The sequence below is a fragment of the Hyla sarda genome, chromosome 10 (assembly GCF_029499605.1).
Source record: "Hyla sarda isolate aHylSar1 chromosome 10, aHylSar1.hap1, whole genome shotgun sequence".
NCBI lineage: Eukaryota > Metazoa > Chordata > Amphibia > Anura > Hylidae > Hyla > Hyla sarda.
The window spans coordinates 42,229,360-42,368,011 of NC_079198.1; the positions used below are offsets into that span (position 1 = coordinate 42,229,360).

General features: G+C 43.1%; 2 protein-coding genes across 2 annotated transcripts; one reads left to right on the forward strand and one right to left on the reverse strand.

The window, feature by feature from the left end:
* Positions 1-12,023: 12,023 nt before the first annotated feature.
* On the reverse strand, positions 12,024-97,582 carry FOXR1 (forkhead box R1). The gene is made up of 7 exons (XM_056541702.1): positions 97,529-97,582; positions 95,934-96,018; positions 89,566-89,655; positions 23,365-23,591; positions 21,554-21,774; positions 14,360-14,592; positions 12,024-12,251 (listed from the first exon to the last, which is right to left on the reverse strand). The coding sequence occupies exons 1-7, from the start codon at positions 97,580-97,582 to the stop codon at positions 12,223-12,225; spliced, it is 939 nt and encodes a 312-aa protein (XP_056397677.1). The 3' UTR covers positions 12,024-12,222.
* LOC130294571 (uncharacterized) lies at positions 62,122-67,069 on the forward strand. Its single transcript, XM_056544594.1, has 2 exons — positions 62,122-63,705; positions 66,746-67,069. The coding sequence occupies exons 1-2, from the start codon at positions 62,274-62,276 to the stop codon at positions 66,754-66,756; spliced, it is 1,443 nt and encodes a 480-aa protein (XP_056400569.1). The 5' UTR covers positions 62,122-62,273; the 3' UTR covers positions 66,757-67,069.
* Positions 97,583-138,652: the final 41,070 nt, after the last annotated feature.

The window sequence follows — 138,652 nt, forward strand, 5'->3', positions numbered from 1 at the left end:
AATAAATGCTGAGAAGGTAAATCCTTCTTTTAATCCAGATGGACTCAAAGTTTTCAACCTCTGAATCCACTTGGCCTCCTCTCTGAGTAATTTCTTGTCCAGGTTCCCCTGTCTGGGGCCCAATTTCATCTTAGTTAATCCCCCAAATTTAAGGGTCATGTGGTCCCCTCCATGTACCTCACGGATATGTCTGGCCAACGGTGTATCTGCTCAAGTGCGGATAGTACTCAAATGTTGGGATATCCTCCTCCTCAGTGGTTGTGTGGTTTTACCCACATAAAACTTGGTACATTCGGACTGGGCAATATACACCACACCTGAATTCTGGCAATTGATAAATTCTCTAATTGCATATTTACGATTATCAACCGGATTGGTAAACTCCTTTACATTTGGAATGAAAACACAAAAAGGTACAATTGCCGCATGGATGAGATCCTTTCGCCATGGACTGTAACCATGTGCCTTCCTGTTTATCATGGAAGAGACTGTGAACCAGGTGTTCCCCTATATTCTTCCCTCTTCTGTTTGTGATTGAGGGAAAGGGCGGAATCACCTCTCTTAGGTCCACATCTGCTTGTAAAATGGGCCAATATTGGTGCAAGATGTCCATTATCTGTCTATTATTACCATCAAATGTTCCGATACATCGTACTACCTTTGCTTGTTCAGCAGACGGAGATGTGTTTCTTAATAACTCTTGTCTCGGAGTATCTCTTGCCCTTGCAAAGGCCCTATGAAGGACCCTTTTCGGATATCCTCTTGATAAATCGTTTGTATAATAATTGACTTTCTTGCAGGAATCCTTCATAGCTTGAGCAATTCCGTCTCACCCTTAGGTATTGGCTGACCGGAATCCCTCTCTTGATGGGGCAGGAGTGGTAACTGCCCCACTCAAGGAAACTGTTGGTAGATGTAGGTTTCCTATAAATTCAAGTATTGACGCTGCCCCCAGGTTGCAATGAGATCTCTAAATCCAAAAAGTTGATTGTGTTCTCGTGTATCTTAGAAGTAAAAAATATACCAATAGTGTTGGTGTTAAGTGCCCAAATGAATTGATTGAAAAGTGTAACTGTGCCATCCCAAAACAACATCGATAAACCGACCCCAAAATAAAATGTGCTGAGTGTATTGATTAAAAGTGTCAGTGAAAACTATAGTGTCCTCCCACCACCCAAGAAATAAGATAATTATGCGCGAGAAGAAACTGGAGAAGTGTCAATACAAAATGATTGTGCTCTGAACTGTGTTCCTCTAGTGCACAAAAAGTGTTCTACTGCCCAAGTCATGTGCAATGTTGGTATATAACGCCTCAACATCAAGGCTAGCAATATATGTGGAGGGCGGGAAGGAGATCTCTTGCAATCTAGAGACAGCGTCACCCTTGTCTCTGATATACGAGGGCAAGGTACATACAAACGGGGCTAACATCTGGTTTACATAAAGACTAATTCCCTTCGTAAAATTTTCATTCCCAGAGATTATGGGGTGCCCAGGAATAGGGGTCTTCCTTTTGTGGATCTTGGGTTGCGCGTACATTGTTGCCAATGTGGGTTTGGACTTAAACATAACCCTATATTCATCCTCCGTGATTATGTCCTTTGCTTTTGCATCTGTGAGTATTGTTCTCAATTCTGTTAGATACTGCTCTATTGGATTTGAATCAAGATGTCGATACGTGGTGGTGTCTTGCAGTAATCTTTATACCATGTCAACATAATAATTTTTATTCAAAATTACAATATTGCCCACCTTATCGGAGGGCTTGATTATGATTTGTTTATTTTTCTGTAGCTCCATTAGGGCACGGTTTTCCTCTGAGGTTAGATTACTCTTCTCGGCTTCAATTTCTCCAATTGTGTACTCACCGTCTGTACAAAGATGTTGATATTGTCCAACTGGAAGTTATTCGAGATTTTGGTTTCAGATTGGAAAATAGTGGGGTAGGTGTACTAATTCCACTCTTATTTTCCTCCAAAAGATTGTGCCAATCAGACACCACCTGCATATTGTGCCTTGAAGTCTGATTTAGGTCAGAATCTCTATGTTTATGGACTTTGTGTAGGGCCAGTTTCCTAGTGAATAGGTTAATATCGTTAACCCATTCGAAAGAGTCATATATTGGTGTAGGAAAAGGAAGGAAGGCACCTCATGTGCGGGATCAGTAGATCTTGCAGGTGGGGGTAGGGGAAGGTGATTCCCAAGCCGCTTACCGAAGTTGGTTGTGCGCCCACACACAACAAGGTTAGGAGCAGAAGAGATATGAAAGCAGGTCCACTGCAGCCCTCCTGGGTAAGTGTAGAATCAAAGGCGAATGACCAGGGAGTCAGGAGTTTGTCTGGCGCAGAGAGGAACCATCAGACAGCCAAGTAAAATCAATGGATTTATTAGATGCAACGCGTTTCGCTGCGCATGTGCAGCTTCATCAGGCATGACAAGGGGAGGCTGGTGACAGGTATATATACCTCCAGGAATTAACCATTAGAGTGCTTTTTGAAAAGAGTTGTTACATAGAATTACATATCCATATGACAATGTATGAAAAAAATATATAAATAAATATAAACAGAAATCACAAAAATAGTAATAAGACAACAATATGAAAGCACAATGCAATCCTATAAATATATGTATATAAATATATATATAATATAATTATAATTATCGCATGTGATGTGAATGTAACACCACAAGCGACTCAAGAAGTCGCACCGCTAAATCGCCGGTGCGGCATTCAACAACACAAGTTGGATATTATTTCAAAAAATATATATATGATATAAAGAGTTATGTCAATTGATTCAAGAGATAGAAAAATTATTATTTAATTGTATATCGCTACCTTATTAAAAAATAAAAAATAAATGACAGTGCGATAAATCAAATCGCAACTGATCAAAAAGGAAATGTATGAACACTACTTAGAAAATGAGATGAACTCAATTAACTAGTGCGGTATTGAATACAGCAACCGGCGAAAACGCAGGGTGTGAATATTCGTACAAGAATCCAAATTAACAAACAATAAATAAATTAAAAATACAAAAATGTTTATATGTAGAAAAGAAAGGAAAATAAACAAAACTTAAATAATAAAACATAAGGAATAAATAAATACACAGTGGGGCGCTCCAGGGTGAACAGTACAGAAGGAACGAAGAAAAAATCAAGGTATAATATTTTCGAAATTAATCCATATGAAAAGATGGGAAATTTTTAAATCCCAAAATTATCAAATTATTTAACTGTATCGATACATTCATTAAAACCTTGAGGGTGCAAAGTATGTAGTTTGTGAATCCAAAAGGATTCGCGATTGTTCAGTCTTTGTATTCTATTGGGTGAATGAATGGGGATAGTTTCTAAAATAATTAATTTTAAAGTTTCAGTGTTTTTTTGATGATAAAGAGTGAAGTGACGGGAAAAACTATGCAACAAAAAACCATGTTTTATGTTCCATCTGTGTTTGTTCATCCTGGAGCGCACCGTTTGTGTAGTACGGCCAACGTATTGGCGGTCGCAACCACAGGTTAATAGATAGATAGCAAAAGTGGTGTCGCAATTTAGTGAATCCTTAATTTTAAATGTTTGTTGTGTAAAAAAGGAAGAAAAGGTATCAGTTTGGATAATCCATTCACAACAGAGGCAGCGACTTTTTTTGCAAGGAAAACAATATAGTTTAATAGAACAGGAATTCTGTGGTGTACGATATTCGGAAAATCTGCTGGGGGCGAATAAATTGCTGAGATTTTTGGAACGTCTGTAGGTGACATTAGGGACTGGGGGAATTAATTGGTTTAGAATTTTATCATTTTGAATAATGGGCCAATTTTTAGTTAATATTTTTCTAATATTAGATGCCTCAATATTGAAATTCGTAACAAAATTGTATCTAAAGGGGTTATGAAGCTGATTAGAACTGGATTTTTTAGAAATAGATGTAACCAAATCAGATTGTTTTTTATCTTTCACCTTCATATATGCCTTAGTAAGAAGCGATTTAGGATAGCCCTTTTGTATAAAGCGTTGTTTTAAAACCTCAGCTTGAGAGATAAAATCTGAATCAGAGGTGCAATTTCTACGAATTCGTAAATATTGGCCGAATGGCACCCCTCTTAGCCAGCTTGGATAATGTGCACTATCGAACTGTAAAAAACTGTTAATATCGACAGATTTGAAAAAAAGTCTTCGTGGAGATAGTGCCATCGACTGTTTTATGGATATCAAGGTCTAAAAATTGGATGGAATTTTCTGCATAATGCATGGTAAATTTTATACCCCATGTATTAGGGTTCAACTCATGTACAAAGAGGTCAGCTTCATTTTTGGTACCTACCCAGATCAAAAAAAGGTCGTCTATATAACGACGAAAGAAAAAGATGGACTTAAAATACAGGGACTGTGCCATGACAAGGGACTCGAATCGCCCCATGAACAAATTAGCGTAACTAGGGGCGAATCGAGTCCCCATGGCACAGCCCCTATTCTGCCGATAGATAGTATGATTGAATTCAAAAACATTATTAAGAAGAATAAATCTAATAGACTCCAGTAAAAATTCTGACTGACTGGGGTTAAGTGAGGGGTCCTCTTGTAAAAAATGTTTAATTGCAGGAACACCTAAATCAGTGGAGATGTTAGAATAAAGGGAGCACACATCCAGGGTAAGAAAACTATAATGAGGGGGTAGGGATAGAGCATGTAATTCAGAAATAAGTTGGGCTGAATCTCTCAAATAAGATGGTAATTGTAAAACAAAGGGTTGAAGAAATAAATCTATAAAGTGGGAAAGGTTTGCAGTAATCGAACCAATACCTGAAATAATAGGTCTACCAGGGGGATTGGTTAAACATTTATGTAATTTGGGTAGATAATAAAAAATAGGTAAATTATAATTTTTAATATTGAGAAATGTGTGCTCCCTTTTATCCAACAATTGTTTTTCTGTAGCTCCACCTATAAGCAAACAATACTGTGAAAAAATATGAGGGGAAGGGTCATAAGAAAGCGGAGTATAGTATTCAAGGTCTGATAAAATTCTAAGGGCTTCATTTTTATAATCAGCCCTATTCAAAACAGCAACCCCCCCACCTTTATCTGCAGGGCGAACAATAATAGATTTGTTGTTCTGTATGGATTTAATTGCAATTCTCTCAGCAGAAGTTAGATTATCATTTTCCTTAAAAATAACAGATTTATCACATAAATTTGAAAAATCCTGCATGACCATAAGGTAAAAAGTCTCAAGATGGCTGCCACGATTGTGTAGAGGGTAAAACGAAGATTTGGGTTTTACAGGTACATGACGAGCTGGGGTCATGTCAACTAGTGTGGTAACAGGAGTTGAAGTGTTATCAATATTAGAATTACAAACTCCCAAATTCGAAATTTGGGGGGTATTAGTAGTTTGATGGTCCGATCTGTTCTGGATAAAAAAGTGACGGCTCAATGTTAATCTACGAATAAAATCGTTTAGATCTAAAAATAACTGAGAATCGTTCGGACGTGCAGCAGGACAAAAAGACAGCCCTTTCGCAAGTAAATTAGTTTCATTTTCGGAAAGTATATAGCTAGATAAATTGAAAATTTTTATAATTTCTTTTTTTGTTATAAATTTTTCTGTCTTTGGGATAATTGTAGAGGTGGGTTGGCGTTTTCTCTGACCTCCTCTGCAACCTCTGGGTTTTCCTTTCTTTTTATGGATTGTGTTCGATTTGATGTCTTTATGAGGGGGTAATACTGAGTGATCGTGCGTAAGCGTACATCCAAATTGGCATTGCACGCTAGAGTGGCATCTGTAGTGGGAGGGCAATTGTAAAAAGAAGATGAGGAGGTGGAAGCAGGAGTAGAACTCCCTGGGGTGTCAAGCGTGTCATATTGTGAGCTATCAATAAGTGTGGAACTCATGTCAGACATGGAAACCTCGTGCACCGTGAGAAGGGAGGGATCAATGGAGCAGTCGAGAGAATTACAAGGCTGCCCAACATAGAGACCCCCCACTGCCCCGGAACCCGGGTCCAACCCATGACAAGGATCCAAAAAAGTGAGAGGAGGAAGCAAAGGACAGACCATGTTAGGTGCTGGTCTGTCTAATGATAAGAGAGTATTAGTGGTAGTGTTGTTAAGCACATTAGTGTTAGAATTAGCAGGGGTAATACGTGTACTGGTAATGATTTTTTGGTTACAACTTGCATTGGTATTAGCAGTAGGTATAAAAGATTTATTCGCTGATGATTTGGTTTCAGAAGTAATATGATTTTTCTTGTTATTAGAATTTTTTGGATTAGAGTGTTGGGAATTATTACGAGCTGAATTTACTATAGTTCTACTGTGTTCAAATTTTCTGTCAGTCCCCAAGGGAGTGACAGACGATGTTTTAAGAATGGAATTAATTGGGTTTTCCTGTTTTTTAGAGGATAAAGTGTTATTAGACATTTGTTTCTGAGGATTATATCTTGGCCATTTATGTATTTGGCCACACATGTAATCCTGTTTGTCACGATTAAACTTATGTACTTTTTTATTTATGGTTTCTATCTCCAATTTTTGTAATCTATTAGATAGAAGTCCTTCAAGTTTATGATATTCAGAATAACCCAAAAAGGTTGCCAGAGCATTTTTAATGGACCTAGCTTTGTCCCGATAATAGAGGACTAATGTATTTCTTTTGTCCAGGAGACGAGTGACAAGTCCCCTTGAACAATTTTCCGTAAATTCATCCCACTCTTTAGTAAAAAGAGGATCCTCAGGAAAGGAGGATTCAAAGGGTAATCTCAGACCCCTCGGGGTGAAACTATCATTAAGATATCTTTGTAAAAATAAAACATCTAAATTGTGCTGCAATTCAGACTTACAACAACTTTCATAGTCATTAAAGAGAGCCGTCAATTTACTAAGATCGTCCTTTGTGAGGGCTTCCGGAACAAAGCCACCAGGTGGTGCAGGGTTAATTTTTACCGCACCTAAGAGTTGGCTGATCAGGGAGTTCCTGGAGCGCAAGGAGCGCAATAGAAAAAAAATATAAAGAATAAATAATAAATAAAAAATAAAAATATACTGGTTATAGACAATGAATGATAAATAAAAGGTGAATAAAATAAAATAACAAAGAAAAATATTAAATAGATAAAATAAAATAAGAAGAAATAAAATAGAAGGAATCGGTTACGAGTCTATAAAGGAGAAGAAAAAATGGGATAACATAATAAATTGAATTAAATTAAATAACAAAGTAAAAATAATAATAATAAAATGAAATAAAGTGAAATAAAACAAGACAAAAACAAAACAACTAAATAATACAATGGGAAAACACAAATCGTAAAATAATAAGTCCTACTAATCGAAGAGTCCAGAGCGATAGGTGATCCCAGCAAGGGGTCAGTAACCACAATGGTGTGAGGAGGATCCCGTGAGAGCAGCACTTCTAGGAATGATTCTTGTGGAATCCACACCGCGGTCAGCCGATGTGAGTGAAATCTAGAGAAAGGAAGGAAGGCGCCTCATGTGCGGGATCAGTAGATCTTGCAGGTGGGGGTAGGGGAAGGTGATTCCCAAGCCGCTTACCGAAGTTGGTTGTGCGCCCACACACAACAAGGTTAGGAGCAGAAGAGATATGAAAGCAGGTCCACTGCAGCCCTCCTGGGTAAGTGTAGAATCAAAGGCGAATGACCAGGGAGTCAGGAGTTTGTCTGGCGCAGAGAGGAACCATCAGACAGCCAAGTAAAATCAATGGATTTATTAGATGCAATGCGTTTCGCTGCGCATGCGCAGCTTCATCAGGCATGACAAGGGGAGGCTGGTGACAGGTATATATACCTCCAGGAATTAACCATTAGAGTGCTTTTTGAAAAGAGTTGTTACATAGAATTACATATCATATGACAATGTATGAAAAAAATATATAAATATAAACAGAAATCACAAAAATAGTAATAAGACAACAATATGAAAGCACAATGCAATCCTATAAATATATGTATATAAATATATATAATATAATATAATTATAATTATCGCATGTGTTTCTTCTTAATAATGTTTTTGAATTCAATCATACTATCTATCGGCAGAATAGGGGCTGTGCCATGGGGACTCGATTCGCCCCTAGTTACGCTAATTTGTTCATGGGGCGATTCGAGTCCCTTGTTATGGCACAGTCCCTGTATTTTAAGTCAGTTTTTTTCTTTCGTCGTTATATAGACGACCTTTTTTTGATCTGGGTAGGTACCAAAAATGAAGCTGACCTCTTTGTACATGAGTTGAACCCTAATACATGGGGTATAAAATTTACCATGCATTATGCAGAAAATTCCATCCAATTTTTAGACCTTGATATCCATAAAACAGTCGATGGCACTATCTCCACGAAGACTTTTTTCAAATCTGTCGATATTAACAGTTTTTTACAGTTCGATAGTGCACATTATCCAAGCTGGCTAAGAGGGGTGCCATTCGGCCAATATTTACGAATTCGTAGAAATTGCACCTCTGATTCAGATTTTATCTCTCAAGCTGAGGTTTTAAAACAACGCTTTATACAAAAGGGCTATCCTAAATTGCTTCTTACTAAGGCATATATGAAGGTGAAAGATAAAAAACAATCTGATTTGGTTACATCTATTTCTAAAAAATCCAGTTCTAATCAGCTTCATAACCCCTTTAGATACAATTTTGTTACGAATTTCAATATTGAGGCATCTAATATTAGAAAAATATTAACTAAAAATTGGCCCATTATTCAAAATGATAAAATTCTAAACCAATTAATTCCCCCAGTCCCTAATGTCACCTACAGACGTTCCAAAAATCTCAGCAATTTATTAGCCCCCAGCAGATTTTCCGAATATCGTACACCACAGAATTCCTGTTCTATTAAACCATATTGTTTTCCTTGCAAAAAAAGTCGCTGCCTCTGTTGTGAATGGATTATCCAAACTGATACTTTTTCTTCCTTTTTTACACAACAAACATTTAAAATTAAGGATTCACTAAATTGCGACACCACTTTTGCTATCTATCTATTAACCTGTGGTTGCGACCGCCAATACGTTGGCCGTACTACACAAACTGTGCGCTCCAGGATGAACAAACACAGATGGAACATAAAACATGGTTTTTTGTTGCATAGTTTTTCCCGTCACTTCACTCTTTATCATCAAAAAAACACTGAAACTTTCAAATTAATTATTTTAGAAACTATCCCCTTTCATTCACCCAATAGAATACAAAGACTGAACAATCGCGAATCCTTTTGGATTCACAAACTACATACTTTGCACCCTCAAGGTTTTAATGAATGTATCGATACAGTTAAATAATTTGATAATTTTGGGATTTAAAAATTTCCCATCTTTTCATATGGATTAATTTCGAAAATATTATACCTTGATTTTTTCTTCGTTCCTTCTGTACTGTTCACCCTGGAGCGCCCCACTGTGTATTTATTTATTCCTTATGTTTTATTATTTAAGTTTTGTTTATTTTCCTTTCTTTTCTACATATAAACATTTTTGTATTTTTAATTTATTTATTGTTTGTTAATTTGGATTCTTGTACGAATATTCACACCCTGCGTTTTCGCCGGTTGCTGTATTCAATACCGCACTAGTTAATTGAGTTCATCTCATTTTCTAAGTAGTGTTCATACATTTCCTTTTTGATCAGTTGCGATTTGATTTATCGCACTGTCATTTATTTTTTAATAAGGTAGCGATATACAATTAAATAATAATTTTTCTATCTCTTGAATCAATTGACATAACTCTTTATATCATATATATATTTTTTGAAATAATATCCAACTTGTGTTGTTGAATGCCGCACTGGCGATTTAGCGGTGCGACTTCTTGAGTCGCTTGTGGTGTTACATTCACATCACATGCGATAATTATAATTATATATATTTATATACATATATTTATAGGATTGCATTGTGCTTTCATATTGTTGTCTTATTACTATTTTTGTGATTTCTGTTTATATTTATTTATATATTTTTTTCATACATTGTCATATGGATATGTAATTCTATGTAACAACTCTTTTCAAAAAGCACTCTAATGGTTAATTCCTGGAGGTATATATACCTGTCACCAGCCTCCCCTTGTCATGCCTGATGAAGCTGCGCATGCGCAGCGAAACGCGTTGCATCTAATAAATCCATTGATTTTACTTGGCTGTCTGATGGTTCCTCTCTGCGCCAGACAAACTCCTGACTCCCTGGTCATTCGCCTTTGATTCTATATTGGTGTAGGAGTATAGGATAGACCTTTCTTAAGTAACGCCTCTTCTTCTTTTGTCAATATGTATGATGATAAATTACAGATTTGCATCTCCCCCCTCATCATTATCATTCATTTGGTTTTCGATGGATAAGCCAATTTCTCTGTCACGTAACTGTACGCCTTCCCCTAAAAAAGTTTGATTCATGTTCTGTATTTGTCCTGTTGTCATCTGTGCCGCTGTAGTGGCTATTGGTGGTTCTACCATGGGGGTAATTTGTAATGCAGAGGTATAGGACGTAATAGAAGATGACATATCTGCATTTCTGTTTCCCACCATTGTGGGAAGATTCGGAGGAGGTAGGTACTGAGGCTGAGATTGGGGTGTATGCAGGTTCCCTGCCTATTGTTGCTGTGGTGCTAGGGAGTCTCTGTAATTATGGATCAGATTGGATCTCTGAGGCTGAACTGATGTATAGACCTGATTCGTCTGGTTAGAATTAGGGTTAACAGGACCTCTTTGGTTGGATGGCTTATATTGAGGTCTCCTCCTACTCCTATTTCTAGGCTGTCTATTGAACTGGTTTCTCAAGGTATTTTGACCACTTATTTGATCGTCCGATTCAGAGTACTCTGACTCAGAAATATCAGTATACTTGTTGTATGAATTGTCAACAGGTTTTTTTAGCATAAATTTGACCTAAGTCAAAATCGCATTTGTCACGGATGTACTTTTTATGCTTTTGTTTCTTGATTTCTTACTGAAAGCTCTATATGGTTTTTTGTAGGCGCTGCTCAAGATTCACAAACTCTTGATTATCTTGAAAAATCTTAATTTACTCCAATTTACTTTCCAACGGGGTACTCCCTGAGCTAAATGCTTTTTTCTCGTATGTGAGGGAGTATTCAATCATCCGTAAGGAATGCCCTACACCACGGGCGTCTGTCACGCCAAGTAGGGAACCTGTTAAAAATGTGAACCTCCTGCTGCTGCTGTCACCTGAGCCCACCTCAGCTTAGAACATAGAGTGGCCCCACCTAATACATCCATGCTACAGCCATAATGCTCCTCATTGGCGGTTGTGTTCCCTGGCTTGAAGTAGCATCAGCAAAATTGGCCCCCATCGGCCCCTCCTTTTTTGTTGCTCTGCCTTAAGCCATGCCCATGGCCCATGCCCCAGATCTTTTGGAGACCAAGCAATGCCCCTGCTGGTGCTAGGACCGCTCGGAAGCGAGTCATCTCATTAAAAACATTTAAAATAGAATGTAGACTCAGCTCACACATTTCTAGCCTGCAAGGCTAGAGGACAATTGAGGGTGCCTAATGAGTGTAGCAGACTAGAGATGTCTGATCCTCCACTCCGTACACTTCTTAACGTTTTTAAATGTCTGTGTTTTTCCTGTGTAAAATAAAGATTTTCATCCTAACCTAGTTGGTGTACGTTATTCCATGACTGCTTGCCTTTTCTTCTTTTAATACATACACACATCTATCATACATACTGTACATCTATCATACATACACACACATCCATCCATCATACACATATTCTTCTCTACATTGCTGGAGCTGTAGCAGGGTTGGAGGCAGGGAATCAGGACATGTTAACAGGGGCTTGAAGCAGACATGTGTGCCTGTGCCTGGCCTCTTCAGCTCTGCCCTGTACTAATTTTTTTCCACGGTGGCATAAAAAAAAAAAAAAAAAAAAAGTTGTTTGGGGGAGGGGTTTAGGGAACTATTTCAATTACCCCATTGCCTCCCTCCTGGATCTGCCACTGTATCATTACAGATTATCAGACCATAATATTTTATACAAAATACCAAAAAGGAAATAAATTGTAGATTAAATATTATTTTAACGTGAAGAACATCTGATAAACAAAGTGCAATACAAGTGAGAGAACACATAAAAGAAAAAAGTCCTTGAATTCAGGAAGACTTTAAATTAATTCTTTAAATTATTTAGGGTCTGCTAAAAATGCAGCCAAGACAGGAGCTTTACATCCCAAACATCAATTCCATCAGTGCTGAAAAATGAAAGAAAGCTTAATTAATAGTCCTTATTCATCTGTTAGATTCCATACATAAACAAACACAACAAAGATGATTTTTATGCTGTCTGTAAAAAAAATAAAAATGATTTTAAGATTTTTGCGTCCATATAGGAAGCCTTGCCAAAGCTTAGTATACAATAAGGTGCAATATATATTTTAGCCACATATACAGGGAGATTTATCGAAATTTATGCAGAGGAACAGTAGAACAGCTACCCATAACAACAAATTTAATTCCAGCTTTTATTTTTAGGGGCAATTTAAAAACTAAAGAAGCAATCTGATTGGTTGATGGGCAGTTCCCCTGTTCCACTGCAAAGATTTTGATCAATCTACCCCACAGTGTTTAGAAACTTTTTTAATTTTTAAGACTTACATATTCTACACCTTTTAACCACTAAACGACATAGAACGTAAATGTACATCTTGGCGCTGATGTCTGCCATTAACCTCTCAGATACTGTAATCAATGCTAATTATCTGCAGCAATGCGGCACATCTACTTTCTCTGTAGCATACAGCAGCTGAGAAGTACTGGAAGGTTTAAGAGTCTATTCACACAGCAGAATCTCTGAAATGAAAGCCCAATACACTATTTAATTTCTGGCAGAATTTCGCCATGTGAATAGGCCCTTAAGCCTTCCAGTACATATCAGCTGCTGTATGCTACAGAGAAAGTTAAAATAACTATTCAAGTCTGATCATAGTGCTCTCTGCTGATACCTCTGTCAGTGTCAGGAACTGTCCAGATTAGGAGCAAATCCCCATTGCAAACCTCTCCTGCTCCAGACAATTCCTGACATGGACAGAGGTGTCAGCAGAGAGCACTGTGGTCAGACTGAAAAGAACTACTCAACTTCCTCTGGAGCATACAGCAGCTAATAAGTACTGGAAGGCTTAACAGAAGTAAGTTACATATCTTTTTAACTTTCTGGAACCAGTTGATTTGAAAAGAGAGAAAAAGTTTTCCCCCAGAGTACCCCTTTAAAAGGGTTAAAAACTAATAAAAATAAGAAAAATACCATGAATAGTTTCTCTGTAGAAAAATATATGCAGTATAACTTGTAGAAACATTTTTATATTTGTTTATTATATATTAAATTGCATTTTACCATTATAAGGCTGTGGTCACACACAGCTGTTTTTTTTTTCTTAAACTGTCACTGTAGGAATTGGAAATATAAGGCTATGTTCACACAATGGAACGTCCACACGGAAAATCTCTGAGTGGACATTCTGGAGACTGCAGGACTGCACAGGAATGCGCAGTCTCTTAGGTGGCCATGCATTTCGTGCGGAGTCTGCAAAAAGCATAAACAGGCTCATTCTGATATTCCGTCGTGTGCGCAGCACAGCAGAATCCTGTTAAATTCAATGTGATTGCTGAATTCCAATGCAGAATTCCGCACAAAAATTCCAAGGTGTGAACATAGCCGAAAAGCAAGCACTTCTAGTTCTGCATTCTATGGGATCTTCTTTTTCTGGCTTTAGTTAAAAAACTGTTGCGTTAACAGAAACCTTAGGGTATGTTCACACAATGAAAATTGGAGATTTAGCAGCAGCAGCAGAGTCCCAGCAATATCAATGGGATTCTGCTGCATTGTGCACATGGCGGAATTCCCACAGCAGATATTACTGCTGTGAAAATCCTGATTCCCGAGTCTGCAAAAAGAATAAACAAGTCTATTCTTTCTGTGGAGTCCTCATGGAAATGCACCGCCATCTATGAGATGGCGCATTCCTGAGTGGTTCTAGCCCTGGAATGCTCTGCCGGTGCTCCGCTGTCAGGGGAAAGTCTGCGCAGAAATTTTCTGTGCAGACACTGCCTTGTGAACATAGCCTTAGAGGTATACTCAAACATGGCATATTTGTGGCAGAAATTTTATCTACCATCTAAAGAATTTTTCAGTTGCAGGATTTTCAACAATCTCCCAAATGTGAACATTTGCACAAGTCTGATCTTCTTTAAGTGTGAAAATGCTTTTACAGGAGTCATTATTGCCTGTAGAAATGACCTCTGATGTAGTATATTACTGTGAACAGTTACTAAAATATCAGTGGTGTCAAATCTTTAGCATCACCTGGTTTATTCATGCTTCTGCGCAATACGTGCAATAGCTCATCAGATAAAGCATGCATTTCTGTTCTGAACTTTCTTCTCCCTTGCCGTGTTAGTTTCCACAAACAAGAACGTCGTGGGCCTTCAGGACAGACCCAACCAGCACTTTTCTCAAAACTGCTGCTGAAGCAGAGGTTGTGTCGTACAGTGTTTTTCCAGCCATCTGGAGCAACCCGAAAGAATGGGAAATGCTCTCTAAGAAGAGAAGAACAAGGAAAATTACTGACAGATGTACTTAAAGGGGTACTCCACTTTAGCTAAACTTCATCCATATCCCTTTTGCAGTCTTGGAATATACCTGATAGGAACTGCAACATAACTACAGCAGACAGGATTTTTTTTTTTTTTTTTTTTTTTTAAACTGAATCTGGGAAGTTATGTTCTAGCCTAAGGTAGGAAAAAATCCAGAAAATCACCCACAGAAAACAATGTCCCAGATTTACTAAACTGACTGTTTAGTTCTTAGAGGGATATTCCAGCATCAGAAAATTGTATATAAGTACATCTAGGCTGTGTTTAGAAGTTGCAGTTATTTCTACATATTTGCCAAAATTATGCATTGTTTGGTGCAATTTCAGAAGAAAAACATGGCAAAACCCTGTAAACCACAATGTATGAACATAGCCTTGGAGAGAGTGAGATGTGTTTATAGCAGGCTACCTTGTAATGAATAATTACAGGCTATGAGTTCAGCAGGTGCTGCAACATCAATGACAGATATTCTGCTGTGAAATTGTATGTTCTGCCAACAGCAATGGGCAAGAGTGCTGTAGGAGTGGGAGTAGGAGGACCATTCTGAAGAGCTTAGGGAAAGCAAAGGATTCTGAGAAGGATAGTTCTGAGCAACTGCTCAACTAGGAAGTACTGGACTAAGATCTCCCCAAAAATGGATTTTTGATTGTTTCAGAACAGGGGCAGACCGTTATGGAATGCTATATGCTTCTGCAGTATTTTTGTTTTTTAACCTGGCATCTGAGTTCCCCTTAAAGGGGTACTCCGGTGGAAAACTATTTTCTGTTGCTGTTGCTGTTTTCTGTCTGACCACAGTGCTCACGCTAACACATCTGTCCATGTGAGGAACTGTCCAGAGTAGGAGAGGTTTGCTATGGTGATTTGCTCCTACTCTGGACAGTTCCTGACACAGACAGAGGTGTCAGCAGAGAGCACTTTGGTCAGACAGAAAAGAGTAACTCAACTTCCTCTGTAGTATAGAGCAGCTGTTATGTACTGGAAGGATTAGGATTTTTTAATAGAAGTAATTTACAAATCTATGAAGAAAGCAGGTAGATGCCAGCGATTAAGAAACTTCACCTTTATTGGAACCACGTAAAATCATCGACATGGAGAGACCTCAATAAGACAAACATTTAAAATTCCAGGAATCAGCGCCAAGCATGACGCATTTCAGGTCATGTGACCTTTTATCAGATGCATGGTGGGAAGCAGAAGTGTGGGGGAAAAATCCCAGAGTCCTAATGGAACAGGTGGGTAAGACTTCTATCCTATGAACCAGGGATTAACCCTGTCCGTTCCAAAAATAGAGACACCCTTCTGCTATACATAACAGGTATAAAATCATAAATCATTAAACACCTATAACTATAGTTATAAAATGAGTGTAAACAATATATATGAAACCTGTATATTTTTTAAGGAGACACAAAGTATATATTTGGAGGAAGAAGGTTGCAAGAACACTAATAATTATAAATAGTGATACAATAATTAATAATATATATAAAGGCATCAATGGCAACCTAAAACTATTTAGTAATGAAGGATGACGTCCGATTTTAAATTTAACCCATGTGGTTGAAATGTGCGCAAAGAGTAAATCCAAAAGATTTCTCTATTGCGTAATGATTTGATGCGGTTTCTGGTATATTTTCTGACATCAACCCCTTCTTTTCCAACATTGTTTGGTACGGAAGATACGTTGACGATGTCATCATAATTTGGTCGTCCTCAGAACACAGTGCTTCCTGTTTTGTTGATTACGTTAACAATAATCCTCATAATTAGTTTTTTACTTCAACCTGGCACAGATCCGTCACTCCAATTCTGGACATTTTACTTGATAGCAGACAGGGACGTGTTCACACTTCCACATACAGAAAATTGACTGCAGGTAACACCATCCTGCGCGTAGAGTCATGCCATCCAAAACATACGGTTTTAGCCGTTCCGGTGGGTGAACTGACTCGGGCTCGCAGAAATTGTTCCACAGATGAATCTTTTCAAATCGAATCGGATAATATTTTCCACCGTTTGGGTCAGAGAGGTTACCAGCCCTGGTGTCTGAACAGAGCCAAACGGAAAGTTTTACAAAAATCTAGAGATAGTCTCCTTACACCAAAACCTAATCAAACATTTTCGAATATGGTATCGAAGCCTACCTTTAACTCCACTTATAGTCTAGAATTCAATAGTATTAAATCTATTATTAACAAATTTCTACCTATCTTATGTCAGGATACCATCCTTGAAAAATTTATGCCATTTTTTAAATATTTATTGAGTAGACGAGCTCCTAATCTAGGTAATCTTTTATCTCCGAGTGCTTTGCCACTTGCTTCCGCTGCTGGTTCTCATTCATGGATTAAACTAAATGGTTTTTTTAAAGGAGTAGTCCAGTGGTGATTCAGTGGTGAGCAACTTATCCCCTATCCTAAGGATAGGGGATAAGTTGCAGATCGCGGGGGGTCCGACCGCTGGGGCCCCCTGCGATCTCCTGTACAGAGCCCCGACAGCCCGCGGGAAGGGGGCGTGTCGACCTCCGCACGAGGCGGCGGCCGACACGCCCCCTCAATACAACTCTATGGCAGAGCCGAAGCGCTGCCTTCGGCAATCTCCGGCTCTGCCATAGAGATGTATTGAGGGGGCGTGTCGGCCGTCGCCTCGTGCGGGGGTCGACACCCGCTATCTCGGCGGAGAGCCGGGGCCCCGTACAGAGAGATCGCAGGGGGCCCCAGCGGTCGGACCCCCCGCGATCTCAAACTTATCCCCTATCCTTAGGATAGGGGACAGGTTTTTCACCACTGGACTACCCCTTTAAATGCGGTTTACCTAGATGCGTTGTGTGTGTACATGCTGCCAAGACTTCTACGATTTCAATTCCTGATTCGAATTCTGTGCTGATTAAACAATTTATTAACTGCGAATCCACTCACGTAATATACAAAATAGATTGTAATAGCTGCAATGTATCTTATATCGGCAGCACTAAAAGAACCTTGAAAAAACGCATCCAAGAACATCTTAGAGCTATTGGCAGCAGTTCTTACACTAACGCATCAAATGTCTCTAAACACTTTAAAAATGTTCATGATGGCAATGTATCTCACTTTTCTTTCTCGGGTATTGAAATAGTTTGCTCACATGACAGAGGTGGAAACCGCATCAAATCATTACGCAATAGAGAAATCTTTAGGATTTACTCTTTGCGCACATTTCAACCACGTGGGTTAAATTTAAAATCGGACGTCATCCTTCATTACTAAATAGTTTTAGGTTGCCATTGATGCCTTATAAATGATTTTGAGGAGCTCAAGCATATAATGGCCTATAACCAAACCAGTTTTTCCCAACCAGGGTGTCTCCAGCTGTTGCAAATCTACAACTCCCAGCATGCCCAGACGAGTTTTGCAACAGCTGAAGACACCCTGGTTGGGAAACTCTGAATCAAACATTCCCAGAACAAAATAAAAGAAGAATAGAACTACAAAAGAAATTTTTTCACGTTCGTGTTTTCCTCCTCACATTCTAAAAATCATAACGTTTTCCATTTTCCACCTATATACCCATATAAGGGCTTGTTTTTTGCATCAGAAATCGTACTTTGTAATGACTGCAATCATTTCACCACAAACTCTATGGCAAAACCAGAAAAATTCTGATTCTACGCAGTGCACTTTTTGGTAAAAAGGACACTTTATTTTTATTCTGTAGGTCCATAGGGTAACAAGGATACCCAATTTATATAGGTTTTATTAAATTTTTCTACTTTAAAAAAATGATATCTACATGCACCAAAATTTGTGTGTAATCCCTTAACGACACAGGACGTATATTTACATCCTGCGCCGGCTCCCACGATATGAAGCATCACATCGGTCCCGGCGCTCATCAACGGCCGGGACCCGCGGCTAATACCACACATCGCCGATCGCAGCAATGTGCGGTATTAACCCTTTAGAAGCGGTGGTCAAAGCTGACCGCCGCTTCTAAAGCGAAAGTATCCCGGCTAGTCAGTCGGGCTGTTCGGGACTGCCGCGGTGAAATCGCGGTGTCCCGAACAGCTTACAGGACACCGGGAGGGCCCTCACCTGCCTCCTCGGTGTCCGATCCAGGCAGGAGCAGTCAAGCGCCGATAACACTGATCACTGGCGTGTTAATACACGCCAGTGATCAACATAGGAGATCAGTGTGTGCAGTGTTATAGGTCCCTATGGGACCTATGGGAAAAAAGTGTTAATAAAGGTAATTTAACCCCTTCCCTAATAAAAGTTTGAATCACCCCCCTTTTCCCATAAAAAAAAAATAACACAGTGTAAATAAAATTAAAAAAAACATGTGGTATCACCGCGCGCGTAAATGTCCGAACTATAAAAATATATCATTAATTAAACCGCACGGTCAATGGCGTACGCACAAAAAAAAATCCAAAGTCCAAAAAAGCGTATTTTGGTCACTTTTTATACCATTAAAAAATTAATAAAAAGTGATCAAAAAGTCCGATCATAACAAAAATCATACCATTAAAAACTTCAGATCACGGCGCAAAAAATTAGCCCTCATACCGCCCTGTACGTGGAAAAATAAAAAAAAGTTATAGGGGTCAGAAGATGACAATTTTAAACGTATAAATTTTCCTGCATGTAGTTATGATTTTTTCCAGAAGTACTACAAAATGAAACCTATATAAGTAGGGTATAATTTTAACCGTATGGACCTACAGAATAATGCTAAGGTGTCTTTTTTACCAAAATATTCACTACGTAGAAACAGAAGCCCCCAAAAGTTACAAAATGGCATTTTTTCTTCGATTTTGTCGCACAATGATTTTTTTTTCCGTTTCGCCGTGAATTTTTGGGTAAAATGACTAATGTCACTGGAAAGTAAAATTGGTGATGCAAAAAATAAGCCATAATATGGATTTTTAGGTGGAAAATTGAGAAGGTTATGATTTTTAAAAGGTAAGGAGGAAAAAAACGAAAGTGCAAAAACGGAAAAATCCTGAGTCCTTAAGGGGTTAAAATTGTCATCTTCTGACCCCTAAAAGTTTTTTGCGCCGTGATCTGAAGTTTTTATCGGTATCATTTTTCTTTTGACCGCTATTTACAAAAAAAATGTATATTATAAAAAATATGCTATTTTTTATAGTGCTTTTTTTTATTTGAGCCCCTGCCCTCCAAAATGTCTGTGCACGTCCCTGCCTATCACAATAGGCCCATTAAAATGAGTTACAAACACCCCAAAACCAGTCTACACGACCACACACAAATACGCTGCCACCATCTATCAGTAGGCCGATAGAACGCCTCCAATCATGCACAGATTCTCACACTATGCACTCTATGACACCAAAACTATGGTAACGGCACAAGCCACACATACACTTATACATCTATATAAGGCTATAGGGCTATAGCTTTGTTAGAGCATACAAGGCTACGCATTAAAGTTATGGCTTTAATGTACACAAAAGGTACAGTACTTAGTTACAAAAATGGTTAAAGAAATAGACATACAAACTGTGCAAAACAGTTAAATAAAATAAAGGGGGATAAAAATCAGAAAAGTACTCCACGACGTTAAGTATGGAAAAGTCCTAATCTGTCCTGGGGGCCAAGGAAGAAAATAAAGGCACAAGTCCATTCAGAATGGGCCCCAAACTTGTAACAATGAGCTGGGGTTGGAGCACCACTTTTATGGGGGCCGCAGAGGGTTGGGTTAAAAGGGAGGTCTCCAGTTTCTTCCTAGATCAGCCCACATCATCCTGCCTCCCAAATGTCCCAACCTCCTCTCAAACATTGATTGACAGTCCATAATTCCTAACTCCTCTCCTACCCAAAAGATGTGACATAGATAGCGGTACACTTATTGATACAGTGACATTATAACGCACATTTTGATAGGAGACATAATAGGGTACACACAGCTTAGGGATACATACAGATTAATCTATGGGTACAAGGGGGTCATGTTTGGGTTCTACATACAGCCTATTATTCGGGGATCATGATTCTGGGGGATATACAACTATGGCTACTAAGGGGAGCCCTGAAAACATATTTCTAAAACTGGGACATATTTCACTATAGGTAAGATGTAAACCGTTTGTTCACGTTGGCACCAACTGGCAGGATATGCGCGATTAACCCAATCAGCAAACAAGAGGAATTACTCAAGTTGAGACTCCTCACAGACTCCTCACAGCTAGGTGTCAAGGGATATGTAAAGTAACCACCAACAGAATACAAAACAGTACAGGGGGTATACAGACAATTTTTTTGCAAACAGTGCTCCATCATAAAGAGTTACTGTCAATTGAAAAAAACCTTTTGACATGTCGGGACATGTCAAAAGTTCAGAAAAGTTGAGAACCTCTGCCATCATGAGTTAAAAGCCAGTGAAATGCACAGCAGCGCTCTGCACTCCTCAGCTGACTGCTCCATCTGACTCATTTACTGCATAGACTAAAACAATGAATAAGTTGGATTTGATTGACAGCCAGAAAGTGACGTGTGCACTGTCGTGCACTTTAGATGTGGTCACACATGGTGTTACATATGTTGACAAATAACGTTACATATGTTGACAAATAATAAATGATAGTTATAAATTTTTGTCTTATGCCAACAACATACAGCATTGGATCGCTAGTTACAGTCATTCTAACACAACCTATCTGGTCTGTCTGGCAGCTTGTGAAACAAGTTGCAATATATGGTTCGCTTGACCAGGCCATTGTAAGCCCATATCAAATGAGATTTGTCTGATACCGAAAATGGCATAGCATTTTAGAGAAGTTCATAGTACAAATAGACAGTTCCACATTTCGGATAAATAGATTAGTATGATTTTATGTAAAGTACATGCTCTGGCTCCTATGAATTTTAACATGCACATAGGTTTCAGAATTTCACAATTCTACCTGACAAAGCTGTAAATTTGTTGTACGTTCAGACTGCCATCCACACTGTTCCGTAGAGCCAGTGATATCAAGTTGCAGTAATTTAAGGGAGGACGGGGCCAAGCTGCATATGGAGTTAGACTTTTTTGTACTTGACCCTTCTTGTACTCAACTTGACCATATGCTCTTTGCATGCGAGTGGATGGTGGGCTGGAGACAAAGCAGTGGTCATCTTCTGTTAACTGGTAAGAGTAAAAAAAGATGTTAAAACTACAGTAAAAATACAAAATATTGCATTACAAAACTAAAATTAATGTCCAGAAAAAAAAAAAATACTTTGCTTGACTTAGGGTGGGTTCACACTACGTTTTCTCCCATACAGGAGCGCATACGGCAGGGGGGGGGGAGCTAAAACCTCGCGCTCCCGTATGCCTTCGTATGCGCTCCCGTATGTTATTCATTTCAATGAGCTGGCCGGAGTGAAACGTTCGGTCCGGTTGGCTCATTTTTGCGCCGTATGCGCTTTTACAACCGGACCTAAAACTGTGGTCAACCACGGTTTGAGGTCCGGTCATAAAAGCGCATACGGCGCAAAAATGAGCCGACCGGACCGAACGTTTCACTCCGGCCGGCTCATTGAAATGAATGACATACGGGAGCGCATACGAAGGCATACGGGAGCGCGAGGTTTTAGCTCCCCCTGCCGTATGCGCTCCCGTATGGGAGAAAACGTAGTGTGAACCCAGCCTTAAAGGGATACTCCAGTTTATGAAAATGTACTATCCAAAGAATATGGGGGAAAAAAAAGTGTCTGACCACGGGGATTCCAACTGCGGGGACTCCCCACGATCTTCTGCGCGGGCTCCAGCACTCCTCATTTGGAGGATGGCAGGTACATGCCATTTACTATTATAAGGACATGGGTTTAACTTTTGAAAAAGGGTTGTGGCTAGAGAGATGTATATCCTCCCAATGAGTTTACTAATGAAAAAAAGCTAATTTCTGTTGCGTTTTCTGGAGCAAGCTACAAAAAAATGAAAGCCTACGCATAAATTATAGTGGAGAGGAATTTACTAACCAAAACACACCAAAATAGTAAGGGTGTGTTCACACTGAGGAATTCACGAGGAATAATTTCGATCAGGAAATTGTTGCTTTCTCCATCAAGCAGAATTCAAGTGGAATTTGAGCAGAATTCAAGTGGAATTTCCATGCGGAAATGAAGAGGAATGAAGGAGGAGGCTATTTAAACTACTTTTCTGAATTACGCTTGAATTCCGCTCGAAAACTATGTCGAGCAGAATTTTTTTTTACCATTGACTTCTATTGGATTCTGCTTGCGGATTCCACTTGAAGAATGAACATGTTCTTTTTTCAAGCGGAAAGAAATTCAGCGTCGGAATTCTGCTAGCAGAATTTCTGCAGTGTGAACAGGACAGCAGAAAAAACATTAAAGTCAATGGGCACAGAAGATGTGCATTAATTTGGAGCGGAGAATTCAAGAGGAATTACTCAAGTAAATTCCTCTTGAATTACTCAGTGTGAACGCACCCTAAAGATCAAACACAATAAACCTCGCACAGTGCAGTTCAAGAGGTCAGATGCTCAGCAAACTAATAAATTCTTGCCACTATATGTAATTGCAGCTGACATTTTGCACAGATCATTATTTTTTTAGAATATGAAGAACGATCTTACCATAATAATTTATGGAACTCATACATTCAAATTGGCAGTTAAATGTTTCACTTTTTTTTTTGTGTGGGGGGGGGGGGGGGGGGGAGTTATGACCAGAACACTGTACATATAAAAAAAGCAGCAAGTTAGTTTACCAGCTCACTGCTGGATGTTAAGGCGTCATCATCAGAATCTTCAATGGTTGAACAATCAACACTAGATCTTGTCTTGTTGTCTCGATTGATGGATTTGTAGGAAGGAATCATATGAGGCTTTGAAGGAATCATATGAGGCTTTGGAGGAAGAGGTGTAGATGCCTCTGGGCATTGCATTACAACATTAGGGTCTACAATGAGCCACAGGGTGGGATGGAAAGTGCTTTCTAGAAAAAAAAAAAACCAAAAGCACATATTTACACAATGTACTTTATTACACTAAAATAATAATACAGAGGCAGTCTGTGATGTAACTTTTTTGCAGATGGCGCTTTCCAAGCTCTGTAGTACTGGCAGTAAATGGAACACATGGTAAGTCATTGAAGCTGCCGCCGAAGCTGGCAAGCTCACCATAGGTGCGCTGCAATTCATATTCATGTACAGGATTTCATCAGGACTCGAATAAACAGTCAATTAAAGAGGGATAAGATGGAGAAGGCAGTCATTGGTACAGTATAGAATGTAAATATCCATGCCTCAATTCCAAACACACACACACCACATATGCAAACACTTTTGTACACTGGGGTAGTGTGGCTACAGTTCACACACACTCACTCTCTCTGTCAGCAGAATAGGACCAGGAGAGTGATTATTTAAAACTTGAATTCATAAACCTCTTAAATTTTTCACCACTAATGTGGCCTTGTTAAAGGGGTTATCCATCATAAGGTGATTTTAGTACGTACCTGCCAGACAGTAATCGACATGCTTAGGAAGCATCTGTGCTTGTCTTGGGGCTAAAATGGCTATGTTGTGAGATTACCATAACACTGTAGCTAGCTTTTTGTGAACTGGTATTTCCTGTTTGACTTTTTTTTTTTTTTTTTTTTTTTACTACAGATCCCAGAATTCGTTTTTCCTCCCTCCCACATATCAGCCACCCCACCCATTGAAACATAAATGAGCTGCATCCATTCAAAAGACCTGTGGTTTTCAATCAGGGTGCCTACAGCTGTTGCATTAGTTGCAGATTGATCTCTCTTCCACCAAGCGATTCCTCCACCCATTGAAGCAGACTAGTGAGTCAGGTCTAGTCTCAGATTTTTCCCAGGTTGCAACGCGGCCAACAGTCATTTTGTATGCTGATAAAATAAATATTGGGGTGAAAATCACAGAAGAATTGTGAGAAAACCATCACACACACAGGTACAGACACTATATTATGAACTATCTCGTTCTTTGAGCCATACATATGCTCCTATAATTCTCCACAAACCCACACACCAGAATAGACAAAAGGTACATCCAATAGACCTGTCTGTTTACTTTTTTGGGTGCAGTCATTGGTTCGCTGTCCACTGACCCGTATGAGCGTCGGAAGCTGTGTGATCAGTTAGGCTGTTTTTTGACACTTTTCTGTGGGTATCAGCTTTTTAAACAGGTCAGTTTATTGCCAACTATGCCATCATTGAACTAGACTTTGAGATACCATCATGGTCTCTTTTAATAATATTGGCTACCATATTACATATTCTCCTACTTCTATACCTCCATAACCTAGATGTAAAAGGTACTTAATATAACCAACTATTCATTACTGCAAAAAATTTGCACATTAAGACAAAAGGTAGATCGTAAATTAATTATACACAATACTGAATATCATTACTAAGTGTGTCCTTACTGAGTGTCATTAATCATCTAAGATTCACTTTGGTCATATAACGTGACTAATCCTATATCTAATTACTTTATATTAAAGATGATTTAATCATATAAAAGATAGAGTACATTAATCATGCTGTGCATCCACATCTATATTGAGTAATAGGGTCTAATAATAGTAACAGTAGAGTGCAATACTCCTACAAAGCCTTGTTAACCTAACTAGATAAGATACAAATATCATAAAACTGTTATATCAGAACCTACACCATGTAATCAGTTGTCACAAATATACCACTAACTCTATATTTAGTCAATTTCCAGATTCCATCTTCATCCTTTTGGTTTTTATAAAAGCCAATTCATGAATACGAAAACGTTTTAGGGTACATTCACACTACAGAATTTCTGTACACAGAACTGCACTCAGGAATTCTGTTGCATGAACCTAAACATTCACAATGCAGAATTTCAGCAGCAGAGGCGCCAAAAGAATGACCATGTTCATTCTCTTGACAGAATTACACGTGAATTGCATTGCAGTCAATGGTGACAGTGCAGGTCTTCGTGCAGAGATTCCCTAGTGTGAAAATACCACACGGTTTACAATGGAGCTTGGTAATAAACCCCTTAACAACTGATTTTATTTAATTTTTGCACTTCGGATTTTAGAAGGGGAGGAGGAAATGAGGGCTTGTTGTTTGCGCCACCAATTTTTCTTTGTAACAACATCACTCATTTTACCACAAAATCTACGGTAATACTAAAGAAAAAAAAATTATTTGTGGGGGGAAAAAATTAAAAGATTTCGCAACTTTTTGAGGTGTCTTTTTTCGGCAAAAAAAAAAAAAAAAAAAAAAAAAAAAAAAAAAAGGCTTCATCTCACCCATATAAAAAAAAAAAAACATTTTTCCATACATGAGGGCAAATTTTTTGCGCTGTGATCTGTAGAGATTATCTGTACCTTATCTGTTGTGTGTACGCCATTGACCAGAAGGTATAATTAATATTACATTTTAATAGTTCGGACAGTTACGCATGCAGTGACACCACATATGTTTATGTTCCTTTTTGTTTAACCTCTTAAGGACGCAGGGCGTACCTGTACGCCCTGCGCCTGGTCCCGGTGTTTAAAACGGGGTCACGCCGTGACCCCGCATCACACTGGGTCGGTCCCGGCTGCTATTCATAGCCGGGACCCTGGGCTAATAGCGCGTGGCACCTATCGTTGTGCCGCGCGTTATTAACCCTTCAGACACGGCGATCAAAGTTGATCGCCACGTCAAAAATGAAATTAAACGCTTCCTGGCAGCTCAGTCGGGCTGATCGGGACTATCACGATAAAATCGCGATGTCCCCATCAGCTAGGACGCGAGTGGAAGCCCCCTTACCTTGCACCGTCGCGTCCGATTGGCATTTGATTGCTCCAAGCCTGAGCTACAGGCTTGAGAAATGAAGCCCCTATTACGCTGATCCATGCAAAGCTATGGCTTTGCAGGGATCAGGGTAAAAGATCAGTTTGTGCAGTGTTATAGCCCCTATGGGAGCTATAACACCGCAAAAAAAAAAGTGGAAAAAAAAAAAAATAGAGTTAATAAAAGTAATTTAACCCCTTCCCTAATAAAAGTTTGAATCACCCCCCTTTTCCCATAAAAAATAAACATATGTGGTATTGCCATGTGCGTAAATGTCAGAACTATAAAAATATATCGTTAATTAAACCGCGTGGTCAATGGCATACATGCAAAAAAAGTCCAAAATAGCGTATTTTTGGTCACTTTTTAGATCATAAAAAAAATGAATAAAAAGCCATCAAAAAGTCTGATCAATGCAAAAATGGTACAGATAAAAACTTCAGAACACGGTGCAAAAAATGAGCCCTCATATCACCCCGTAAGTGGAAAAATTAAAAAAAGTCATAGGGGTCAGAAGATGACAATTTGAAACGTATACATTTTCCTGCATGTAGTTGTGATTTTTTTCAGAAGTACAACAAAATCAAACCTATATATGGACCTACAGAATAAAGATAAGGTGTCATTTTTACCAAAAAATGCACTGCATAGACAAATACTGTTTTAAGAGTAGTGTAGCGTAGTGTACTACACTCATTTACGCACTAAGTATGTCAGGCAGAGAAGTGCCAGGACGTGCACAGAGGAGTGGCAGAGGCCTAAAAACTTCAGGCAGAGGTCACAGCAGACTAGGGGCAAGGGGCAGCAGGAGTCACAACGAGAGGCCTGAGCTCCCATTATCAGCTAGCGGTCGTGTCTCGACCAGCAACCCATCTGCCGTCGTCGATTGGTTAACACTGTCATCCACTTCATCACAAGTGACATCTGACACCCCCAGTCAACAGTCGTTGGGTTCCTCAGACACAACCCTCAGTTGGCATGGCCCGGGAGCAGTCCCTGTTCTCCCATTGCCTCTGTTCTATGCTGTTCCCTCTCCTACAAAAGTATCTTATGCTGTGGGTTCAGCTCCACTATTCACTGAGGACGATCTAATAGAGGACAGTCAGCAGCTACTGCCCAGCCAAGAAGGGGAGGAGACATGCGACGCTTCTTCCACTAGTCGGGCAAGTAGTGATGAGGAGGGTGACGTGGGAGGCGGTGTTGCCAGGGTTCAGGGTCCTTAAGCAGACACTGTTCAGGAACCTGAGGAGGACATCAGTGACATCTGCACAACTCGATGATGATGAAACCGATCGCAATTGGGAGCCGGGTGCAGAAGGGGCTTCATCATCATGAGAAGAGAGTTGCAGGTTGCCTGTGAGGCAGCAGCTGAGTCAGCAAGGTGGTAGCATGGTTGGCAGTCAGCGTGGTGGCAGAAGTGGAAAGTCTGGAGCCAAACGTGCAAGGGGGAGACCACCTACTTCGCGGCAGCCTACCTTTCCGGGAGGTAGTGGAACAGGGGTTCCTGGAGATGGCTGCAGTAGCAGTCAATTAGTGTGGACTGTTGGTGGGAAAATCAGCTACTCTGCGGTGTGGCAGTTTTTCATCAAGCATCCGGAGGAGGTTCACATAGCCAAATGCAAGATATGTCGGCAGAAGGTGAAGCATGGCCAGGGTCACAATGTTGGCACCACGGCCCTGCATCAACACATGCTTAGTCACCATAAAGCGGCCTGGAAGAACCGTGGCTCCGATGTAGTGGTCCAGCCTGCTGCATCACAGAGTGGCCAGCCGCTCCCTCCTTAAGCCAGCCAAGGCTCCACCACCTCAGCAAAAGGGAGCTGTGTTTCCTACCCTCCTTCTGTCACTCCAGATGCTCCTGCTTCTACCACTTTTAGTCAGCCATTCTGCCAACAATCCATCTGCGAAGCCATGTCCAAGAGACAACAACATGCGTCCACTCATCCAACGGCAGAGAAGCTGAATGTGTTCCTGTGTAAGCTGCTGGTGGACTCTGCACCTTTCAGAGAACTGATGGCTTGTGCCGAGCTGAGGTGGAGAGTACCAAGCCATCATTTCTTTGCCAAGAAGGCAGTACCAGCCCTGTACAATTTTGTGGAAGAGAAGGTGGGCAAGTCCTTGAGCCTGTCGGTGTGTACCAAAGTGCACGGCAGTGCCGACCTCTGGAGCTGTGACTACGGTCAGGGACAATACATGTCCTTTACAGCTCACTGGGTGAATGTAGTTCCTGCACAGCCACAACCCCAACTTGGACAGGTCATGCCGCTTCCTCCTCCATGCTGTCAGCCCGTTGATCCTGTGACAGTGTAACATAGTTCATGAGGTTGAGAAAAGACCAGAGTCCATCAAGTTCAACCTATATCCCTAATGAGTCCCTAATGAGTTGATCCAGAGGAAGGCAAAAAACCCTCATACTAGAGGTAAAAATTCCTTCCCGACTCCAAATATGGCAGTCAATAAATCCCTGGATCAACGTTCTGTCCCTATAAATCTAATATACATAACCAGCAATGTTATTACTCTCCAAAAATGCATCCAGCCCCTTTTTGAACTCTATTACAGAGTTCACCATGACCTCCTCCTCCGGGAGAGTATTCCACAGTCTCACTGCTCTTACAGTAAAGAACCCCCGTCTGTGCTGGTGTAGAAACCTTCTTTCCTCTAGACGTAGAGGATGCCCCCTTGTTATTGATACAGTCCTGGGTATAAATAGATCATGGGAGAGATCTCTGTACGGTCCCCTGATATATCTATACATAGTTATTAGGTCTCCCCTAAGCCTTCTTTTTTCTAAACTAAATAACCCTAATTCTGATAATCTTTCTGGGTACTGTAGTCCTTCCATTCCCCGTATTACTCTGGTTGCCCGTCTTTGAACCCTCTCCAGCTCCATTATATCTTTCTTGTAAACTGGTGCCCAGTACTGTACAAAGTATTCTGTGTGGTCTGACTAGTGATTTGTACAGTGGTAGAATTATTTCCTTGTCGTGGGCATCTATGCCCCTATTGATGCACCCCATGATTTTATTAGCCTTGATGCAGCAGCTGCCCGATACTGGTCACTACAGCTAAATTTACTGTTAACTAAGACTCCTAAGTCCTTTTCCATGTCAGTCGTTCCAAGTGTTCTCCCATTTAATACATAATCCCAGCCCGGATTTTTCATCCCCATGTGCATTGCCTTACATTTATCAGTGTTGAACCTCATCTGCTACTTCCCAGCCCAAACCTCCAACCTATCCAGATCCATTTGTAACAGTTCACTGTTCTCTAATGTGTTTAGCGCTTTACAGAGTTTAGTGTCATCTGCAAAGATTGCTACTTTACTATTCAACCCCTCTGCACGGTCATTAATGAATATATTAAATAGGACAGGACCCAAGACAGACCCCTGTGATACCCCACTAGTAATAGTCACCCACTCAGAAGAAGTACCAGTAATAACCACCCTCTATTTCCCATCATTGAGACAGTTACTTACCCACTTGCACACATTCTCCCCCAGCCCAAACCTTCTCATTTTATGCACCAACCTTTTATGTGGAACCGTATCAAATGCTTTGGAAAAATCCAGATATAAGACATCCAGCGATTGCCCCTGGTCCAGTCTGGAGCTCACCTCCTCCTAAAAGCTGATCAGGTTAGTTTGACAGGACCGATCCCTCATAAATCCATGCTGATAGGGGTCATACATTTATTTTTATTTTAAGATATTCCAAAATAGCATCTCTTAGGAAACCCTCAAACAATTTACATACAACCGAGGTTAAACTTTCAGGTCTATAATTCCCGGGGTCACCTTTTGACCCCTTCTTAAATATTGGCACCACATTTGCCATGCGTCAGTCCTGGGGAACAGTCCCTGTCACTATAGAGTCCCTGATTATTAAAAATAGGGGTCTGTCTATTACATTACTTAATTCCTTTAGAACGAGGGGGTGAATGCCATCTGGACCTGGTGATTTGTCTATTTAGATTTTTTGTAGGCGGCACTGTACTTCTTCCTGGGTTTGGCAATGAGTCTGTCTCTATTTTTTGAGGCTTACCTGTTTTTTACATATTTTAAATTTTTCTCTATAGCTTTTTAATGCTTCTTCACTGCTGTCCTCTTTTAGTAATGTAAATTCTTTATTTTTGTCATTTATTGCCCCCTTAACATTTTTATTCATCCATATTGGTTTTCTTTTATTTCTGACCCTTTTATTCCCATGAGGTAAATACATCTTACAGTGAAAATTTAAGATATTTTTAAAAGTCTCCCATTTAGTGTCAGTATTGTTCTTTTTGAGGCCATTATCCCATTTTATATTGTTAAGGGCTTCTCTGAGTTGATCGAACTTTGCCTTCCTAAAGTTCATTGTTTTTGTGGCCCCTCGAGAGATTCCCTTATTGAAGAAGAAGTTATAATGTATTATATTATGATCACTATTTCCTAGGTGTCCTTCTACTTGCACATTAATTACTCTGTCAGGTACGTTGGTTAATATTAAGACTAGTAGGGCACCCCCTCTGGTAGGGCCCTGCACCATTTGGGACATATAATTGTCTTTAGCTATAGTCTGAGACCTGTGAATCTCATAAAGGAAACAGGTTTCTGTCTCCCAGTTTATATCAGGATAGTTAAAGTCCCCTATTATTATCACATCATTTTGATTTGCTGCCTTGTTTATTTGCTTCAGTAATTGATCTTCTGCCTCTTCCATTATGTTTGGTGGCTTATAGCAAACCACTATCAGAATTTTTTTTATTTTTATCTCCATATATTTCTACCCATAATGACTCCACATCATCATTTCCCTCCCAAATATCCTCCAGCAGTGCGGCCTTCAAATTGGACTTTACATAAAGACAGACTCCTCCCCCTTTCAGTTTTGTCCGATCCTTCCTGAATAGACTATAACCCTGTATGTTGACCACCCGGTCCCCCCCTCTATCTACACTATCTTCCTCCTCTATGTTGTAGGTTCCCTCCCCCCCCCAGTCCATAGTTTAAACACTCCTCCACCCAGGGGCATAGCTAGAAACCACAGGGCCCCGATGCTAAAAATTGTCCTGAGCCCGCTACCCATACCCCCCCCCACAGCCCCCCCCCCCTCCGACGACCTGCTTTCCCAATCCCCGACGACCCCCTTACTCGGCCTAAGCCGCACAAAGATACCAATTAATATGAAGAAAAAAAAAACAGGAGGTGCGCCCCTAGTGAAGACCGTTTACCAGTTGTGACAAAGTGAAATCAAAGATGGGTTCTTACCCCTAGGTGTTGCGCTCAGGGCACAACACCCTACAGTAGCATCTGGAGAGAAACAGGCGGACCGCTGCCACGAGGAACTTCCCAGTGTGACGTCAGTCGAACCGGTGGAAGGTAAGTTGCATGATATTGGGAAATGGATTCCTCTCCAAGAAGTTTCTGGTCCCCATATATTGTAACAGATGTTTGCAACGAGTTTGGATCCCGGACAGGGATCTTAGTCATCTCTGCCTGACGAAGATCCCTGTCCATGATCAAAACGTGTTGCAAACAAACAAACATCTGTTACAATATTTGGGGACCAGTAAGGAGAAAACACAGATATGAGTGACCTGAGTAACGTCTTCTCTGCTGTCTTTCCTTTTCTTCCTCATCTGGTCCAGACCCCAGGACTTCTTCCAGCTCAATCTTCTTTGCAGAGTCTGGTTCCTTAATTTGTCAGCAGATCCTTATCCTCTGTATAAAGACAATAATCATTAGATTTCTGCCAAATACTGTACCGCCTGAATATAATACTGCCAAATACTGTACCCTCTGAATATAATACTGCACCCCCTGAATATAATACTACAAACCACTACCTCCTGAATATAACCCTGCCACGCACTGCACCCTCTAAATATATTCTTGTCACACACCGTACCCCCTGAATATAATACTGCCACACACTGTACCCCCTTAATATAACCCTGCCACGCACTGCACCCTCTAAATATATTATTGTCACACACCGTACCCCCTGAATACAATACTACCACACACTGTACCCCCTGAATATAATACTGCCAAACACTGTACCCCCTGAATATAATACTGACAGCCACTGTACCCCCTAAATATAACCCTGCCACACGTTGTACTCTCTAAATATATTATTGCCACACACCATACCTCCTGAATATAATACTACCACCCACTGTACCCCCTGAATATAATACTGTCATATACTGTATCCCTGAATACTGCCACACACTGTACCCCTGAATATAATACTGCCACACACTGTACTCCCTGAATATAGTCCTGCCAACCACTGTACCTCTAAATATAATACTGCCATATCCTGTATCCCTGAATATAGTACCGCCACACACTGTACCCTCTAAATATATTATTGCCACACACTGTTCCCCCCTGAATTTAATACAGGCATCACCTGAGTAAAATACTGCCACACACTGTAGCCTCTAAATATAACCCTGCTATATACTGTACATTGAAATATAAATCTTCCTCCCGATTCCTTTGTTTCCCCCTCTTTCCCCCTAGACTTGTAAGTCCTCTTCATGCTCCCCTGAACTCCCCCTACATTTCTAAGTCCTTTCCCATGTAAATAACATCCCTACCCTATCACCACCATACAGTCCCATGTAAATAACATCCCTCCCCTACCACCACCATACAGTCCGATGTAAACAACATCACTATTATACCCCCAACATACAGTCCCATGTAAATAACATCACTATTATGCCCCCAACATACAGTTCCATGTTAATAACATCACTCCCCTACCACCAATACAGTCCCATGCAAATAACATCACTCCCCTACACCAATATACAGTCCCATGTAAATAACATCACACCAATGCTTGTCTCCATTCCTGTTGCTTTTTCATGGCAAGAATAATGGGGGAGATTTATCCAACCTTGTGCAGAGGAACAATAGAGCAGTCGCCCATAGCAACCAATCACATTTCAGCTTTCATTTTTCAGAGGCCTTTTTTTTATCTTTTTTTTTTTTATGAAAGCTGGAATCTGATTAGTTGCTATGGGTGACTGCTCCAGTGTTCCTCCAGCATGCCCGGACAGCCCTTCAGCTGTTACAAAACTACAACTCTCAGCATGCCCAAGCAGCCATTGGCTGTCTGGGCTTGCTGAGAGTTGTAGTTTTGCAACATCTGGATATCTGGTGTACTAGTTTGCCTCAGTATTAGAGGAAGGCATTTTGTATAGTAAAAGCCCCCCACACACTCCATCCTCAGTCTCCTCATTATCACCGATCCCCCCCCCTCATCATTACACACACACCCCTGCCCTCGGTCTCCTACTCAACATTACACCACATCCCAACCCCCACCCAGTCCTTCTCATCAACATTACACCCCCCACCAATCCCGGCTCGGCTCTACTCACCTTCCTGAAGCTGAGCGGTGCGAGGCTGGAGAGTCTGCTTCTCCTGTCACTGCCCGCTGTCTGGGATAGATCTCGCGGGGTCAGAGGCTGTGACAGGTCACGTGCATGCCTGCGCTGCTCTCACACCAGCCCTCTGCCTGTCTGTTGACCCTGCTGCAGCAACAGGGCCCGGGCAGTTTAAAAAAAATAGCCAATAGACTCTGCCCATGACGGGAGTTTTAGTCCATGGGCTGATGTGCAGATCGCACCAGGTCATTCTCCAGAGACCCGCTGAGATCCGCATTTATTAACTGTAAAAGTCGGCGGTACATGCAGCTACACTGCGCAGCTACCGGCTTCTATATACACTGACATAATTCATAATCCCCGCCGCCGGGAGAGGAGAGCTCTGATTGGTCAATAGCTATCCACCAGTCAGAGCGCCCCTCTCCCAGCGGGGATTATGAATTCTGACAGTGTATATAGGAGCTGGTGGCAGCGGGATGTAGACACATGTACCACCGGCTTTTTAATTTAAATGCGGATCGCAGCAGATCATTCTGGAGATCTGCTGCGATCCGCGTTTATAAACGGCATTCAGTTAACCCGGCGATGCGCAGCATCGCACGGGTTAACTGGCAGAAGTCCCGCTGTTTCCAGCAGGGGACATCTTCTGCAACACCCCCCAGGACCATCTGTCGATGGTCCTGGTCAGCGATCACTGTGATTGGTCCCTGTGGACCAATCACAGTGAATGAGCGGACTGTGGGGGGGGGGGGGGGGGTCACCCCGCCGCTGGAAGTCCGGGCACAGCAGGGGAAGATGATGCCGAGAACTGCAGCAGGGAACCGTGGCACTTGCCAAACAGCTGGAGGCACACTGGTTGGCGGCTGCGGCGGCATCTACATCAGAGGCAGCAGTGAAGCTCTTCACTGCTGCTTCTGGTAGTTTAAAAACTACAATTCCCAGCATGCCCAGACAGCCTTTTGCTGTCTGGGCATGCTGGGAGTTTTAGTTTTGCAACATCTGGAGGGCTGTGGGGGAGTGTTTTTTTTAAATAAATGTTTTTTTCAATGTGTCTGTGTTTTTTATAATTGAATTTTCTGGCTTAGTAGTGGAAGCCTTCTTATAGACTGAATCCATTACTATGCCAGGGCTTAGCATTAGCCCCAAAAACAGCTAGCGCTAACCCCCAATTATTACCCCGGTACCCACCGCCACAGGGGTTCCATGAAGAGCCGGTACCAACAGGCCCGGTGCGTCAAAATGGTGCTCCTGGGCCTAGGCGGTAACAGGCTGGTGTTATTTAGGCTGGGGAGGGCCAGTAACAATGGTCCTCGCCCACCCTGGTAACGTCAGGCTGTTGCTGCTTGGTTGGTATCTGGCTGAGAATGAAAATAGGGGGAATCCTATGCTTTTTTTTTAATAAATAAATAAATTTAAAAAAAGTGTGTGGTTCCCTCATTTTTTCAGTATCAGCCAGATATCAACCAAGCAGCAACAGCCTGACATTACCAGGGTGGGCGAGGACCATTGTTACCGGCCCTCCCCAGCCTAAATAACGCTAGCCTGTTACCGCCTAGGCCCAGGAGCACCATTTTTGATGCTCCGGGCCTGCTGGTACCGGCTCTTCCCGGAACCCCTGTGGCAGTGGGTACCAGGGTAAGCCCAGGCTTAGTAATGGATTCTGTCTACAGGACGCCTTCCACTACTAAGCCTGAAAATTAAATTATAAAAAACAACACATTGGAAAAATTTTTATTTTTTAAAAACATTCCCCCACAGCCCTCATCAACCCTGTGTCTTTTTTTTTTTTTTTTTAAACGCTGTTCATCGTCGCAATCCACCAAATCTGACATAGTGATCTGCATTCACGTATCTAAATTTCAAAGAAAAAACAAAACAAAAAGTTTAGTAAATTTTTTTGTTTCCACACACCAGCAAAAATGCTAGTAAAAAAAAACAAAAAAAAAAAAACCTGACAAAACACAGGAAAAAGCCGGGACAATTTTTCTGGTGTTTTTGCTGATGGACAAAAAACATCAATGGAATCCGACCTGAAAGCAATAGAACAAAATCCCTACGTCCACTTTTCCTGTGAGGTAGAGAAGGAGTGTACGGTAGAGCGAGGGGGGGGCGTTTCTATATTTGCACAAGATTTATCAAAGGAGTGTACAGCCTTAGTAAATTCTGAGCAAGAGTGTACAATAGACAAGAAGTGTAAAGGGGTAGAACTGTGTCTACAATAGACGCAATGATAAATTCCCCCCAATGTGTGTATGTATGATAGATTTCTGTATTGGTGAACCTAAAAAGGCGTTTCTGCTACTACTACCTACAAGGGAGCTGCTACTACTACCACCTAAAGGGGGCTTCTACTACAACTACCTAAAAAGGGGGCTTCTACTACTACCACCACCACCACCACGGGGGCTGCTGCTACTACATATAGGGGGGCTTTAGCTATATACTGGGGACTGGAACATTATAAAAGGGGGGCTACCATCTACAATGGGACCTACCTACAGGGAGTAACTCCTACTGCCTACAGGGAGTTAAAGGGGTACTCTGCCCCTAGACATCTCATCCCCTATCGAAGGATAGGGGATGAGATGTCTGATTGCGGGGATCCCGCTGCTGGGGACCCCTGCAATCTCTCCTGCAGCCCCCTGAGTCATCAGCTGTACAGAGCTAAGTTTGCTCCATGGCTGATGACTCACGATGCAGGGGCCGGCGGTTTGTGACCTCATGGTCCTGCCCACTTGTGACATCACACCCTGCTCCTTAATGCAAGTCTATAAGTTGTCTAGGGGCAGAGTACCCCTTAAATACCTACAGGTGGCACTTTCCTACTTAGGACACCTTTGTAATGGGGGAAATCATTTGAAGGGATTTACTTAATAGGGGGACCTACCTACTTTTTCCCCAATCTGCCTATCTACCCACTCTACTGTGTGAGACACAAAGGGCTTATTATTACTGTATAGAGTGCTACAGGTGCTTAAAAAGTGTGGATTCTAAAATATTTATCTTGCAGGTTCTGTGGAGACAAGTATGATAATATTGTCCAGTCATTATATGGTGGCAATGGTAGTGGTCATGATGTGGCGGTATTTTTTGTCCCTTGTAGAGTGGTATTAGTGGTGATACTGGTCTGTATATAGTGGTTTTATTCAGTATCAGTATGGCAGTATTATCCCGTTACTCACTATATGGTGGTATTGGTAGTGGTTATGGTGTGGTGCAATTATTTGTCCTTTGTATAGTGTTTTTTATTTAAAAACAGTATGGTGGTATTAGTCACTGCAATTAGTCACTGGAATTATTTTAATGTGAAAATCCTTGTTCAACCCTGCTGAGCGGCGATGCATACACTATGTGCATCACCATTCTCTTACATTTACAGGCGAGCAGAGGGGGGGGTGCACAATAATCTGCATTGCCACGATACGTCAGTGATTGGGGGGGGGGGGGGCACCAAAATGCACCTTCGCTTCTGTAGACAAAAATTCTTGCACCAGCCAAGCCTCTAACATACTGCAGAAATGCAGTATGAATGGGGATCACCCCACCACCACCAAAATAAATAAAATTTCATGATTTTTAAACGACCAGTGATTGATATATTAGTCATGAGCAGGTGCTTATTCCCACAACATGATTGATATATCCATCAGAAACTTTAACTGTCACAGATAGCTGTGCGTCACTGCTAGCCGAACAAGGACCAATCAGAGCGATCCCTGGTCCAGCTAATACTAATTCTTTCTGAGGCAAAAATCTTGCGGTCCACATGGGGGTCACTTGTGGGGATGTGGTATCATTCTGCCAGCTCTGATCCTTTGCAGGCATGGAGTGGGGTCTATAATTCATATAAAGTATGTCCTGGAAGCCAAAGAGGGCTCCTCTCCTTCTTGGTCCTACCAGGCGGTCAGGCAACCAAATATGGCCTTAGTGGGGGTACTGCCCAGCCCGGGACGAACAAAGTGATAAAATATGGGGTGCATTTCCTCATTTTCAGACACAATGTACAAAAAAAAAAAAAAAAGCAAATGCATAATTTTTCCATTTCAGCCACACCAAAAGGACAAAAGTACTCACTTTTGTTTTAGATGAATACTTTAGGGGTGTAGTTTCCAAAATGGGGTCACTTGTGGGGGTTCTGTATGGTTCTGGCAGGTAAAACCCTTTTCAAGCATGGAGTGTGGGCTATAAATTCATGCAGCTTAAAGGGGTACTCCGGTTCTTAGACATCTTATCCCCTATTCAAAGGATAGGGGATAAGATGCCTGATCGCGGGAGTCACGCCACTGGGGACCCCCGTGATCTTGCACGCGGCACCCCGTTTGTAATCAGTGCCCGAAGCGTGTTCGCTCCGGGTCTGATTACCGGCGACCACAGGGCCGGTGGCGTGTGACGTCACGCTCTGCCCCTCAATGCAAGCCTACGGGAGGGGGTGCGACAGTTATCACACCCCCTCCCGTAGGCTTGCATTAAGGGGCGGAGCGTGACGTCACACGGGGGCGGAGGCGTGACGTCACATGCCGCCGGCCCTGGGGTCGCCGGTAATCAGACCCGGAGCGAACACGCTCCGGGCACTGATTACAAACTGGGTGCCGTGTACAAGATTATGGGGGTCCCCAGCGGCAGGACCCCCACGATCAGGCATCTTATCCCCTATCCTTTGGATAGGGGATAAGATGTCTAAGCACCGGAATACCCCTTTAAAGGATATGTCCGTTGCAGACTTTTTCTATTCCATCCTGCCTGGGCTGCAAAAAAATACAACAAAATTTTCACTTACCTTTCTACGTTCCCCCGGAGCTCTGCAACAGCTGATCGTTCGGCCAGGCTGTCCACTTACTACTTCCCTTAGCTCGGTACGTCACACAGCGCTTCAGCCTATCACCGGCCGAGGTGAGACATCGCTGCGGATGGTGATTGGATGAAGCGCCATGTGACGTACTGGGCTAAAGGAAGTAGGAAGTAAACAGCCCGGCCGACTGATCAGCTGTTGTGGAGCTCCAGGGGAACGTACGTAGGTAAGTGAAAGTTTGTTTTGTCTTTTTTTTTGCAGCCCGGGCAGGATGGAATAGAAAAAGTCTGCCCCAGACAACTCCTTTAAAATGATGCCCTGAAAGCCAAATGGCGCCGCTCTCCTTCTGGGTCCTGCACGCAGCCAAATACCCAAATATGGATTAAGCAGGGGACGAGTAGCTCGATAAAATATAGGGTGCATTTCTTTCAATATGAGAAGCGATGTACCAGAAATATGTTCCACAAAATGATGCATTTGTGAAAAGAAGCAAATTTTGTATTTTTAACACTGACTTTGTAATAATTCCTGTCAAAAAACGATGGTGTTAAAATACCCTTAGTGAATAACTTTAGAGGTCTAGTTTTTAAAATGGGGTCATTGGAGGGTAGGGAGTTCCCATGTTCTACCACCTAAATTTCTACAAACCTGCACATAAGATTTTCAAGTAAAATTATTAGGCTTCTAATTAATTTAACCCCTTAAGGACCAAGTGTTTGTTTTTTGCCCTTTCGTTTTTTCCTCCTTACATTTAAAAATCCTAACCCTTTCAATTTTGCACCTAAAAATCCATATGAGGGCTTATTTTTTGCGCCACCAATTCTACTTTGTAATGCCATCAGTCATTTTACCCAATAATCTACGGCAAAACAAAAAAAAATAAATCAATGTGCCACAAAATTGAAGAAAAAACACAATTTTGTAAATTTTTTGGGGCTTCTGTTTCTACGCCGAACATTCTTCGGTAAAAATGACACTATCTTTATTCTGTAGGTCCATATGATTAAAAGGATACCCTACTTATATAGGTTTGATTTTGTCGTACTTCTGGAAAAAATCTTAACTGCGTGCACGAAAATTAATACATTTAACATTGTCCGCTTCTGACCCCTATAAAACTTTTTTATTTTTCCGCGTACAGGGAGGTATGAGGGCTATTTTTTTGCGCCGTGATCTGAAGATTTAATCTGTACCATTTTTGTTTTGATCGGACTTTTTAATCGCTTTTTATTCCTTTTTTTATGGTATGAAAAGAGACCAAAAATATGCCATTTTGGAGTTTGGAATTTTTTGGCGCTTATGCCATTGACCATGCAGTTTAATTTAAGATATTTATTTATAGTTCGGACATTTACACACGCGGCGATACCATATATGTTTATTTTTATTATATATTTTTTATATGGAATTTGAGAAAAGGGGGGTGATTTTAACTTAAGGAAGGGGTTAAGGTGTGTGTTTTCAAATTTTTTTTTTTTTTTTTTTTTTTTTTTTTTTTTTTTTTTTTACACTTTTAGTCCCCTTAAGGGACTTTTAGGAGGAATCATTTGATTCCTCATAAAGATCAATGGGATTACATACAATCCCATTGATCTGTGTGCTCTGCGCTTGATTGATAGAGCCTCGCCCTGCCAGGCTCTATCATTCTGAGCACTGGAGCCGCCACAGCAGGAGAGGTAAGCACTCAGGCTACCTCAGCATTGGATCGCAATCGCGGGGAGGGGGGGAAGGCGATCCACCCCACTGGACCACCAGGAACTGGATACAGGCACCTTTAGATGCCGCTGTCAACTTTGACAGCAGTGATCTAAAGGGTTAATAGCCACCGGCGGCTGGGGGCTGGCAGGTATGATGCGGGCTTGAGTCGGGAGCCCGCGTCATCCCCCATTAACGGCTATTGGACGAGCATAGACATCCATGGTCATCTACCGAGAGCTCCCTGAGCAGTACGTAGGCCTCCAAAAATTTGGCCCCAAAGTGATCGATGATCGGCCTCACTTTGTAAAGCCGGTCATAGGCGGGATCACCTCGGGGTGGACATGCCTCATTATTTGCATAATGGAGGCATTTCCGAATGGCCTCGAACCGCTTCCGTGTCATGACCATACTGTAAAGCGGGGTCTGGTATAGGATGTCCCTGCTCCAGTACTGCCTGACACTTGGCTTTTTGACCAGGCCCATATGCAGCAAGAGGCCCCAAAATGTCCTAATTTCTGCTGGGCCCCAAAAAAATGGGGGGCCAAATGCAGCTCCCTGAACCCCTAATAGGGCCTGGATCATGCTGAAAAATTGCGGCGGACCCTTGGGGACCTATGGGGGGGGGGGGTCATAGGGGTCCCTGGGTTTTATTCCGTCCCTGCTCTATGGGGGCTTCTTCTCTTTTGAGGGGATTCTGATCTCGGCAGAGGGGGGAGGTCCACAGCTCCTTCTCACAGCTCTGACTGAACTCAGTCAGCCGGCAGAGCTACGAGAAGATGCTGTTAACCCCTCCGCTGCTGGCTGTTATTGGCTGGACGATACAGCCAATAGCAGCGCTCCTGGGGGGGGGGGGGGTGATGAAATCACCACCTCCCCATAGATAAAGTGGGTGATTGGGGGTGTATCCTACACCCCCGATCACCATGTATCTCCGGGTCAGCGGGTCACGTGACCGGAATCGCAGGTGTGAATTCTGATGACGACCCCCCCCCCTGGGCATTTGCACGGGACGCCTGCTGAATGATTTCAGCAGGCATCCTGGTCCGATCCCTGCCTGGCACGTGGCGGGGAACGGAATTCCCAAGAACGTCATGGGTCCTTAACTACCAGGGTCCCATGACGTAGGCGTACGTCAAGGGTCCTTAAGGGGTTAACGTAGACTATGCCACTAGAAAACAAAAAACAACAAAAACAAAAAACAAACAAACAATCTCGGAATCAGAATGATAAGTTAAAGTTTCCCAGAGTTATTAATGCATAAAGTGACACAGGCCAGATTTGCAAAAAATGGCTGTGTCCTTAACCCGTTCAGGACCCATGACGTAACGTTACGTCCTGACACCCTGGGTCTTAAGGACCCATGACGTACAGTTACGTCATGGGCAGTTCCGGTCCCCGCTGGGCGGAGATCGGACCGGGATGCCTGCTGAAATCATTCAGCAGGCATCCCGTGCAAATGCCCCCCATGTCGGCGATCGTGGCAAATCGCAAGTGAATTCACACTTGCGATTTGCGCAATTCCGGGTCATTACGGGTCTATAGTGACCCGGAATGTAAGGGGGATCGCGGGTGTCTAAGACACCCAGGATCCCCCTGAAGCGATAGGAGTGAGGTGGCACGGGTGCCACCCCTCCTATCCCTGCTATTGGTGGTCTAGACACGACCAACAATAGCAGATCGGGGGCGGGGGGTGGTGGGGGGGGGGGGGTTACTTTTGTTTTCCCCATCCTGCCCTCCCACAATAGGCGGGGCAGGACGGGGAAACGACGGGGACCAGCGCCGAAGATCCACTTACCGATCTGGGCGGGCGACGGAGGATTCGGGCGAAGGAGATCGGTGGGCGGCGATGACGTGCGGCTAGATCCGACGGAAGCCGGTGAGTTGCCTAGCAACATCTGGAGGGTACAGTTTGAGACCATTATACAGTGGTCTCTAACTGTAGCCCTCCAGATGTTGCAAAACTACAACTCCCAGCATGCCCAGACAGCTGTTTGGGCATGCTGGAATATATAGTTTTGCAACAGCTGGAGGGCTACAGTTTGAGACCACTATATAGTTGTCCCTAAACTGTAGCCCTCCAGATCTTGCAAAACTACAACTCCTAGCATGCCCAACAACTGTTTGCTGTCAGGGCATGCTGGGAATTGTAGTTTTGCAACAGCTGGAGGACCACAGTTTGGAGATCACTTTGCAGTGTTCTCTAAAACTGTAGCCCTCCAGATGTTGCAAAACTGCAAGTCCCAGCATGTCCAAACAGCAATCAGCTGTCTCGGCATGCTGGGAGTTGTAGTTGCGTACCTCCAGCTATTGCATAACTACATCTCATTTTGCAACAGTTGGAGGCAGACTGGTTGGAAAATACTGAGTTAGGTAACAGAACCTAACTGAAGGTTTTCCAACCAGTGTGTCTCCAGCTGTTGCAAAAGTACAACTCCCAGCATGCACGGTCTGTCAGTACATGCTGGGAGTTGTAGTTTTGAAACAGCTGGAGGTTTTCCCCCCCCATGTGAACGTACAGGGTACATTCACACGGGCAGGCTTACAGTAAGTTTCCTGCTTCAAGTTTGGGCTGCGGCAAATTTTTCGCCGCAGCTCAGACTCCTAGCGGGAAACTCACCGTAACACGCCAGTGCGAATGTACCCTAAAAACACTACACTACACTACCACCTAATAAAAAGAGTAAAACACAACATATATACACACACACACACACCACTTACACTGTTCGCCCGCCCCCCCCCCCCCCCCCCCAATAAAAATTAAAACCATATTGTATGGCTGCGTTTCCAAAACAGAGCCTCCAGCTGTTGCAAAACAGCAACTCCCAGCATTTCTGGACAGTCACTGACTGTCCAGGCATGCTGGGAGTTTAGCAACAGCTGGAGGCACCCTGTTTGGGAATCACTGGCGTAGAATACCTCTATGTCCACCCCTATGCAATCCCTAATTTAGTCCTCAAATGCGCATGGAGCTCTCTCACTTTGGAGCCCTGTCGTATTTCAAGGAAACAGTTTAGGGCCACATATCTCCGTACTCGGGAGAAATTGCACTACAAATTTTGGGGGGGATTTTTCTCCTTTTACCCCTGGGGCTACACCAGCTTGTTAGCGTAAAAAAATAAAAAAAATTACACTAACATGCTGGTGTTGCCCTATGCATTTTATTTTCACAAGCATTAAAAGGAAAAAAAGACCCCCAAAATTTGTTATGCAATTTCTCCTGAGTACAGAAATACCCCATATCTAGGCATTAAATGCTCTGCGGGCGCACAACAAGGCTCAGGAGTGAGAGTGCACTATGTACATTTGAGGCCTAAATTGGTGATTTGCACAGGGGTGGCTGATTTTACAGCGGTTCTGACATTAACACAAAAAAATAAATAGCCACATGTGATCCCATTTTGGAAACTACACCCCTCACGTAATGTAATAAGGGGTACAGTGAGCATTTACGCCCCACAGGTGTCTGACAGATTTTTGGAACAGTGGTCCGTGAAAATGAAAAATTTAATTTTTCATTTGCACAGCCCACTGTTCCAAAGATCTGTCAAACGCCAGTGGGGTGTAAATACTCACTGCACCCCTTATTAAATTCTGTGAGGGGTGTAGTTTCCAAAATAGGGTCACATGTGGGGGGGGGGGTCCACTGTTCTGGCACCACGGGGGGCTTTGTAAACGCACATGGCCCCTGACTTCCATTCCAGAAATTTTTTTCCCTAAAGCTCAATGGCGCTCCTCCTCTTCTGAGCATTGTAGTGCGCCAGCAGAGCACATGACGTCCACACATGGGGTATTTCCATACTCAGAAGAGATGGGGTTACAAATTTTGGGGGGTCTTTTCTGCTATTAACCCTTGCAAAAATGTGAAATTTGGGGGGGAAGCACACATTTTAGTGAAATTTTTTTTTTTTTTACATATGCAAAAGTCGTGAAACCCCTGTGGGGTATTAAGGCTCACTTTATTCCTTGTTACATTCCTCAAGGGGTCTAGTTTCCAAAATGGTATGCCATGTGTTTTTTTTGCTGTTCTGGCACCATAGGGGCTTCCTAAATGCGACATGCCCCCCAAGCAAAATTTGCTCTCAAAAAGCCAAATATGACTCCTACTCTTCTGAGCATTGTAGTTCGCCCGTAGTGCACTTCAGGTCAACATATGGGGTACCTCCATACTCAGAGATGGGGTTACAAATTTTGGGGGGTATTTTCTGCTATTAACCCTTACAAAAATGTGAAATTTGGGGGGGGGATTTTTTTTTTTTTTTTTTTTACATATGCAGAAGTCGTGAAACAGCTATGGGGTATTAAGGCTCACTTAATTCCTTGTTACGTTCCTCAAGGGGTCTAGTTTCCAAAATGGCATGGCATGTGTTTTTTTTTTTTTTTTTTGCTGTTCTGGCACCATAGGGGCTTCCTAAAGGCAACATGCCCCCCAAAAACCATTTCAGAAAAACGTACTCTCCAAAATCCCCTTGTCGCTCCTTTGCTTCTGAGCCCTCTACTGCGCCCGCCTAACAATTTACATAGACATATGAGGTATGTGCTCGAGAGAAATTGGTCTACAAACATAAGTATACATTTTCTCCTTTTACCCCTTGTAAAAATTCAAAAATTGGGGCTACAAGAACATGCGAGTGTAAAAAATGAAGATTGTGAATTTTCTCCTTCACTTTGCTGCTATTCCTGTGAAATACCTAAAGGGTTAAAATGCTGACTGAATGTCATTATGAATACTTTAGGGGGTGCAGTTTTTATAATGGGGTCATTTATGGGGTATTTCTAATATGAAGACCTTTCAAATCCACTTCAAACCTGAACTGGTCCCTGAAAAATAGTGAGTTTGAAAATTTTGTGAAAAATTGGAAAATTGCTGCTGAACTTTGAAGCCCTCTGGTGTCTTCCAAAAGTAAAAACTTGTCAATTTTATGATGCAAATAAAGTAGACATATTGTATATGTGATCCAATAAAAACATTTGGAATATGCATTTTCCTTACAAGCAGAGAGCTTCAAAGTTAGAAAAATGCTAAATTTACAAATTTTTCATCAAATTTTAGGATTTTTCACCAAGAAAGGATGCAAGTTATCACAAAATTTTACCACTATGTTTTTTCGTGACATATTCTACTTTAACAATCTCGGAATCAGAATGAAAGGTAAAAGCATTCCAGAGTTATTAATGCTTAAAGTGACAGTGGTCAGATGTGCAAAAAATGGCCGGGTCCTACAGTGAAAATTGGCTGGGTCCTTAAAGGGTTAAAGGGGTACTCCACCCCTAGCCATTTTATTCCCTATGCCAGCCACAGGACCCCCGCGATCTCGGATGCGGCACCCCAGACATCCTGTGCACAGAGCAAACTTCGCTCCATGCCGGAGTACTGGCGATGCGGAGGCTCGTGACGTCACAGCCACGCCATGCTCGTGACATCATGGCTACGCCCCTCAAGGCAAGTCTATGGGAGGGGGAGAGATGGACGTCATGCCCCCTCCCATTGACTTGCATTGAAGGGGCGTGGCCCTAACGTCACGAACCTCCGGCGCTGCACCCAACACTATAAACGAACGCTGGGTGCAGCAGGGAGATCGCGGGGGTCCCCAGTGGCAGGACTCCCGCAATCCGATGGGGATAAGATGTCTAGGGCAGGAGTGCCCCTTTAAGGTCAAAATAGACTGCGTCCTTTAGAGGTTAATTGCAATGGTCCTTAAGTGGTTAGCAAACAGACAAATACAAAAAAAAACTAACACAGGAATTCAGTAAGGTCAGTAGAGAACATTTTAGTAGTTGTTAATATCTGCAGCCAAAATGGATTAAGATGCCAAAAAGGCCTTGGTGCCTTTACATCCTCCCCCAATCAAAAGGTAAACCAGAAGAGAGAGTGATCCGAGATGCTCCTTGCCAGATAATCAACCTTTGTCACACACCCCAACATGACAGCATTACCGACAGCCAAGTCAATATGGGAAAGGGACCCATGGGAGCTGGATTGCCATGTCGCCACAGATCAGCATACCCCATCTCACTTAGAAATTTAGTAAGCCCAGTAGGCCGTTAATCAAGCGGAACGTGTATGAAAATAAAATAAAGCAGACATGGCGCTTTATAGTGCCATTAGCCTTAAAAATAAATAAAATAATTTTAGAGGGTAAAGGGACCTTTACATGTTGTGCTGGCATGCAGCATATTGTAAAAGCACTTTTGAGACCGGTAATATAAAATGCGGGAACAGCTAGCCGACAGGACCAGTTATGTGTAAGAACAGTTTGGAAACTTTGAAACTTGCAGAGATAATCCTGCCAGAAAATATCACTGTATCAGAGTTAGGGCTAATTGCACTTCCCCAAATTAAGGTATTCCAATGCATATATTATTGCAAATAAAGTGATATTTATTGGAGTTAAAGAGTTTACAAGACAACAGGTTTCAAAAGGTATACTCCTTTCTTCATCAGGTCCACTAATTGAGTTGATGAAGAAAGGAGTATACCTTTTGAAACATGTTGTATCAAAACTCTTGAACTCCAATAAACATCACTTTATATGCAGGAATATACTCATTGGAAAAAGTAATTTCGGGGAAGAGATGTTAGCCATAAATCTGATACAGTGGGATTACCTGCCAGGCTTATCCCCACATCTCTACATTATCCAAGAAAATCAAGCAGAGTCCTAGTATCCCAGAATTTGTCTGACGAGGGGTTATAAAAATGAAAATGTCCCCACAACAAAAAAATTGCCTTAAAAAAAAAATACAAATCTGATGGGTCAGCTATAACATTTAAACAGTACAAGGAGCTTAATAAAATCTGTAAAAATGTAATACAAACAGCAAAAAATAAAAAATGAGACACAGGTGGCCAAAGAAAGCAAAGCTAATCCTAAATATTTTTTTAGATATATAAATACAAAAAAAAACAAGGACTGAGCATGTAGGACCCCTTAATAATGATAATGGGGAGGTTGTCACAGGCGATCAAGAGAAGGCGGAGCTACTGAATGGGTTCTTTAGTTCTGTTTATACTATGGAAGAAGGAGGAGCTGACATTGGACAGGTCAGTGCTGGTAACACATCATGTAATGTACTGAACTGGCTTAAATGTAGAAATGGTACAAGGTAAGCTAAGTAAAGTAAATGTAAGCAAATCTCCAGGACCGGATGGACTACACCCAAGAGTTCTTAGAGAGATAAGTTCAGTAATATCTGTACCCTTGTTCATGATATTTAAAGATTCTCTGGTGTCTGGTATTGTGCCAAGGGACTGGCGCAAGGCGAATGTGGTATCAATCTTCAAGAAGGGCTCTAGGTCTTCGCCAGGCAATTATAGACCGGTAAGTTTAACGTGCATTGTGGGTAAATTGTTTGAAGGACTTATACGGGATTACATACAGAAATACATAGGGGATAATTGTATTATAAGTGATAGCCAGCATGGGTTTACTAAGGATAGAAGTTGTCAAACCAATCTAATTTGCTTTTATGAAGAAGTGAGTAGAAGCCTTGACAGAGGAATGGCTGTGGATATAGTGTTTCTGATACTGTCCCTCATAGTCGTCTGACAGGTAAGTTAAGGTCTTTGGGCTTGGAAACTTTAGTTTGTAACTGGATTGAACACTGGCTCATGGATCGTACACTGAATGGTGGTCAATAATTCGTACTCTGATTGGTCCACGGTTATTAGTGGTGTACCCCATTGTTCTGTACTGGGCCCGCTGTTGTTTAATTTATTTATCAATGATATAGAGGATGGTATTATCAGCTCCGTTTCTATCTTTGCAGATGACACCAAGCTTTGTAGCACAGTACAGTCTATAGAGGATGTGCATAAGTTACAAGACGACTTGGATAGACTAAGTGTCTTGGCATCCACTTGGCAAATGAGGTTTAATGTGGATAAATGTAAAGTTATGCATCTGGGTACTAATAACATGCATGCGTCGTATGTCTTAGGAGGGATTAAACCGGCAGAGTCACTGGTAGAGAAGGATCTGGGTGTACTTGTAGATCACATACTTCAGAATAGCATCCAATGTCAGGCTGCTGCTTCCAAAGCCGGCAGGATATTGTCATGTATAAAAAGAGGTATGGACTCAAGGGACAGGGACATAATACTCCCCCTTTATAAAGCATTGGTACGGCCTCACCTGGAATATGCTGTTCAGTTTTGGTCGGCTGTCCATAAAAGGGACACTGCGAAGCTGGAAAGGTTGCAGAGACGCGCGACTAAACTAATATGGGGCATGGAACATCTTAGTTACGAGAAGTTACAATTGTTTAGTCTTGAGAAGAGACATTTAAGGGGGGATATGATAAACGTATATAAGTATATAAATGGCCCATACAAAAAACATGGAGAAAAACTGTTCCAGGTTAAACCCCCCCAAAAAATTTTACATTTTTTCATCAAATTTGGGGATTGTCCCCAAGAAAGGATGCAAGTTACCACAAAAATTTACCACTATGTTAAAGTAGATTATGTCACAAAAAAACAATCTCAGAATCAGAAGGATAAGTAAAAGCATTCCAGAGTTATTAATGTTTAAAGTGACAGTGGTCAGATTTGCAAAAAAGGGCTTCGTCCTAGAGGTGAAAATGGGCTCCATCCGTAAGGGGTTAAACCCCCCAAAGGACAAGGGGCACTCCCTCCATCTGGAGAAGAAAAGGTTTAGTCTAAAGGGGCAACACGCCTTCTTTACCATAAGTACTGTGAATTTATGGAACAGTCTACCTCAGGAACAATTAATAGCTTTAAAACAGGGTTAGATACATTCCTGGAACAAAACAACATTAATGCTTATGTAGAATTATAAAACTACATCCCTTCCCCTTATCCCCTTATACCCTTCCCTTCAATTCCCTGGTTGAACTTGATGGACGTATGTCTTTTTTCAACCATACTAACTATGTAACTATGTAACATCAGTACTGGGGCAGTAGAAAAAGCAGATATAGCCATAAAAGCATGCTGCAGGACTGCACCAAAATAAGAGGTTGGTGAGACACTTGACAATATACAAATGCAAAGCGACCAATAGAGTAGCGATGGAGTTTAAAAGATATACATTTATGAACTTAAAGGCTAACTGGAGAATGTGGAGTTGAAGGAGTTACTAGGTGTTGTCAGTGAGAAGGTGGGTTTCCCTAAGGCACAGAACAGCAGATTGGACCTCTTACCAAGTCAAATACAGCATATTGCTTAAATGGGCACTGTCATAAAAATTATAAATTTTTTTGCATAGGATACAACAGGTAAAATAAATAAGATTTGTAATTTGCTCCCTGTGCGGTCTGGCCATAGGCAGTGAATAGCACTCGCTCTCCCTGTTTCATATACATGCAGAGAGTGAGTGCTAGTCACTACCTATGGCCAGACTCATTTCCGGAGTTTGGTCTCCTGCCAGTCCAGCAGGAGACCACACTCTGTGCTTTTGAGCAGACGGAATGCAGTCTGGACCAGAAGGGAGACCCTTAGGGACCAGATTTTTAAGGCCATGAAAGTAACAAAAGACTTTATTACCTGCTGTATCATATGCCCAAAAAATTATTTTAATGACAGTGCCAATGCAGGACTGAGGATACATATTACCCATCAGGAAAGAGATGGAGGAGGACTGGGCAGTATACACTGAAACCACAAAAAGATGTTCCATAGTTCAATAGAGCAAGGGCCTTAAAAAAAAAAAAAAAATTATGACATTTAACTCATACAAAACAGTCTGTCATCTCAGCGAACAAATGGAAAACTACCCCCTAGCATTAGGATGGGTTAACGGCTACCAGTAATCGTAACGCAGGTGTCCTAAGGCAAGCTCAAGGAGGACAGAAACCTCCCGTTGGGCATGAAGTATGGTGTTCCCAGGCCATGAAGCCTCCTTTTGACATCAGCTAATTGCTTCCTCCTCTTTCGGGCCTCAGCTAAATAGTCAGGGAACAGCAAGATTCTTTTCTCCATCAATATCGAGATCCATAACATCCCTGACTTTCCTTAACAGGATCTCTCAGTACCTGTTGTAAAGAATCTTCATAAGGGAGAGAGCCCACTCCACTGCAAAAAACTAGGTAAAGGACCACTTACCTAAGACTTGGAGAATCCAGAATCCAGTTTCTCTGGAACTGCTACCAGGTGTTCTACTAAAGGAGGTTCTCACAATCATCTTATTTCTGCTGAACTTCCTCCACTTTACATTTATGTTGCTGCAACTTCCCCAAATGGGGCATCACAACATCTTTCAAACCCCATACTCTCTCCTTCAGGGCAGTGGTTCGCTCAACTCTAGAGTTCTACTTGGGGTCCTGGCAGGGAATGTTAAAATCTTCTTTGATGCAAGAAGCTGGGTGGAAAGAGATTTGTTGGCCACAGCTCTAAGAACATCACAAAGTTGGTCCCGGAGCTGGTTCTGCATTGGAGGTAGTAGCAAGACGGCCAACCGGGAGAGGGGTAGGGGTATACTCCCGCAGAGGAGGCACACCCATCTCCTCAGATGTGAAGAGTACAGGAAAACAGCATTGCGCACAGACTTCAAACCACTCAGATGAAGGATTCCAATCCTCAGTCCTGGCATATCTGCTCAGTTTAGCTGTAACGTCCCCTTTGTGTACTTTGGATAGTAGACCACAGGCAGGAGTGGCTGGCTGGGTATTCTCACAACTTTCCTTATACAGCCCCTTAGTCCCTCTATTTCTCTCTACCCATAGTGAAGAATAGGAAGACCCGCAACCACACAGGCAAGAAGGAGTATTTGGAGCAAAAGTTCACTGCATGGGGTATGTTTAGAGCAACAGAGACATTTCGAAATACATTATGGGCAGAGTTACACTAAGCAATATGAACGTGCAGCAGCACACTGCAGGAGGAAACAGAACCCCAGTCACTTGTGGTAGCACACTGCAGAAGAAGTATACAGAGCAACTGTATCTGGTAGAGGTACACTGCAGGAAGAATATACAGAGCAGCAGACACTTGTAGGAGCTCACTGCAGGGGTAGTATATAGAGCAACAGTCACTGGAAGGAACTTACTGCAGGAGTATACACTTGCAGTAGTACCCTGCAGGAGTATATTAAAGGAGTACTGCGGTGAAACTTTTTTTTTTTTTTTAAATCAACTAGTGCCAGAAAGTTAAACACATTTGTAAATTACTTCTATGAAAAAATTGTAATCCTTCCTGTACATATTAGCTGCTGAATACTACAGCGGAAAATTCTTTTCTTTTTGAAACACATAGCCGTCTGCTGACATCATGAGCACAGTGCTCTCTGCTGACATCTCTGTCCATTTTAGGAACTGTCCAGAACAGCATATGTTTGCTATGGGGTTTTCCTTTTACACTGCTGAAATCTCTGTCCATTTTAGGAACTTTCCAGAGAGTACTGTGCTCAAGCAGACAGCTCTGTGTTTCCAACGGAAAATAATTTCCACTGTAGTATTCAGCAGCTAATAAGTACAGGAAGAATTAAGATTTTTTTTAATAGAAGTAGTTTACAAATCTATTTAACTTTCTGGCACCAGTTGATTAAAAAAAATAAAAAAAAAATAAAGTTTTTCACCGGACTACCCCTTTAAAATCAACAGACACTGGTGGTAGGACTGCAGGAGGAGTATACAGAACAACAGTCACTTGGATGGGCACACTTCAGAAGGACTATACAGGACAGGATAATTGGTACCAGCGGGGTACTCCACAGCAGGATCACAGAAAGGTTGGCACTGTAGAAGGGTACACAGGTAGCATGTGCACCACAAGTCTCAGCCAGCCCTCCATGGAGGAGCTTCACATTAACCCCTCCTCCGCCGCCCCCAAGTCCAGCAAGCCCATGGTGAAGAATATAGCAAGCAGGATGGCAGAGTTGTGAATAGGATAAAAAGCAGGAGTGCAGGGCCAAGCTTAGGCACGTCCACTCTGGCTGCCATGGTCAGAAGACCCCTCCCCCCCCCCCTTTTTTGTTTTATGTATGACTGATCAGTCTTTTTGCACTTGTCTTGGAGGTTGGGGTGTTTCTGCAGGAGCTTGATAAGCTACTATCCTCCCACCTCCCTTCCCACCGGTCATGAGGTCTACACAAACATTTTTACATTGGCAAAGCTTGGTGCCTAAAGTGCATGCTCAATATAACTAATGCAGCCATGTGGAACCTATATGGTGCAAGAAAGTACACAAGAGATCCTTCCATTTTGTGCCAAAAATGAAAAATGTTTAGATTTTCACAGCTTTGTGCTCAAAGTGCATGCATTTTATAACCTTAAAGCAGCCATGTGGGACCTATATGCTGCGAATAAACAAGAAATAAGTTAATTAAAATGACCAAAGGGAAACCATTTGCATATAATTATTTAGCACCTTGTATTGCTTGTCAGTTTGTGTGGAAAAGCTCCTCTTCTTAACCCCTTAAGGACTCAGGGTTTTTCCACTTTCGTTTTTTCCTCCTTACCTTTTAAAAATCATAACCCTTTCAATTTTCCACCTAAAAATCCATATTATGGCTTATTTTTTGCGTTGCCAATTCTACTTTGCAGTGACATTAGTCATTTTACCCAAAAAATGCACGGCGAAACGGAAAAAAAATCATTGTGCGACAAAATCGAAAAAAAACCGCCATTTTGTAAATTTTGGGAGCTTTTGTTTCTACGCAGTGCATATTTCGGTAAAAATTACACATTATCATTATTCTGTAGGTCCATACGGTTAAAATGATACCCTACTTATATATGTTTGATTTTGTCGCACTTCTGGAAAAAATCATAACTACATGCAGGAAAATTTATATGTTTAAAAATGTCATCTTCTGACCCCTATAACTTTTTTATTTTTCCACGTATGGGGTGGTATGAGGACTCATTTTTTGCGCCGTGATCTGAAGTTTTTATCGGTATGATTTTTGTTTTGATCTGACTTTTTGATCACTTTTTATTCATTTTTTAATGGTATAAAAAGTGACCAAAATAAGCTTTTTTGTACTTTGGAATTCTTTTGCGCGTACGCCATTGACCGTATGGCTTAATTAATGATATATTTTTATAGTTCGGACATTTACGCACGCGGCGATACCACATATGTTTATTTTTTATTTTTTTTACACTGTTTTATTTTTTTTATGGGAAAAGGGGGGTGATTCAAACTTTTATTAGGGAAGGGGTTAAATGACCTTTATTAACACTTTTTTTTTACATTTTTTTTTGCAGTGTTATAGGTCCCATAGGGACCTATAACACTGCACACACTGATCTCCTATGCTGATCACTGGCGTGCATTAACACGCCTGTGATCAGCATTATCGGCGCTTGACTGCTCCTGCCTGGATCTCAGGCACGGAGCAGTCATTCGTCGATCGGACACCGGGGAGGCAGGTAAGAGCCCTCCCGGTGTCCGATCAGCTGTTCAAGACGCCACGATTTCACCGCGGCGGTCCCGAACAGCCCGACTGAGCAGCCGGGTCACTTTCACTTTAGAAGCGGCGGTCAGCTTTGACCGCCGCTTCTAAAGGGTTAATACCGCACATTGCTGCGATCGGCGATGTGTGGTATTAGCCGCGGGTCCCGGCCCTTGATTAGCGCCGGGACCGACGCGATATGATGCGGGATCGCGGCGCGATCCCGCTTCATATCGCGGGAGCCGGCGCAGGACGTAAATATACGTCCTGCGTCGTTAAAGGGGTACTCCCGTGGAAAACTTTTTTTTTTTTTTTTTAATCAACTGGTGCCATAAAGTTAAACAGATTTGTAAATCACTTCTATTAAAAAATCTTAATCCTTCCAATACTTATTAGGGGCTGTATACTAAAGAGAAATCCAAAAAATAAATGCATTTCCTCTGATGTCATGACCACAGTGCTCTCTGCTGACCTCTGCTGTCCATTTAAGGAACTGTCCAGAGCAGCAAATGTTTGCTATGGGGATTTTCTCCTACTCTGGACAGTTCCTAAAATGGACAGCAGAGAGCACTGTGGTCATGACATCAGAGGAAATGCATTTCTTTTTTGGATTTCTCTTTAGTATAAAGCCCCTAAAAAGTACTGGAAGGATTAAGATTTTTTTATAGAAGGGATTTACAAATCTGTTTAACTTTATGGCACCAGTTCATTTAAAAAAAAAAAAAAAAAAAGTTTTCCACGGGAGTACCCCTTTAAAAGACTGCAAGCTGTCTCACATTGGTTAAAGCTGGCTGATACACTGCACTGAGGCACAGAAGGTAAAGAACCACAACCCTCCTCCCCCCTCCCTCCACCTAGTTGCTGGACCAAAAGGACTTTGGGGGAGATTTATCAAAACCTGTGCAAAGGAAAAGTTGCCCAGTTGCCCATAGCAACCAATCAGATCACTTCTTTCCTTTTGCAGAGGCCTTGATAAAAATGAAAGAAGTGAGCTGACTGGTTGCTATGGGCAACTGGGCAATTTTTCCTCTGGACAGGTTTTAATAAATCTCCCCCTTTGTTACCAGGGTTTGTTTGCAAAATTAAAGAGAGACCCCTAGTGATTTTTTTTTTTTTGTGAAACCATTTTTTTCACATCTTGAGCAATCAAATTTTCTATTGAAAGTGCTTAGTTTTTAACTCCTTGGGGACGGAGCCCATTATAACCTTAAGGATGGGAGCATTTTTTGCAATTCTGACCACTGTCACTTTAACCCCTTCCCGACCTATGACATACCTGTACGTCATGGGTGGCAAGGTGTTCCCGACCCATGACATACAGGTACGTCATGAACATTACTGCCGCTACTCGCGGCATCCCGCAGCGCCCGGAAAGATGGTGGCTATCACTGATAGCCAGCCATCTAACCGTGCGACCACGGGGGGTTTCATCCCCCACCCCCCCCAGCGATCGCTGCTATCAGCTGGTCAAATCTGACTAGCTGATAGCAGCGCGGTGTGTGAGTCCCGATCACGGGGATCAGGACACACACCGCTCTGCTAAGTGTCCCTGACCCGTCCCCCGGCGTCACTTACCCGTCCGAGCGGTGTCCCAAGCGGTCCCGGCGTCCTCCATGCGGTCCCGGCTGCGCTGCGTCCCGGAGGCGAGTTTCCGGCAGCAGTGCGATCTCACTGCTGCCTCTGAGAGTTTCAAAACTGCAACTCCCAGCATGCCCAGACAGCCTTTGGCTTTCTGGGCATGCTGGGAGTTGTAGTTTTGCAACATCTGGAGGTCCTCAGTTTGGAGACCACTGTATAATGGTCTCCTATCTGTGCTCTTCCAGATGTTGCAAAACTACAAATCTCAGCATGCTCAGTCTGTCCAGGCATGCTGGGAGTTGTAGTTCTGTAACATCTGGAAGAGCACAGATTGGAGACCATTATACAGTGGTCTCCAAACTGTGGACCTCCAGATGTTGCAAAACTACAACTCCCAGCATGCCCAGACTGCCCAAGCATGCTGGAAGTTTTAGTTCGGCAACATCTGATCCTTCAGATATTGCCGAACTACAACTTCCAGCATGCCTGGGCAGTCTGGGCATGCTGGGAGTTGTAGTTTTGCAACAACTGGAGGCACACTAGTTGGGAAACATTGTCCGTTTCCTACAGTGCCTCCAGCTGTTGCAATTGTTGCAAAACTATAACTCCCAGCATGCACTGACAGACCATGCATGCTGGGAGTTGTAGTTTTGCAACAGCTGGAGGCACACTGGTTTTGAAACACTAAGTTTGGTTGCAAAACACTTCAAAGTTTATTACTTAACTTAGTGTTTCCAAACCAGTCTTCCTCCAGCTGTTGCAAAACTACAACTCCCAGCATGCACGGACAGCCAAAGGGCATCCTCGGAGTTTGCAACAGCTGTATGTTTGCCCCCTCCCCCCAATGTGAATGTACAGGGTACACTCACATGGGCGGAGGTTTACAGTGAGTGCTGCAAGTTTGAGATGGCGCAAATTTTGCGCTGCAGCTCAAACTTCCAGCGGCAAACTTGCTGTGAACCTCTGCCCATGTGACTGAACCCTAAAAACACTACACTACACTAACACTAACCTAAAATAAAAAGTAAAAAACACTACATATACACATACCCCTACACAGCCCCCCTCCCCCCAAAAAAATGAAAAACGTCTGGTACGCTACTGTTTCCAAAACGGAGCCTCCAGCTGTTGCAAAATAATAACTCCCAGTATTGCCGGACAGCCATTGACTGTCCAGGCATGCTGGGAGTTTTGCAACAGCTGGAGGCACCCTGTTTGGGAATCATTGGCATAGAATACCCCTATGTCCACCCCTATTCAAATCCCTAATTCAGGCCTCAAATGCGCATGGCGCTCTCTCACTTTGGAGCCCTGTCGTATTTCAGGGCAACAGTTTTGGGACACATATGGGGTATCGCCGCACTCGGGAGAAATTGCCTTACAAATTTTGGGGGGCTTTTTCTTCTTTAACCCCTTATGAAAAGGTGAAGTTGGGGTCTACACCAGCATGTTAGTGTAAAAAAATACATTTTTTACACTGACATGCTGGTGTTGCCCTATACTTTTCATTTTCACAAGAGGTAAAAGGGAAAAAAGACCCTCTAAATTTGTAATGCAACTTCTCCCGACTACGGAGATACCCCATATGTGTGCGCAAAGTGCTCTGGGGGCGCACAACAAGGCCCAGAAGGGAGAGTGCGCCATGTACATTTGAGGCGATTTGCACAGGGGTGGCTGATTGTTACAGCAGTTCTGTCAAACGCAAAACAATAAATATCCACATGTGACCCCATTTTGGAAACTACACCCCTCACGGAATGTAATAAGGGGTGCAGTGAGCATTTACACCCCACTGGTGTATGACAGATTTTTGGAACAGTGGTCTGTGAAAATGAAAAATAAAATTTTTGATTTGCACAGTCCACTGTTTCAAATATCTGTCAAACGCCAGTGGGGTGTAAATGCTCACTGCACCCCTTATTAAATTCCATGAGGGGTATAGTTTCCAAAATGGGGTCACATGTGGGGGGGGTCCACTGTTCTGGCACCATAGGGGCTTCCTAAATGGGACATGCCCCCAAAAACCCTTTCAGAAAAACTCACTCTCCAAAATCCCATTGTCGCTCCTTCCCTTCTGAGCCCTCTACTGCGCCCGCCGAACACTTTACATACACATATGAGGTATTTCCTTACTCGAGAGAAATTGGGTTACAAATTTTCGGGTGATTTCTCTCCTTTTACCCCTTGTAAAAATTAAAAAATTGGGTCTACAAGAAAATGCGAGTGTAAAAAATGAAGATTTAGAATTTTCTCCTTCACTTTGCTGCTATTCCTGTGAAACACCTAAAGGGTTAAAACACTTACTGAATGTCATTTTGAATACTTTGGGGGGTGCAGTTTTTATAATGGGGTCATTTATGGGGTATTTCTAATATGAAGACCCTTAAAATCCACTTCCAACCTGAACTGGGCCCTGAAAAATTACGATTTTGAAAATCTTGAGAAAAATTGGAAAATTGCTGCAGAACTTTGAAGCTCTCTGATGTCTTCCAAAAGTAAAAACATGTCAATTTTTTAATGCAAACACAAAGTAGACATATTGTATATGTGAATCAATATGTAATTTATTTGGAATATCCATTTTCCTTTCAAGCAGAGACTTTCAAAGTTAGAAAAATGTAAAATTTTCAAAATTTTCATGAAATTTTTAGATTTTTTACCAAGAAAGGATACAAATCTCAGTGAAACTTTACCAATAACATAAAGTAGAATATGTCACGAAAAAACAATCTCGGAATCAGAATGATAAGTAAAAGCATTCCAGAGTTATTAATGTTTAAAGTGACAGTGGTCAGATTTTCAAAAAATGCCCAGGTCATGAAGGTGAAAATGGGCTGGGTCATGAAGGGGTTAAGCATTAACAACTCTGGGATGCTTTTACTTTTCATTCTGATTCAGAGATTGTTTTTTCGTGACATATTCTACTTTATGTTAGTGGTAAATTTTTGTCGATACTTGCATCATTTCTTGGTGAAAAATTCCAAAATTTGATATAAAAATGCAACATTTAAAAAAAAAATTTCAACTTTGAAGCTCTCTGCTTGTAAGGAAAATAAACATTCTAAATAAATAATATTTTGATTCACATATACAATATGTCTACTTTATGTTTGCATCATAAAGTTGAGATGTTTTTACTTTTTGGAAGACATCAGAGGGCTTAAAAGTTCAGAAGCAATTTTCCAATTTTTCACAAAAATTTCAAAATCGGAATTTTTTAGGGGCCAGTTCAGTTTTGAAGTGGATTTGAACGGCCTTCATATTAGAAATACCCCATAAATGACCCCATTATAAAAACTGCACCCCTCAAAGTATTCAAAATGACATTCAGTAAGTTTGTTAACCCTTTAGGTGTTTCACAGGAATAGCAGCAAAGTGAAGGAGAAAATTCAAAATCTTCATTTTTTACACTCGCATGTTCTTGTAGACCCAGTTTTTGAAATTTTACAAGGGGTAAAATGAGAAAAAGCCCCCCAAAATTTGTAACCCAATTTCTCTCGAGTATGGAAATACCTCATATGTGTATGTCAAGTGTTCGGCGGGCGCAGTAGAGGGCTCAGAAGGGAAGGAGCGACAATGGGATTTTGGAGAGTGAGTTTTGCTGAAATGGTTTTTGGGGGCATGTCGCATTTAGGAAGCCTCTATGGTGCCAGAACAGCAAAAAAAAAAAAAAAAAAACACACATGGAATACTATTTTGGAAACTACACCCCTCAAGGCACGTAACAAGGGGTCCGGTGAGCCTTAACACCCCACAGGTGTTTGGCGACTTTTCGTTAAATTCAGATGTGTAAATGAAAAAAAAAAATTTTCACTAAAGTGCAGGTTTTTTCCCCAAATTTACCATTTCTACGAAGGGTAATGGGAGAAAAATCCCCCCCAAATTTGTAATGCAATTTCTCCCGAGTACGGAGATACCCCATATGTGGCCCTAAACTGTTGCCTTGAAATACGACAGGGCTCTGGAGTGAGAGAGCGCCATGCGCATTTGAGGCCTGAATAAGGAATTTGCAGTAGGGGTGGACCCGGTTACAAGAATGGGGCTCGTCTCCACCAAAACCCTACAGCAGTGTCTCCCACAGGGTGCCTCCAGCTGTTGCAAGACTCCCAGCCTGCCAGGACAGTCTATGGCTGTCCGGCAACACTGGGAGTTGTGGTTTTGCCACAGCTGGAGGCGCCGTTTAGGAAAAACATTTTTTCATTTTTATTGGGGGGTGGGTGGGCGACGTGTAAGGGGGTGTATGTGTAGTGTTTTATTTTTTATTATTTGTTAGTGTAGTGTAGTGTTTTTAGGGTATATTCACACAGGCGGGGGTTCACAGTAAGTTTCCTTGAAGGAAACCCACTGTAAACCCGCCCGTGTGACTGTCCCCAGTACATTCAGCTGTGGCAAAATGACAACTCCCGGAATGCACTGACAGACCTGGTGGGGAACCACTGAGTTAGAAGACAGACTCTAGCTCAGTGATTCCAACCCATGTGCCTCCAGCTGTTGCAAGACTACAACTCCCAGCATGTACGGTCTGTCAGTGCACTCTGGGAGTTGTAGTTTTGCAACAGCTGGAGGCACACGGGTTGGAATCACTGAGTTAGGAAACAGACTCTAGCTCAGTGTTTCCCAACCAGTGTGCCTACAGCTGTTGCAAAACTACAATTCCCAGCATGCCCGTACAGTCAGGGATGCTGGGCGTCCCCCCCCCCCCCCCTCGCCGCCCGTGTTCCCCCCCCTTTGTACCGACTTTGATCGGTGCGCAGAGCGGGGGTTAGAAATTAACTGTAACCCCCCGCCCCCCTCCTGCCATTGGTGGTCAGCCTGACCTACCAATGGCAGGGAATAGGAGGGGGTGCCACCTCGCTCCTATGCTTTAGGCTGGTCGGAGCTGTCTCTGACAGTTCCGATCAGTCTTATTTTCCAGGAGATCGGGTCACCAGTGACCCGATTTGCCCGGATCGCGGCAAATCGCAGGTCTGAATTGACCTGCGATTTGCTGCGATCGCCGATATGGGGGGGGGGGGTGTCTCAGGACCCCCCTAGGCATTGCCACGGGATGCCTGCTGATAAATATCAGCAGGCATCCCGGTCGGATCACCGCCCGGCAAGCGGCAGTGATCGGAAATGCCGAGGGCGTATGGATACGCCCTCCGTCCTTAAGGGACGGGACGCGAGGGCGTATGCATACGCCCTTCGTTCCCAAGGAGTTAAGGAAGTGTTTAACGAAAAAAAAAGTTGTTTCTAATGACAGTCAAGCTTTTAATACCTAGCTCAATGGTCAGATACTATCAGGCAAGTTTCCACTTTTTTTTTTTTCTGACAGCTTTTGGAATAATGCCATTGCAGTTTTTGAGCCAAAGTCAGAAGTGGAACCATAAGGGAGGAGAAGTGTAAGTCCTTCCTTTATATGTCCTATTCCTTTTGAATACATTTCTTGCTTTGGCTCGAAAACTGCAGTGGCAGTTTTCCAAAAATTGCCAGAAAAAAAACCAAGTGGAAACTTAGCCTGAGGAATCCAGTTAACTTTGAGTAACATAGATAGATCAAATGTTACGTGGCCAAGGTGACATGCCTACATGCATTAATTTTAGGATAGTTAACTTTATTGTTGGTGGCATTACTATCTATACAAAAAATATAATTTTAAGGCAAAACAAAACGCTTCGTATTATGCTTTTAAACTTCTTTACTAAACTCAGCAGCATATAAGTAATGGAAGTATCATAGAAATTTTTTATATAAATAAAGTGTAAATAAACATCAGGATACTAGGATGCAACCTAGAATGATGATCATGGCCTCGACCAATCAGGCGACAGTACAGCAGATATCAATAACTGTCATATAGATAACTTCCTTCTTCTTTGCTGCTCAGCAAACAGTGAAGTTATGTAATATTTTTTCTCTCTCATATTGTATTACTATATCAATTTATATATATTCATTTAATGATTTCATAATTTTTCATATTTTATTTCATTCATTTATTCAAATTCTCTTAATCTATATATTATCTAGTTTTATTGTATTTCATTGTGAGTATGTGTATATATATATATATGTGTGTATGTATAGATGGATATATATATATCTATATATTTTATCCCTTTTTCTCATCCTTAAATTCCGTTTTCCATAAAAATTGCCTGTATTTTCTGGTTGTTTTTCATTTTTCCTTTTTTCTCCATTATAACTTTTATGCTATTTTCCACTTATCGATATTCCCCTTTTATTACTTTCACTTCCTTATCCTATTCACATAAATTCTTTATTGTTTGTTTTTCCTACCTTCATCTTGCGCATCTTTTCTTATTTAACTGCGTCATCACTGCCATATTCAGCGCGAGCTCCGTCTTCCTCCCCCCCTGCTTCAACTGTTCTTTTGATCTCGTGTCTCGAGCGCTCCGCTCGTTATCGCGAGATCTTCTGACAGCGAGGTCGTCTCCTGTCAAGCGCTCCCGGGCTTTTGACATTCTCCTCACAGCTGTCAAAGCCCGGAGGTCGCGCTCGCCTGTGTTCTGTCATAGCGTATCCTAATTCATTGCTAAAATTTGGCCTCCTGCCAAAAACAGTGTAAATCTGTATTTCTTCTCCTCCACTGCTGCCCGGTCGCTATTTTAGTCTATTTCCCTACATATTTTTTCACTATGTGAATTTCAAGCATTAATATATTGATTTTAATTTATTTCCTATTTATTTATTAACTTATCTATTAATTAATTATTCTAGTTATTTAATTAATTGATTAATTCATGCTTTATTTATTTAATTCCCTTTTCATAGTAGTAGTATTTTAATTTACCTCATATTAAATTCATTATTCATTTATTACACTATTATCCTATATTTTATTTAACAGTATATTTAATTGATTATATATCTAATTATTTTACTTACCTCATAATTAATATTTTATTATTCATATATATATTTTATTACTGATTATCCTTAATTATATCATATACAGTATATATATATCTCTTTTTCTCCCTATTACTGATCTCCATAATTATATTCAGTATGTCTCAGGACAACATCCAAACTACCACAGAAAAAGTCAATCCAGACGCTTTGCAGTCTTTAGTGGACGCTTCAGTGTCCAAATCATTACAAAATGCAGTTTCCACTCTGCAAGAATCTTTTGAAAAATCATTAGCTAATATTATGGCTCGCTCTGGCAATATGACTCCTGGGGTTCTACCTCCTATTACCCCTTCCGACCATTACTGGTCTCCTGCCGAATCGGTATCTCATATGGCAAAAGGTTTTAAAGGTCCTGGCAAAGTTAAATCAAAAAAGCGCCATACCTCAATTGAAGAACCTTATCCCTCTAAAGGTGTACAACACACTTCAGGGACTCGCCATGAGACTAATACCGCTCATGCTCCAGGTTCCAAACCAGAACCATCTAATAGTGGTTCAAAGAAACCACTTTCCTCACCCTCCACCAGAGAGGAAGTCCAGCCTGTCAAGGCTTCTACATTTAGAGCGAAGCCAGACTCCTACCGAATTCAGTCTTCTGAGGAATCGGACGATTCCGACATTCAAGATGTTCAGGAGATTTTATATTGTTCGGAGGACAGTGACTCGGATCACGATGACCCTGCTTTGCAGGAAGACACTACAGTGACACATCCTGGGGATTCATACTTTGATCCCGCTTTAATTTGCCACCCACGCTCAGGCGAATGGCTTCCAAATTCTAGAATTGCCGAATTCTTAGCACTAAGAGCTAATAAACCTTTAGATCGTCCATCTCGTAGCAAATTGAAGGCAGAATGCCCTCGCCCTTCTTTGCCTAATAATTCCTCGGCTACTCCGGAGTTGGACCCACTCCTGGCGAAATTCTTGTTTAAAACAGGAAAAAACCCAAAGAAGGGAGTAGACCGTAGCTTTAAGTCCTGTCAGGACAAATTAATGGACCTTCTGGGTCCACTTTCTAAAATTATGGACATGGCTGATGAGGCATCCGCCTCCAATTCTACTGTTGATACCGAAACCCTTAAAGGGTGGATTCAACGAGCAATATGTCTATTCGGCAACGCTAATGCCGCTCTCTCCACTGAGAGGAAAAGGTCTATTCTCATGAAGATTGACCCACAATTGACCAATCTGGCTACTGCCGAACCGGCCAACCCCACCAATGGCATGCTTTTTGGTGAGGATTTCATCAGAGAACTAAATAAATATGTGGGTCTTTTTTCCTCGCTTAATAAAGCGCAAGTTTCTATGAAGAAAGTGTTCTCAAGCAGAATTTTTGGGAGGGCCGGAAAAGGTCGGGGCCGATTTTCCGGCCGGTCATCCCAGCATAGAGCTTATAGAGGCCCCTATTCCAACCCATCAGTACAATTCGCAGCTCCACCCTCTGCTCCCTCCCCATTTTTCCCTTACAGGTCCAGACCATGGCGCTCCAGAGGCCAAAGAGGTTATCCTCGCTCCAGACCTCCCACAGGTAAGTCCACCCCTGTATTCTTCCCTACATATCCCATTAGGGGGAAGACTCCTTCATTTTTTCCACAATTGGACTATGATTACGTCCGACTCTTGGATACTAAATACAGTCATGGGGTACCAAATAGAATTTGTCATCCCTCCTGTCCAAACCCATTTACCTCATCCAATCCAATTTTCCCTATTGGACAAAAAACTCATAGACCAAGAAGTCCAAGAACTGGCTTCCAAACAAGCAATTATTCCTGTAATCCCACATTCCATGGGTTTCATAAGCAATCTTTTTCTGGTAAAAAAGAAAGACGGAGGTCACAGACCTGTGATCAATTTAAGACTTTTAAACAACCTGGTTGTTTATCGTCACTTCAAGATGGAGGGCATCCATCTTCTAAGAGACATTCTTCTGAAAAACGATTGGTTAGTGAAGATAGATTTGAAGGACGCTTATTTAACAATACCAATCCATCCGTCTTCTCAACATTTTCTTCAATTTCTCTGGAACGATCAGACATGGCAATTTACTTGTCTCCCATTCGGCCTCTCATCGGCTCCGTGGTGCTTCACAAAACTACTCAAACCAGTAGTTGCCTCTCTCAGAAGCCGCGGAGTTCGTCTTATTATCTATCTAGACGACATTCTCCTTATGGCCCAATCAAAAAAGTTACTTTTGCTCCACATGAACTGGACATTACACCTCTTAACTCATCTAGGGTTTCTCATAAATCACAAGAAATCCATCTTAGTTCCAACTCAAAATCTAGAATTTTTGGGTTTCATGATAGACACTCAACTGACCACTTTGAGTCTCCCTTCAAGGAGATTGAAAGTTATTCGGAAAGAAATCCGACAGATTCTTCACAAAGACATTATATCTTTGAGGACAATAGCTCGAATTGTGGGTCTCCTTTCAGCATCCATTCAAGCCATATTTCCTGCTCCTCTTCACTACAGAGCTCTCCAACGCCTGAAAATTCGCCACTTAAGACAAGGCCTTGGTTATTCAGACGAAATTCCTCTCTCCTCAGAAGCCAAAGAGGAACTTCTTTGGTGGCTCACTCACATAGAGTCTTGGAATGGAAAAGCAATTTTCCATCCGAATCCAGACATTGTCATCGAATCGGATGCGAGTCTTTCCGGATGGGGCGCTCGTTGCGGTTCCCTTTCTACAGGAGGCAAATGGTCTCCTTCAGAGTCCCTCCTTCACATCAATTGTCTGGAACTTCTAGCAGGATTCTTTGCCTTAAAAAGTTTTGCAAAGAATTCCTCCCATTGCTGTATTCTTCTACGTATGGACAACATTTCCGCTGTCCAATACATCAATCATTTGGGAGGCACAACTTCAAAAGTTCTTGCAGATTTTGTCAAAGAATTTTGGCATTTTTGTTTAGACAAGAATATTACCTTGAAAGCGGAATACCTTCCCGGAATTTCCAATTCAGTAGCGGATTGGTATTCTCGTTATTTGACCGATTCCAGCGATTGGAAACTTCATCTTCCAATCTTCCAATCGATCAATTCTCTTTGGGGTCCATTACACATAGACCTCTTTGCATCCCGTCTCAACACTCAATTACCTCTATTTTACAGTTGGCGCCCAGACCCAGAAGCTTTGGGTGTGGACGCCTTCCTGCAATTCTGGCCCCAGAAGACTCTTTACGCCTTTCCTCCCTTCAATCTCATTCCTCGGGTTCTATTTCAAACCTCAATACAGAAATCCACTCTGGTTCTCATCACTCCGCTATGGCCAACCCAGTCTTGGTTTCCCCAAATTCTTCATCTTCTGATAGATTTTCCCCATCTTCTACCTTCTTTTCAGAATCTTCTTCTGAATCCTCAAGGGAACTTCCACCCTCTGATTCTGTCGGGACAATTGACTCTAGTCGCTTGGTTGATTTCGGGTCACCAAGTTCTAACCTCCAACTTTCAAAATCGGCTCAGGACATCCTATCTGACGCATGGGCCCCAGGTACCAGATCTGCTTACAGATCAGCCTGGAAACTTTGGTCTGATTGGTGCGATAGAAGACATTTGGATCCCTTACAAGCTTCTATATACCACATCTTAAATTTTTTATCTGCCTCTTTTGATGCTGGTAAAGCATACAGAACCATTAATCTTTATCGCTCTGCCATTTCCTCTAAACACGTACCTATCGATTCCATTCATATTGGTAGACATCCTCTTGTTTGTCAACTACTTAAAGGTATTCGTTTCCGTAGACCACCTTTACCAAAATATACTTCCACATGGGACGTGAATCTAGTTCTCAATATGTTTATATCCTGGGATGATAATGACTCCCTCTCTTTAAAATTTCTTTCCTTCAAACTCACTACCCTTCTATGTCTTATCTCCGTGAAACGGGTCTCTGATGTCAAATCCCTTGATATATCTCATAGACAATTTACTCCTCAAGGTGTTATTTTTTCTATTTATCGTCGTACCAAAACTAATCTTCAATCTGTTTTCTACCCCTCTTTTCCGCATCACGTAAAACTTTGTGTTGTTCGTTGCCTTAGATCTTACGAACAAAAAACTGAATCTCTTAGGAATACTTCCCATTCCCAATTATTAATATCCTTTTGCAAACCTCATGCACCTGTATCCTCTCCTACCCTGGCCAGATGGGTTAAACAAACTTTACACCTTGCTGGTGTCGATACTTCCAAATTTACTGCCCACTCTACTAGAAGTGCTGTTTCCACTAGACTTTTCCAATCTGGTGCTTCTTTATCGGACTTACTGAAAGCTGCCAATTGGTCTTCTGATTCAACCTTTAAAACCTTCTATTTTAGACCTGAATCACATGTTTCCATGTTATTGTTATAATTTATTTTATTTTCTTTCTCTATTGTACTAATTAGAGTTTATAATCTTTATTAATAGCTTTGAACTAGCATAATACGAAGCGTTTTGTTTTGCCTTAAAATTGAGAATTTTCCTATCCTGGGTGACGGAAAATTTGGATTTTAATAAAAACAAAACGCGAGTATTATCCCTCCCAGAACCCATCCCTGTAATTATGTTTTTCTTTCTTTCAGTTCAACAATGATCCCTTCATCTTCTACTGTTATGACGATTTTCATCGATGGAGTTCCTTATTGCATTCCGATTCACATTGGTTTTTTCTTGTTCTACGACTACCTGTTACCAATTGTTCCTGTCTACTTCGCAAAGAAGAAGGAAGTTATCTATATGACAGTTATTGATATCTGCTGTACTGTCGCCTGATTGGTCGAGGCCATGATCATCATTCTAGGTTGCATCCTAGTATCCTGATGTTTATTTACACTTTATTTATATAAAAAATTTCTATGATACTTCCATTACTTATATGCTGCTGAGTTTAGTAAAGAAGTTTAAAAGCATAATACTCGCGTTTTGTTTTTATTAAAATCCAAATTTTCCGTCACCCAGGATAGGAAAATTCTCAATTATATATTTAGATAGATACACATTGATGAAGACTCGTATTGCTTTATCAGTATTATATTTTACCATTTATTATAACTATGATAGACCAATCTCAAGCTCCATGGCAGCGTTAAAAGTACCGTATATACTCGAGTATAAGCCGACCCGAGTATAAGCCGAGACCCCTAATTTCAACCCAAAATCCCAGGAAAAGTTATTGACTCGAGTATAAGCCTAGGGTGGGAAATACCTCATCCCCCCGTCATCATCCAGACCCGTCATTAACATCCTCATCATCCCCTTGTCATCATCCCACACATCCCCCCTTCATCATCCCCTTGTCATCATCCCACACATCCCCTTATCATCCCACACATCCCCCCTTCATCATCCCCTTGTCATCATCCCACACATCCCCTTATCATCCCACACATCCCCCCTTCATCATCCCCTTGTCATCATCCCACACATCCCCCCTTCATCATCCCCTTGTCATCATCCCACACATCCCTTTATCCCACACATCCCCCCTTCATCATCCCCTTGTCATCATCCCACACATCCCCTTATCCCACACATCCCCCCTTCATCATCCCCTTGTCATCATCCCACACATCCCCTTATCATCCCACACATCCCCCCTTCATCATCCCCTTGTAATCATCCCACACCCCCCCCCCTTCATCATCCCCACCCCCCTTCATCATCCCCACACCCCCCCCCTTCATCATCCTCTTCTCATCATTCGCCCTCAGTGGTCTTCAACCTGCGGACCTCCAGAGGTTTCAAAACTACAACTCCCAGCAAGCCCGGGCAGCCATCGGCTGTCCGGGCTTGCTGGGAGTTGTAGTTTTGAAACCTCCGGAGGTCCGCAGGTTGAAGACCACTGCGGCCTTCAACATCATCCAGCCCCCTCTCACCCCCTTTAGTTCTGAGTACTCACCTCCGCTCGGCGCTGGTCCGGTCCTGCAGGGCTGTCCGGTAAGGAGGTGGTCCGGTGACGAGGTGGTCCGGGCTGCTATCTTCACCGGGGGCGCCTCTTCTCCGCGCTTCCGGCCCGGAATAGAGCCGTTGCCTTGACAACGACGTATCTGCGTCGTTGTCAAGGCAACGTGACTATTCTGAGGCCGGGCCCGAAGCGCTTAGAAGAGGCCTCCCCGGTGAAGATAGCAGCCCGGACCACCTCCTCACCGGACCACCTCCTTACCGGACAGCCCTGCAGGACCGGACCAGCGCCGAGCGGAGGTGAGTACTCAGAACTAAAGGGGGTGAGAGGGGGCTGGATGATGTTGAAGGCCGCAGTGGTCTTCAACCTGCGGACCTCCGGAGGTTTCAAAACTACAACTCCCAGCAAGCCTGGACAGCCGATGGCTGCCCTGGCTTGCTGGGAGTTGTAGTTTTGAAACCTCTGGAAGTCCGCAGGTTGAAGACCACTGCGGGTGGGGGAGTTCACTCGAGTATAAGCCGAGGGGGGTGTTTTCAGCACGAAAAATCGTGCTGAAAAACTCGGCTTATACTCGAGTATATACGGTATGTAAATGTTTCTATTCATTCATTGGTTTTAAGGTAAGGCAATAGGATAGAAAGGGAATCTGGAAATCAATAAAAAACACAGTTGGTATATTTGTGATAACTGATTATATGGTGTAGGTTCTGGTATAACCATTTATGACATCTGCATCCTCTCTAGTTTAGTTTAACAAGATTTTGTAGGTGTAATGCACTCTACTGTTACTATATTAAGATATGTAATTATGTTGCTCAATATGTATTTGGATGCACAGCATCAGTTTTTTCTATAAACAATGCATTGTCCAATATGATAAATGGACGCTACTATATAATTTATATGACTAACTAAGATCAAGTTTCAATGTAGCATAATAATATGGTACTAGTTTCATCCTTTTATTATAATCATATTTAATATAAAGTAATTGAATATGGGGTTAGTCAGGTTATATGACCAAAGGGAATCTAAGATGATTAATGATCAATATGCTTATTAATGACCTTGTAAAAGGATTACAAACTAGAATTTAGATATTTGCATATGGCACTAAACTGGGTTAGGTACTCACCAAAGAGGATAATATTACAGAGGGATCTGGGGAAGCTTGAGGTCTAGACACAGACATGGCAATAAAGTTTAAAAAGGGGTACACCAGTGGGGAAAAACCAATTTAAATGGGCAATGTCATGAAAAATAATTTTTGATATGTTGTAGTACTTAAGTACTACAACATATCTCTAATATACTTTTATTTAAAAAAAAAATGCTTTTAAAACATTTTAAAAGCAATTTGAAATTCGGCCACTAGGGGGCGCCCTCCTAGTGGCCGAATGCAGTGCGGAGTGACGTCACTGCAAAATTCGGACTGATTCCGGCAGGGCATCAGTCGAAATTTTGCGCAGGCGCAGTAACAGCCAGGGCTGCGCATCGGCTTCCCGCACTCGCCGACGGCCCTGCAGCAAGGTGCGGGCGGTGCGGGGGGTTGGCTGCTCCAGCAAGGTGCGGGGAGTGCAGCTCCAAGGTACGGGGGGATGGGGGGAGCTGCTCCAAGGTACGGGGGGGATGGGGGGCGCTGCTGCAAGGTACGAGGGGGGGGCAGGGGGGGGGGGGGGTTTGTTTGGGTTTACTTACCGAGTGGCAGGAAGAGTCTCCCCCGCACCCGTTCCTCCCGCATCGGCTCCTGGCTCACTCCTTCCCCCATGAAACTCCTGTCCTGGGTGCCTCCAGTTGTTTTACCACTACAACTCCCAGCATGCCCTGACAGCCAATAGATGTCAGGGCATGCTAGGAGTTGTAGTGGAGAAACAGCTGGAGGCACCCTGTTAGGAGAACTAAGGGCGGAAGTGCCGGCCCCAGCAGGCATCAGTGACGTGGTGCTTGCTGGGGAAGTCTGCTTGGTAGTGAGCACACTACCAGGCAGACTAAATGCCATTTAAAAAATAGTAAAAAGAAAAAATAAAGGCAGGGAGGGTGTTAGGGATAGAAGTGCAATAGGCAGGGACAGCAAAAAAAAAAAATCATGATGGTGGGAGCTACCCTTTAAATGAACTCTTGCCAGAATATCCTACAAATTTGTATGCTGTTGTATGCTCCAGGGCAAGTTGTGTAGTTCTTTCCAGTCTGACCACAGTGCCCTCTGCTGACACCTTTGTCCCTGTCAAGAGCAGGAGAGGTTTGTAATAGGCATTTGCTCCTGCTCTGGACAGTTCCTGACATGGACAGTGGTGGCAGCAGAGAGCACTGTGATCAGACTGGAAAGAACTACACAACTTTCTCTAGAGCATTCAGCAGCTGATAAGCATTGGAAGGCTTAAGATTTTTAGAAGTAATTTACAAATCTGTATAACTTTCTTGCCTCAGTTAATTAAAAACATGTTTTCTTTCCTCCAGAGAACCCCTTTAATGTGAATAAATGTAAGTTTATGCGCTTAGGCCGCAAAAAAAAGCTAAAAACAAAAAGTGATCAGTGCCAGGCAGCTGCTGCCAAGGTTAACAAAGTCAGGGGATGTAATAAGAGAGGCATGTTGGCTTGTGACAGGAACATAGTTTTGCCTTTGTATAAATCATTAGTCAAACCACATATGGAGTATTGTGTCCAATTTTGGGCACCTGTATTATATATAAAGGACATGGTTGAACCTGAGAGGGTGCAGAGGAGCACGGCAAAGAAGTAAAGGAGATATCCAGTGGTTCTGCCATAGCAATGCATTGAGGGGGCGTGTCGGCCGCTGCTTCGTGCGGTGGTCGACACCCGCTATCTGGCCGGAGAGCCTGGCCCCCGTACAGAGAGATCGCAGGGGGCCCCAGTGGTCTCAAACTTATCCCCTATCCTTAGGATAGGGGATACGTTTTTCACCACTGGACTACCCCTTTAATGATATGCATGGATTACAGTACAAACACAGGTTATCAAGCTTGGGGTTATTTAGTTTGGAGAAAAGACGTTTTGGGGCGATCTGATCACAATGTAAAAATATGTGAATGGACACTAGAGATCTTTCTAGTTATTTTTTATATACATAGGCTGGTAACCATGACAAGGGGGCAACCTCTAACAGGAAAGACGTTGTCACCATACTCACAGACAGAGATTCTTTACTTTAAGAGCAGTGGAACTCTCTGCCACATGATTTTGTGATGTCTTACTCAAAACAACTTCGAGGGGAGCCTGGATGTTTTTCTGGAAAAATAGAAGAATATTACATGTTATGGATACTAGATTTATGTGGATACAAGCACTTTACATTAACCCCTTAACGACGAAGGACGTAGATTTACATCCCCGCATCATATCGGGTCGGTCCCGGCGGCTATCAACAGCCGGGACCCGCGGCTAATACAGGACATCACCGATCGCGGTGATGCCCTGCGTTAACCCTTCAGACGCTGGGATCAAAGCTGACCGCCGCATCTGAAGTGAAAGTGAAAGTATCCCGGCTGCTCAGTCTGGCTGTTCGGGACAGCCACGGTGAAATCGCGGCATCCCGAACAGCATACAGGACACCGGGAGGGCCCTTACCTGCCTCCTTGGTGTCGACGAATGACTGCTACGTGCCTTAGATCCAGGCAGGAGCAGTCAAGCGCCGATAACACTGATCACAGGCATGTTAATACACGCCAGTGATCAGCATGAGAGATCAGTGTTATAGGTCCCTATGGGAGCTATAACACTACAAAAAAAAAAAGTGTTAATAAAAGGTCATTTAACACCTTCCCTAATAAAAGTTTTAATTGCCGTTTTCCAATAAAAAAATAAAACATATGTGGTATCGCCGCGTGTGTAAATGTCCGAACTATAAAAATATATCATTAATTAAACCACACGGTCAATGGCATACAAGTAAAAAATTCCAAAGTCCAAAAAAGCATATTTTTGGGTCACTTTTTATACCATTAAATATGAATAAAAAGTGATCAAAAAGTCCCATCAAAACAAATACGGTACTGATAAAAACTTCAGATCACGGCACAAAAAATGAGCCCTCATACCACCCTGTACGTGGAAAAATAAAAAAAGTTATGGGGGTCAGAAGAGGACATTTTTAAACGTATAAATTTTCCTGCATGTAGTTATGATTTTTTCCAGAAGTACGACAAAATCAAACCTATATATGTAGGGTATCATTTTAATCGTATGGACCTACAGAATAATAATGTGTCATTTTTACCGAAATATGCACTGCATAGAAACGGAAGCCCCAAAAATTTTCAAAATGGCGTTTTTTCTTCTATTTTGTTGCACAATTTTTTTTTTCCGTTTCGCTGTGAATTTTTGGGTAAAATGACTAATGTCACACTGATACAGAAGGTAAGTGGGACATCTTTAAATCAACTCTAAATAACTATACAGCTAAATATATACCCCAAAGGGGAACAAATATAAACGATTAAAATTAAATCCTACATGGCTGACAAACTATGTTAAAAGAGCAATAAACAACAAAAAATTGCTTTAAAAAAAATACAAATCTGATGGGTCAGCTATAACATTTAAAACAGTACAAGGAGCTTAATAAAATCTGTAAAAATGTAATAAAAACAGCAAAAATTCTAAATGAGAGACAGGTGACCAAAGAAAGCAAAACTAACCCTAAATATTTTTTTAGATATATGAATGCAAAAAAAAAAAAAAGAGCATGTAGTACCCCTTAATAATGATAATGGGGAGGTTGTCACAGGCGATAAAGAGAAAGCGGAGCTACTGAATGGGTTCTTTAGTTCTGTATATACTAAGGAGCTGACATTGGACAGGTCAATGCTGGTAACATCATGTAATGTCAATTTACAAGTCACAGCGATCGGCACTCAACCTCCATTCACTGACTGAATATATGGATATGAGCCGATCAGCTATCCTAGGCACACGTGGGCAACAGCATAAATGTACCTGTAGGGGTGCGGGAGAAAGCAAAGTTTCCAATAGAATCCAGTACAGTAGAAGAAATGGATCGCACTCACAACTTCAGGTGCAAAAAAGCTTGAACTGTCTTTATTCCAACGGTGCAAATCACATACAAAGTGTTGCAGGACGCTACTGGTGAAACAGCCTCAGGTGACAGCTGTTTGGCGTGCGTCTGCACGCTTCATCAGACCTGCCCTCTCTCAGGTAAGCCAGCCCTTTATACCTCTGACCTGGTGACGTACCTGAGGGAGGGATGATCAGGTTTACAATACAATTATTAAAACCAACACAAATCTACTTGTATCTAAGACAACATAGTAACAACAATTATAGATACAAAAGAGGTTTACAAAATACATATATAAAACCTAAAAAATGCAACACTTACAAGAACACGCTAAAATCGGGTCTCATTTAACCCCAGATTACCCTGTGCTTGCGTTTTTTTAAAATCCATCTGGCTTCTGCTTGAAGGAGTTTTTTCTTTAAATCACATCCTTCTGTTTGTGTTATTTTCTGAACACCCTGAAATGTTAGTTTGCTGCAATCCCCATTGTGCACACTATTCATGTGCTCAATGAAGCGCGGCGAGCCGTTTCTTGAGCGCACTGAATAAACGTGCCCACGGAACCTTGTGTGAACAGGTCTCTTCGTGCTGCCCAAATAAAATCTCCCGCAGCTACATGTGATTACATACACTACTCATTCAGTCAGTGAATGGAGGCTGAGTGCCGATCGCTGTGACTTACATAGTTACATAGTTAGTACGGTCGAAAAAAGACATATGTCCATCAAGTTCAACCAGGGAATTAAGGGGTAGGGGTGTGGCGCGATATTGGGGAAGGGATGAGATTTTATATTTCTTCATAAGCATTAATCTTATTTTGTTCCAGGAATGTATCTAATCCTGTTTTAAAGCTGTTAATTGTTCCTGCTGTGACCAGTTCCTGAGGTAGACCGTTCCATAAATTCAAAGTCCTCACGGTAAAGAAGGCGTGTCGCCCCTTGAGACTAAACTTTTTCTTCTCCAGACGGAGGGAGTGCCCCCTCGTTCTTTGGGGGGGGTTTAACCTGGAACAGTTTTTCTCCATATTTTTTGTATGGGCCATTAATATACTTATATACGTTTATCATATCCCCCCCTTAAACGTCTCTTCTCAAGACTAAACAATTGTAACTCCTTTAATCGCTCCTCATAGCTAAGATGTTCCATGCCCCATTGCGAATTGCTATTTCGAAACCTTTGTGGTATTTGTCAAGAACACACCTCCGACTTGCAATGGACACTGGAGCCGCCAGCATGGAGTCTGAAAACTCCACCGATACGGCATCTACGGGACAGGACGGTGCAATTCGTGCAGGACGCATAGGTGCTAACCGCTTCTTTATGCAATGCAACACTAAAGACACTTTACAAGTTTTAAGTCTAAAAAACTTGGAGTTTAACCCCTTAAGGACCGAGCCCTTTTTCACCTTAAGGACCAGAGCATTTTTTTAACATCTGACCACTGGTCACTTAAAACATTAACTCTGGGATGCTTTTACTTATCGTTCTGATTCCGAGACTGTTTTTTCGTTACATATTCTACTTTAACATAGTGGTAAAATTTTATGGTAACTTGCATCCTTTCTTGGTGAAAAATCCGAAAATTTGATGAAAAAAAATGAAAATTTTGCATTTTTCTAATTTTCAAGCTCTCTGCTTGTAAGGAAAATGGATATTCAAATTAAATTTTTTTTTGGTTCACATATACAATATGTCTACTTTATGTTTGCATCATAAAATTGATGAGTTTTTACTTTTGGAAGACACCAGAGGGCTTCAAAGTTCAGCAGCAATTTTCCAATTTTTCAAATTCGATATTTTTCAGGGACCAGTTCAGTTTTGAAGTGGATTTGAAGGGTCTTCATATTAGAAATACCCCATAAATGACCCCATTATAAAAACTACATCCCCCAAAGTATTCAAAATGACATTCAGTCAGTGTTTTAACCCTTTGTTTCACAGGTGTTTCACAGGAATAGCAGCAAAGTGAAGGAGAAAATTCAAAATCTTAATTTTTTACACTCGCATGTTCAAGTAGACCCGATTTTTTAATTTTTGCAAGGGGTAAAAGGAGAAAATGTTTACTTATATTTGTAACCCAATTTCTCTCGAGTAAGCACATACCTCATATGTCTATGTAAAGTGTTCGGCGGGCACAGTAGAGGGCTCAGAAGGGAAGGAGCGACAAGGGGATTTTGGAGAGAACATTTTTCTGAAATGTTTTTTTTGGGGGGCATGTCACCTTTAGGAAGCCCCTAGGGTGCCAAAACTGCAAAAAAAAAAAAAATTAAATAAAAAACACATGGCATACCATTTTGTAAACTAGACCCCTTGAGGAACGTAACAAAGGAATTAAGTGAGCCTTAATACCCCACAGGTGTTTCATGACTTTTGTAAATGTAAAAAAAATAAAAAAAAAAATTTTTTACCTACAATGCTTGTTTTCCCAAAAAAATTTACATTTTTAAAAAGGGTAATAGTAGAAAATACCACCCCAAAAGTTTTAAGCCCAATTTCTTCCGATTCAGAAAACACCCCATATGGGGGGGAAAAGTGCTCTGCTGGCGCACTACAGGTCTCAAGAGAGAAGGAGTCACATTTGGCTTTTTTGAAGGAAATTTTGCTCTGGGGGCATGCCGCATTTAGGAAGCTCCTATGGTGCCAGGACAGCAAAAAAAAAAAAAAAAAACCCACATGGCATACCATTTTGGAAACTAGACCCCTAGGGGAACATAACAAGGGGTAAAGTGAACCTTAATACCCCACAGGGGTTTCACAACTTTTGCATATGTAAAAAAAAAAAAATAATAATAATAATTTACCTAAAATGCTTGGTTTCCCAAAAAAATTTAAATTTTTACAAAGGGATAAAGCACAAAATACCCCCCAAAATTTGAAGCCCAATTTCTCCCAATTCTGAAAACACCCCATATGGGGGTGAAAAGTGCTCTGCTGGCGTACCACAGGTCTACAGGAGTCACATTTGGCTTTTTTGAAGGAAATTTGGTGCCAGGACAGCAAAAAAAACAAAAAAAAAAAAAACACATGGCATCACATTTTGGAATCTAGACCCCTCCGGGAACGTAACAGTGTTACAGCGAGTACTTACACCCCACAGGTTTTTTGAACAGTGGGCCGTAAAAGTGAAATTTTTTTTTTTTTTGCACTATATTGATAGTGTTACCCCAAATGTTTCATTTTCACATTGGGTAATAGGGCAAAAGGCCCCCAAAATGCTGGGGTTACCCAATTTTTAAAATTTTCACAAGGGGTAATATGAGGAATTGGGTTACAAATTTTGGAGGGCTTTTTCCCCCCCGACTATAAAAATACATCCACATATGCGGTAACGTGCTGGACGGGCGCACAACAAAGCTCAGAAGTCATAGAGGTCAGTTTGTATTTGTGGCCTATGGCATATCAGCAGCTGACCGTTGCATACATTCCGAGGAAAATACAAAAATGTAATATCCACATGTGACACCATTACAGAAAGTACCCACCCTGAGGAATGCGTATAGGGGTAAAGAGGACATTTTGAACGCACAGGTGTTTCCTACATTTATTTTCCAGGAATGAATGAAGGGTAGCTTTTGAAAATTGCAATTTTCAACCTATGCTCTGCTTCATTTTTCTGGGAACAACTAACATGTGACTCCGAATTGTCTCCTGGAAATATGACAGAGCTCAGCGAGAACACTTAGGTCCGTAACAAACATCCGCCTCAAATCCGAACAGTTACATACATTCAGAGGAAAATACAAGAAAGGAACACACATATGTGAGATTATTACAAACAGTACACCCCCTAGGGAAGGTGTATAGGGTGAAGTGGAGATTTGGAACAGACGGGTGTTCCCTTCATTTATTTTCCAGGAATGGATGAAGTGTACTATGGGGGGTGGGGGAAGAAAATTGCAATTTTACTGATATGCCAATTATTTTCCCAGAATGATGACCCAGAGTACAGCCAAAAGTTAAAATGATGCCCGCCCCAAACCCTATACTCTGAATCATCATTCTGGGAAGGGGATGTGTGGGGCCGTCCCTATTCTGTTACCTCAAATAGGCTCAGGTGGGGAGAGAGCGTTGCGCATTTGAGGCAACTGCAAACCTCCAATGCTGTTGACTCTGTGTTCCATGACACATTTTTTGGGGGACAAAGATATTATGAGGGGCATTGGGAAAGAGGTTTTGGGTTAGATTTTTTGGGGGTAGGGTATTTTGGTATAAAATTTGGAAGACAATGTACTCTGGACTGGTACATTGGAGCCAAATTCTGGGGAATTAAAATCAGGGAAAAGGATAAAAAATGTAGTACTCCATGGAAGTGTGATACTCCCTGAAGCAGTTTTTAATGCAGAGGCCCGGATGATCGGGGCAAGTGTCACACTGAGTGGTGGTGTCCTTCCGAATCCCCCTCTTGTGACACACTGTGCACTTTCTGAGATCGTCTCTTCTTTCCAGTGTGGGGGACCTCACCTGGAAAGTGTTGGCCGGGGACGATCCGGGGGCAATGAAGTTCCAGAGGTGCTCTGACCCGCTCTTTGGCGGTCACCAAAGAGGAGGGCCCTTAGAACTACCTCTTGAAACTCCAGGTATGTCCCTGTGTTGCCAGCGTACTTGTACAGTATAAAAGTTGTACATGGCAACCTGTACCATGTAGACCGCAACCTTTTTATACCATACACGTGTTTTCCGCATGGCATTATATGGCTTGAGGACTTGATCAGAAAGATCAACTCCCCCCATATACCGATTGTAGTCCAGAATACAATCGGGCTCGAGGACCGAGGACACAGGGAGAGGGGTGCTGCCATTCCCATGAATTGTGGTGAGCATAAGGACATCCCTCTTGTCCTTATACCGGACCAACAACAGGTTCTCATGGGAAAAGGCACGGGACTCACCCCGGGGGATAGGAGCATGTAGGGGATGGGGCGGAAGGCCTCTTTGATTCTTACGGACTGTCCCACAAGCGACCGTGGATCTGGCAGCGAGGGATGTGAAGAGAGGGATACTAGTATAAAAGTTATCCACGTAAAGGTGGTAACCTTTATCTAGCAATGGGTGCAAAAGGCCTTAAAACGATCTTCTCACTAACACCCAGAGTGGGGGGAAATTCTGGGGGTTCAAAACGGGAATCTCGTCCCTCATACACTATAAACTTGCATGTGTACCCGGAGGTACTCTCGCAAAGTTTATACATCCTCACACCATACCGCGCTCGCTTGGTCGGAATGTATTGCCGGAAGCTGAGTCTCCCCTTGAAGCTGATGAGCGACTCATCAATAGCGACCTCCCGCCCCGGGACATAGGCCTCCCAAAATCTGGCCCCGAAGTGATTGACGACCGGCCTGATTTTATACAGACGGTCATACGCGGGATCAGTTCGGGGGGGGACATGCCGCATTATCAGCATAATGCAAATATCTCCGGATGGCCTCGAACTGGGAGCGTGTCATGGCCATACTGTAGAGGGATGTCTGGTAAAGTACGTCCCCACTCCAATATTGCCTGACACTAGGTTTTTTAACTAGACCCATATGCAACACGAGGCCCCAAAAGGTCCTCATTTCGGCTGCATCGACTGGAGTCCAGCCGCCGGGTGTAGCTAAAAGTGAGCCAGGGTTAGCGGCGATGAACTGTTGGGCGTACAGATTTGTCTGTGTAACCATCAAATTAACAAAGTCGTCACTGAAAAAATTACTGAAAAAGTCCTTTTCAGTGAACCCGGTGATGTTAATTTTTATTGAGTCGCCAACAAACTCAGGAATCACGGGCTCGTGGTCCGCTGGCTAGGTCCAGACAAGTTCTCCGGTACGATGTACCAGTGATCTTGGCTGGAGGGCTTCACTAGTATGAGCGCCAGGGGGACTCATACTAGCATGGGGCACAGGGTCAAGGACAGAGGAGGTTTGCGGCGCCGCACGGCGGCGTCTCCGCCGCCTTGGTGGCTCATCATCAGAACTAGATGATGAGGAGGACAATGAAATAAGGAAGGGGGGGGGGGAGGGGGTCTTCATCGTCCTCTGAGACGCTCTCAGTGTCGGAGGCAATTATGTTATATGCCTCCTTTGCCGAAAACACTCTGCGGGCCATTTCCCTACTCTAATGGGGATACGGGTATGTGTGTGTGTGTGTGTGGGGGGGGGGGAAACTTTATTGGTGTATGTGCTGTGTGTGGTGTGGTGCGAGACTACCTCCCTAACCCGCCCTAACCCTCCCTAACCTAACCTAACTAAACTAACCCGCCCTAACAGAAAAAAAATATATAAAATAAAAAAGACTTTTTTTTTTTAAAAAGGGGACTTCTAGCGCAAAAAAGCCCTGCACCAAAAAAAAGCGTTTATCTAATCAGTGGTGTGCGCACTGATTAGCGCTTGTGGCGGCAGGGGGAGCAGAAGTCAGTAGGGGGTCTGGCCACTCAGCCCAGAACAGTGGCTGGTGGCTTGTTCACAGACCCCCACACAAAAAACCCGAAAAATAAAATAAAAAAACGCTTTACCCCGAAAAAAATGCACCTACCTGAACCCCAAAAAAACGCTGATCAATGATAAATCACTGACAGCGGTGGGACAGGCTGCACACACAGGTACGGTCCGTCCACACAGTACACTGGTGGCACGGACCGCCTATGGGTGCCAAAAAAAATACGCGTTAACCGAAAAAAGTGCCTTTACCACAAAAGAAAACGCTGATCAGTGATAAATCACTGACAGCGGTGAGGCACGCCGCACACACAGGTAAGGTCCGGCCACACAGTACACGCCTGCTACTGGTGGCACGGACCGCCTATGGGTGCAAAAACACGCTAGAATACGCGAAAAAAAGCGCCGGCACCACAAAAAAAAAACGCTGATCAGTACTACGGGACTGATCAGCGGTGGGTGGGCTTTAACAAACGGTGGCGGATCGCTCTTTTATAACTAAGAGGGTCCGCACAAACGCTTAGGGAAAAATAAAAAAATAAAAAGATCTGCGCCAAAAAAAAGGCTGGCGGCAGACCGCAGCGACCCAGCAGGGCCGGGGTCACGCAGCTAAAGGTGCTACGGACCCACAGACACCCACTGAGGTACGCTGAAAAAAAAAACACTTTTTTTTAACCCTAACCCGTCTCTACCTAATCTAAAGCTAACCCTGGGTGATTTCTGTGCCAAGGGGCCACAGAAAGGGGGCAAGGGGCACTTTTTTCAACTGAGGGGATGGTGGGCAGCACGGGGCTCCGTCCTGCACACCAGATCTGAGTGGAATGGCGGGCAGAACAGAGAAACGTGCTCCTAGCCCCCACCATCCCCTCCCATTACATTGTGATTGGTGTGGCCACTTTGGCCACCCAATCACAACTGTACTGAGGGGAGTGGCCACAATGCCAGCCCCCAGTACAGCATGGATGGTGATTGGTGGTGTATACTACACCACCAGTCACCATCTACATCCGGGTCACAGGGTCACACGTGACCCTGATGACCCGGAACCACTGCAGAATGCCGGTAAGTAGTTGCCGGCGTCCTGCAGTGATCGCCGGTATAGGAGGTCCTCCGGACCTCCTCCGGCACACTGCCGGGATGTCTGCTGATTGAAATCAGCAGACATCCGTCTCCGATCCCCGCCCGGCGAGCGGCGGGGAACGGAATCGCAGCACATCGCTCATCTGAATTGACGAGCGATGCGCTGCGATCGCCGACTTGGGGGGGGGGGGGGGGGTCATCATGACCCCCCTGGGCGATATGCCGGGATGCCTGCTGAACGATTTCAGCAGGCATCCGGCCCCGGCTCCCCTCCGGCTAGCGTATCCATACGCCCTGTGTCCTTAACCCCTTCAGGACGGAGCCCATTTTGGCCTTAAGGACCGGAGCGTTTTTTGCACATCTGACCACTGTCACTTTAAACATTAATAACTCTGGGATGCTTTTAGTTATCATTCTGATTCCGAGATTGTTTTTTCGTGACATATTCTACTTTAACATAGTGGTAAATTTTTGTCGATACTTGCATCCTTTCTTGGTGAAAAATCCGTAAATTTGATGAAAAATTTGAAAATTTAGCATTTTTCTAACTTTGAAGCTCTCTGCTTGTAAGGAAAATGGATATTACGAATACATTTTTTTTTGGTTCACATATACAATATGTCTACTTTATGTTTGCATCATAAAATTGACGTGTTTTTACTTTTGGAAGACACCAGAGGGCTTCAACGGTCAGCAGCAATTTTCCGATTTTTCACAAAATTTTCAAACTCAGTATTTTTCAGGGACCAGTTCAGGTTTGAAGTGGATTTGAAGGGTCTTCATATTAGAAATACCCCATAAATGACCCCATTATAAAAACTGCACCCCCCAAAGTATTCAAAATGACATTCAGTCAGCGTTTTAACCCTTTAGGTGTTTCACACGAATAGCAGCAAAGTGAAGGAGAAAATTCACAATCTTCATTTTTTACACTCACATGTTCTTGTAGACCCAATTTTTGAATTTTTACAAGGGGTAAAAGGACAAAATTTTTACTTGTTTTTGTAGCCCAATTTCTCTCGAGTAAGCACATACCTCATATGTCTATGTAAAGTGTTCGGCGGGCGCAGTAGAGGGCTCAGAAGGGAAGGAGCGACAAGGGGATTTTGGAGAGTACGTTTTTCTGAAATGGTTTTTGGGGGGCATGTTACCTTTAGGAAGCCCTTATGGTGCCAGAATAGCAAAAAATACCCACATGGCATACCATTTTGGAAACTAGACCCCTCGGGGAATGTAACATGGGATAAAGTGAACCTTAATACCCCACAGGTGTTTCACGACTTTTGCAAATGTAAAAAAAAAAAATAATAATTTTAACTAAAATGCTTGTTTTCCCAAAAAATTTTTATTTTTAAAAAGGGTAATAGCAGAAAATACCCCTAAAAATTTGAAGCCCAATTTCTCCCGATTCAGAAAACACCCCATATGGGGGTGAAAAGTGCTCTGCTGGCGCACTACAGGTCTCAGAAGAGAAGGAGTCACATTTGGCTTTTTGAACGCTAATTTTTCTCTGGGGGCATGCCGCATTTAGGAAGCCCCTATGGTGCCAGGACAGCAAAAAAAAAACCACATGGCATACCATTTTGGAAACTAGACCCCTCGGGGAACGTAACAAGGGGTTAAGTGAACCTTTATACCCCACAGGTGTTTCACGACTTTTGCATATGTAAAAAAAAAAAATTTTTTTTACCTAAAATGCTTGTTTTCCCAAAAATTTAACATTTTTAAAAAGGGTAAAAGCAGAAAATACCCCCCCAAATTTGTAACACAATTTCTCCCGAGTACGGCGATACCTTATATGTGACCCTAAACTGTTGCCTTGAAATACGACAGGGCTCCAAAGTGAGAGCACCATGCGCATTTGAGGCCTAAATTAGGGATTGCATAGGGGTGGACATAGGGGTATTCTACGCCAGTGATTCCCAAACAGGGTGCCTCCAGCTGTTGCAAAACTCCCAGCATGCCTGGACAGTCAACGGCTGTCCGACAATACTGGGAGTTGTTTTGCAACAGCTGGAGGCTCCGTTCTGGAAACAGTGGCGTACCAGACGTTTTTCATTTTTATTGGAGAGGGGAGGGGGGCTGTGTAGGGGTATGTGTATATGTAGTGTTTTTTACTTTTTATTTTATTTTTTGTGTTAGTGTAGTGTAGTGTTTTTAGGGTACAGTCGCACGGGCGGTGGGTTCACAGTAGTTTGTCGCTGGCAGTTTGAGCTGCAGCAGAAAGTTTGCGGCAGCTCAAATTTGCAGCCAGATACTTACTGTAATCCTCCGCCCATGTGAGTGTACCCTGTACGTTCACATTGGGGGGGGGGGGGGGGGGACATCCAGCTGTTGCATAACTACAACTCCCAGCATGCCCGTTGGCTGTCGGTGACTGCTGAGAGTTGCAGTTTTGCAACAACTGTAGGCACACTGGTTATGTATCACTGAGTTTGTGACCTAACTCAGTGTTTCACAACCAGTGTGCCTCCAGCTGTTGCAAAACTACAACTCCCAGCATGTACGGTGCATGGTGTACGGTGACTGCTGAGAGTTGTAGTTTGCAACAGCTGGAGGCACACCGGTCGTGAAACACTGAGTTAGGTAAAAAAAAACTGAGTTTCACAACCAGTGTGCCTTCAGCTTTTGCAAAACTACAACTCTCAGCAGTCACCGACAGCCAACGGGCATGCTGGGAGTTGTAGTTATGCAACCAGCAGATGCACCACTACAACTCCCAGCATGCACTTTAGCTGTTTGTGCAAGCTGGGAGTTGTAGTTATACAACAGCTGAAGGTACACTTTTCCATAGAAAGAATGTGCCTCCAGCTGTTGCAAAACCATAAGTCCCAGCATGCCCATAAGGGAATGCTGGGAGTTGTGGTGGTCTGCCTCCTGCTGTTGCATAACTACAGCTCCCAGCATGCCCTTTTTGCATGCTGGGAGCTGTTGCTAAGCAACAGCAGGAGGCTGTCACTCACCTCCAACGATCCAGACGCTGCAGGTCAGTCCTGCCGCCGCAGCTGCTCCTGGGGCCCCGATCCCAACAGGGGCGCCGGGGATCGGGGTCCCCAGCACCCGGGGTGCACGTCCCGCACCCGCTCACGTCCTCCAGAAGAGGAGGGGCGGAGCGGGTGCGGGAGTGACACCCGCAGCAGGCGCCCTGATTGGTCGGCCGGTAATCCGGCCGGCGAATCAGGGCGATCGTGAGGTGGCACCAGTGCCACCTCACCCCTGCAGGCTCTGGCTGTTCGGGGCCGTCAGAGACGGACCCGAACAGCCAATAATTCCGGGTCATCGGGTCACTGGAGACCCGATTGACCCGGAATCGCCGCAGATCGCTGGACTGAATTGTCCAGCGATCTGCGGCGATCGCCGACATGGGGGGGCATAATGACCCCCCTGGGCGATATGCCGGGATGCCTGCTGAACGATTTCAGCAGGCATCCGGCTCCGGTCCCCAACCGGCTAGCGGTGGGGGCCGGAATTCCCACGGGCGTATGGATACGCCCTCGGTCCTTAAGGACTCGGGATTCAGGGCGTATCCATACGCCCTATGTCCTGAAGAGGTTAAGGACTTGGAAACAGGGGCGTATGGATACACCCTGTGTCCTTAAGGGGTTAAAGTTTCTTCATTAGCTGAAAAAGACACGCCTCTTTTGGACATTAAAATCCTATCTAGAATGTGAAAGAGTACCACGAGGCTTAAGAAACTTTAAAGAACCATGTCAATTTACCGACGACCCACACTTCTTAAAAACCTGGCAAAATATACATCAGGAATATTCCCTGAATATGCTACGTGCCATCATTGAGTGCAACGAATTGGAATATCACAACATAACTTAAGAACTCTTGCGGACTAAATCCGTGTTTCGGGCGCGTATGTCAGCTAAACAGTTTGAGACCTTTGATTAAAAAAAACTAGAAAAAAAAGATCGGAGCAATTCAGTCCATAATAAAGGATCAAAAAAAGGACAAATTTATACGAGACAAATTGGACTATGATACGGATCGAGTCTTCCTGGTTGGCGGCAACAGGAAACAACAGCACCGCCGACGTTTTAAGGGGAAAAAGAAAAGTTCGGATTATTGGACGTCCGAGTCCGATTCAAGTGGAACAGATGAGACTGCCGTGAATTCTAAAAAGGTGGGTTCGAATAAACCCCAAAAGGTTGGTGACATTACGTCTGAACTTTCTAGTTGCATGAACGGTAATCAAAAAGCTGTCCCTTTAGGAGATGAACACGCAGGGGGGCCAGAAAGAGCAAAAAGAGAGCCTATCAAAAAGGAGCAGCTCAAGAGGAAAAAAGTAACGTGGCAGGATGATATTGCCATTATAAATTTGACAGACATTGTGTTAAATTAAAATATGATTGCTGTTCTGAAAAAAGGACTGAACTACTGCCTGGTTGAGGACTTTGACATGGTGGACTTCGAGGTCGACGTATAAAAATTTAAAAAGTACCTCTAATGCGTTAAAGGAGGGAGATTTTCCAGTGTGTATAGGTCCCTTGGGATTCAGCGTGTTGAATCAGGCCCCTGAAAGATCTCATGCGTCTTGATAACTTGATAGGCTTACTGGACGAGGGGGGAAGAGTGTCTCCCCTTCGTCCAGTGACCCGATCGAGAAGGATACAATAAGGGTCAAGGATTTTTCTGGGGGCATTAAATCTTTTTGTCCACAGGTAACTCCAGGCAGTAATTTAGATATAATTTCAGAACAGAATAGTGGATCAGGCGAGATCTTTGATTTTTCCCACTGCTCCCCGCAATCTCTCAAGGGATGAACAATGCGCCCTAGATGCATTAAAAGATAGAACTGATATAGTCATTAAAAAGTCCGACAAGGGTGGAAATATAGTAATTATGTCTAAAGACTACTATGTAAAAGAGGCACAAAGGCAATTGAGTGATATTAAAATCTATGAGAGATTGCGGGGGAACCCAGTGACAAGGATAAAAACCAACTTACAGACATTATTAAGGAGGGCCGTAGAGAGAGGGATCATTTTAAAAAATAAAGCTGAAAAATGAATCCCCCCCCCCCCCCCCCATTTCCCACCTTTCCACGCTGGTACTTCTTGCCGAAGGTTCATAAGACCTTGACCTCACCCCCTGGCAGGCCTATAGTCTCAGGGGTGGGGTCAGTCACAGAGCCCTTGTCCAAATATTTGGACTGGGTTCTGCGACCCCTTCTGCAAGAAGTGCCAGCGTTAGTAAAGGATGCTAATCAGTTCTTGAATTGTTTGCAAGACTTGTCCCTACCTGAAAATTGCATGCTTGCGTCTATCGACATCGAGTCGTTATACACGAGCATACCACAAGATCTGGGAGTTGAGTGCATCAGGGGGCTTTTTGAACGCACTGATAGACAACCCAACACCATCCAATTCATCTGTGAATCCCTGCAGTTCGTTCTTAATAATTCATTTCAGTTTGATGGGCATTGGTACACGCAGACCGAGGGCGTGGCAATGGGCACCCCGGTCACGTGTACCTTTGACAATCTCTATGTTGCTATTTTTGAGAGCAGATATGTGTTCACCGATACCAACCCTTTTCTCAGGTTTGTGGATGAGGTGTTCATAGCCTGGGATGGCACAGAGGCGGACTTCGGAGAATTTGTTGGCTATCTCAATAGGGTCAACAACATTAATCTGAAATTTACGTTTAAAACTAATAAGGAGCAGCTTGAATTTCTAGATGTACTTGTGCAATTGAAAAATGGAGTTATCGTTACCTCAGGATATAGGAAACCCACAGCATGTAACTCTCTCCTTCACTTCTCCAGTTATCATCCTTCGCATGTAAAAAAAAGCCGTACCCTACGGCCAATTTTTGCGGCTGCGCCGTATTAATAGTTCAGAGGAAAATGTCAACGTACAGGCTGGAGAATTGAGGGAGAGACTACATGCTAGGGGTTATCCTCTTCCAGTCTTACATCAGGCCCTGAATAGGGCTGTGAGACAGGATAGAGATGGCCTCTTGAACAAAAAGAAAAATGCAGTGAAAAATTCCGCAGATCAGTACGAACATTTTTCTCTTTCAAATATAGTTCAATGGCGGATCAAATAAGGAAAGTCATCTTAAATAATTGGTTCTTGATTAAAAATGATACAGAATTAAACTAGTTCCTTGTCGCCCCATGATAACTTTTCGCAGATGTAAAAATTTAAAGGATCAAGTTATGAAAACTTCCTTTACTTCCAATGTAAAACCTCAAGTATTGGAAAATTGGCTTACTAGTTCAGGTCCTAAAGGAAGTCACCGGTGCGGTTCTAGCACCTGGTGCCCTTTCCTTAAGCCAGGAAAATTGGTAAAAGTAGGTGGCACTGAAATATTAGTAAAAAGCCTCATTACTTGTAGAACTACATGGGTAGTGTATGTAATCACATGTAGCTGCGGGAGATTTTATTTGGGCACCACGAAGAGACCTCTTCACACAAGGTTCCGTGGGTACGTTTATTCAGTGCGCTCAAGAAAGGGCTCGCCGCACTTCATTGAGCACATGAATAGTGTGCACAATGGGGATTGCAGCAAACTAACATTTCAGGGTGTTCAGAAAATAACACAAACATAAGGATGTGATTTAAAGAAAAAACTCCTTCAAGCAGAAGCCGGATGGATTTTAAAAACGCAAGCATAGGGTAATCTGGGGTTGAATGAGAGACTCGATTTTAGCGTGTTCTTGTAAGTGTTGCATTTTTTAGGTTTTATATATGTATTTGTAAACCTCTTTTGTATCTATAATTGTTGTTACTATGTTGTCTTAGATACAAGTAGATTTATGTTGGTTTTAATAATTGTATTGTAAACCTGATCAACACTCCCTTAGGTACGTCACCAGGTCAGAGGTATAAAGGGCTGGCTTACCTGTGAGAGGGCAGGTCTGATGAAGCGTGCAGACGCACGCCAAACAGCTGTCACCTGAGGCTGTTTCACCAGTAGCGTCTTGCAACACTTTGTATGTGATTTGCACCATTGGAATAAAGACAATTCAAGCTTTTTTGCACCTGAAGTTGTGAGTGCGATACATTTCTTCTACTGTACTGGACATCATGTAATGTACTGAACTGGCTTAATGTAGAAATGGTACAAGGCAAGTTAAGTAATATAAACGTAAGCAAATCTCCAGGGCCAGATGGATTGCACCCAAGAGTTCTTAGAGAACTAAGTTCAGTAATATCTGTACACCTGTTCATGATATTTAGAGATTCACTGGTATCTGGTATTGTGCCAAGGGACTGGCGCAAGCCGAATGTGGTGCCACTCTTCAAAAAGGGCTCTAGGTCTTCCCCAGGAAACTATAGACCGGTAAGTCTAACGTGCATTGTGGGTAAATAGTTTGAAGGACTTATAAGGGATTACATACAGGAATACATAGGGGATAATTGTATTATAAGTGATAGCCAGCATGGGTTTACTAAGGATAGAAGTTGTCAAACCAATCTAATTTGCTTTTATGAAGAAGTGAGTAGAAGCCTTGACAGAGGAATGGCTGTGGATATAGTGTTTCTGGATTTTGCTAAAGCGTTTGATACTGTCCCTCATAGACATCTGAGAGATAAGTTAAGGTCTTTGGGTTTGGAAACTTTAGTTTGTAACTGGATTGAACACTGATTCATGGATCGTACCCAGAGAGTGGTGGTCAATGATTCGTACTCTGATTGGTCCCCGGTTATTAGTGGTGTACCCCAAGGTTCAGTACTGGGCCCACTGTTTAATTTATTTATCAATGATATAGAGGATGGCATTAACAGCTCTGTTTCTATCTTTGCAGATGACACCAAGCTTTGTAGCACGGTACAGTCTATAGAGGATGTGTATAGATTACAAGATGACTTGGATAGACTAAGTGTCTGGGCATCCACTTGGCAAATGAGGTTCAATGTGGATAAATGTAAAGTTATGCATCTTGGTGCTAATAACCTGCATGCATCGTATGTCTTAGGGGGGATTAAACTGGCAGAGTCACTGGTAGAGAAGGATCTGGGTGTACTTGTAGCTCACAGACTACAGAATAGCATGCAATGTCAGGCTGCTGCTTCCAAGGCCGGCAGGATATGGTCATGTATAAGAAGAGGCATAGACTCGAGGGACAGGGACATAATACTCCCCCTTTATAAAGCATTGGTACGGCCTCACCTGGAATACGCTGTTCAGTTTTGGGCACCAGTCCATAAAAGGGACACTGTGGAGCTGGAAAGGGTGCAGAGACGCGCGACTAAACTAATATGGGGCATGGAACATCTTAGTTATGAGGAGCAATTAAAGGAGTTACAATTGTTTAGTCTTGAGAAGAGACGTTTAAGGGGGGGGATATGATAAATGTATATAAGTATATTAATGGCCCATACAAAAAATATGGAGAAAAACTGTTCCAGGTTAAACCCCCCCAAAGGACAAGGGGGCACTCCCTCCGTCTGGAGAAGAAAAGGTTTAGTCTCAAGGGGCGACACGCCTTCTTTACCATAAGAACTGTGAACTTATGGAACAGTCTACCTCAGGAACTGGTCACAGCAGGAAAATTTAACAGCTTTAAAACAGGGTTAGATACATTCCTGGAACAAAATAACATTAATGCTTATGAAGAAATATAAAATCCCATCCCTTCCCCAATATTGCGCCACCCCCCTACCCTTCAATTCCCTGGTTGAACTTGATGGACATATGTCTTTTTTCAACGGTACTAACTATGTAACTATGCCACTGCAAAGTGGAATTGGTGACACAAAAAATAAGCCATAATATGGATTTTTAGGTGGAAAATTGAAAGGGTTATGATTTTTAAAAGGTAAGGAGGAAAAAACGAAAGTGCAAAAACTGAAAAACCCTGCGTCCTTAAGGGGTTAATGTCTGCATATTGTAACAAGAAAAATAAAGAATTGAACTTCTAGATTTCAAAAGGAGCCATATTTCTATGGTTGTTTTACATAATTTTTCCTTCAAATTAGGAAATCTAAAACTGGATAGCTGACAGTTCTACTTGCCCTGTGGAGATCCTTCCTCAGATGTAGATGGGGATATCTCTTTGCTACGTTGTCTTTTTAAAGAGTAATGATCCTCCTTCTCATCAGCACCTTTCAAAAATATATAGAGAAAATCTAGATTAAAAGCGGCAAAGAAATGGGAAAAAAAAAAAACACAATTTTTTTTTTTTAAAGAGTGCCTATCATATCCCACACAAATAACAAAATAACATAGTTATGTTACTCAGTACCTAATCCTGATCATGCACAACATTTTAAGTGTCCCTATACTTCTCTTGCAAATATCTTTTTAGTGCTCATTTGGTTTTTCATCCTGTGCTTTGGAGGGGTAGTGTCAGCCTTTTGCCCTCACTCTACTCATCTTCCGAGTCTGCTGCGCTGAGCCTCTTCATCACTGCAGGATGCTCTGTAACACTTTTCTCTGTTTTCAGACAGAAGTCTGATAGACACGACAGACAGAATGGAGGAAGGTAGCAGGAGAACAGGACCACAGATCGGCGACAGGTAAATATGATCATCATCAATGTCGCACTCACTACCTGCCTGTGCCAGGTTAGTGCACTGATGACAGTTTTCCTTTGATATTTTGCCAACAAGAAAAACAAACTTTTTTTTTTTTATCTGACAGTGCTCATTTAAAGCATACCTGTCATTTTAGGTGACTTCTGGATAAGCTGCCCTAAATTCATATGAGAAGCTGCACTAGTTCTGGCCATTATATGACTTCTAAATTTTCTAGTAGATTTCTGCTCTGCAGGCTTCATCTATAACATTCCGCTGTTCCCTAGCTGGTAGGCTGAGTCTGGTATCTGCCATGGGGTATGTTCACACTACTGAATCTCTGCACAGGATTTCACTGCACCAATCTAACACTTATGTTAGAAAATTTAATGTGGTGTGAACTTAGCCTGAGGCTACTATGGCCATATACATTTAGGGTTATTTTTGCCTAAAAATAAATAAATAACACATCTTAAAGATTTCCGACTTTTTCTTTTCATAAACCCCCCCCCCCCCCCCCCATTTTACATATATTTTTTAAAAGTTTTTCTAAGCAGGAAATGCACATTATATATCTCCTGCCCAGCAACTATTTACTGCTACGTGCAATCCCAGCAAGGAAATAGTTAACTAGTTTCGCTGAGCAGTGCTATTTAACTCTTTTGGGGGTATACAGTATATATAGATTGCTGTAAATACTGTGTTCAGTAGCCAGACGTCTACTTTCCAGCCTGGTAGAGGTAGAGCTACAGCCTAGAGCCAGGGTGGTGAGTATAGCTCTGTTCTCATTATGAGTTTTGTTCAATTTTGTTAACTACTTTTATAACTTGCCTTTTTTAATTTCAATAAATAAGTTAATGAGGGCTTGGGGGGGGGGGGAGTGTTTTTGTAATATATTTTTTTGAATGTGTCTTTACTTTTTAGGCTTAGTAGTGAAAGCAGTCTCATAAACTAGGCCATTACTAAGCTAGGGATTAGCGTTAGTGCTAACCCCCAATTACCACCCAAGTATTCTCCACCACAAATACCAGGCAAAACTAGTACCAACCAGCCCAAAACAAAATTGGCACTCCTGGGCCTTAGCGGTAACAGGCTGGCATTATTTTGGCTGGGGAGGGACAATGGTCTTAACCCACCTTAACCTCTTAAGGACCCAGGGCATATGGATACGCCCTCACACCCTGGGCCTTAAGGACCCAGGGCGTATCCATACGCCCAGGCGTTTTCCGGTCCCTGCCGCGCACCGGGCAGAGATCCAGGGCAGCAGGCATCCAGGGCAAACGCCGAGGGGGGCCATGTAGGAAATCGCCCTTGCGATCTGCGGCGATACCAGGCTGATCGGGTCTCTGGGACACGACCACCCGGTAATTTTGCATGATCCCGGTTGTCACAGACAGCCAGGACCATGCTAAAGTATAGGAGCGAGGTGGCAAGCCTGCCACCACCTCCTATCCCCTGCGATCCGTCGGTTAGCTAACCGACCAATCGCAGGGGGGGGGCAGTTACTTCCTCCCGCCCTGCCCGGCCCCTGGAAGTCTGGAGAGGACGGGAGGAAGATCGGAGGACGTGGCAGGGGAAGGGGCAGTGCTGGGGCCCGGCCCCGGTACTTACCTCTTCCCTGAAGACCCTGATCCCGGCGATGAAGACGCCGGCGGCGGCGACAGGAGAGTTCCTCTACAGCCGCGGTAGGGCATGCTGGGAGTTGCAGTTTTGCAACATCTGGAGGTCCACAGTTTGGAGACCACTGTGCCCTTCCAGATGTTGCAAAACTACACATCCTCAGCATGCCCTTACTGTCCAGGCATGCTGGGAGTTGTAGTTCTATGGCATCTGGCCCTTCAGATGTTGCAGAACTTCAACTCCCAGCATGCCTGGACAATTTTGGCATACTGGGAGTTGTAGTTTTGCAACATCTGGAAGTGCACAGATTGGGAACCACTGTATTAGTGGTCTGCAAACTGTAGTCCTCCAGGTGTTGCAAAACTACAACTCCAAGCATGCTGGGAGTTGTAGTTCGGCAACATCTGGCTCTAAAGATGTTGCCGAACTACTACTTCCAGCATGCCTGAGAATGTTTGGGAGTAGTGGTTTTGCAACAACTGAAGGCACACTGGTTGGGAAACATTGTTTCCTCACTCAGTGTTTCCCAACCCGCGTGCCTCCAGCTGTTGCAAAACTATAACTACCAGCATGCACTGATAGACTGTGCATGCTGGAGTTTCCCCCCCCCCCCCCCCCCCCCCGTGAATGTACAGGGTACATTCACATGGGCAATGGGCAGGGGGTTTACAGTGAGTATCAGGCTGCAAGTTTGCTATGCAGCAAATTTTGTGCGGCAGCTCAAACTCGCAGCAGGAAACTCACTGTAATCCCCCGCCCGTGTGACAGTAGCCTAAAAGCACTACACTACACTACCACAAAATAAAATAAAAAGTAAAAAACACTACATATAACCCTACACAGCCACCCTCCCCTCCCCAATAAAAAAAAACGTCTGGTACGCCACTGTTTCCAGTATTGCTGGGAGTTTTGCAACAGCTGGAGGCACCCTGTTTGGGAATCACTGGCGTAGAATACCCCTATGTCCACCCCTGTGCAAATCCCTAATTCAGGCCTCAAATGCACATGGCGCTCTCACTTTGGAGCCCTGTCGTATTTCAAGGCCACAGTTTAGGACCACATATGGGGTATCGCTGTACTTGGGAGAAATTGCCTAACAAATTTTGGGGGGCTTTTTCTCCTTTTACCCCTTATGAAAAGGTGAAGTTGGGGTCTACACCAGCATGTAAAAAAAAAAAAATTGTTTACACTAACATGCTGGTGTTGCCCTATACAATTTCGGAAACTACACCCCTCACGGAATGTAATGAGGGGTGCAGTGAGAATTTACACCCCACTGGTGTCTGACAGATTTTTGGAACAGTGGGCTATGCTAATGAAAAATTTCATACAGCCCACTGTTCCAAAGATCTGACAGACACCAGTGGGGGTAAATGCTCACTGTACCCCTTGTTATGTTCCTCAAGGGGTCTAGTTTCCAAAATGGTATGCCATGTGTTTTTTTTTTTTGCTGTCCGAGCACCATAGGGGCTTCCTAAATGCGACACGCCCCCAAGCAAAATTTGCTCTCAAAAAGCCAAATATGACTCCTTCTCTTCTGAGCATTGTAGTTCACCCGTAGTGCACTTCTGGTCAACTTATGGGGTACCTCCATACTCAGAAGAGATGGGGTTATAAATTTTGGTGGGTATTTTCTGCTATTAACCCTTGCAAAAATGTGAAATTTGGGGGGGGAAAACACACATTTTAGTGAAGTTTTATTTTATTTTTTTACATATGCAAGTGTCGTGAAACACATGTGGGGTATTAAGGCTCACTTAATTTCTTGTTACGTTCCTCAAGGGGCCTCGTTTCCAAAATGGTATGGCATGTGTTTTTTTTTTTTTTTTTTTTTTTTTGCTGTTCTGGCACCATAGGGGCTTCCTAAATGCAACATGCCCCCCAAAAACCATTTCAGAAAAACATACTCTCCAAAATCCCCTTGTCGCTCCTTTGCTTCTGAGCCCTCTACTGCGCCCGCCGAACACTTTACATATGAGGTATGTGCTTACTTGAGAGAAATTGGGCTACAAATATAAGTATAAATTTTCTCCTTTTACCCCTTGTAAAAATTCAAAAATTGGGTCTACAAGAACATGTGAGTGTAAAAAATGAAGATTGTGAATTTTCTCCTTCACTTTGCTGCTATTCCTGTGAAACACCTAAAGGGTTAAAAGGCTGACCGAATATCATTTTGAAAACTTTGGGGGGTGCAGTTTTTATAATGGGGTCATTTGTGGGGTATTTCTAAGATTAAGACCCTTCAAATCCACTTCAAACCTGAACTGGTCCCTGAAAAATAGTGAGTTTGGAAATTTTGTGAAAAATTGGAAAATTGCTGCTGAACTTTGAAGCCCTCTGGTGTCTTCCAAAAGTAAAAACACGTCAATTTTATGATGCAAACATAAAGTAGACATATTGTATATGTGAATAAAAAAAAAATATTTTGAATATCCATTTTCCTTACAAGCAGAGAGCTTCAAAATTAGAAAAATGTTGGGATTTTTCACCAAGAAAGGATGCAAGTTACCAAAAAATTTTAGCACTATGTTAAAGTAGAATATGTCACGAAAAAACTATCTTGGAATCAGAATGATAGCTAAAAGCATTCCAGAGTTATTAATGTTTAAAGCGACAGGGGTCAAATGTTCAAAAAGTGGCCGGGTCCTAAGGTGTAAAATGGCTGGGTCCTTAAGAGGTTAATAATGTGAGGCTTTTGCTGCTTGGTTAGTTATCTGGCTTATAATGAAAAGACGGGGAACCACACACTTTTTAATGAAGAAACAAAAAACTTGTGTGGTTCCCAGTCTTTTCATTATCAGCCAGATAAAACCAAGCAGCAACAGCCTGACGTTTTCAGGGTGGGGAAGGACCATTGTTATTGGCCCTCTCAAGCCTAAACATAAAACTAAGAGCTCCTCCAACCACCGGCGGGATCAATCAGGCCCTGAAACCAAAGGTAAGATGAGGGAATTTATTACCCACAATGCAATCCATTTCGCAGAGAATCAGCTTCCTCAGGCATGTAGGATTGAACAAGGTGCAACGGTTATTAGGGAGAATCTTTAACCCCTAAATGGGATAGAAAATTAACCCTTTACAAACAACTTCAAAGAAAATAGTGATCACAGATCCATCATATAAATGGTAAAAAAGACAAAACCTACAACACTACAAAATGTTCACACACCAAAAAAAAAAAAAAAAAAAAAAAAAAAAAAAAAAAGATATACACAAACATACATCGAAATTATAAGAGTAAAATGGATAAAAAGTTAATTCAACGGGCATTTGCTAAGGTTACATTTAAACCATCCGGAAATAATGTAACAAGGGAGAATATCCAAATAGCTTCTTTATTTAATTTTTGCACACGGTTATGAATATGATCTGGAATAGTTTTGAGTATAGCAAGTTTAAAATTTTGTATACATTTATAATGCTTTATGGATAGATGACGGGAAACACTATGAAGCATAAACCCATTTTTTATACATGACCTGTGCTTGTTCATACGTGACCGCACTGTATGGCCCACAAGTCCACAAGCACAGGTCAAAAGATATATAGCAAAAGAGCTATCCCAGGTATAGTGGTTCTTGATTAAAAAAAAAAATAAAAAAAAGGTTTTAGTAACATAGGATGGAAAAGTGGAGCTCTGATCTCCCATCATGGAACAGCACATACAGCGGGCATGTCCGCAAGCGAATGTACCAGGAGTACTCACAGGTCCAACACAGGTAATATTAGGGGCATCGGATTTAAACCTACTAGGAGCTATCATATTTCTCAAATTCGGGGATCGAAGGTCGACGTGAATAGTCTACTTGATTATAATAGTTCTCATTATCCTAAAATGGATAAAAAAAATATATGTACCATACGGACAATACTTGCGTGTCCGAAAAAATTGCACAAGTGATCACATTTTTTTGCCAGGCAATCGTGCATTCTTCGGGATAGATTTAGGATAACCTTTTATTCCGAAAACTATTTTGATACATGCTTATAATAAATTAAAAATTATGTTGCAGGAAACATTCGTGAAGAAAAAAACCATTACTGTAATGGCAAGTATAAATTTCATAAGTGATTAATTGTGCTGCAGGTGATGTCAGAAAAAATTCTAAATAAATATTATCCAATTTTGATGACCCTATTATGAAAAATATATTACCCCAGAAACCTGGGATCTCTTTTAGACTATCCCTGAATTTGAAAAATATGATAGCTCCTAGTAGGTTTAAATCCAATGCCCCTTATATTACCTGTGAGTACTCCTGGTACGTTCGCTTGCGGACGTGCCCGCTGTATGTGCTGTTCCATGATAGATCGGAGTTCCTCTTTCTTGTCCTAGGTTACAAAAAAATACTTTTATCAAGAACCACTATACCTGCGATAGCTCTTTTGCTATATAGCTTTTGACAATGCGGTCATGTATGTACAAGCACAGGTCAAATAAAAAATGGATTTATGCTTCATAGAATTTCCAGTCATCTATCCATAAAGCATGATAAATGTATAAAAAATGTTGAAACTTACTATATTCAAAACTATTCCAGGTCATATTCATAACCGTGTGCAAAAATGATTAGAGAAGCTTTTTGGATATTCTCCCTTGTTACATTATTTCCAGATGGTTTAAATGAGACCTTAGAAAATGGCAGTGGAATTAACTTTGTATCCATTTTATTCTTATAATTTTGATATATGTATGTTTGTGTATATCTTTTTTTATGTGAATTTTTTTATGTGAACATTGTTTAGTGTTGTAGGTTTTGTCTTTTTACCATTTATATGATGGATCTGTGATCACTATTTTCTGTGAAGTTGTTTGTAAAGGGATGATTTTTATCCGATTTAGGGAAGCAGATTCTCCCCGAAAAACATTGCATTGTGGGTAATAAAATTCATCTTACCTTTGTCTCAGCGTCTGATTGATCCCACCGGTTGTTGGAGGAGCCATCTTGTTTTTATGCTGAGTGTTGGTGTGGAATGGCTGCAGAGACCTACTATCAGATATATTCTACCCCATCATTGTACTTGGTTGGAGTACAACTTGCCTTGGTAAGCGCAGTTCACATTCAGCGTCTTTCCCTTAGCCCAAGGTATTACACTATGGAGTGCATCCTTTTTTTTTTTTTTTGTCATCTTTCAGGCCTAAACATCATCAGCCTGTTACCGCCTAGGCCCAGGAGTGCCAATTTTGACACTCTGGGCCTGTTGGGGGTTAGCACTAGCTGTTTTTGGGGTCAAGGCTAAGCCCTGGTTTAGTAATGAACTCAGTCTATAAAAAAGACAGCTTTCACTACTAAGTCTGAAAAGTAAAAAAAAAAAAAAAAAAAAAAAAGAAGGAGCAGGGGTGGGGGTAAGGTCACTGAAGCAGGGGTGGATGGATACCTCAATGGGGCCCCTGGACAATAGAAACACTTTTTGACACCCTGCCCACATACAATACATTTAGGATGATAGTACTGTGGTACCCCTGTACAGTATGACTTACACTTACAGCCTGAATGTTACAAAGCCATGCATTGTGAGATGGCATCCCTTCCTCCTCCCCAAAAGCAGGTGACACCTGTGGTGGACAGCCTCCACTGCCTGAAAGTGATAGGACTGCAGCAATCACACTCCTATCACCCCTAGACAGTCAATGCAGCTCTAAAAAAGGTGACTGCAGCATAAAACAGGAGGAGAGTAAGTTCAGCTCTAGAGGTGACAGAAGGATAAGACATGATGTAAAAGCAGAATACAGTGATCCCTCAACATACGATGGTAATTCGTTCCAAATGAACCATCGTTAGTTGAAACCATCGTATGTTGAGGGATCCGTGCAATGAAAAGAATAGGAAGTTATACTTACCTGTCCCCGCCGCTCCAGAGACAGTCTCTGCTCCCTGGGATCGTCGCTCTTCATCACATCGCTGCGCACACCGCTCCTATTGGATGACGGGATGGCGTGCGTGGCGACGTGATGACGACGAAGAAGAGCGATGGCGATGCAGGGGTTCCTGAAGTGGGAGATCCGGAGAGCCGGGGACAGGTGAGTGATCACCACCGGACCACACGGGGCACCTTAAACAGCTATCCACCTGCAGCTGAAGCAGTCTGCGCTGCCGGATAGCCGTTTATGCGATGGCCCCAACATACAAAAGCATCGTATGTTTATGCTGCCTTCAACATGCGATGGCCTCTGAGAGGCCATTGTATGTTGAAATTATCGTATAGCCATCGTAGGTCGGGGGGGGTCACTGTAGTGACTGCAGCTATGGGGGTGACTGGAGGTTAAGGTATGGTGTAATCATACCTCCTAACTTTTGCTGAGCACAAAGAGGGACAAGCCACGCCCTTAACCGCACCCCTAACCATGTCCTCATCACACTTGCAGAATGTAAATACCTCTTTAATAGCAATAGCGTTGTCAGTCTGTCACCTAAGTTCAGGAGGACCTCAGAAACAGAGGAAAGACTGACAACAACCACCATCATTCCCACTACCTGTCAGGATCCGGACTGGTATGCAGCGAGGACACTGGAGGTGGATCCTCTGTGTCAGTGGGGTGATGGCGTGGGCCGTACCAGGGGAACAGAGTCTAAGGGGTTACTGGTTTTCACCAGAGCCCGCCGCAAAGCGGGATGGACTTGCAGCGGCAGGTAACCCCTAGGTCGTTCCACCCGATAGCGACTCAACCCCAACTGACAGCTGAGACAGGCGCGGTACACAGGGACAAGGCAAGAGCAAGGTCGGACGTAGCAGAAGGTCAGGGCAGGCAGCAAGAGTCTTAGTCAGGGGCCACAGCAAAAAGTCTGGGTACACAGGCTTGGGAACACACTAAACGCTTTCACAGGGCACTAAGGCAACAAGATCCGGCGAGGACAGGAAGGGGAAGTGGGTTTAAGTAGTGCTTGGGTGTAAAACACTGATTGGGCCAGGCACCAATTCATGGTGCACTGGCCCTTTAAATTTCAGAGAGCCGGCGCGCGCGTGCCCTAGAGAGAACAGAACAGCAGGAGGAGATTGGGATGCGACCCGCGGGCGGGCGCTACGCGGAACGCATCCCCGCCGGTGAGAACAGTGCAGCGGGTCTGACCGGGGCGCTGCACACAGAACGCCGCGAGCGCTCCGGGGAGGAGCAGGGACCCGGAGCGCTCGGCGTAACACTACCGATCATATAGTTACGTTCAGGTGACGTTCACTTTTTTCTTCATCCGGCCCAGACCGCCATGATGATTTCTTCCAGCTAGGACTCATTTCTGCATAACCTGCCAGAGAAACATTTTAGGCTTCACACTTTTAGAATGCCCCAAACCGTATACAGTGAAACTTGTGAACATAAAAGATAAATACAATTTATTAAAAACAATAGGATACTCTACTTTAAAGTTTTTTCGTTCAAGTTTGCTGGGCCCATGGCTCCCATTTTTAGGATCCATCTGGTCTTGCACTGTAGGAGGAGTTTATCTCTGTCTCCCCCATTTACCGGGCAATTAACTAGTTCAAGACCTGCAAACTTTAGGACCGATAACTCACTATTATGATTCCCCCTGATATGTCGGATAAGTCTAGGGCATCCTATGCTTATAGAAAGAGACTTTAAATGTTCCCTTATCCTAACATTCAAATTCAATATCATCTTACCTATATAGAAGCGGCCACAATTACATATCATAGCAGATACCACAAGCTTGGTCTTAGGTTTGGTGAGAAGTGATACAGGTACGTTAGTGGGAATGCAATGGGTACACCTGTTGCATGTTCCCCAGCCAACCTGTACCTTGCCATCTTTGAAAAGAGGTTAATTTTCACCAAAAACAACTTTTTTTTTTTTTAGGTATATTTCATAAATTTTTTTGATACATGGGTGATGTTTTTGTAATTTGGATGGGGGATGAGGGTCAATTTAACAGTTTTTTTGAGTATTTGAATCAGAATGGGGAGTTAAACATGAAATTTACTTCCGTTTTGGGGGGTAATTCCCTCGAGTTCTTGGATGTGAGGGTGGAGATAGGAAGGTGGATTCATTACCAGTGGCTTTCGTAAATCAACTGCTGTCAATACATTATTAATCTTTGACAGTTTCTCTGGCTAAGGAGATTGAATAGTACTGAGGAATCCTTTGAGACACAGGTGCTCGAACTAACCCAGAGGTTTCAAAATGGAAGGTACCCCTCGGAAATTAACAGTGCGCTGGTTAGAGCAAGGAGTATGAGTTTAAGTGAGGCAATGTCATCTAGGAGGTCCAAGGGGGTAGTAGCATTTTTTTTTCTATTTTAGACATAGTTCCATGAATCAGGCGATCCAGTCAGGGGGTCAAGCGCCACTGGCACCTTATTGAGGGGGGACAGTGATTTGAGGGATATAGCTGTTAATCTCTCTTATAGGAGGAATAAAACCCTAGGCAGTCTGTTAGCTCTCAATCAATATATTTGTGTATCCGACATGTGGCTGACAGGAGGGAGACCTCAAGGAAATGTAAGCAATGACCTCATAATATGGAAGCAAAAAAATATTACAAAAAGACTAGGAGGAGTGACCTGGCAGGTGAGAGATTCCTGCCACCCTAGGCAAAACCCCAATATGACAAGGGAAATAATGTTGTATAACGTGTGTGTGTGTGTGTGTGTGGTTTACAACAATATTGCCATACAGTGACTGAACAACAATGCCATATACTAAACTATGACTGAATAAAGCTACCAGAACAAAAAACAATACCGCCATACAGTGACTGAATAACAACACCATAACAGAACAATGCCCCCATACTGTGATCGAATAACAGTAGTGCGCAGGGAGCTCTAGGATAGGGGGCTGTTGACACTGTGCGGGGGCCGAAGGGGGAGGGGTGCGCGTGGAGCACTGCATCATTAACAGTAGTTTGGGGGGGGGGGGGGGTTGTCAGGAAGCAGGACCTGGACACCTGGGTGAGTGAGGAGTGCTCTTCTACCAGCCTGGGCGGAGGGAGGGTGGTGGTGTCTCTGATTGAAGTAGCGCTACCGCTGCGCTCCTCTACCGGCCCAGTCCCAGTAAACTTACTTGTAGGGACGGAGCGGCACCCCCAGCAAGAGGGGGCTCTAGGCGATGGCCTATCTTGCCCATAGGTGGCACCAGCCCTGGATGGATCCTAAAAACGGGAGCCATGGGCCCAGCAGGCTTGAAAGAAAACAGACATGAGTATGTTTTTTTTTAAAGTAGAGTGTCCTATTGTTTTTAATAAATTGTATCTATCTTTTATGTTCACAAGTTTCACTGTATTCAGTCTCGCTCTTTGTGCCTTTCCCTAGTGCTGATGCTGTCCTGTGAGGCCGGGTTGCTGTGGAGAAGAGGTGATGCTACGACAGGTCAGGTGACGAAGTGGTCCGTGCTGCGTCGGCGTTGCGTCCAGCCCGTGTCCACAGCAACAGAGCACGATTTATTTCAATGTTTTGTGGTGTCAGCTGAGTATATGGGGCAGGTATGTCAGTATGTTATCTGGCGCCCTCCCCAGATGACGTCACTAGTTAATTGCACATAAGAGAGCGTCTACACGTCATATGTATGAGCCGGAAGAAGCACTATACAAGCTAAACGGAAGTTGCATGTTTGTGTTTTGCACAAATATAGAAAAAATTATAGAAAGGGAGGCACCTGACAAAAAATACCCTAAATGCACCACATGTGTAACACCACAAGTCCAAGGAAATCACCATCCAAATAATAAGCTGTCAATATGCGGCGGTGCTAGGGACGAAAAGAGCAATCCATAAATAAAGAATAACGAACGGGAGGCTCTGAGCCTCCCATTATACTGCCGATTTCCAAGCTGGTCTTCATGCTCTGCAGTATAGACATGCGACGAGTTGCAGGATCATCTTTCGTCGTTCGTTTGTGTTTTTTGCATCCTGCACCGCTATTGTACCCCATGGTTGATGAATAAACCAGCCTGATTGCAAAAGACTCAGTGAGCTGCCACATGTTTTTCTTCTTTGAGCTACACTCTGAGCGATACTGGACTTCTATTGTGGTGAGTACCACCGTCCAGCAGGCTTAAGTGAGTGACTGTGCAGCGACAAGAAGGTTGGAGGGTAAAGGGATGGGGCTTGCTCTGATTGGATAAGCTTAGCCCCCCCCCCCCCCGCCCTCTCACCCTATTAACCTGGTAGAGAGTCCCCATATCAGCTAGGCAGGAACATAGAAGATAGTCCCCCACATTAGGTCGGCAGCAGTGCCCCCCTTCCCCCCCCCCAATTCCCCATGCTGCTATGCTTCAGCTTTCTGTCCCTCCGTGCCTCACTCCTCCTCACTAGTGTTGAGCGGCATAGGCCATATTCGAATTCGCGAATATTCGCGAATATATGGACGAATATTCGCCATATTCGCATATTCGTAATGTTCTCGTTTTATTTTCGCATATGCGAATATTCTAGTGTGCGAAAATTAACATATGCGAAAATTTGCATATACAAAAACTAACATAAACTAAAATTCGTATATGCGAATATTATCATATGCACATTTTCGCTTATGCGAAAATTCGCACGTCAGTCTCACACAGTAGTATTAGAGCCTTCTTACACCACACAAGCTGGAAGCAGAGAGGGATGATCACTGTGATGTGTACTGTGGAAAAAAAAATAAAAAATAACGAATATTCGTAATTACGAATATGTAGCGCTATATTCGCGAATATTCGCGAATTCGCGAATATGCGATATTCGCGAATAAAATTCGAATTGCGAATATTCGCGAGCAACACTACTCCTCACCCTCTCCCCTACCTCATCCTTTCCCCTCCTTAGTAACTGTAATAAATCTGCCCCCCACTGCTGCCCATGCCACTAAACACCCCCCCCCCCCCATAGAATCTGCATCTCCCTCCCATCCATTCCCCTGCACCAATCAATGGGAGCCCCGCCGCTGCACCCGTCTCAAAGTGGAGATCTAGCTATGTGAGGACACTGCTCTCGAAGATACATCTCCTGTGCAGCCGGAGAAGCAGCGTGACGGACTCTCACATGGACCCACTGGTAAATAAAGTGCCCCCCCCCCTCAAAACACAAACGTTTACTGTAAAAACAACAAGTTACATACATGTAGCCCCCAACTTTAGCATAACTCACAGCATGCCTATATAGTGTATGTTGGTAGTTGTCGTTTTTGCAACTACTGAATGGATTACAGAATATCCCTGTTAGTTATGGCAGCGTAAGGGTGCGTTCACACGGCAGTCTGTCCCAGTTTTGGTTCAGTTTTTGCAGGCTGTAAACGGATTAAAACCTTTTTAATATATATATATATATATATTTTTTTTTAAATCCCATTCATGTCAGTGGGATTGTTTTACACTCAGTTTACATCCATTTGCACCAGTCTGCACTCATTTCCGTTTTTTTCACGGCAGTAAAAACAGCACATGCAGTATTTTTTCTTCCGTGAAAAAACAGACTTCATAATTTTAACATTGAAGTCTATGGCAAACCTTTAATGTCATCTGTTTGCCCCCGGTTTATACTAACCATTATTTCTTCTGAGCATGCTCAGAAGAGGTGAAATCAGCAGACTCCTGCAGTGTTGTGGGACTACTACTACTCCCATCATGAACAGACTTGTTTCCATTATGGAAGTAGTAGTTACCTGGCTGCAGGAGTCTGCGTTGACTGCATTAGTGCTTGTACTACTATCCCCATCATGGAACAGAGTGTGTTCCATGATGGGGGTTGTAGTACAGGGGCTGAGGGATTGATCGCACCCGGTCTCACTTTGGACACCTGATGCAATCAGAAGTTATTAAGCAGGGGAGCGGGCGGCAAGCTCCGCAACCCTGTAATGTTTAGTGTGTTTTAACTTTCATTTCTAAATCCCCCGCGGGGAGCCCTGAATGGCTCTCAGCGGGGGGGGGGGAGAATTTAAAAATGAACATTGTGAGTAGCAGCGGGGGCCATATCTATATTAAAAGCGCTGTGGTGGGGCAAGATATCTAGCGCTGCAGGGGGGGGGGGGGGGGTTTGGGGGAGGCAGACATATAGCCTATATATCTAGCCCTCCAGCGCATTTACAATATGCCCCCTGCAGCGCATTTATAAATATATACCCCCGTAGGGGATTTATAAATATATACCCCCGTAGCGCATTTATAATACACCCCCCGCAGCGCATGTATAATATATCCCCCGCAGCGCATGGGGGGGGGGGGGGGGGGGGACAGATAACGCTATATGTCTGCCCAGCGCATCTATATACATATGCCCCTGCATATGCATATTTATAATATGCCCCTACAGCGTTTCATGCATACAGTGGGGATCAAAAGTTTGGGCATCCCAGCTAAAAATTTGTATTAATGTGCATAAAGAAGCCAAGGAAAGATGGAAAAATCTCCAGAAGACATCAAATTACAGATTAGACATTCTTATAATGTGTCAACAAAAGTTAGATTTTATTTCCATCATTTACACTTTCAAAGTAACAGGAAAAAAAAAAAATGGCGTCTGCAAAAGTTTGGGCACCCTGCAGAGTTAATATCTTGTACTGCCCCTTTTGGCAAGTAACATAGCTTGTAAATGCTTTTTGTAGCCAGCCAAGAGTCTTTCAATTCTTGTTTGAGGAATCTTTGCCCATTCTTCCTTAGCCTCTTCAGGACACAGGGCGAATGCATACGCCCTGCATCCTGAGTCCTTAATAATGCAGGGCGTATCCAATCGTTCAGCAGACATCTCGGCATATCGCCCAGGTGTGTCGTCATGACCCATCATGTCCACGATCGCAGCACATGGCTGATCAATGCAGATCAGCGATGTGCTGCGATTCCGTTCCCCGACGCTCGCCGGGCGGGGATCAGAGCTGGATGTCTGCTGACTTCATTCAGCAGACATCGCGGCAGTGTGCCGGAGGAGGTCCGGAGAACCTCCTATACCGGCGATCGCTGCAGGACGCCGTTAAGTATTAACCGCCGTTCTGCAGCGGTTCCGGGTCATCAGGGTCACGTGTGACCCGGTTAAAGATGATGAACGGTGGTGTAATATACACCACCAGTCATCATCCATACTGTACTGGGGGCTGGCATTGTTGCCACCCCCCTCAGTACAGTTGTGATTGGGTGGCCAAAGTGGCCACACCAATCACAGTGTAATGGGAGGGGATGGTGGGGGCTAGGAGCATGTTGCTCCATTCTGCCTGCCATTCCACAGAGATCTGGCGAGCAGGACGGAGCCCTGTGCTGCCACCATCCCCTCACTGTAAAAAAAAAAAGTGCCCCTTGCCCCTTTCTGTGGCCCATTGGCACAGAAATCCCCCAGAGTTAGCTTTAGGTAGGGACAGGTTAGGGTTAAAAAAATAAAATAAAAAATAAAAGTTCTCAGTTTTTTTTTCGGTGTACATCAGTGGGTGTCCGGGGGTCCTTAGCACCTTTATCTGCGTGATCCCGGCCCTGCTGGGTCGCTACGGTCTTCCGCCAGCCTTTTTTTAGTTATAAAAGAGCAGTCCGCCACCGTTTGTTAAAGCTCAGTCCTGTAGTACTGATCAGCGTTTTTTTTTGTGTGGTGCCGGCGCCTTTTTTTTTTGCATTTTCTAGCGTTTTTTTTTTTTGCACCCATAGGCGGTCCGTGCCACCAGTAGCAGGCGTGTACTGTGTGGCCGGACAGTACCTGTGTGTGTGCAGCGTGGCTCACCTCTGTCAGTGATTTATCACTGATCAGCGTTTTTTTTGTGGTAAAGGCACTTTTTTCGGTTAACGCGTTTTTTTGTTTTTTTTTTGCACCCATAGGCTGTCCGTTCCACCAGTAGCAGGCGTATACTGTGTGGACGGACCGTACCTGTGTGTGCAGCCTGTCCCACCGCTGTCAGTGATCAGTATCACTGATAAGCGTTTTTTTGGGGGTTCAGGTGGGTGCATTTTTTCGGGGTTAAGCGTTTTTTTATTTAATTTTTTGTTTTTTTTGTGTGGGGGTCACACTTTTTATTTTTTTCTGTTAGGGCGGGTTAGTTTAGTTAGGTTAGGTTAGGGCGGGTTAGGAAGGTAGTCTCGCATCACACCACACACCAATAAAGTTTTCCCCCCACACACACCCATTCCCATTAGAGTAGGGAAATGGCCCGCAGAGCGTTTTCGGTGGAGGAGGCATATGCCATAATTGCCTCCGACACCGAGAGCGGCTCAGACGACAATGAATACCCCATCTCCCTTATTTCATTGTCCTCCTAATCATCTAGTTCTGATGATGAGCCAACAAGGCAGCGAACTCGCAGCCGTGCGGCGCCGCAAACCTCCTCTGTCCTTGACCCTGTGCCCCATGCTAGTCTGAGTCCCCCTGACGCTCATACTAGTGAAGCCCCCCTGCCAAGGTCACTAGTACCTCGTACCGGAGAACTTGTCTGGGCTGAGCCAGCGGACCACAAGCACCTGATTCCTAAGTTTGTTGGCGACTCAGGAATCAAGATTAACATCGCCAGGTTCACTGAAAAGGACTTTTTCGGTAATTTTTTTTAGTGACGACTTGGTTAATCTAATGGTTACACAGACGAATCTGTATGCCCAACAGTTCGTCGCCGCTAACCCGGGCTCACGTTTAGCTAGACCCGGCGACTGGACTCCAGTCGATGCAGCCGAAATGAGGACCTTTTGGGGCCTTGTGCTGCATATGGGTCTAGTTAAAAAAAAAAAAAAAACAGTGTCAGGCAATATTGGAGTGGGGACATCCTGTACCAGACCCCGCTCTACAATATGGCCATGACACGTCCCCGGTTCGAGGCCATTCGGAGAGGTTTGCATTATGCTGATAATGCGGCATGTCCCCCCCGAACAGATCCCACGTATGACCGCCTGTATAAAATCAGGCCGGTCATCAATCACTTCGGGCCAGATTTTGGGAGGCCTATGTCCCTGGAAGGGAGATCTCTATTGATGAGTCTCTCATCAGCTTCAAGGGGAGACTCAGCTTCCGGCAATACATCCCGACCAAGCAAGCGCGGTATGGCGTGAAGATGTTTAAACTTTGCGAGAGTACCTCCAGGCACGCTTGCAAGTTTATAGTGTATGAGGGACGAGATTCCTGTATTGAACCCCCAGAATGTCCCTCCACTCTGGGTGTTAGCGGGAAAATAGTTTGGGGCCTTTTGCACCCATTGCTAGATAAAGGTTACCACCTTTACGTGGATAACTTTTATACTAGTATCCCTCTCTTTTCATCCCTCTCCGCCAGATCCACGGTCGCTTGTGGGACAGTCCGGAAGAATCAAAGAGGCCTTCCTTCCTATCCCCTAAAGACTCCTATCCCCCAGGGTGAGTCCTGTGCCTTTTCCCATGAGAACCTGTTGTTGGTCCGGTATAAGGACAAGAGGGATGTCCTTATGCTCACCACTATTCATGGGAACAGCAGCACCCCTGTCCCTGTGCGAGGTATCATGGGACCGGCCCTCAAGCCCGATTGTATCCTGGACTACAATCGGTATATTGGGGGGGGGGGGGGGGAGTTGATTTTTCTGATCAAGTCCTCAAGCCATATAATGCCATGCGGAAAACACGCGTATGGTACAAAAAAGTTGCAGTCTGCATGGTACAGGTTGCCATGTACAACTCTTTTGTACTGTACAAGTACGTTGGCAACACAGGGACATACCTGCAGTTCCAAGAGGAAATTCTAAAGGCCCTCATCTTTGGTGACCGCCAAAGAGCGGGTCAGAGCACCTCTGGAATTGTGGGCCCCCGGATCATCCCTGGCCAACACTTTCCAGGTGTGATCCCCCACACTGGAAAGAAGGGACGATCTCAGAAGAAATGCAGAGTGTGTCACAAGAGGGGGATTCGGAAGGACACCACCTATCAGTGTGACACTTGCCCAGATAATCCGGGCCTCTGCATAGGCTGCTTCAGGGAGTATCACACTTCCATGCAGTTCAAAATTTTTCATCCTTTGCCCCAATTTTCATTCCCCAAAATTTGACTCCAATGTACCAGTCCAGGGTACATTGTCTTCCAAATTTTATACCAACATTTTCCCCCCCAATATATCTTTTTTTTCTTCTTCCCCCTAAAAAATGGGTCATGGGACACAGAGTCAACAGCCGACAGCATTGGAGGTTTGCAGTTGCCTCAAATGTGCAACGCTCTCTCCCCACCTGAGCGGGTTGCGCATTTGAGGTAACAGAATAGGTACGGCCCCACACATCCCCTTCCCAGAATGATGATTCAGAGTATAGGGTTTAGGGCGGGCATCATTTTTACTTTTGGCTGTACTCTGGGTCATCATTCTGGGAAAATAATTGGCATATCAGTACTAAAATTGCAATTTTCTTTCCCCCCCATAGTACACTTCATCCATTCCTGGAAAATTAATGAAGGGAACACCCATCTGTTCCAAATCTCCACTTCACCCTTCACCTTCCCTAGGGGGTGTAGTTTGTAATAGGTTCACATGTGGGTGTTCCTTTCTTGTATTTTCCTCTGAATGTATGTAACTGTTAGGTCCGTAACAAACATTCGCCTCAAATGCGAAGATTTCTCGCTGAGCTCTGTCGTATTTCCAGTCGACAATTCGGAGTCGCATGTAAGTTGTTCCCAGAAAAATGAAGCAGAGCATAGGTTGAAAAATTGCAATTTTCAAAAGCTACCCTTCATCCATTCATGGAAAATAAATTTAGAAAACACCTGTGCGTTCAAAATGTCCTCTTTACCCCTATACCCATTCCGCAGGGTGGGTACTTTCTGTAATGGTGTCACATGTGGGCGTTTCATTTTTGTATTTTCCTCGGAATGTATGTAACCGTCAGCTTCTGATATGCCATAGGCCACAAATACAAACTGACCTCTATGGACTTCTGAGCCTTGTTGTGCGCCCATCCAGCACGTTACCCCATATGTGGATGTATTTTTATAGTCAGGGGAAAAAGCCCTCCAAAATTTGTAAACCAATTCCTCATATTACCCCTTGTGAAAATTTAAAAAATTGGGTAACCCCAGCATTGTACTGAAAAAAAAAAAAATCAAATTTTTCAATTTATGGCCCACTTTTCAAAAAACCTGTGAGGTGTTATTTCCCACTGTACCCCTTGTTATGTTCATTGAGGGGTGTAGTTTCTAAAATGGTGTCACATGTGTGTTTTTTTTTTGCTGTTATTGCACAATGGGGGCTTTATAAATGCACATGACCCCCGACTTCAATCTCAACCAAATTTTCACTCCTATTCTGGGCATTGCAGTGAGTCCACAGAGCAATGTACATCCACATATGTTTTTTTTTTTCTCAGACAAAATGTTTCTACAAATTTTGGGAGCCTTTTGCCCCATTACCCAATGTGAAAATGAAACATTTGGGGTAACACTATCAATATAGTGCAAAAAAAAACAACAAATTTTTCACTTTTACGGCCCACTGTTCAAAAAACCTGTGAGGTGCAAGTACTCACTGTAACACTGTTACGTTCCCCGAGGGGTCTAGTTTCCAAAATGTAATGCCATGTGGGTTGTTGTTTTTTTTTTTTTTTTGCTGTCCTGGCACCATAGGGGCTTCCTAAATGTGACATGCCCCCAGAGCAAAATTTGCTTCCAAAAAGCCAAAATGTGACTCCTTCTCTTCTGAGACCTGTAGTGCGCCAGCAGAGCACTTTTCACCCCCATATGGAATGTTTTCTGAATTGGGAGAAATTGGGCTTCAAATTTTGGGGGGGTATTTTCTGCTTTAACCCTTTTTTAAAAATGTAAAATTTTTGGGAAACCAAGCATTTTAGGTAAAAAATAAATAAATTTTTTTTAACATTTGCAAAAGTCATGAAACACCTGTGGGGTATTAAGGCTCACTTTATCCCATGTTACATTCCCCGAGGGGTCTAGTTTCCAAAATGGTATGCCATGTGGGGTGTTTTTTTTTTTTTTTGCTGTTTTGACACCCTAGGGGCTTCCTAAAGGTGACATGCCCCCCAAAAACCATTTCAGAAAAATGTTCTCTCCAAAATCCCCTTGTCGCTCCTTCCCTTCTGAGCGCTCTACTGCGCCCGCCGAACACTTTACATAGACATATGATGTATGTGCTTACTCGAGAGAAATTGGGTTACAAATACAAGTAAAAATTTTCTCCTTTTACCCCTTGCAAAAATAAAAAAATTGGGTCTACAAGAACATGCGAGTGTAAAAAATTAAGATTTTGAATTTTCTCCTTCACTTTGCTGTTATTCCTGTGAAACACCTAAAGGGTTAAAACACTGACTGAATGTCATTTTGAATACTTTGGGGGGTGTAGTTTTTATAATGGAGTCAGTTATGGGGTATTTTTAATATGAAGACCCTTCAAATCCACTTCAAAACTGAACTGGTCCCTGAAAAATATAGAGTTTGAAAATTTTGTGAAAAATTGGAAAATTGCTGCTGAACTTTGAAGCCCTCTGATGTCTTCCAAAAGTAAAAACTTGTCAATTTTATGATGCAAATATAAAGTAGACATATTGTATATGTGAACCAAAAAAAAAATATTTTGAATATCCATTTTCCTTACAAGCAGAGAGCTTCAAAGTTAGAAAAATGCAAAATTTTCATTTTTTTCATCAAATTTGGGGATTTTTCACCAAGAAAAGATGCAAGTTACCACAAAATTTTACCACTATGTTAAAGTAGAATATGTCACGAAAAAACAATCTCGCAATCAGAATGATAAGCAAGAGCATTCCAGAGTTATTAACCCCTTAAGGACGCAGGACGTACTCAAACGGCCCCTTTTCCGAGTCCTTAAGGACTCAGGACGTTTGAGTACATCCTGTCAAATCCCGGCCCCCCGCCGCTAGCTGGAGGGGAGCCGGTGCCGATGCCTGCTGAAATCGTTCAGCAGGCATCGGGGCATATCGCCCAGGGGGGTCATTATGCCCCCCCCATGTCGGCGATGGCCGCAGATCGCTGGACAATTCAGTCCAGCGATCTGCGGCAGATTCCGGGTCAATCGGGTCTCCAGTGACCCGGTGACCCGGAATTACAGGCTGTTCGGGGCCGTCGGAGACGGCCCCGAACAGCCAGAGCCTGCAGGGGTGAGGTGGCACTGGTGCCACCTCACGATCGCCCTGATTCGTCGGCCGGATTACCGGCCGACCAATCAGGGCGCCTGCTGCGGGTGTCACTCCCGCAACCCGCTCCGCCCCTCTTCCGGAGGAGGTGAGCGGGACGTGCACCCCAGGTGCTGGGGACCCCGATCCCCGGCGTCAATGTTGGGATAGGGGCCCCAGGAGCGACGGCCGCGGCGGCGACGACGAGGGACTGACCTCATGCGGCTGAATCGTTGGAGGTGAGTGACAGCCTCCTGCTGTTGCTTAGCAACAGCTCCCAGCATGCAAAAAGGGCATGCTGGGAGCTGTAGTTATACAACAGCAGGAGGCAGACCACCACAAATCCCAGCATGCCCTTATGGGCATGCTGGGACTTGTAGTTTTGCAACAGCTGGAGGCAAATTTTTTCTATGGAAAAGTGTACCTTCAGCTGTTGTGTAACTACAACTCCCAGCTTGCACCAACAGCTAAAGTGCATGCTGGGAGTTGTAGTAGTGCATCTGCTGGTTGCATAACTACAACTCCCAGCATGCCCGTTGGCTGTCGGTGACTGCTGGGAGTTGTAGTTTTGCAACAGCTGAAGGCACACTGAGTTATGTAGCAAACCAGTGTGTCTCCAGCTGTTGCATAACTACAGTCCCCAACATCCCCAGCCAAAGTAGTATGTCTCCAGCTGTTGCATAACTACAAGACCCAGCATGCCCTTCCGCTGTCCGTACATGCTGGGGGTTGTAGCTTTTGCAACAGCTGAAGGCACACTGGTTGCAAAACACTGAGTTTGTTACCAAACTCTGTGTTTCACAACCAGTGTGCCTCCAGCTGTAGCAAAACTACAACTCCCAGCATGCACTGATAGACCGTACATGCTGGGAGTTGTAGTTTTGCAACAGCTGGATGTTCCCCCCCAATGTGAACGTACAGGGTACACTCACATGGGCGGAGGATTACAGCAAGTATCCGGCTGTAAGTTTGAGCTGCGGCAAATTTTCTGTCGCAGCTCAAACTGCCAGCGAGAAACTACTGTGAACCCCCCGCCCGTGCGACTGTACCCTAAAAACACTACACTACACTAACACACAATAAAATAAAAAGTAAAAATCACTACATATACACATACCCCTACACAGCCCCCCTCCCCAATAAAAATGAAAAACGTCTGGTACGCCACTGTTTCCAAAACGGAGCCTCCAGCTGTTGCAAAACAACTACTCCCAGTATTGCCAGATAGCCACTGACTGTCCAGGCATGCTGGGAGTTTTACAACAGCTGGAGGCACCCTGTTTGGGAATCACTGGCATAGAATACCCCTATATCCACCCCTATGCAAGTCCCTAATTTAGGCCTCAAATGCGCATGGCGCTCTCACTTTGGAGCCCTGTCGTATTTCAAGGCAACAGTTAAGGGTCACATATGGGGTATCGCCGTACTCGGGAGAAATTGTGTTACAAATTTTGGGGGGTATTTTCTGCTTTTACCCTTTTTAAAAATGTAAAATTTTTGGGAAAAGAGGCATTTTAATTAAAAAAAAATATATTTTTTTACATATGCAAAAGTCGTGAAACACCTGTGGGGTATTAAGGTTCAAATTACCCCTTATTACGTTCCCCGAGGGGTCTAGTTTCCAAAATGGTATGCCATGTGGGTTCCTAAATGCGGCATGCCCCCAGAGCAAAATTTCCTTCAAAAAAGCCAAATGTGACTCCTTCTCTTCTGAGACCTGTAGTGCGCCAGCAGAGCACTTTTCACCTCCATTTGGGGTGTTTTCTGAATCGGGAGAAATTGGGCTTCAAATTTTGGGGGGTATTTTCTGCTTTAACCCTTTGTAAAAATGTAAATTTTTGGGAAACCAAGCATTTTAGGTATAAATTTTTTTATTTTTTTATTTTTTTACATATGCAAAAGTTGTGAAACCCCTTTGGGGTATTAACCCCTTCCCGCAGAATGTCATATATAAACGCCGGGTTGTGCAGTGCGTTCGCGCATCCCGGCGTTTATAAATGACATTCAGTTAACCCGGCGATGTGCAGCATCGCACGGGTTAACTGGCAGAAGTCCCGCTGTTTCCAGCAGGGGACAACTTCTGCTTCACCCCCAGGACCATCCATTGATGGTCCTGGTCAGCGATCACTGTGATTGGTCCCTGTGGACCAATCACAGTGATCTGGGGTGAAAGTTCAGATCCCCCGCACTGCCCGCGCCTGGAAGTCGGGCAGAACGGGGGACGATGGCTGCGGGGGCTCGCGGGGACCTGCAGCATAGGGGGGGGGGGAACACTAGGGGACCGGCAGCCTTACCAGATCCAGCGGCAGGACCGAGGAGCAGCGCGGGACCGGCCACGTGGACGAGCAGCGACGGGTAAGTATGTGGTCCTCTGAGGCAGCAGTGAAGATCTTCACTGCTGCTTCTAGGAGTCTGAAAACTACAACTCCCAGCATGCCTAGACAGCCTTTGGCTGTCTGGGCATGCTGGGAGTTGTAGTTTTGCAACATCTGGAGGGCCCCCGTTTGGAGACCATTGTATAATGGTCTCCAATCTGTGCTCTTCCAGCTGTTGCAAAACTACAACTCCCAGCATGCACTGACTGTCCAGGCATGCTAGCAGTTTTAGTTCAGCAACATCTGGCCCTTCAGATGTTGCCGAACTACAACTCCCAGCATGCCCTTCAGCTGTCTGGGCATGCTGGGAGTTGTAGTTTTGCAACAACTGGAGACACACTGGTTGGGAAACATTGTTTCTAACTCAGTGTTTTCTAACCTGTGTGCCTCCAGCTGTTGCAAAACTATAACTCCAAGCATGCACTAACAGACCATGCATGCTGGGAGTTGTGGTTTTGCAACAGCTGGTGCACCCCCCTGTGAATGTACAGGGTACATTCACATGGGCGAGGCTTTTACAGTGGGTTTCTCGCATCTTGAGATGCAGCAAATTTTGCGCTGGGAAACTCGCTGTAATCCCCCGCCCATGTGACTGTACCCTAAAAACACTACACTACCACAAAATAAAATAAAAAGTTAAAAACACTACATATACACATACCCCTACACAGCCCCCCTCCCCAAATAAGAACGTCCGGTACGCCACTGTTTCCAAAGCAGAGCCTCCAGCTGTTGAAAAACAACAACTCCCAGTATTGCCGGACAGCCGTTGACTGTCCACGCATGCTGGGAGTTTTGCAACAGCTGGAGGCACCCTGTTTGGGAATCACTGGCGTAGAATACCCCTATGTCCACCCCTATGCAAATCCCTAATTTAGGCCTCAAATGCGCACGGCGCTCTCACTTTGGAGCCCTGTCGTATTTCAAGGCAACAGTTTAGGGCGACATATGGGGTATCGCCGTACTCGGGAGAAATTGCGTTACAAGGTTTGGGGGGCTTTTTCTTCTTTAACCCTTCATGAAAAGGAAATGTTGGGGTCTACACCAGAATGTAAGTGTAAAAAAATTAAATTTTTTACACTAACATGCTGATGTTGCCCTATACTTTACATTTTCTCAAGAGGTAAAAAGGGAAAAAAGCCCCCCAAAATTTGTAACGCAATTTCTCCCGACTACAGAGATACCCCATATGTGAGCGCAAAGTGCTCTGGGGGCGCACAACAAGGCCCAGAAGGGAGAGTGCGCCATGTACATTTGAGGTGATTTGCACAGGGGTGGCTGATTGTTACAGCGGTTTTGACAAACTCAAAACAAAACCCCACATGTGACCCCATTTCGGAAACGACACCCCTCACGGAATGTAATGAGGGGTGCAGTGAGAATTTACCCCCCACAGGTGTCTGACGGATCTTTGGAACAGTGGTACGTGAAAATGAAAACTTGTACAGCCCACTGTTCCAAAGATCTGTCAGACACCAGTGGGGGGCAAATGCTCACTGTATCCCTTTTTACGTTCCTCAAGGGGTCTCGTTTCCAAAATGGTATGCCATGGGGTTTTTTTTTTGCTGTTCTGGCACCATAGGGGCTTCCTAAATGCGATATGCCCCCCGAGCAAAATTTGCTCTCAAAAAGCCAAATATGACTCCTTCTCTTCTGAGCATTGTAGTTCGCCCATAGTGCACTTCAGGTCAACTTATGGGGTACCTCCATACTCAGAAGAGAAGGGGTTACAAATATTGGGGGGTATTTCCTGCTATTAACCCTTGCAAAAATGTGAAATTTGGGGGGGAAACACATTTTAGTGAAAAAAATATTTTTTTTTTACATATGCAAAAGTTGTGAAACACCTGTGGGGTATTAAGGCTCACTTTAGTCCTTGTTATGTTCCTCAAGGGGTCTAGTTTCCAAAATGGTATGCCATGTGAGGGTTTTTTTGCTGTTCTGGCACCATAGGGGCTTCCTAAATGCAACATGCCCCCCAAAAACCATTTCAGAAAAACGTACTCTCCAAAATCCCCTTGTCGCTCTTTCCCTTCTGAGCCCTCTACTGCGCCCGCCGAACAATTTACATAGACATATGAGGTATATGAGGTATGAGAAATTGGGCTACAAATATAAGTATACATTTTCTCCTTTTACCCCTTGTAAAAATTCAAAAATTGGGTCTACAAGAACATGCGAGTGTAAAAAATGAAGATTGTGAATTTTCTCCTTCACTTTGCTTCTATTCCTGTGAAACACCTAAAGGGTTAAAATGATGACTGAATGTCATTTTGAATACTTTGGGGGGTGCAGTTTTTATAATGGGGTCTTTTGTGGGGTATTTCTAATATGAAGACCCTTCAAATCCACTTCAAACCTGAACTGGTCCCTGAAAAATTGTGAGTTTGAAAATTTTGTGAAAAATTGGAAAACTGCTGGTGAACTTTGAAGCCCTCTGGTGTCTTCCAAAAGTAAAAACTCGTCACTTTTATGATGCAAACATAAAGTAGACATATTGTATATGTGAATAAAAATTTTTTTTATTTGTAATATACATTTTCCTTACAAGCAGAGAGCTTCAAAGTTAGAAAAATGCTAAATTTTCAAATTTTTCCACAAATTTTAGGATTTTTCACAAGGAAAGGATGCAAGTTACCACAAAAATTTACCACCATGTTAAAGAAGAATATGTCACGAAAAAACAATCTCGGAATCAGAAGGATAACTAAAAGCATTCCAGAGTTATTAATGTTTAAAGTAACAGTGGTCAGATGTGCAAAAAAAGCTCCGGTCCTTAAGGCCAAAATGGGCTTGGTCCTGAAGGGGTTAAGGTTCACTTTACCCCTTTTTACGTTCCCCAAGGGGTCTAGTTTCCAAAATGGTATGCCATGTGGTTTTTTTTGCTGTCCTGGCACCATAGGGGCTTCCTAAATGCGGCATGCCCCCAGAGCAAAATTTCCTTCAAAAAAGCCAAATGTCACTCCTTCTCTTCTGAGACCTGTAGTGCGCCAGCAGAGCACTTTTCACCCCCATATGGGGTGTTTTCTGAATCGGGAGAAATTGGGCTTCAAATTTTGGGGGGTATTTTCTGCTATTACCCTTTTTAAAAAATGTAAAACTTTTGGGAAACCAAGCATTTTAGGGAATTTTTTTTATTTTTTTTTTACGTATGCAAAAGTCGTGAATCACCTGTGGGGTATTAAGGTTTACTTTACCCCTTGTTATGTTCCCCGAGGGGTCTAGTTTCCAAAATGGTATGCCATGTGTTTTTTTTTGCTGTTCTGGCACCATAGGGGCTTCCTAAATATGACATGCCCCCCAAAAACCATTTGTCGCTCCTTCCCTTCTGAGCCCTCTACTGCGCCCGCCGAACAATTAACATAGACATATGAGGTATGTGCTTACTCGAGAGAAATTGGGTTTCAAATACAAGTAAAAATTTTCTCCTTTTTACCCCTTGCAAAAATTCAAAAATTGGGTCTACAAAAACATGCGAGTGTAAAAAATGAAGATTGTGAATTTTCTCCTTCACTTTGCTGCTATTCCTGTGAAACACCTAAAGGGTTAAAACGATGACTGAATGTCATTTTGAATACTTTGGGGGGTGCAGTTTTTATAATGGGGTCTTTTATGGGGTATTTCTAATATGAAGGCCCTTCAAATCCACTTCAAACCTGAACTGGTCCCGGAAAAAAAGCGAGTTTCAAAATTTTGTGAAAAATTGGAAAATTGCTGCTGAACTTTGAAGCCCTCTGGTGTCTTCCAAAAGTAAAAACACGTCAATTTTATGATGCAAATATAAAGTAGACATATTGTATATGTGAATGAAAAAAAAATTATTTTGAATATCCATTTTCCTTACAAGCAGAGAGCTTCAAAGTTAGAAAAATGCAAAATTTTCAAATTTTTCATCAAATTTTGGGATTTTTCACCAAGAAAGGATGCAAGTTACCACAAAATTTTACCACTATGTTAAAGTAGAATATGTCACGAAAAAACAATCTCGGAATCAGAAGGATAACTAAAAGCATTCCAGAGTTATTAATGTTTAAAGTGACAGTGGTCAGAATTGCAAAAAATGGCTGAGTCCTTAAGGTGAAAAAGGGCTCAGTCCTTAAGGGGTTAAAGGGTACTCCGGTGAAATTTTTTTATTTTTATTTTTTAATCAACTGGTGCCAGAAAGTTAAACAGATTTGTAAATGACTTCTATTAAAAAATCTTAATCCTTCCTGTACTTATTAGCTGCTGAATACTACAGAGGAAATTCTTTTCTTTTTGAAACACAGTGCTCTCTGTTGACATCTCTGTCCATTTTAGGAACTATTCAGAATATATGTTTTCTATGTGGATTTCCTTTTACTCCGGACACTTCCTAAAATGGACAGAGATGTCAGTAGAGAGCACTGTGCTCATGATGTCAGCAGACAGCTCTGTGTTTCAAACGGAAAAGAATTTCCACTGTAGTATTCAGCAGCTAATAAGTACAGGAAGGATTAAGTTTTTTTTACTAGAAGTAATTTAGAAATCTGTTTAACTTTCTGGCACCAGTTGATTTAAAAAAAAAAAAAAAGTTTTTCACCGGAGTACCCCTTTAACCCCTACAGGACCCATGACGTAACGGTACGTCCCGACACCCTGGGTCTTAAGGACCAAGGACGTACATTTACGTCATGGGCAGTTCTGGTCCCCGCCGTGCGCCGGTCGGGGATCGGACCGGGATGCCTGCTGAAATCATTCAGGGGGGGTGGGTCATTAGAATTCACACATGCGATTTGTGGCTATTCCGGCGATGCGGGTCACATGCGACCCGCTGACCCGGAGATACAAGGTGATCGGGGGTGTACAATACACCCCCTATCACCCACTGTATCTATGGGGAGGTGGCGATTTCGACACCCCCCCCCCCCCCCCCAGGATCGCTGCTATTGGCTGGATGATCGTCCAGCCAATAGCAGCCGGCAGGGGAGGGGTTAACAGCATCTTCCCGCAGCTCCCGCCGCTGGCTGAGTTCTGTCAGTGGTCAGAGCTGCTGGAGGAAGACCGGGACCCCCACTCTGCCGAGATCGGAGCCCCCAGAGAAGAAAAGAAGCCCCCCATAGATCAGGGAAAGCAGACAGCCCAGGGAAAGGTAGGGTAAATAGTAAAAAATAAAGTTAAAAAAAGTTTTTTTTTTTAAATTCCCCCTCCCCGACCCCCTAATAGGTCCCCAAGGGTCTTCTATAGTTTTTCAGTGTGACCCGGCCCTATTAGGGGTCCAGGGCGCTGCATTAGCCCCCCCCCATTTTTTGGGGGGGGCTGCAGCATTTTTTCCCAGGGCGCTGCATTAGCCCCCCCCCATTTTTTGGGGGGGCTGCAGCATTTTTTCCCCCCCATATAACTGTGTGTGATTTCTAAATCACACATCGTTATATATAGTATACACCAAGCACACACACTGTACATAAACCCCCCCCCCCACACACACACACACACTACCCTCCCCCCCACCGCCGTAGAAAAAAGGCGATGGCTCGCCGGGCATTTTCGGCAGCGGAGGCATACGCTTTTCTTGCCTCCGACTCTGAATCTGTCAGTGAGGACGATGAAGATCCAACATTTCTGTGTTCTTCATCGTCCTCCTCATCATCTAGTACTGATGATGAGCCCCCTGCACGGCGGCGGAGACGCCGCCAGGCGAGGCCACGCACCCCCCATGATAGTGGCCCAGTGGCTGGCACTAGTGCGAGTGGTGATGCCGCTCGTACTAGGAGTCCGACCCCCCAGACAAGTTTACCGGAGCCCCCTTCTGGTGAACCTGTCTGGAGACCCCCAGAGGGTTATCAGCCACGGGTTCCAGAGTTTGTTGGCGACTCCAGAATCCGGATTGACAATTCTGGATTCACTGAAATTGACTATTTCAGTTATTTTTTCAGTGACAGTTTTGTCAATCACATGGTGGAGCAGACGAATCTGTACGCCAGGCAGTTCATCACCCACCACCCTGATTCTTTTTTGGCCAGGTCCAATGAATGGTGCGCCATTGATGCAGCAGAAATGAGGACATTTTGGGGCCTCTTGCTGCATATGGGCCTGGTCAAAAAGCCCAGTGTCAGGCAGTTCTGGAGCGGGGACATCCTCCACCAGACACCGCTTTACAGTATGGTCATGACACGGAGGCGGTTCGAGGCCATTTGGAAATGCCTGCATTATGCAGATAATGCGGCATGTCCACCCAGAGGTGATCCCGCCTATGACCGGCTTTACAAAGTGAGGCCGGTCATCGATCACTTAGGGGCCAAATTTTTGGAGGCCTATGTACCCCTCACGGAGCTCTCGGTTGATGAGTCTCTTATCAGTTTTAAGGGGAGATTCCTCTTCCGCCAGTATATTCCCTCGAAGCGGGCGCGGTGTGGCGTGAAGCTCTATAAACTTTGTGAGAGTACCTCCGGGTACACTCTCAAGTTTAGAGTGTATGAGGGACGAGATTCCCATATTGAACCACCAGATTGTTCCCACACTCTGGGTGTTAGCGGGAAAATCGTTTGGGAGCTTGTGCACCCATTGCTGGATAAGGGTTACCACGTGTACGTGGACAACTTTTATACCAGCATCCCTCTCTTCACATCCCTTGCCGCCAGATCCACGTCCGCTTGTGGGACCGTGCGGAAAAACCAGAGAGGCCTCCCTCTAAATTTTGTTAAGACACCTATTCCCAAGGGTGAGTCCCGTACCCTTACCCATGAAAACCTGTTGCTGGTCAAGTATAAGGATAAGAGGGATGTCCTTATGCTGACCACTATTCATGGCAACGGCAGCTCATCTGTCCCTGTGCGAGGTACCCCAACACCAGTCCTCAAGCCCGATTGTATTCTGGACTACAATCGGTATATGGGGGGAGTTGATCTTTCTGATCAAGTCCTCAAGCCATATAACGCCATGCAGAAAACATGGGTATGGTACAGGTTGCCATGTACAACTCTTTTGTACTGTCCCAGTACGCTGGCAACACAGGGACATTCCTGCACACCCCCCTAAGGAAGCCATTCAGTGGTGAAACGATCGTTGGGGTTGGTAGGTAAGGTCTGGCATACTTGTTCCCTCTGGTCCTTGGGTTTGGTTCTCTTGGTCATTCCCTCCTTGCCCTCGTGCTTGTGTTGAGCAGTATTCTGGTGCGACTTTACTTTTGATATTTACACCTTATTGCCCTCTGACCTTATACTTATGTTTATTACCTCTTTTATGCTTAGTTCCAGTCCCTACCTATCTGTAGTTTTTTACTGTGCTTTGTTTTTCTTATGTATATGTACTATTGTTTTTAATAAATAATACACTTTAATAAAGATTTTGTTAACTTTCTTTCTATATGCTATTCATTTGTGCATAATTTTTTCTGTATTTTTGGTGGTGCTTCTATCATGCACATTACTTACCTCTTTGAGGTATAGTCTCTTATGTAGGTGTCTACAGGGACATTCCTCCACTTCCAAGAAGAAGTCCTAAAGGTCCTGATCTTTGGCGACCGGAAAAGAGCAGGCCGGACTTCCCAAGGAACTGAAGTAATAGGTGCCAGGATCGTCCCAGACCAACACTTTCCAGGTGAGGTCCCCCACACTGGAAAGAAGGGACGAGCCCAGAAAAGATGCAGAGTGTGTTACAAGAGGGGGATTCGGAAGGACACCACCACTCAATGTGACACTTGCCCTGATCATCCGGGCCTCTGCATTAAAAAATGCTTCAGGGAGTATCACACTTCCATGGAGTTCTAAATTTTCCCTCTTCATTTTAATTTTTCACAATTTGACCCAAATGTACCAAGTCCAGAGTACATTCCAAGTTTTAACCCCATAAAACCACTAAATTGACCAAAAAAAATTTAATCCAAAAAAAAAAAAAATTATAAGACCTCTGGGAGTATTTTTTTTTTTTTTTTTTTTTATAAAAAAATAAGTCATGGGTCACTTAGTCACTATCATTGGGGACTTTTTATGTTGCCTCAAATGCGCAGCGCTCTCTCCACCTGAGCGGGTGCGCTTTTGAGGCAACAAGTTAAGGACAGCCACACATATCACATTCCAGAATGATGATTCAGAGCATAGGGTTTGGGGCGGGCATATTTTTTTTGTTTTGGCTGTGCTCTGGGTCATCATTCTGGGAACATAATCTGTTTTATAATTTTATGTCCCACTGTACCCCATTTTAGTTACTTAGTGTACCCCAGTTATTTACCCCATGTAATGCCCCTTGAGGGGGGGGGGGGGGTCCCACTGTTCTGGCTCCATAGAAGAAAGCCAAAGCTCAAGGACCCTGACTGATCTCCGGCACCTCTGAGACCGGTGTGCACGCTGTTTACGCCCAGACTTGAGGTATGTACTTACTCCAAAGAAATGTATTTACACATTTACAATGACATTTTCTCCTTTTACCACTTGTGAAAATGAAAAATTTGGGGTAACCCCAGCATTTTAGTGTAAAAAAAAATATCAAATTTTTCATTTTCACATCCCACTTCATGAATATTTATCAAACACCTGTGGGGTGTTAAGGCCAGGGCCGGATTAAGAGGATCATGGGTCTGGTGCTGAAGATTTTGATGGGCCTTTTTATCGAAATATATAAAATGAAAAAGCAACACAAAGCAATTTTGTTTAACACAAATAAAGCGCATCCGTCACGTTATGCACATTAAATTACCAGGATAGAGGAATATATGTTAGTGCCCAAAAATTGCTGAGTTGCCCACAACAACCAATCAGATCACTTCTTTTATCTGATGTTACAAGGAGGATGTTAAACGCTGCTGGACTGCGCTTTTCTCTGCTGTAACACACACAGGCTCTGCGTCCTATGATCCTTCTGCAGTGTAATATAATGAAGTGACTGGCCGCAAGATGGCTGCCGATTATATAGGGCTGTGACATCACAGGGGTGACTGGCTGCTGATAGGCTGCATCCTGCATGTGATTCAGGGTCATCCCGCCTACTTCTCTTCCCACCTTCCCAGGCGTCCTTGCCCCATATACTGACATGTGGATCCGCCATTTTAGATGCCCTGGAGCCTGCACCGCAGTAAATGGAGTTTAATTAAGTGATTTGCGCAATAGAATCACAGCGATATTCACATTCGCGAATCGTATATTTTCTGAAATTCGTAATGAATTCTGGATCGTCAGCTCTGATTCGCTCATCTCTAGACATAACTCTTACTTTTTGACCTACAGACTCATATAAGGGCTTGTTTTTTTGCGTCACCAATTATACTTTGCAATGACAAACAAAAATATTTGTGGGACAAACTTGAATAAAAATGCAATTTTGGGGGCTTTCTACACAAAGCACTTTTTGCAAACAGTCCCACATTGGGGGAGATTTATCAAAACCTGTGAAGAAGAGAGGTGCAGTTGCCCATAGCAACCAATCAGATGGCTTCTTTCATTTTTTCAGAGGCTTTTTAAAAAAAATGAAAGAAGCGATCTGATTGGTTGCTATGGGCAACTGCATCACTACTATACACAGGTTTTGATAAGTCTCTCCCATTAGCTTTATTTTGTAGGTCCATACGATTACAACATTACCCAAATTGGGCCATTGACCATGCAGATTACTCAACATTATAAGCAGCGATACCACTTTTTTTTTTTTTTTTATATATATAAAAAATGTTTCTTTGAAAAATTAGAAAAGGGAGGTCATTCAACTTTTATTAGGGAAAGGGTTAATAAAATTTTATTATTACTTTTTTTTCGCAGGAAGGGGTCAAGAACACCTATCTATAACTTCTAGGCCAATCTGTCTATAATAGCTGTGCTATTATAAGCAGATATGCCATTCAGGAGCATAAAAAAAGCTAGGTGAGAACTTATCACCTAGCTTTTCTGTGCTCCTGAATGCCATTGCAGCTTATAGCCTATAAGGATAACTTACTATAAATTATAGGCAAATCTGTCTATATTAGCTTAACTAATAAAAGCAGAAATGGCACTAAGGAGCACAGAAAAGCTGGGTGACAATTTCTCGCTTAGATTTTTCATGCTTCTGAATGGCATATCTGCTTATAATAGCTCAGTTATTATAAGATTTACCTATAGCCTTTAGTCAAATCTGTCTAAAATAGCTGAGCTATTATAAGCAGATATGCCAATCAGGAGAATGAAAAAGCTAGGTGAGAAATTGTCACCTAGCTTTTCTGGGCTCCTGAATGGCATATCTGCTTACCATAGAATAGACAGATATGACAGAAAGGTTATAGGTAAATCTTTCTATGATAGCTGAGCTATGATATGCACCATTGCCATTCAGGTACACAGAAAAGCTAGGTGACAATTTCTCACCTAGTTTTCCATGCTCCTGAATGGCATGTCTGCCTATAAAAACTGAGCTTTTATAGGCAAGCATGCCATTCAGGAGCATGGAAAAGCTAGGTGAGAAATTGTCACCAAGCTTTTCTATGTACCTGAATTGCAAGTCAGTTCATGACTGGTGGTGGTACCTTTTTGGGGGACTTCAGAAGCAGAGAACAATGACCGCCTGTGGGACCTCAGCCGCTGTCACACAGTAACATTTTTTGATGGGCGTGGGCCAGACAGGAAAGCAGCACATACCATCCTCTTTCTGACAGGGGGAAGGAGCGTCCTACGATACCGTGACGTGAGTCACGCTGGTCAGGAGGTTACACAGCCCATGTGACCACCCAGGCAGGGGCCGACTGACAACACTCAGGGCCCTCGGACCAAATAAAGCAAGGGCCCCCTGTGAGGCTCCACCCATGGCCACATCTCTGCCATGCCCCTATCCTATCCAAATGCCTCCTAATGCCCCAACCTACACACAAAATAAAAGACAAGAAAATATATAACAAGTTAACATAGGTAAGATAATTTTCCATGACCAAGAATACTAGTATAAGTGGAAATATATACATCACACAATAACTTGATAATACCGCCATACTGTACTGAATAAAACCACTATACACAGACCAGTATTCCCCCACACAGTGCCCATATAGCAAAAGTTACCAGCTGTACACAGGATCTGTATACCATATAAGTGATTATATACAAGACCAGGGCTGCCATCAGAAATGTTGGGGCCCCTTACACAACTCAAGGCCCCCCCCCCCCACCTACTAACTTCCACATTATCTATAAAAAAATATATTTGAAAACACAGGACAAGAAAAACAAGAGCCCTTTAGTTTAATGAGGAAGGAAAGAGGAATATGCCCGGACCCCAGTGACAGTACATGCCCGGACCCCAGTGACAGTACATGCCCGGACCCCAGTGACAGTACATGCCCGGACCCCAGTGACAGTACATACCCCTGCCCATCAGGACTATCCATTATGTGGGGCAGAAGAGCAGCCGGTGCCCTGGGGAGAGTACACTGTATCACTGGGTACACTGGTATATTGGGTACACTATATCACTGGGTACACTGGTATATTGGGTACACTGGATACACTGGTATATTGGGTACACTGTATCACTGGTATATTGGGTACACTGGTATATTGGGTACACTAGTATACTGGGTACACTGGTATATTGGGTATACTGGGAACACTATATCACTGGGTACACTGGTATATTGGGTACACTGTATCACTGGTATATTGGGTACACTGGTATATTGGGTACACTATCATTGGGTACACTGGTATATTGGGTACATTGTATCACTGGGTACACTGGTATATTGGGTACACTATATCACTGGGTACACTGGTATATTGGGTACATTATATCACTGGGTACACTGGTATATTGGGTACAATGGTATATTGGGTACATTATATCACTGGGTACACTGGTATATTGGGTACAATGGTATATTGGGTACACTATATCACTGGGTACACTGGTATACTGGGTACAATGGTATATTGGAAACACAGATATAATATAGATATTAGATACATAGATAGATCAGTGTTTCCTAACCCGGGTGCCTCCAGCTGTTGCTAAACTACAACTTTCAGCATGCCTGGACAGCCAAACGCATGCTGGGAGTTATAGTTTTGTAAAAGCTGGAGGCACCATGGTCAGGAAACACAGATATAAGATAGAAATGAGAGAGATAGATATGAGAGAGATAGATAGATATGAGAGAGATAGATAGATAGATATGAGATAGATAGATAGATATGAGATAGATAGATAGATATGAGATAGATAGATAGATATGAGATAGATAGATAGATATGAGATAGATAGATAGATATGAGATAGATAGATAGATATGAGATAGATAGATATGAGATAGATAGATATGAGATAGATAGATAGATAGATAGATAGATAGGAGATAGATAGATAAAGTGTTGCAAAACTACATCTCCCAGCATGTCTGGACAGCCAAAGGCATGCTGGGAGTTGTAGTTTTAAAACTGCTGGAGGCCCCCTGTTCAGGAAACATTAAGAAATTGCCCATTTAACTCCCACTGACCCCCCAAACAGCAATTTGCCCCTCAACCTTTTCCTCCCAGAAAATTACCTGTTGTATAGGGCCGCAGCGGTGGGCAGGGGAAGTCTTCCTGTTCATCTTCGGCGCGGGCGGATGATGAAGTCAGCAATGGAGCAGGAAGCAAAGCACCTGCCTGCTCCAATAGGGCTGCAGCCTGCACACAGAGGAGTGTGGGGGGAGGGGGAGGAGCGTCCCTCTGCTGTCTTCCCAGAGAGGCATTGCGGCCACGGCCCCTGCACTCACCATAAAGGGCCAAAGGATAACTACTTATAAAAAGAAAACAGTGCTGCAGCGGCCTGCAGTGACCCAGGGCCGTAAGTAAGAAGCAGGGCCGGCCCTCTTTTTCTGTTATATTTATCGTGGGTGCCGGGCGGCCTTTGCGGGCCGTCTGTGCAGGCCACTGGGCCTATTTTCATGTAGGGGCCTGGAGCGGCAGCTCCATCCGCCCCTACGTTAATCCGGCCCTGGTTAAGGCTCTCTGTACCCCTTGTTATGTTCCTTGAGGGGTGCAGTTTCCAAAATAGTATGCCATGTGTTTATTTTTTGCTGTCCTGGCACCATAGGGGCTTCCTAAATGCGACATGTCCCCCCATTTCAGCAAAATTTGCAAATGTGACTCCTTCTCTTCTGAGCATTGTTGCGCTCCCGTAGTGCATTTGACGTCCACTTATGGGGTACTTCCATACTCAGAAGAGATGGGGGTTACAAATTTTGGGGGGGTATTTTCTGCTATTAACCCTTGCAAAAATGTGAAATTTGGGGGGGGAAACATTTTAGTGGAAATTTTTTTTTTTTTTTACATATGCAAAAGTCGTGAAACCCCTGTGTGGTATTAAGGCTCACTTTATTCCTTGTTATGTTCCTCAAGGGGTCTAGTTTGCAAAATGGTATGCCATGTGTTTTTTTTTTTTTTTTGCTGTTCTGGCACCATAGGGGCTCCCTAAATGCGCCCTCTACTGCGCCCGCCGAACACTTTACATAGACATATGAGGTATGTGCTTACTCGAGAGAAATTGGGCTACAAATACAAGTATAGATTTTCTCCTTTTACCCCTTGTAAAAATTCAAAAATTGGGTCTCCAAGAACATGCGAGAGCAAAAAATGAAGATTGTGAATTTTCTCCTTCACTTTGCTGCTATTCCTGTGAAACACCTAAAGGGTTAAAACACTGACTGAATGTCATTTTGAATACTTTGGGGGGGTGCAGTTTTTATAATGGGGTAATTTGTGGGGTATTTCTAAGATGAAGACCCTTCAAATCCACTTCAAACCTTAACTGGTCCCTGAAAAATAGTGAGTTTGAAAATTTTGTGAAAAATTGGAAAATTGCTGCTGAACTTTGAAGCCCTCTGATGTCTTCCATAGGTAAAAACACGCCAATTTTATGATGCAAACATAAAGTAGACATATTGGAAATGTGAATACATTTTTTTTTATTTGGAATATCCATTTCCCTTACAAGCAGAGAGCTTCAAAGTTAGAAAAATGCAAAATTTTCAATTTTTTCATCAAATTTTGGGATTTTTCACCAAGAAAGGATGCAAGTATCGACAAAAATTTACCACCATGTTAAAGTAGAATATGTCACAAAAAAACAACCTCGGAATCAGAATGATAACTAAAAGCATTCCAGAGTTATTAAATGTTCAAAGTGACAGTGGTCAGATGTTCAAAAAACGCTCTAGTCCTAAGATGTAAAACGGCCTGGTCCTTAAGGGGTTAATGTTTAAAGTGACAGTGGTCAGAATTGCAAAAAACGTCCGAGTCCTTAAAGGGGTACTCCGCTGAAAAACATTTTTATTTTTAAATCAAATGGTGCGAGAAAATTAAGCAGATTTGTAAATGATTTCTATAAAAAAAATCCTAATCCTTCCAGTACTTATAAGCTTCTGTATGATCCACAGGAAGTTATTTTCTTTTTGAATTTCCTGTCTGACCACAGTGCTCTCTGCTAACACCTCTGTCCATGTCAGGATCTGTCCAGAGGAGGAGCAAATCCCCATAGCAAACCTATGCTACTCTGGACAGTTCCTGACATGGACAGAGGTGTCAGCAGAGAGCACTGTGGTTAGACAGAAAGGAAATTCAAAAAGAAAAGAACTTCCTGTGGATCATACAACAGTTAAGTAAGTAATGGAAGGATTAAGATTTTTTAATAGAAGTAATTTACAAATCTGTTTAATTTTCTGGCACCAGTTGATTTAGAAAAAAAAGTTTTCCAGTGGAGTACCCCTTTAATGTGAAAAAGGGCTAAGTCCTTAAGGGGTTAGGCTGGAACTGCACTGAGTTTTTTTTTTTTTTTAAAAAAGCCGTCAAAAACACCAATTTTCCCACACAGCGTTTTTTCAGTGAAAAAGCGCCACGTCCAGATGTTAGCTGCAAGTCAATGGTAAACTGCAAAATGCCAGATTCACTTGGCGTTTTTTCATCCTTTTGGCGTTTTTCGGCAATTTCGGGCTCAGAGGCTGGATTTTCAAAACGCCTGCCTAAACCTAGTTTGGCGTTTTTTGCCCTGAAATCGTGGCGTTTTCACAGGCGGTTTTTATTCTTTTTTTAGACTTTAGTGATCCCAAAAAAATTATGGCGATACCTTTTTTTTTATTAAAATTTCGTAGGGTACCATAAAAAAAATTTAATAAAAAAGATACAGTAGTGATGGAAAAAATTGTACCTAATGAAATGTATCTTTTATTACAAAATGTGACATATTATACATGTGCTGAACTGCGGGGGGGGGGTACATTATACATGCGCTGGCAGGGGTCATATCTTTATAAATGCACTGGGGGGGGGGCTAGATATATAGGCTATATGTCTGCACCCCCCCAGCACTATATATCTTGCCCCACCACAGCGCTTTTAATATAGACATGGCCCCCGCTGCTACTCACAATGTTCATTTTTAAAGGGTTATTCCAGGCAAAAACTTTTTTTTTTTATATATATCAACTGGCTCCGGAAAGTTAAACAGATTTGTAAATTACTTCTATTAAAAAATCTTAATCCTTCCAACTTCTGACACCCGCTGCAATCTGTCTATTAATGCAGGTACTACAGCTCCCAGCATGGAGCAGAGTGTGCTCCATGTTGGGAGTAGTAGTAACTGCAGTTGAGGAAAGATCACAGCGGATGTCACTACTGACACCCGCTGTGATCCTCCTGTATAATGTATAGATGCGGCCACTCCTCTATGGTCCCCTGCACGGCCGTGTATATACCCATATTCCTATTTCCCACAGAGAGTTGTGATTGGCTGGAACCATCTGGACAATCACAACTCTCTGCGGGAAATATGAATGTGTGTATATACACACACACACGCCAGTGCAGGGAACCATAGAAGAGCGACCACATCTATACATTATACAGGAGGATCGCAACAGAAATCTGTCAATTAGTACAGGTACTACTACTCCCATCATGGAACAGCGTGTACCTAAAAAAAAAAAAAAAAAAAGTTAAAAAAAAAAAAAAACACAGACACACACACACACTATATTTTTATTATTGTCGCCTACATTTTTAGGTCCCCGATAGCAGAATTTTTAGGGTGCATTCCCACAGGGCGTATACGCAGTGTATTTGACGCTGCGCAAAATTTATGGCAGCAGCGGGAAATACGCTGCGTATTCCTCGCTTTCTATACACACAGGGCTTTCCGGCAGCAGCCCTATGCGTGTAGTGAGCTTTGGAGGCGGGGCCGTGTGCCAACGTGTCTGTGACGCGCGGCTCCGCCTCCAAAACTCACTGCACACATAGGGGGAGATGTATCAATGTTGTTTTTGGTAGACGTTTTTTGTAGATCATTTTGTTTGGTCTAAATTTGGAGCAATTTCTCCAAATTTATCAAACTTGTGCAAGCCCCATGATAAATTTCGTGCAATGGTCTAAATCTCCACAAAGTTCTATTTGTAGACCTGTTCTACACCTCACAGGAATAGTGGTGTATCCTGGACGCTGGGCTTTTGTTCTATTGTTTTTCAGGATTCCACTGAGGTTTTTTTTTTTGTCCACCAGCAAAAACGCCTGAAAAACGGTCCCAGCTTTTCCTGCATTTTGGTAATTTTTCTTGGGGGAGATTTATCAAAAACTGTACAGAGGAAGAGTAGTGCAGTTGCCCATGGCAACCAATCAGATTGCTTCTTTACAAAAATGAAAGGAGCAATCTGATAGGTTGCTATGGGCAACTGCACCAATCTTCCTCTACATAGGTTTTGATTAATCTCTCCCCTTGTGTTTTTTCTTGCATTTTTGCTGGTGTGCGGAAACAAACATTTTTGTACCCTGTGTGCATTTTTTTCACTGCAGGTACTACTCCATGGGTCGGATGCAGAGCGCCCGCCTCACGGAGTGTAAGGAGGTAAGGAGTGATGTATAGCATATACATATACAGGGTGCAGAGCATCACTACTTACCTCCGCCCACTGTATAGTATACAGGGGGCATAGTGTATCCATGTATACTATACAGGAGCCCAGCAAGGAAAGAGTTAACCCACACTGCAGCTCTGAGTTAAATCTTTGTGCGCTCTCCTGTATATACAGCCATCTATAGATGACCGTATATACAGGATACAGTAGGCAGACAAGAACAGTTGGAGGCCCCCTGTTACACACTGCAGTATGGGCGCACTCACCAGGTGAGATCGCAAATGATGTCCTCAACTTTTTTTTCTCTCATTTCAGATACGTGAATGGGGAGGACTACGTCAGATTCAGTGTATTGCAATGATGACCAGCTTTTTTTTTTATGTCAATAAAAGGTTTAATGAGGGCTGTGTGGGGAGTGGTTTTTTTTTTTAAATACATTTTTTTTTCAATGCCGGGCTTAGCGTTAGCCACAAAAACAGCTAGCGATAACCCTCAATTATTACCCCGTTACCCACCGCCACAGGGTTGCCGGGAAGAGCCAGTACCAACAGGCCTGGAGTGTCAAAAATAGCGCTCCTGGCTGGGGTTATTTAGGTTGGGGAGAGCCAGTAACAATGGTCATCGCCCACCCTGGTAACGTCAGGCTGTTGCTGATTGGTTGGTATCTGACTGACACTGAAAATATGGGGAACCACACACTTTTTTTTATTACAAAAAAAAACAACACATAGGCTTCCCCATATTTTCAGTGTCAATCAGACACCAACCAATCATCAACAGCCTGACATTACCAGGATGGGCGAGGACCATTGTTACTGGCCCTCCCCAGCCTAAATAACCCCAGCCTGTTACCGCCTAGGCCAAGGAGCGCTATTTTTGATGCTCCGGGCCTGTTGGTAACGGCTCTTCCCGGCACCCCTGTGGCGGTTAGTACCGGGGTAATAATTGGGGGTTAGCGCTAGCTGTTTTCGGGGCTAACGCTAAGCCCAGCTTAGTAATAGATTCCGTCTACAAGATGGCTTCCACTACTAAGCCTGAAATTTCAATTATAAAAAACACAACACATGAAATAAAAAATGGATTTAAAAAAACACTCCCCCACAGCCCTCGTTAACCCTTTTATTGACATTAAAAAAATGATAGCCGTCGTCACACTCCACCGAATCTCAGGTAGTCCTCTGCATTCACTTATCTGAAATGACATTTTTGGCGCACTCCACTGGGTAGAGCGCACATAATGCAGTGTGTTCCTAAAGAGGGAGCCTCCAATTGTTGCTAAACTACAACTCCCATCATGGAGGCTGTAGGTAAACAACAGCTGGAGTCTCCCTGTTTGGGAACACTGCCAAAAAGGCTCTGTTCCCATTATGCAAAACGCATAATGAGAACAGAGCCATACTTACCACCCTGGCTTCAGCCCTGGACTGTGAAGCTCCGCCCCCTAATGATGTCATCACTAGGGGGCAGGGGCGGAGAAGTTGCAAGGGGTCTCAAGAGTGAGACCCCTGAGATCCGTCAGTCTGCCCTTGGACTACTACTCCCATCATGGGAAATTATGTGTCCCATGATGGGAGTAGTTGTAGTACCGCAGTGCTGAGGGATGGCTCTTACACATCCCCCAGCTGCGAAACTGTATTGTGACTGTTAGGACAACTACTCCCATCATGGACAGACTCTGTCCATGATGGGAGTTGTAGTCCTCGGGCTGAAGGACAGATCGCAGCAGGTCATTCTCCAGAGACCCGCTGCGATCTGCATTTATTAACTTAAAAAGCCAGCGGCAACGCTGCACTCCCCTCCCCCCTCCTGTATACAGATGTCACGATTCATAATCCCCGCCACCGGGAGAGGGGAGCTCTGATTGGTGGAAAGCTATTCACCACTATACACCAATCAGAGCTCCTGTCTTCTGGTGGGGATTATGAATTGTGACAGGTCTATACAGGGGAGCGAGTGGAGCCGCTTCTACAGTATATAATTGTTATGTGTACTGTACCCCCCCCCCCCCCCCCAGACTAATACTGACCCCTTCTATAGTGAGCGCTCGGACCGCTGTGTCATTGACAGGTCCCCAGCGCAAGTGTCCGGCCCCACTGACCTTTATATGTTATAAATCTTTATGATACACACTGCCCGTCCTCCTCTTCATTCTTCTCATACCGGAGACGCGCGGCTTCTGTATCATAGTCTATAGACAGAGCGCCCCCTCCCGGCCTCCACACTGCACAGGGCTGGGGTCAGACAACGGCAGGGGGCGCTCTGACTATAGTGAACGCAGAAGCCGCGCGTCTCCGGTATGAGAAGAATGAAGAGGAGGACGGGCAGTGTGTATCATAAACATTTATAACATGTAAAGGTCAGTGGGGCCGGACACTTGCGCTGGGGACCTGTCAATCACACAGTGGTCCCAGCGCTCACTATAGAAGGGGTCAGTATTAGTCTGGGGGGGGGGGGGGGGGGTACAGTACACATAACAATTATATTCTGTAGAAGGGGTCAGTATTAGTCTGGGGGGGGGGGGGGTACAATACACATAACAATTATATTCTGTAGAAGCGGCTCCACTCGCTCCCCTGTATAGACCTGTCACAATTCATAATCCCCACCAGAAGACAGGAGCTCTGATTGGCTAATAGTGGTGAATAGCTTTCCACCAATCAGAGCTCCGGTCTCCCGGAGGCGGGGATTATGAATCGTGACATCTGTATACAGGAGGCGGCGGCAGCGCAGTGGAGTCGCATATACCGCCGGCTTTTTAAGTTAATAAATGCAGATCGCAGCGGGTCTCTGGAGAATGACCTGCTGCGATCTGTCCTTCAGCCCCAGGACTACAACTCCCATCATGGACAGAGTCTGTCCATGATGGGAGTAGTAGTCCTAACAGTCACAATAGAGTCCCGCAGACAGGGGATGTGCGTCTCTCAGCGCTCCGGTACTACAACTACTCCCATTATGGGACAGATTCTGTCCCATGATGGGAGTAGTTGTAGTACTGCAGTGCTGAGAGACGGCTCCTGCATCCCCCACCTGCATCTTCCACCGTCCGCCATTTTCTACGAGTCCTTGCTAGCACTCTTAGGTTTAGACTACTTTTCTTGCAAAAAAGCGCAATTGCGCAAAAAAACCATCTACTTTTTTTTTGCGCAATTGATAAATACCAGTCCACTGGATTAGTTGGTGTACGGTAGACCAAACTGGTGACAACTTTAGAAAACTGTCCACCAAAAAAAACGCAGCTCTATGCAAAAAAAGCGCAATTGCGCAAAATTTGTAGACGGGAAAAATGGTCTAAATGCAATGATACATGTCCCCCATAGGGCTGCCGCCGGAAAGCCCTGTGTGTATAGAGAGCGAGGAATACGCAGCGTATTTCCCGCTGCTGCCATAAATTTTGCGCAGCGTCAAATACGCTGCATATACGCCCTATGGGAATGCAACCTTAAGCTGTATTCCACACAAACTCACGTAAGGCTATGTTCACAGCTCAGAATTTCTGTGCCGGATTCCGCATTGGAATCTGGCATGGAGATTCCTCTTCATCAGAATCAAACAGGATTCTGCTGCACTGTGCACACGGCAGAATTTCCGTGCCAGATGTTTCCAGCATTAAAATTCTGATTTCTGTGTCCGCACATGAAAACACATTAATTCTTTGTGCGGAGTCTGCACAGAATGCATAGCCGTCTAGGAGACGCAGTCCTAGCGCCAGCATATTAGGAGATTCTCTGTGCGGACATTTCTTCTGGTGAACATAGCCTAAGAGGGTGCTAAGGGTTTGAGTCCAGGTGCATTTTTATGCAGATTTTGAGGCTGAATCCACATGGGAAACCGCATTAAATTACTAAGTGTGAATAGGCCATATTCACATAGGGGGAGATGTATCAATGTTGTTGTTGGTAGACGTTTTTTGTAGATCATTTTGGTTGGTCTAAATTTGGTGCATTTTCTCCAAATTTATCAAACTTGTGCAAGCCCCATGATAAATTTTGTGCAATGGTCTAAATCTCCACACAGTTCTATTTGTAGACCTGTTCTACACCTCACAGGAAAAGTGGTGTATCCTGGACGCTGGGCTTTTGTTCTATTGTTTTTCAGGATTCCACTGAGGTTTTTTTTTGTCCACCAGCAAAAACGCGTGAAAAACGGTCCCAGCTTTTCCTGCATTTTGGTAATTTTTCTTGGGGGAGATTTATCAAAAACTGTATAGAGGAAGAGTAGTGCAGTTGCCCATGGCAACCAGATTGCTTCTTTAAAAAAAAAAATGAAAGGAGCGATCTGATTGGTTGCTATGGCCAACTGCACCACTCTTCCTCTACACTGGTTTAGCAAAATCTCCCCCCACTCTGATCATGAAATGTAGTCAACATGTGAGATATTTGACACAGAGTGGAAATCATGCCAGACCATCATTTTCTGTCCATATGAAAAAACAGACATGAGTTGACCCAAAAAATATTGTACGCCCTAGCAAACTACAATAAGGTCAGCAGTCCACTAATAGTTAATGAATACGTGCATGTTTCGGCACAGATTCGAGGTCAGCTGATTATAGATTAGGAAATCGCATCTGTTGTGCAGACTCTAAAATTGTGTTCTTCAGACGACCAACAGATTCACATATGCTTATGGTTTGGTGGGAAAATAGTCAAAATAGTAAAAGTACATGTTGAGAATGTCAAAAAAAAAAAAAAAAAAAAAAAAAAAAAAAAAAAAAGGATGCTGACTACATTGTGAAATAACAATGTAGTTAATTTGGAATTTGTTTTTTTATGTTTGTAAAAAATAAAAATATTTTTGAAAAAAAAAAAAAAGTTTGTTAAGTGTAAACGGAAATAATGGAAAGCACTGGCCAATTACATCACATATTCTAGAGACACTTGCACCAAAAAATGAATTAACGCACAATTTCAACACCCATGCTTGCTTGGCTTTAAACAGTGGAGCATCAGACACTTTCCTTGCTTCAACTCGTAGATTTGTAGACGATTTTGACAAAAATAACGCAATTGCGCCAAAAAAGTCTACATTTTTTGAGCGCAAATGATAAATAACAGTCCACTGGATTAAGTTGTCTACGGTACACCAAAATGGTGACAACTTTAGAAAATCATCCACCAAAAAAAAAAAAAAAAAAAACGCAACCCGAATGCAAAAGAAAACGCAATTGCGCAAAATCGGTAGACGGGAAAAGTAGTCTAAAGGCAATGATACATGTCCCCCATAGTTTTTTTTTGGTTTAGTCTTTTTCCCTTCTTGTCTTTTGCACATCAAAATGGCCAGCTAAAAAGTCAACATAGCCTAAGGCTGTTTTATGAAATGTTGGATGAGGGCAATCACTATACGAAACAAGCATTGATTTACAGATTTCACAGACAGAACATCACTATTGATCCAATAAGCTCCAGTCTTACCAATAAAGTACTGGTCAATAGTCACACACTGCTTCATTTCCTCTGTCATGTCCCAGTCTTCCAAAGCGGTTGATAAGTGAAGGTTTTCATATCTAGTTCTATCAGTAAAGCGTAGATACATTCTTCCTCGATCCTCACAAGAGGCTCATCTAGTGCTCAGGTACATGCAATCAGCAGGTGTTTTGTAATGAGGCATCCTGAGCCCACCCACTCACATTTAAAGGGTCAGTGTCACTTACAAATATAGCTTAAGGAAATGCTTATTGAGGCAGAGGCTTCACATATTGCCCAGAATGGTTTGACTGATCATTTGCTGTGTTCTATTATCTATGGAAGCTCCCTACTGTAATTTTAGATAGATTTCCTTTACAGAGGACCAGTGATCACTCTAAAAAAAGCATGAGTGACTGTAACCTTTGTATAGCTTGTACGGCTACCTTTTCGTAGATGATCCTGAGTAAGGGTAGGGTCACACACAGCACATCCACAACGTATTTGCCGCTGCGGATGCGCTGTCGGCAATTATAGAGCGACTGTAGACCTAGCTCCCAGCTGCAGCCAGACAGCTGTGTGTCAGCATTCGGACCCCCTGCGATCAGACACTTATCCCCCTATCTTGTGGATAGGGGATATGTTTATTTCACTGCTCAAAATACACCCCCCTGAACATTACATATTCACGCCTCCCACACCGAACGCAGCACATATTATAATCATGGTTCCTGTCCCTCTGACGGATTACCTGAATTGTTAAATGGACTATAAAGCCATATTGCTCAGGAATTAGGGGGGGCGGCAATCTACATGGTACAAAAAGGTATGAGATCAGTGTGATCAGACCCTTCCACCCCCAGTTTGTATAAATGTTACAATAACATTTTTTTGGGTGAATTTCCACAGGTCCTCTTTAGAGAAGCACTCCGGGATTTTTAATATATAGTGCAGCATAGCCTTTCATTAGAAAATAATATAAAGATTTGTGTGTATGCATTCTGCTTACCTGTTTTAGCTGAAGTGGCATGGATTGCCAATATACTATTGCATACAAATCAATTACTAAAAGGACTTCCTAATGCTGCCTACATTCTCCATTAGTTCTTTGGCTTTAAAGAAGAAAAAGTAGTGTAGCTCACTTCCTAAAAGAAGTATGCCTGAGGTTACCGGCGTTACCCACACCCAGATAGCCCAAATAATATTGGAATAAATTATATATATATATATATATATATATATATATATATATATATATATATATATATATATATATATATAATATATATAATGCAACCAGTCCTCAAAGGTATACAAAGGAAAGAATATTAGGTCCAGTAAGGTACAATATTATAGTATTAATTTTAATTAAACAACTGATGTTTAGCGCAGGGCCCTTGCGCAGGCTCCAGCTACAATAGATATTATGGGGGATATTTATCAAAGGATTTAGACTGTTTTTTCCTGTCTAAATTTGTCGCACAGAAAGTTGCAGTCTAAATATGTGCAACTTTTTTGTGACTTTTGCTCTAGAGGATTTTTAGAACATGATGCATTCCAGTCTATTTTAAACGGAAATGCATTGGAAAATGCATTGGTGCTGAATGTATCAAAAGCGACTTTTCAGCGACAAGTCGCAATGTCTGAAAGTACGCCGAAATGTCAGACCATGTTGGAGCAGGTTTAAATACAATCTAAAGCATAGATCACGAAGTCTATGCGCAGAATTTATCAAGGGCTGTGCACCATTTGATAAATTAGGTGCACAAAAGACCAGCCTAACCCTCTGTAGTTTGGTCTATATTGATGCAGGACATACGGGGAGATTTATAAAGCCTGTGCAAAGGAAAAGTTGCCCCTAGCAACCAATCAGATCGCTTCTTTCATTTTGCAGAGGCCTTGTTAAAAATGAAAGAAGCGATCTGATTGGTTGCTATGGGAAACTGGGCAACTTTTCCTCTGGACAGGTTTTGATAAATCTCCCCCATAGACAACTTTGATAAATATCCCCCTATAAAGTATAAATGTGATATCATGCCAATGTGGTCAGTATAATAAATAGAATTAATGAAATATTCCCCACTTTCTATTTCTGGGTATATTGAGGTAAACTGATAAAATATAATGAAAAATCAGGAGTATAATAAAATAGTCCAATATTTGAATGGTGCAAAGTCTGCTATGTTTGTAGATCTAAGTCAATGCTGCTGGATTGGTGTATAATAAATCCTTGGTTTGATTTCAAGTTTATAGTAAGAATTGTCGGCGCATCGCACCACTCACCACCCTGTTTTGGTATGGGAGCTCCTCTGTTTAGAGTTGGATGCAGGCTGGCATGGACTGGCATCCGGCCCGTTGCTGGTAGTGCCAGCCGGAGGATACGCTGAGCAGATGTAGATGACGGAGCTTTACATGGTAAATGTGGTGATTTCCAAAAGATAGATGGCTGCGGTCTGGCACGGATTGCTCCTGGCCTCGAAGGTGGTGATGTCCGCACCTGAAGGTGGATGTTATCAGACAGTATGGATGAGCTGTGGTGTTGGCATCCACATGTGTCAATGTCTTTGTATGCAGGCGCTGTAACAGTGGTACTGTAACAGGGGGGTTCCAGCTGTTGCAAGTAGTTTGATCAAATATAAAGACAATATTTGTGGTAAAAACGTGTATTTTCTTCAGTAGTCAATATAGAGATCTAGCCTGGTTGTATTACCCCCTCAATTAGGCAAAGGACATTTACCACAAACATTGTCTTTATACTTGATCAAACTACTTGCAACAGCTGGAACCCCCTGTTACAGTACCACTGTTACAGCGCATGCATTCAAAGACATTGACACACGTGGATGCCGACACCACAGCTCATCCATGCTGTCTGTTAACATCCACCTTCAGCCGCGGACATCATATACTTCAAGGCCGGGAGCAATCCGTGCCAGACCGCAGCCGTCTATCTTTTGGAAATCATAGCAGTTACCTCGTAAAGCTCGGTCATCTACATCTGCTCAGCGCATCCTCCGGCTGGCACTACCAGCAACGGGCCAGACACCAGTCCGTGCCAGCCTGCATCCAACTCTAAAACGAGGAGCTCCCATGCCAAAAAGGGTGGTGAGTGGTGCGATGCACCAACAATTCTTACTGTAAACTTGAAATCATACCTATGATTGGTATACACTAATCCAGCAGCATTGACTTAGCGCTACTTATCTACAAACATAGCAGACTTTGCACAATTCATATATTGGACAATTTTATGATACCCCTGATTTTTCATTATATTTTCAGTTTTTTACCTCAATATACCCAGAAATAGAAAGTAGGGAATATGACCACATTGGCACGATATCACATTTATACTCATTGGGGGAGATTTATCATAACCTGTCCAGAGGAAAAGTTGCTGAGTTGCCCATAGCAAC

Excerpts from the sequence above, each read along its gene's own strand:
- LOC130294571 (XM_056544594.1), top strand. The coding sequence starts at position 62,274 with ATGTCTCAGGACAACATCCAAACTACCACAGAAAAAGTCAATCCAGAC.
- FOXR1 (XM_056541702.1), bottom strand. The coding sequence starts at position 97,582 with ATGAAGAGCGACGATCCCAGGGAGCAGAGACTGTCTCTGGAGCGGCGG. Across the intron at positions 23,592-89,565 it reads TGAGGAAGGATCTCCACAGG|AAAGCACTTTCCATCCCACC; the intron begins GCAAGTAGAACT and ends TTTTTTTTCTAG. Across the intron at positions 14,593-21,553 it reads CAAATTTACAGCTTTGTCAG|AGAGCATTTCCCATTCTTTC; the intron begins GTAGAATTGTGA and ends TTCTCTTCTTAG.